The following is a 116,779-nucleotide window of genomic DNA, read 5'->3' as shown; positions in this document are numbered from 1 at the left end:
ATTCGAATCCTATTAATTGTATTGGTGGAATAATTAAAACGTATCTTTTTTTCAAATTCTTTAGTGAAAAAGTCTTTAATTAATTAAGTTGATTGAGTCCGTGTGTCACATACTCATGTAGATGGAATAGGAGTATGTAACATTGATGTTTGGCACTCGTCATCTTCACTGAGAAATAATACAATTGACTTGTATACAACTTTTTTTTTTTTTTTTTTTTTAAATTTATAGAAGGCGTTTGGCCATGAAAATCAAATATTTTTCACCTTATTTGGAATTTTGAAGTTAGAGTTGAAGATGGAGTTGTGTTTGGTTATAGTCTTTGCAAAGAATATTTGGTTGTTATATATATATATATATATATATATATATATATATATATATATATATATATATATATATATATATATATATTCATGAGATGAAATCAACGTTTGGACATGCGATTTCATCTCATGAGATGAAATCCCAAATCATCCAAAAAGGCATGATTTGGGATTTCAAATCATGATTTCAAAATTTTTAAATGTAAAACTTGACCCATAAGTTTATATTTTGTAAAAAAAGACTCATAAGTTGGTAGATATATTTAACAATTACTCCCACCAACCATTTACCAACCTCGTTAACTTCTACCAACCGTTATTTATGTTTGTATCGTGTGGAGGATTATATTAAAGAGTAGTTACATTACTATACATGTTAAATTTTTCTTTTTATTGAAATAAAGTTTGATCAATTGATGTTGAATTTTTTAGAAAGGCCTTTTAGTAGCGTATTAATTTAGTTATGAACTATGACTTGCTCATTTGGTAAGATTGTATAAGAATTGGGAAAGTTTTGATAGTTTTCACTTGTGAAATTTTTTAAGTCTATAAGAATAAATTCAACTTACGAAATCCAAATTGCACGTCCAAACATGATTTCATCTTATGGTTTAAAATCATGATTTCAAATCATATCCAAACGACTCCTAAGATCAATAGTAAAGAAAGAGCCGAGCTAGGAGTTCTTTTCAAAAATTGATGGGTCATGTTCAGGTGAACCTCATTCGGGGGCGGCTCAACAATATTGTGGCCTAAAGCCAAATTTCGATGAGAGGCCTTAATTATTATTATTATTTAAAATGCATACATATTTTTAGCTTTTTGAGATGCAAAATTATTAAATTGTTATACAATTGATTTATTCTAATAATTCTTTTTCAATTGATAATATAGCTAATCAATTTGATCTCGTTTGAGAAAGAGAGGCATTGTTGATCTTAGACAAGATTTTATCAATTTTAACTTTGAAATACTTCTTTGTTTTAATATTTTTATTCAGAAATAAATATAAACCATCACTAACTGAATGACCATAATATTTTAAGGAACTTTCAAAATTTACGCAATACTTTTTACATTTTCATCATTTAGTGATCTCAAATTTTTACCACTAAAGAGGAATTAAATTATTTCCATACACTTAAATAGTGCAAATCTGTTTTGAAGTGAAAAAATGACTTGATTTACCAGTTTTCTAGTTGATATATTTAAATTTTAATACATAAATAATTTAAAAAAACAATATACCTATTAATAAGAACATCAAAATTAACAAAATTTTAGATGAAAAATAATATTTAAAAAGTTAGATTAACAAAACCTTATTCAAAAGGTTAATAAGTTGATGCCAATATGACGCTGCGTTGCTTCAAGTACTTGATGTAATATTTGAACATTCGAAGAGAAACCCAAAAGAATTGGAATTTACTTTGTTCTTGATCCTTATTTTTTAACGGAGGAAGTTAAAAATTCAAGTGACTCTTGTCTCTTCTCCTTTTTGCAGGGAAGGAGTAAAAAAATATAATATATGTTATGCTGAGAAACCAAAAGGTAAACAAGTGAAAATGTGGGTCATTTTTCAAAATAGTAGAAAATAAATTCACTTTCATAAGGCAAGATCTCCAAAAATATTTTCTTTTACAGTTGTACCTAAAAGACTATTCATATTCCCTTAAGTACTCAAAATCTTTGGAATTATCATTAAAGAAAAAATTATTTTCCTTTTTTGTAAAAAATATGGTGCTATTTAATTTCATTTAAACTTTAAAGTGCTCAAATTATCAAAGAAAAACTAATTCATAACTAATAAAAAAGGGGGCCCTTATTAACGTGGGGCCTAAGGCGCTTTGTGCTAAAGTCGGCCCTGACCTCATTGTTCTTCATTAAACAGTACGAGAGAAAGATATCATAAGTAGAAGTCAAATATTAAAATTTCATTGAGATCTACTATTCCAAAGATTATAATAACAACTCCCTTATTAATAAGTTTTCCTAATATTTTTAGGGGGGTGTTGGTTCTGTTGGTGTTCAAATAAAGTCTTATACGGTGGTCGGAAATTTAAAAAATCACATATAGAGATGACGAACTAATTGATGTCGTGGGGTTCGACTTAATGTCTTTACCCATTTATTGGACGATTTACTATATACCTTGTGAGTTTGACTCGAAGCGGATAATATTATATCATATTAAGAGAGTCTTTGACGGGTCCTAGTTGATCACATGGAATTAAGTTCAAAATGAGAGTAATTGTCGGACAAAATAATGATGATGTTCTTTGGTTTGCTTTTTACAGACAGGAGACCCTCTTAAGACTATGAATTTATCATACAATGTATGTGCTACTATTTTCTTGTCAAATATGATAGTTCCACTTTACAACACGCAATTCCGAAATAGGATTAATTTCGGACAAAAAATGATTCTATTTTTGGTGGACACAGGAGACCTTTCTACTCATGTCGTCCTAGAACTACGAAAGTAAATATGATACATTGCATGAAGCACGAATATGAAATAATTCAATGCATGAGAACTAACTGAATATTGATAGGGGATCCCAGAGTTCTGAGAAGTACAATATGATCCCTCCAAAATTCTGAAAGTTACGCCTATTATCTTTCCTTGACTTACCAAAAAAAAGTCTTGTCTTTCCACTAGTGGCACAGTCATGAATTTTGATTAAAACATTTTCAGTCATCTTTGAGGTTAATTATACAAAAAATTTCTTTATACGAAGGAGATTCAATAATTTATATATACTCAAGGTTCAAAAGAAACCGTTCTATCAAAAAATTATTAAAGCGGAAATAGAGCCCGAGTTCTTTGGCCTGAAATATATTCTCTTTCTTTCTCTATATATAGTTTAGGGGTGTGCAGGGGAAGGTATATTGCTTCTTCAAAATATTGGATATAAATATAAAAAGTGACGTTTAATTATCACTATAGTAATTTATTCACTTTCTTAAAAGTTGATATCCGTTACGAAAAATTCTATGTATATATTTGGGATGGTAATATACGGAGGAATGAGATGCAAACATAAAACGACATGTAAATATTCACCTATGGAGAATTATTCCAATCTAGGAGACAGTTATATACATTAACCTGTAGTGATAATTCAAGGAAATGACATTGGATCTTACATATATATTTCTAATGAAAGGTTACAATAATATATACTGATAATAACTTAAACAAGACTCTCATCCCACATCTAATTTTGAGTACAAATATTTAACATACAAATATTTAACATATAGTTCTCTCAAAAATCAATAATTGTTCCACATTATAGGCAAGCCCACCTCAGACAAGAAGCTAGTTCCAGAACTTCCTTCCCCAAAGCTAGGAGAATCATCTCCTCCTTTTATATTCACAATATTTTGGCCAGGATTAATATTACTACTACCAACTTCCATAATATTCCTGGTACTCAAATGGCTTAAAACAGCTTTAACTACTTTGTTATCACACGAAGAGGATGTTGCTGTGGCATTTAGGTAATTTCCAATATCAGCTGGAAAACCACCGTATGGGGCGGTAATAGGGGTAGCTCCGGTGGTGGCGGTGGCGGTGATAGGGTGGTGGTGGCAATGGGAGCTAAAAGTTTGGTTAGGGTTGAAAATGGAGAAGCAGGGCACTTGCTCATAATATAATTCATTCATATTAATATTGTTGTTAGGTTGTGTTTGGTCGAAAGTGATGTAAGGATCCATTAATGGTGGTAGAGATGAAGAACTTATTGTATCGTTATCATGATAGATGTTGCTGCTTCCAGTTCCTTGTTTGGCAGCAAGTAATTCTTTGTTCTTGTTGAATACTCGACATAATACCCAATCCTCCTGTTTAACAATATGCACCAAGGTCAGCATACCAAAAGAGAAGAGTTTAAGTTTTATGCACTAATTATTGAAAAAGAAAGGTTTTCATATGAAAAATATTACACAATGAGTTTTAATATTCATCACTAAATAATTGATGCTTTATAAGAAAAGGGTTAAAAGGGAAAAAGTTTATTTTTCTTGAAAGATTGTGACGTGCTTAAGGACAAGGGATTAGGTAATTAGCTAGGTTGTGCTGTTATCTAAAAAATGAAAAATGGAATTTATTCTGATTAATCCTAGATTGTGAAAGAATTATGAGATAATTTTCATATCATTGGAGCACTGATTACTAGCATATTATATCACAATAATTGTAATAGATATGTCTAACTAAATTTGACATCATTAACTAATAAAATGTTTTACAAAATCTTTCAAAGATCTCAAGGAATCAAATTCAATAATCAAATTAGAACATAATATTCTACAGTATCATTTTTTCCTACTACTTATTCCTTACATAATTTAGATTAATATTCTAAATGTCATATCTAGTCAAAGATATATAATCCTACAAAGTGAAATGACCAAGGTACTTAACCTTTGTATAAATTAGTTGGGCAAGTTGGTCAACTACTAATAGATTGTTTAAAGATAAAATAATTCACATATTTGTCATAACTCATAAAACCATATGCTTAATATGATAGAAGAAACTTCCGATGATTGTTACAGTTGAATATAAAAAGATTCCAATTAGAACTTAAGCGCATTCATAGCGATTGGATTGATCATCAACTATATATAAGTAGGCCAAAAGAAAAGGAAAATTTAGACAATTAAGCCAAAAGTTCATTATCAAGGGCCATAAATATAGCAACAGTCATACATTATCTACAGGCACATACTTATATTTTGCATCACGACAAATTCTTGCTTATTTCCCAATTTCTCAGATCAAATTAAACAAATTGTAAATGAATGGACAGTTCTTTCAATTGAAAAGTACTCTTATCTACCTTTTTTTAATTTTTATGATTTTCATAATATAATGTAATTAGTGAACTTTTTTATGGACCTAAATGCTGCAAGTCGTCAAAGTGATGTTGCCAGTAGATTTAGATTAATCAAAATATTATCCGTAATTTCAGTTTAGATGGAGATATTTAATTCATAATTAAATCTTATGAATTTCTAATCATTAAGCTTAAATGACCTGTTTTAATTGTCTTTGAAATAATCTAAGGCTCATACCTAGACAGGTGCGAGTTCGTCTAATAGCCTCAAGAATTTGAGATTTATAAAATAAAATCTCCGATCTCTTTTTATTGTTCCATTATCAACCAACTACTTCATATGACCAAACAAAGAGTTAGATTACTTATTTTAGATTATGCAGAAATATAATTGAATTTATTTGCCTCTTTTAAGTAAAACTTTATCTACTAGATCTTTAACACAAAAGCCAAAAGATAATCTAAAATGCACTTTCCCAGAAATAATGTAAAGTGGTTTAATTTAAGTATACTTTAACTTAGTATATCATGTCAATTGGTATTCCATTTTTATCGTGTCATCAATCAATGCTCATCATGGCTATATTGATCTGGATGTGTAAACATTTTTACGTTGTTTAGTGCATAAAAAGTTCATACTAAATATTTTCAACACTTCGATTAATTAATAGCAGGGCTAAATCAATCCAGATAATAAAAGAACTACTTAAATTAATTGTAGTAAAAAAAGTTAATACATGTACCTTGAGAGAAGAAATTTGAGGACGATTGTTAATTGCACCTTCAAGGCGAAACTCATGCATGACCCACTCACTTTTTCTTCCTTTAGGTGCTCTGCCTTGATAGAAAACTAGGGTTTTCCTCATTCCCACAAGGCTTCCTTTTCTGATGATAGCCCTATCTTTTCCGGTGGCCTTCCAATATCCCGACGTGGTGGCCCTATTTGTTCGGAGCCCTGTCGCGTATTTCCGGTCACGTTGGCTGTAGAAGTACCATTCTTTTCCTCCAACACATGCCGCCTCTGTATATATATATTAACGTTGAGATGATCACACTATTCAATATAGTATCATAGCAGGTAAGGGTTTTTGGGTTCAAACTAGCTAAAATTTCATGTGTTTTGACCCATGAAAAAGAATCAGAACCACACTGAGGAACTGTGACGAGAATGATATGATTAAGCGATTAAAATGGTACTATCTCTAACAATTTAAGAATTTACATGAGGGGGTTAACACAATTCAACATGACATTGCTGGTAACTAAATTATTCTAGGCAATCATACTAAGTTTCACATTATTACAAGAAAAAAGCAACATATAGAGAGAAAAATTAGAACCACGTGTGAGGAAGCATGCTGAGAATAATTAATTAAGTAATTAAAATTGTCTTTCTCTCTAACAGTTTAAGCTTTTAGATGAGACGGTCATGCTATTTATCTTGGTATCCCGGGTAAATTGTTTCTAGGCAATCATACTAAGTTTCACAATGAGGAAGTGTGCGAAGAATAATATGATTAAGTAAATAAAAATGTCTTTCTATCTAACACGAGTTTAACCTTTTAAATGAGGCAATCACATAATTCAACATGATATATATACTTTTTGGTAAATTGTTTATAGACAGTCATACTAAGTTTCACAATGAGATGCATGAACTATTAAAAAGAAGATAGGATTGAGTACCATAAGAAACAAAAAATTAAAGGATCAGAAAATGAAAGGAAAAAAGAATATGTCGATATCAGTATTATCGAGAAGAAGATGATGGTAAAGAGGAGGGGGACCTGTTTGGTTTTGAAAAAATGGCCATTGTGACACCACCATATATCATGACTCACCCATTTTGTCCACTTTTTATGCATGGGTGAAAAGCTAAAATCTCTATCCCAAATGGAGAAAATTAATTATTGGAGGGCCATATATTTGCAAATGGCTTTGGTTAAAGATGTTGATGGGGAAATCAAGTTCAAAGCACCACAATACATAGTTCCTTTGAAAATAGAAATGTAAAAGAAAGTATTATTCTTACAATTAAGGAATTAAGTTGATGATGTCGACATTAAAAGAAAACTAGGTGATTTTTTCTCATTCGTACTATAAGTTTTGGTGGGCAGAGTTAATCCGATTAATTTCATAGCGTATTTGCTATCTTCTAATACTGGCTCACATGTATCTCGACTAATTTCATTAGATACCTATTATCTCCTACCAACACAAATATCAAATAACAGTATCATGTACCTATATTGGGTAGTAAATAGCAAATACCTAATTAAAATTAGTCGAGACACGTATAAACAAGTTCGAACAGCATAGTCATAATTTCTTTTTGACAATGTTGACAACATCGCTTTAGAATTACACGGGGTAAAATTATGACCAGAATTTGTACTTTAACTTCTTTAATTTGGAGTATAAATGTACACGCGTGTGGTTGACATGACAAGCCACCAGGTAGATAGATTGTTACTTAAGGGATATGACATGCATGTTATGTGTTTAATTATTTTTTCTCTCTATCGCTGTCACCATCTTTTGGTTGAGGACACTATGCCAATACTGTCAATTTATTCAAAAGTTAACTGAATGAGAAATCTTATGAGACCATTAATTGGTATACATCCATTAAATCGTTCATGTATACATCCAACTATTAGTTCTGTATGAATACTTACGGATAACCGAAAAGAAAATCATACAAATTATTTTTACTAATTTGAAATTGATTTTTCTGTATCTATATAAGTACTTAAAACACTTCGTTCTTCAATGGGTGAGTATACTGGAGGAGCATTTTTAATCATATCCTTTAAAAGAAAAATCAGATCGTCTAATAAATAGGAAAAACTATAAACTAGAACCAAAAAAAGGAAGAAAAAAGGAAAAAGAAGTCCTCCTATTGATGTGACGGATTAATGCAACACCAACCTATATAAGAACATTATTCTTCTCTTTTTTTTTTTTTTTTAATCTTCTTTTTTCTTTCTGATTACTTGGAAAATGAGTTGCAGAAAACCATAGGGGTCTTTTTCTTCTATTTTTGTATGTTAATTTACGTTTTATTAAATAAGCACTGCCATTAATTATATGATGGTTGGGGTCGAAGAGGATTCATTCGAACCTTCTTAGCTGGAAAAATCATATTGGTTAAACTTTTCTTATATATATATATATATATATATATATATATATATATATATATATATATATATATATATATATATATATATATATTAACCCCTTAATAGATATACTTGCCCCTGCTATTTGCAGGAACATGCTAATTAATGTTCTTTGGTTACTTATTTTTAATAATTTAAAGACTTTGGATTAGACCGAAAAGTCAAGCTATATTGGGGAAAAACGAAAATTATTTTTGGGAATTCAATCTCGAAACAATATAGTTAAGTGTTAATAATGCCAAAGAAGTAGACAGTTTAATTTTTCCAAATAAAACTAACCACAGTTCCTAGCAGTATAAGATTCTTATCCACGAAAAATAGCAACAAAGAAAATGAAAACTTTATGCATGACTTTTAGACCAATCCGGTAGCTATCACTTCATCTACAGCCAAATAAGGCAAACCAAAAATTAGACCAAACAAAAATTCATTAATAAAAATAAATCTCCATCACAGTTGCTGAAAATCCAATAACCCCTAATCAGTACACCTTATGAGGTTGGAAAAAACACAGAAGTAGGTTAAGCTGTTTTGTTTTTTTCTTCAATTTAAGATGAGAATTTGATGACATATGTAAAAATAAACCTGAGCTTCTTTTAACTGTTGTGGAACAATTAGGAGATTCTCTAAAAGAAATACAGACGTACCAGGAATCTCCCAAGGTTCGGATTTGTTAAGGTCAACTTCGATGAGAAGAGGATGTTGATGATGATCAGAGGAAACAACCTTGTTCATTAAGTAATCACAAATAAGTTCTTCATCTCTTGGATGGAATCTGAATCCTGGTGGTAATTTTGATTCCACCATGCTCAAACTGCTGCTGCTACTCATTTTGAAGAGAAAAATAAAAAAAGAAAAAAGAGATGAAGTCTATGAAAGTCTATGTTCAAATGGTGGAGCTGGTAGAAATAAGGATATGAGAATTCCCTATAACAACACCAAATGGTACTCTAGCTCATCTATATATAAGCACTAGTTAATAGTCCCTCTCTTTCATTTTATTATTTTATATGAGGGTATTTGACTGAATATGAAGTTTTGCAAGAAAGTAATAAATTTTTTTGGGCATATATTGGATATACCCTTAATAGAGGTGGAGCTACAACAATAAGTACGTTTGGATAAACTCAGGGGCGAATTTAGGTAGGAAAAATGGGTCACGTGAACACATGGTATTGCGATTAAAGCTCGGTATATTATGTATATATCTTAAAATATATATAATAATGCTTGAAGGAGCAACGTGATCGAAACAGATTGAGTGGGGTAACTTGTTAAGTGTTGGGTTTAACTCCTTAAGGTCGCAGGATCAAACCCAACTAAATGCACTTTTGCGTCTTTTAAAAAAAAAAAAAAAAAAAAATCTTAGCAAGCAATGCCGAACCCATCCTCTCGAAATCCTGGATTCGCCTCTACTTAATAGTTTTTGCATAGACCTTGTTTTTGTATTAGAAAATTTATTAATATGTTTAGATGTTTAATTTCAAACCTAATAACTAAAACAAGCTATAACTTCGGTGGTAAGTTCTAAACACATAAATTTCAAATCCTAGCTAGCTTCACTTCTGACCAGGGGCGATTTTAAGTACTAAAATCGGGGCACGTGAACATATGGTCTCTCCGTAAAATTAGGTATTTTATGTATATATTTTCTAAAATTAGTTATAAAATTATCTGCTGGAACACATGCTACAAAAAGGCTAAATAGTGCACTTGATTGAAGGTTGAGTTATTTACTTAGAGGGCTAGTAGGGATCAAGTCCCACTTAATACATTTTTCCCTTGTTTTTTTCTTTTTTTTCTTTTAGTGGTGAGCACATGTTAAAATCACAGATTAAGCCTCTATTACGAACATGAGAACTTGTAATCCTACATGATATTTCTGTGATTGACTAATAAAAGCGTGTCATTAGAGTAAAACAAGAAGATTAAAATTAAAGAAATTCTAAATATTTAACGTGTCAACTTTTTGTACATTCTAAAAAAGAAAAAAAATCATATAAAATAGACAATATGGAGCAGTGACGAAGACCTATTATAATTAACAATTATTATTATATATCTGTTGAGTCGGTAATTAGTAGGAAAATACATTCTTTTGTTAATTTCTTTTTAATTTTGAACTAAAATAAATCAAGTGGTTAAGTCAACCAATAATTCCGTGTGGTTTGAATTTCGAAGAGGATTCTTTGCCCCACGGATGATGATTACGTGGCTTCTCCAATGGTAGCTTACTTGCTGACGTCTTCCTTGATATTCTGAGTCATTGCCTGCTTTTAGATTGATTCTTGGCCAATCTGTAAAATAATCCAAAGTTCTTCCTGCAATTAGCTAGCCAAACTTCTTTTTTAAACATGTTTGCTAATTTTGCTGATTTCAAAATTACTATTACGATTTATATTTACTAATATCCATACCCGCACAATGCGCCGTCGATAGTCAAATAAAACTAATCTTAACAAATTGTACATCAAATTATTAAATACATAAAATTATAACATTTAAGACTTCAAACTTGACCCCCCCCCCCCCCCCAAAAAAAAAAAAAAACAACCCCAACCCCCTCTCAATTTTATTTTATTTTATTTTTAGCTTTATCTTTTATTTATGTGGTCTTATCAATAGATAGAGTTTTTCTCACGTAATTTCTCATATCAAACTCAAATAGTCTATCATTTTTTTTTTCTGTAAATTTGAATTTTTGCTTTTTCCTCTTTCTTTTTATGTTCTTATAATACCATATGGAGTATTTTTAAAGCAAATACAAAATAATTAGTTTCTTATCTTGTAACATTTTCACTTGAAATATCATTTTTACTAAACTTTCTAATAAATCCATACTGTAGGTTTCTTTGGGATTGACCATTTAAAAACATTTAGCATCTGTTTCAGGAAACAGCTTAAATTTAAAAAACTTTATTTTCAAATTCAAGAATTCAATATTAATATCACATTTGTGATTACGTTAGACGTTTTGATATAACAAAACTAAAGAATTTTGTTGTCGAAATTATTAACATAACAACATTTTGATTTAGTAAAAATAATTTTGAAATATATCCAATTTGACATATTTTAACCAAGTAAAGATAACTATTAAACATAATAAAGCTTTTAACATCAGCAACCATGGTATTGATATTTTTATTCAACAATTAATGTGAATAGAATAATGAGAAGACCATATAGCAATATACACGGAAACAAAGAATTTTGTTCTTTGAAATGAAAATAAATTTACACAACTATAAATAACAACTCTATAAAAAAAATACCATTTTCTCTGCTTGTCTCATCCCCTTTTGTTAGATCTCCTACGCCGAAAGAGAAAAGTACTCTTCGCTGCCTTTTGTTGTGTCGTTGTGCCTCTACTTCAATTTTTCAAATTTGAGTATAGAAAAATAGAGCACTATTCAGTTTTTAAAAAAAAAAAAAACATTTAGAAAATGAGGAGCAAGAAACATTCATGAGAGAGAGAGAGAGAGAGAGAGTTAACAGATTTAATATACAGTCATATAGATTAACTAATAAATTTGTCCGCGCTTCACGCGATTATAAAATACCTTAATTTAATTTTTACAAAATAAAATTTTCAACATTCGAGTGCTAAAATATTCTAAGTATTCTTTTAGTGTTCAACTCCAAATATATAGGATCTATCGAGTTTTAATTTATTTTATTATTAATAATTAGTTTTTACATTTTTTGTAACTTTCAATTGCCTGAGAGTTTTTGGCCTTCTGAAGATGGTTTTGCATAGTTGAAACTACTCTGTTTATTTTTGTAAAAGAAAAATGAAAGAATATCATTAAAAAAAAAAATGAAGCTCTCTATGTATGTATGTATGTGTATAAATTACATATTTTTTTTCTTTGTATATCTAAAATTTATATACACTTATATGTTTAAAGAAGATGCATCTCAGGTAGACGTATAGTTCGACTTATCAGATCTATGAGGTTCATGTGGTATTTTCTCATTCTCTCCCCCGATATCCCCCGTTTCGCGCAAGAAAGATAAATTGAATCATCAAAAATCTGCAGCGTGAAGTGCAATTAGATCCATTTTTTAAGGGATTCATATTACTATTACCAATTAATACAATTTATGATTGGTTTGGTTGGAACAAACAAGTGAAATATCGAAGCTCCATTTAGAAAAAAATCTAATAGGATTGGTACGATATCTATGATTGCTATTCATATTTTTTAAAATATAATGTTTCCTTCGTATTTAAATATCTATTTTTTTTTCTTTAAGTAGAGAGTTAATTTTTTTTTTATTTCACCATTTTTAACAGTATAAAAACAACAATAGTAAAGAAGACCGCATGGAAAAATGAATAACCATAACCAATTCTTAGGCTCCAAAGCAGAGGCGAATCTAGGATTTCTGAAACATGGGTTCACCACTAAAAAAAACAAGGGAAAAATGTATTAAGTGGGACTTGATCCCTACTAACCCTCTAAGTAAATAACTCGACGCCTTGACCAAAGTGCGCGTTTAGCGCTTTTTGTAGCGTGTGTTAGGTAGATAGTTTTATAACTAATTTTAGAAAATATATATATAAAATACCTAGTTTTACGGAGAGACCATGTGTTCACGTGCCTCAATTTTAGTACTTAAAATCGCCCCTAGTCAGAAGTGAAGCTAACTAGGATTTGAAATTTATGTGTTTTGAACTTACCAGTGAACTTATAGCTCATTTTAGTTATTAGGTTTGAAATTAAACATTTAAACATATTAATAAATTTTCTAATACAAAAACAAGGTCTATGCAAAAACTATTAAATCCAAAGTCATCGAATCAGTATGGATCTATTCTCCAATTTCAGTTTCTCAAGATGATTCGAGGAACAAAAATTTAAGACATACAAGATTAAGTGATTCATAACAGAAGTTAGGTAAAATAACATAATAAAGATGAGTGCACATGCTCAAAGAAACTATATGGTAGACATCTATAATTACAAATGATACACCTTTTGAAGATCTGATTTGACATACATAAAAACATCCATTTTTTGCCCTGTCCAATAGAGTTCCTTGAACATCATCTACGCCCAAATAGTTTCCCTATCAATGCTTACTTAAAACACTAGTGCTTTATAAAAATAATGGAGGGGAATGCCAAAAGATAAAATAATAACAATATTAGAGACCGTTAAGCTTTCTGCAATGAAGAATAAGAAAGATAGGGGTAATTAAAATTGAAACATTTCTTCATACATTTAAGTGAAATAAGTAGAAAATTTGTGCAGGCTTTTAGAGAAATTTACTAAGAGTAATATGTTGAATGAACATAATGAAAGATCAATGGCCAAGAAAAAGGAGAAAGTAGATAAATAGAATTAGCTTGTCGTAAGAGAAGTCTTTACGATTTTTTAATACATGTGCAAACTTTAATATCGATACCAAATGTTGTTCTGAAAAAATCTCTCCTCACGAAACATCCTTTTCATTCTTGCATATATAATTCACTCACATGTAATTCAAATGATATTCCTACAAACATATTGAAATTATTTCAATCAAATTCAACATAATTTCACTACAATAAAATAAAATGAAATACTCAACAAATACTTCAAATATCACACATCACAAAAGAAATACTCAAAAGATCAATACTTGAAATCTCTACCTCTGAAATTTTGGGCTTTTGCTATAAGATTGAAGACTTTAAATGATTCTCTTGGTTCTGTACTATACATTATCTCTAAAAGCTAAAAATATAATTATCAGAAATCAAAAATCAAAAATCAAAAACACCAATGAGAAGAAAAATCAAACAAAAACATGGCACCACATTTCAACTAATTAAATGTTGTAAAAAGGATGAGAAAAAATTAAGCGAAAAGAAATTATATTGAGAGAGAGAGAGAGTAGAAGAGATGTTACCTGGATCAAACAATTAACTGGACGACCATTACTTTTAACATGCTAAATAGAGTCCAAGGCACTAAAAAGCCGCATGACGCTGATTAATTAGGAGGATTACCTGCTCATTATTTCCCCTGGCACGCTAACAGTCTATGTGAATGTGAGTATTGTAATATGTAGTGCTACTACTAATATTCATTAATAAATGCTAATTATAGGGAAATAAATGCTAGTAATTGTTAAGTGCACGTAAACATTTTCACCAGTTGGGAGCGAGGAAGAGGAAAAAGTGTGATTAATAAAATTAAGAGCTGTAATTAATAGAATTATGAGAGTGAGTTTTTGGCTATCTAATATATAATACATTAATTTTAAAGTGAGAAAAAATTCAAAAAAAAAAAAAAAAAAGAGAAAAAAGATAAATGGTATTAGGTAAATTAGAGAGGTGTCGCGTCGCGCATGCATCTTTGCTCTATATATTATATATAGATAGATATAGATTTTTATTGTGACATACAAATAGTACATATATGACTTCTAGGTCTACTATTTTATTTTCTTTAAATATAAAATGCTACTTTTCCACAGTTAAAACTTAAAAAATCCGTCATCATTTCTAAGTTTATTCATTGCAATGCAAGGAATCATTTAGTTTTTATTTTTTATGTTATGAAATACTATAATTCTTAAGAACCCCAATTTATTTACTTTGTCATATTGTTTTAAAAGGAAGAGGTGTTAGTTCACAATTCCAAATGTTGAAAACGAAGCAAGGAAGGGGTTAGACTAAAAATAGATGATTTGATTCTAATACTTTATACTTTCTTATTTTGTCGTTTTAGACGGAGGAAATGATAGATTATCTTAGTTTGACTTTAGAGAGAGGCGGAGGCAGAGGGACGTGAGGGGTTCAATTGAACACCCTTCATTTAAAAATGTTACGATGTAAGTAGGGCAAAAGTAATTTTTTTTTGCATATGTTGTATTCCCTTATTTAAATTTCCAATTCCATAGTGAATGAAGGCGTATCTGTTTTATCTCTCATAACACCGATCAAATAACATTATAAATTGAGCAAATATCATTAGGCATAGACCACTTTATGTTGAGAGGATAATCTTATAGGATTACTTATAGGGTTGTGGCAATATAATCTCGAGAGAGCTGTGCTGAGATGGATAGATTTTCTCTCGTGTTTAAGTTTGATAAATGATAAAAATTCAAGAACGGTATCTTTAATGAATATAATACAGCATAAATCCGAATTAATCAAATTTGAATGTAACATCGAATATTGGGTGGGTAAAGGTCGTGGCCTTGTGGGGGTAAAAAATGACAAGTAGAGTTGGCACCGAACCAAATTTAGCCTCCATCTGAAAATGAGGTTTCTTTATGATTATATTAAATATAATTCAAAAGGCCCACCCACTGTACTTAACTGTTTAATGACGTGCCCATTGAAAGCATGACATTTTGGACCGACCTGTTTTGGTACTATTAGCATTTGTAATTGGAGCCCATTTCACTTTGAAAGTCCACATTGTAGGCCAATTTTGCTTCATTTTTTAACCTTCAGTAGTAAGTCCCTTGATATTGGCAATGCTAAATTTGTTCCACAATTGACCATCTTTTTCAAAAGAATAATAGTAATGATTAATTTGGCCTTTCACTAGAGTTTCAGTAAAGAGTCAAAAGAAAGTACTCATATTCCATATTGTATGGTACATTACCAAACTTTATACTCTCCAATAAAAGTGCGATTCCTTTGTTGCGTAGATGCACACTTCTTTTGTTCGTGTGAGAATGTTTTTTTTGTCATGATTTCTCAACTCCCCTGCATTTTTCTTCTTAATTTAGGTTTTTAGCCTATGGTATTGTATATCATATCAAAAAGGTATAGGAGGAGGGGTTGGGGGGGGGGGGGGGTGTAACAAAGCCTAACCTTAAAGACATGACACAAGATTGGAAAAATTCAATCTTAAAAAATATATCTAAGTAGCAAATTACCATATTCCTATCTCAAAACTAATAATTGTACAAATTAACTCACAACAAAATCTGTCTTATCATATTTAGCCTTTATACAAAAAAGTTGATATTTATCTGATTGGAGCATTTCGCACCTCTAGCTTCGCCCTTGACTCTCTGAAGGTCATATTAAATGTCTTGTTTTGAGTGAACTACATAATGACACCATGTGTTTGGATATTGGATAAGCATTTTTAGAGACATAATGCATAAGATTAAAGATACGTGTCCCAATAAAGTAAAAAACTTTCGTCCATGTGGCCAGAAAACAAAGGAATCTAGTCAAAATTGCTAGTGATAGTTGAAGAGACTTGATGGGGCAAATTTTGATGATTGAAATAAGAGGAAAGTAAATCCTTTTAACTTAAGAAACAATTGAATTAATGGTCATATTTCAAAAGGATCCCTTTGGCTAATAAAGAGTGGAGGTAGTGTGTTTTGCAATAATAGCCATGCTCAAAGTAAACAAAGCAAAAATATAATCCAAAAAAGGAAATTATAAGGAGGAGAAGATAAGATAATGAAAACGACTGACCATTTATGAGTAAGCTAGCGAAGAGCAAACTGCATACTACTACTAGCCTATATTAATTTGGATGAGTTCTAGTTCTCTTTCTAGGGGCATATTTGATACTGCTTCTTTGATCACAACAACAATAATGTCACTAATTTGAGTATATCAACTATTTCTAACTCGTACATATCAATCTTGAGTCCCACCATTATCTGGCACGCTTAAATGGATATGAGGTCGAATCATTTTTTAATCCGTTCTATAAATGCAAAGGGCAAAGAAGAAGAAAAAGAATTATTTTTGTCTCAATAGAAAAACATGCGGTTTTATTTCATATCTAAAAGCCCTTCATGCATTACACAACTAGGTCATTAGTTGGGTATTACAAATAAATCTCTTGATAAGTATTAATTAATTCACAATTTGGTGAAAATGGCATTTGAACTGCTAGCTATTAGATACAGATTAAAATTAACTGATAGTGAAATAATCCCTAGTGCTATGTATATGAATTAAGAATCCTATTTGGATATTCAGGAAAGGCCTTAGTGCAAAGATTATAGCTGCCACACACTTCTATATTCAGGAAAGGCCTTAGTGCAAAGATTATAGCTGCCACACACTTCTATTCGTACTTTATGATCGTAAAACATGATCAATTAATCATTGTAAAGCATGTCATCATAGTCAATGCAATAATAATCAGAGGCTTGTCATAATATCACGAAGACAGACTAATGTGCAAATATTGTCAAACAAAGTAGAAAAAATAGAGTATATTTTTAAATTTGTTTTAAAGAAAGCTTATGGTATATAGTTATTATTCCTACTTTAATTAGCTATTCTTTGTGAAATTCGAGCCCTGAAGCATATATGGACTATAGTATATCAGCTTTTAAATAAATCCTAGAGCTATGAGATAACATGCCCACAGATTCAAGTCATCAACTGAAACCATAAGAAATATTTTTAACGGTTCCAGAAGCAGCCTAGGTAATAATACAAAGCCTAAACAGACAGTGATTGGAAAATTAAACAAGTTTGTATACATTTTAAAATTTATAAAAGAATAAGCTTAAAACCTACTACTCCCTCCGGATAAAAAAAAGAATCCATTTAGCTATTTGCACACCCCTTAATAAACCACTCACTCCAAGAAAAAAATATATAAATTGACTAAACTACCCCTAATTAAATAGACATTGCCCGCATTGGGATTTGATCACATGACACTTATAGGGGCAAATCTGAAAAAATAAGGTTAATTATTTCTTGATTTAATAAGTGGACACTTTTTTTCATCCTAGAAAAAAAGGCTAAGTGAACATTTTTTTTTATCCGGAGGGAGTATTAAACTATTAGGAATACAAATAAGAGCTCTCAAATTCATACTTTGCCAATTTTTCTTTTTCTGGTCAAATTAAGTTCCATCATATATTTGGTAAATAAGAGGTCTGTTAGAATAGTGTTGAATATGTCTTCGTCTTAACTTTTTTCTTGGAAAAGTCAAAAAGATTAACGTTCCTTTCTTTAAAAAGAGTTGCTTATGAAACACTCAAAATCTCAAACGTATATGTGATTTGGATCATATTGGAAAAAGATAGTCATAAATATCATAACGAAAGATTAATTTGAAACAATAACTAAATAACAAAGCTTTTTTGATCAGATGACTCGATACTCTCTAAGCCTAGTCCCAAATTCTAAATGTAAAGACCTTTACATTTTCTCTTATTACGTGTAGTCCAATATTACGTTAAACTCATAACCTATATATTAATAAGTGAATAAATCTCGCCTACTTATAAGTAAAACTCTATATAAAAATAAAAGTAAAACTCTTTATAAATTGATAGCATCTCCCTATCCTAACGAGGGCGGATCCAAAATGTTGGTTACAGTTTCACGTGAAGTAATAACTTTTACCCAATTTATATTAAGATATAATATCTGCAAATATTTGATCATATGAACTTAGTTATTTTTGTAGTATTATCTTGAGATTGCTGTAAAAATTCATAAACGATAAATCCCGAATTTGCGGTTGGTCGTGCCTATCCGTTAGGGCTACTAGTATTCATGCACCACCTTTCTGTAGCTAATTAAACAAAAAAAATATGTCGCTACACTTATTTAGCGACATATAAGCAATGAAGTAGTACTTTGTAGTTAATTTCAGTTTTTTTTTTTTTTTTATAATTTAAAAAGCCGCAAAGATCGTATTATTCAAGAATTCTGGATAGACTTCATTAGCAAACACCTGATAAGATTCAAGCCATTTTCATCCAGCTACATGTTGAAAACGAAAATTGCTACTACTATAAACGAATCCCATAACATAAGAGTTCAATTTTTTATAGTGACTGTTGAAAGTTGGAAATGCAGGTTTTTTGTATTTTTGTACCACGTTCTTTGAATCGTTTGAATCTTTTTCCTTTTCTTGTGACAGCAACCTCCTAAGTAATCCTGTTTAAAATAGTAACTATAATCTCGCTCCTAGTGGAATTTCAATAGTAGTATCATTCTATTTCTTTCTTACTGATAATATTTGATTGTCCCCACTCCCACCTACTAATGAACTAACAACTGTACTAAACGATATATAATTATTCACACCTTCACGTGTGTCCACTCCAAAAGGCGACACCTGTTAATTCCATTTTCTTCATATGTCTAAATCAAAAGTCTCTCTGACGGCGAGCACGGGGTTTCACTTTGGATCTTTGAATTATATCCTCGCTAGAAAAGCTGAGTTTGAGGTGACTGATTTATTTATTACTCCCTTCGTTTAAAAAAAATTAATATTTTTCGCTTTTTGAGAGTCAAATAATTTCTTTATATTCTTTCTGTTTTAATTTATGTGAACCTATTTTTTTTTTAATTCGTACCAAAATAAATGACTTCTATCTTAATTTGAAAACAAATTCACTTTATGAAATAATTTACAGCCACACAAACATTCAAAACTTATTTTAAACCATAAATTTTAAAAGTCTTCACTCTTTATTAAATGTCATACCCGATCAAATGAGTTTACATAAATTGAAACGGAGGGAGTATGTCTTTTAAATATTTTAAATTATTAATTATAGTGACTTATAATATTTTTTACATATGTAAATTTTATTTAGAAAAAATAAAAGATTCTATATTAAATCACATGGTCAAAATTAAAAAATTTGATTCTCAAAAAGTAAAAAGTGTCAATCTTTTTGAGATAGAAGGAGTAGTGATTAGGCTGATTCGTCGAAGTTTATATGGCTTGAGTTATGATCCGCTTGTTGATTAGATATCATGAATTGAAATATCTAGCTGACTCATTAAGAGCCCGTTTGGCCATAAGAATTATTCACTTTATTCTGGATTTTTTTTTTTGAATCAGCGTTTGGCCATAAAAATTTTAAATACAACTTGAAGTTATATTCCGGAATTCCAAAAATAAGAAAAACTTGTTTTTCAAAAAAATTCACTTTTTTTACAACCAAAACAACTACATTTCAACAAAAAATACAATTTCAAAAACTATAGCCAAACACAACTCCAACTCCAACTCCAACTTTAAAATTCCAAAAAAAGTGCTTTTTTTTTATTTTTTAAATTTCTATGGCCAAACGCCTACTAAGTTATAGGAGGTCAAAACGGAACTTTTTGGCCCTTTGTTTAATACATATATCATTCTGGAGTTTTATTTGAAAATCCACAACAATGTTTTTCAATTACAGTGATTAAAAAGTAGCCATTTGTGAAATTTTACCTATCAAAACGAGTCGAATGTGTGATCTGAAAGTCGAAATATGAAATCAAATTTGGAGATTAGGAATAATAAAATTGGAAATTGAACCTAACCTATTTTCATCCAAGCAAACTTCGGACATGCTGTCCTACTAATTATTGATTTACCCCATCTTGATGCGTTCAAGTTTAACCACATCTGCCTATTTTCCACATCTAATTTCACCCCTTTTTCCTATGAAAGTTTTTTGTTTAATGCAAAATAAGGGGAAAATCATTAACAGTTAAAAGCTCAGTGGGAATATGTACAAAATATTCTAACCAACCGCTGATTAAGGTTGGGACAATTTGATAATGAGACAGAATTGTTAGGTTTAATGATAAATACAATTAGGCCTGTCTCCATCATTCCAGCATCATTACCCGTACGCAAGTCGAGAAGACTTTGTGTGCATCGGCTTGGCACAGTATAAGCCAAATATAAACAACAAAATCATTGGTTGTTCATCTTTAACTTGGTCTGAGAATTACCACTTTTATACATACACTAATAAAACTGCCCGCTGTAATTAAAATATTAAAAAGACCAACAACTAATCATGAATTTAGATATTGTCTTCCATTTATATGAGAAAGTAAATATTAAAAAGATAACATGTGTTTGGATTAAATCGTAAACCAGCCTGGTTTAGTGAATAAATCATAAATACAAAACCAATAATTTAACCAGAAAATGTGAATTTGGTCTATTTAGAGCAAATACTTCTAAATCAAAGATGATTAATTATTTATTACGAATAAAGCTTATTTAGATTTTATCTAATTTAAAAAGATTTAAGGAGTATCAAAATAAATAATTAATAAGATAAAGTAAAGTTTAGTAGAAATCCAATTTTTGAATGTCCTTTCCGATTACAAGTTAAATATGTCTTGAATACAAGATTTTCTCCTCTCTTGAAATTTTAAAGACTAAATGAAAAATGATAATTAGAGTATAGATAAGAATAAAAGAAGAAAGATATTGCCTTCTTCAACGATTGAATCAGGAGTACCAGTTGTCAAACTGAAAGTTTCTATTGTAGTTTTAGTTTTCCTTTTCATTTTTCATCCCCTCCCTAACATTTCAATTTCCTTCATTCAGTCTTCCCTCCTTTTCATCCTCTTTTTTCCTTCTGTTACTCTTAACTTAGAAAATTTAGAAAACGTTATCCTTTTTAACTAACCAAGTTGATTGAAAATAAAACCACGTTGATGACAAACACCAATATAAATCCTCTTTTTCCTTCAAATAGATCATCTTTCTATCATTCAAATAGATCATCTCACTATCATTCTATTATTTTCATCACCACCCTATAAATTCAACAGACAACTTGTTTTCAAAATAAAAAATAAAAAATGAGTGTTAACGAAATATCACACGACAAAAGAGAGCCTAAAAGAAATACTGAAGAATCAAGTGAAAATAGCACTTGTATATGAAAGGGGTCGCTACATTGCTCCAATCATCATTGTGTATCGGCTATAATCCATCAAATCAAAAGATCTTTGAGCTTGTTCGAGAATTTTTTTTGGCCAAAGACAAATGCGAAGAATCAAGTGAAATTAGACTCAAAGGGCCATTATGAAAGGGTTATCGAGCAAAACCAACACTAGTCGTCTCCTACGTGGATTCAATTAAAACCATCATTTAAATTGTGCCAACTCAATTAAATTGTGCCAATTCATTTTAATTGTAAATTCACTAATTTGTAAATTCGTGGAGTTTTGACCATTAAAAATTGGGGCTTTGGGGTGATTGGACACATCTTTGTTGGTAGATAACTGCAAAAAGTGTCTAAGTGGAATTTTTTTAAAGTGTTTAAATTTTTTTTTTTTTTGCGATGAGTTTGCCTATATCATTGCTTATCGGTATTTATCAACAACATACGCAAAGTAATTATGAAGAAGAAAATGGGATAAAAGATGGGTGTGAAGAGGAAGATTGCATGTTGCCGTTTTATTTATTATTACAGCCGTTTCAATCCCTATAGAATTCTGAGAGATCATTTGTTACAACAATAATCGCTCTATTATGCTCATTACGAAAGTAGTTACACACATTGTTTTTTTTTTTTTTTGGAATGGATGATTGTTTATTTAACATGAAATATTAGAAGAAAAGACAAAAACTTGAGAAAAAACAAAAATGTGATTGGTGGCCATAAATTGTTATTATAAAGTGATCTTCCTAATGCTTTGGTTTAGATTGACACTGCTTAACATAGGTAGCTAATAGCCTTTTGACGATACTCTATGATTTGGTTATTATTTTAACCGATAGATGGATCGATAACCCACCAATAACCGCTAAATAATACCAAACTATATCTTATCGGTTTGATTAGCAATTTAGCACATCTAAAACCGATGACCGATATTGATGTGAAGTGTTCCACCGCTATTATGAGTGTAGGCTTCACCATTCTGTAAATAGACGCATCAAAAACATGAAAAATTTGAATAATTACAACATTTGTTTCTCGTGTTAAAAAAATGGAAGGCATAGATGAAAATGAAAGAAATAGAAAGACTCGTACTAACCCTAGTCCTCCATTGCGAAAGGAGTGGATTTTTCACTTTGTTGAAGAAAAATTCTTCATTTCTTCCCACTGCTTAAGGCGGTGGAACTCTTGCCAAAAGAGCAAGCGACATTTATTGTTGGGTAATAACGATGAATTGAATAAATGAGGTTTAATTATGTAAGGTAACGAAAAGACGTGGCTGTTGGAGGTTTTCGAAGAAGTGGCTTTTGGTTCTTCCCGGAAAGAAGTGACTTTTTCTTTTTTAGAAGCACATAAATAGGAAAAAGAGAGAAAGGCTAAAAATCTGAGAAAAAAAAAAAAATACAAATCCTAGTCCAAGAGAGTGCCACGTCAGCGAGCCTATATCCTGCTTTTATATATATATATATATATATATATATAAGATTAGTATACAAAGCAGTAAAGTTCCTTCTAACTAAAAGGTTTAAAAGGTATAAAAGTGATTAGCAATCATACCTTCTTACTTTGCAAATATATACACTTCATTCAACTCGTCAATATCCACAGAAAGTACTCTTTTTGCAAGTCATTTTCCACACCAGGTATGCCTGCACTACATCCTCTTCAGCAATGACAATTACGATAAATGAATGCACTTCATAATTTGTTGCACTTGGGCACAGTAGTCTTATCCCAAATTTCTCACTAGTATACTTAAGAACTAAGCTTCTGTCTCAGCCTTTACATAGACTATCAACAGAAATACGTACACAGTACATGAAAAAACAAATAGAAAGAAAAGGCCGGCACTCAATAGTTACTGTTATTAGAATGAGTTCTCTGCGAGAATCTTGACATCCCATTTAGGAAACAAGAATAACATGTATATAATGCAATCAACGTGCAAGTTGTCTAAAGTTCATGTCATCACCGGATCATTTGTCTATTGTCCTTGAACACTTCATAGGACAGTGGACACAACCATCTAGCTTATATTATAGTACTCAACTTGTTAAAACAAGGACAGTTTCTCATAACATTATACCCCAACTGAATAAAGGTCCATTAGATAATCAGCAGAATGCAGAGCGGTCATAATTTGAAACTACTAAACATCTAAGTTAGCAATAGGTTGGATACATATAAGATTATACAAGGTAACTGGTTGAAATTAAACAAATCCACATCTTAAGCAAAATTGTTCAATTGATAACCACCACACTGATTCTCAGACTTGTCTTCTCACCAAAGAGAAAAGACATGGTAGACAAGTTGAGATGAAATGTGTAAACAGACTCTTTCAGCCCACACATTACGAACAAATATCTGTAAATAAAATTTTTGAACGAAAAAAAGAAAAAAAAAGCCACAATTAGAGACTATCATCCACTAACGTCTACCAACATTAAGTCTTCTCTCACTTCCATTCACAAAGCAGCACAGAGAAATATAATACAGTTTCACCACAAATAGGTCCATGTAAATACTTCCCTCCACGAGGACCCTGTAAATAGCTTGTTCCTGCCCCAATCCGTTTCCTTTTTCTTCCACTGTTCATTTGTTCCTTCTTGGTTAAAGGATTTCCCAAAAAGGATAACACACAGTGTCTAAAACTCCAAGAACAAACCATAGCCACAGAAGTTAAATCACATTTTGGGGGACTTGGAAGATTTTCTACTTCCTAATTTTCTTAGCGATGATAGCCATATTCCTCGGAGATAATACAGGATTGAAAATAGGTAAAAGGCTTGCTTCCAGATCATTGCCATACTCCTGGAGGAGCACCAATCGGTCAAGCAGAATAAGAGTTTCCAAAACGGGACCCAGGGCAGCACGAAGAGACCAATAAGGCCCTATTAACTCCTGCAGAAAGTTCATTACTTTATCAGAGAAGGAAAAGATTCTTTGTTATTACCAGTTTCCAAAAAAAAAAAAAAAAAAAAACTTTTTATCAGGCCATACAAAGAATCTAAGAACAGACATCTCTATACTATTTCGAAAACGAAACCACAATAGACTGCATATATCAGCTAAACAGCTATCTGGATACTTGAGTCGAGATCATAAACACCGGATTTTATGTAACTTTGTCAACCAGTTGGTACTGGCAAGTGCAACTCCTGAGAATCTGAATGAACTATGATGCCATACATACTGTACACGAACAGACCTCCATTCCAAAGAGAAAGCTATTAAATCAACTAATAAACAACGAGGCCAGAATGTTGTGAACTTCAACTTAATCAAGATATTTTTGACATTTTAGAATCACTAATTGATGCTGAGAAGAAAAATGTTGACCACTTAAACCATCCAACTATGATCCTCAAGAGGCAGTATCATTTGGGTAAACCAATGACTTTCAAATTAAGCAAATTGAACACCTCTTCATTAAAATAACTTATAAATCTTGGCCAACCAAAAACCTGAGGAAACAGAGACAAGTAATAGACTGTTTTCTATAATTTGTCTTAAAAGGTAAAGGAAAGAGAGCCAGCTTAATCAAATTACATGATATATATCAGTTGCATCTAACAATATGCAGTCAGCAAACATCAATTTGCTTACTACCCCAAAAGAAATGGTTGAGCATGGACGAAAGAACAAAGACCTCCCTGGAGATACTGAGAATCTAGTAGGCATATCCTTACTGAAAGAGCAAAGTGAAAGAGAATAGTTGGCATATCCTTACTGAAAGAGCAAAGTGAAAGAGAATAGTTGGCATATCCTTACTGAAAGAGCAAAGTGAAAAGAGAATAGTCATTACTCTTATACACGTTACTGATACAATATCCTAACAACTTTTGCATGTCTTTAGCATTGAATCAACCACAGATCAAAATTGAAAGGTTCAAACTTTAGAAGAAATTTTCCTTTGGCAGGAGACAGCTTCAATTAATCTAAACGAAAACAAGATAAGACGAGAATATCCCTTCGAGTGACAGACATGAAAATGAGAAGGGAGTTTGACAAGGTCTCCTGAAATGGCATTAAAGTCATCACTGACAATTTTTAAGTACAGAAGACAAATAATAATGCCCCAAAGAGATCTTTTATGACGCTAACAATAATAATATCATCAAAAGATCTACTTACAGCATATGATTTAGACTCCCTCCAGACTCTACTGTAATCTGTATTCTCCAAACGAGGGAGATGTAAGCGATCTAACCCAGATTCACAAAATTTTACAAATAGTGAGTATCTCTCAGCAGCTCTAGACTCGCTGCTTATAGAACTCTGAATAGAAGAGTGTTCATGAGGAAATTCCACACTCCCTTGTGGTTCACCTGCATAGAAAGCACTTAAGAGATTAATTTCTTAATAGGTAGCCTTCACATGACACTTGGTTGCATATACGACATTTATGTTATTTCAATTGTTTAGGCCAATGATGTCACGTTTATGTTTTAAAGAACTGCTATTAAGTTGTATATGTTTCTTATTCATGCATGGAATGTATTTCAGTATGTCATGTTAGGTTGGTTCGCTCAATGCAAGTTTAAGGCATGGAGTGCCGGTTGTATACTTCCAGTTTTGGGCCATGCATGATAAGAACATATGTAGAGTTGCACAAAATGATGAAGTCTACAAAATCTTAGACTGATCAAGAATATATGACACATCTTATTAATAGATATTTGAAATACATTCTCATGAATAAGTTATTCAGAAATTAATACTACATATACATTATGTGGTTTTACCTTGAAGCCTAACGAAATTCATCAATGGTGTCCTTTACAAATACTCACCAGATTCTGAAGGGGTCCCGTGATGTAAATTAGACTCCAGGATCCTCTGATTTTGTTGGCGTCGTAAGGCTTTCCCTTGACGCCCTATTGTCGGACTTTCTAGCAATATATTTGGATAATGTCTGAAGAGAACCTTCACAATCACTGCAGGTTAGTGGGATACTGCACGGACTAGGTGTACATCAAACCACCACTACTACTGGCAGAATGTTTCAATGAAAGGATTTATAGATAAGCCCAAGGAAACCAATTAGCATAATAGACAACAATAAACAACACGTACCATCTGGAAGGCAGCACGGTATTCATGCAACTCAAAGTTGTGAAGCCCTGCGTGCTCACCCAAGCCTCTCCATCTATCAGCACTCTGATAAAGCAGCCCAAGGTCAGAATACAATTATAGTTAAAAGGTAGACAGCTTTAGAGATGCAATGAATTTGAATTGTGAATTTCAACAAGAGTTAACAAAGAATAGTATAATACCCATGTACCTGACAAGCTAGATCACGAGCACTTTTGTCGAGCATTACTCCAGCAGATTTAACACCTTGGCTTACAGGAAAACCACAACAAGATTCTGCTATGTCGATGGCTTCCTCAGAAAGCAAGTTATAACAGCAACCAACGCTAATCACCGCCTCAACTTTGTCACATTCCAAGAATGTCCTTAATTAAAACAAATATTGAGTCAACTACTTATCACAGAAATATCAAATTGGGTGGGACTATCACAACAACCTAAAACGATTCTGTGAAGCAAACTAAGATAAGAATAAGGCATATAGTAAGAATGTCTTTTGTACATAGTATTTATGCACCAAAAACGAAAGTCGATCTCCACTAACCGGTCAGACAAATGGAGTAGCCCATGAACATTCATGGTAATCTTAGCACCCTTTAGTTTCATTGTTAGGTCAGTACCACCTCATGAAACTTTGAAAGGAGCAAAATTAAACAATATGGTACCCACCTCAACATTGTCACCGAGAGGTCTCCACAGGCATGAAGTCCAGCAATAACCAATGTAGAATCACTATGAGAGCCTGAACAATTTTGGCTCAAATATTGATTCCCAGCGTGATCATTCTCTACTGGGGAGTTACTCAAGGTCTTCAGCGTGTCAGAAGACAGCACTCGGCATGTAACTGTCTTTGGCACACTAAACTCTCTGTGTTCGGAGCTGGAAAAGTGGAAACGGATTACGAATAAGCATTCTGAAAGAGGAAGACCATCCAATAAAATGACACAAAATACTGATGCTAGCTAAATGTAACCGTGAATCAGATTAATGTAGAGCACTGAAAGCAGACGCATATTTTGGTCAACTTGCCAATGAATACTGCCAAATTTCTGCAATAATTATGTTATTTTTCAACACCCCAACAGTACAACAACAACAACAACATACCCAGTGTAATCCCACAAGTGGGGTCCGGGCAGCGTAGGATGTACGCAGACCTTACCTCTACCTTTATGCAGGGGCGGATCCACACCATTGGGTGTGGGTTCGCGGGAACCCACGGATTTTATTCGAACCTTGTATTTATAATGTGAAACCCGTCAAATATATAAGAAATTTGAGCTGAGAACCCAGTAACAACAGACCCTGCTAGCTGGGAGCCACTGCCTTTATGGGGTAGAGAGGCTGTTTCCGATAACCCTCGGCTCAAAAATATTTCTTCTGTTACTGCTCATTAATTGCTTTAGCAAAGCTAAGACAGCATTTAGACTTAACCTATGTACTTTTTGGGTGTATGAAATAAGGTGAATAACCAGGCAGTGGGGATTACTGCTCACTACTGTTACTTATTGTGTAAAGTCCAACCAATAGCTCAAGCTGCAGCAGCTAAAAAGGTTTATCTCCCTCTCTGAGGTAAAAAAGAAGTTTATCTCCCTTAACACAAAGCAAGAATCTTAACTATATTCAGTTTAGTTTCATTTCCTGTGAACCAAACATAAAACAAGTCAGATTTAGTTCTCAACTTTCAATTTACAGCCAAGTTTTTCAGACCAATTTTGTGTTATATAGGTTGGTTTTAACCTAGTTCATACAAAGATTCATTAGCCTAAGGAATATGTTCCCTATATATATATGATAATCTCAACAAGTACGCATTCTGAGAGACTCTACCTACCAATTTTTACGCATCTTAGCTGCATAGTGTTTCCTGATTCGCTCCGCACGTGCATCAGTAATCTTACCATGATGTGAACAAGCATCAATCGCAATTACAGAAAGCTGGTAGTCAAAAGCAAGCACTTGTGCAAGATAACCCTACACCACATGAACAGTCTAAGTAGAAGAAGACAACAGGAAAGCCAGATAATTATTTCTCCACAAACAGAAGTACTAGAATATTTTTTCATTATTGTGATCAGATAAGCTCAGAATTTCATTGATATTGCATCCAGTAGTTGCTGAAAATTACCACAGCGGGCTAAAAAAGAGTTAGCTCTTTAACAATGAATCTTCCTGTATGCATTCTGAGGAATTCTAAAAATAAAAAAAAGGTCAAAAAATTCATTGAAACTATTGACAATCTCCAGCAGAAAAGGTTCACGAGACATTTAGTTTTCAGCTGATCCGAAGAAGTCCAGAATTACTACAATTTTAGTTCTATTGTATAATTTTTGAATGAGATAAGCTTAAATGGAGCGACATGAAGAGCGAGGATTCTACCCGACCCCAACTTGCTTGGGATTGTGGCATAATTGTTATTGTATTTAGAATTACTAGAAAAAGTTTTAGATTTTCTTTTCAAACTGATGGTTAATGTATTAACCCAACATGGAATTGCAGCAAAAAAATATTAACTAGCACCATCTACAAACTCACAAAAAAGTTCTTTTGTCCTGTAGAGTGTACCTATCTATTGAGTCATTCTACAAAACAAATTAAGATAAAATAAATATGTAAGTTATAATCCTAATATGCAAATACAGAAACACACACTAGAAGAGGCAGAATATTTGAATTGCATAGGAACGAGCCTGATAATTGCACAAAGCAGAAGGGGACACACCTGTCCAGCGCCAACATCAACAACTGTCCGCGCTCCAACTTGCTTTGCAACTAAGCTGACCAGGGCAGAAAGGGCTTCGACCTGCTTACACAGTATTTTACCATTCTATCGTTCAGGTTGAGAAAATTAAACCCGTAGAAGGAATCTGCATAGTTGGTTTTTCGAACTTAAGCTCATCATTAGGAAAAACATTTAAAATCAAAAAACAACCTCTCTTAAATCCTTTGATCCATTTTGTAAAACTTCTGGAAATTTATTATGTTCTTTCATTCAGGTTGAGAAAACAAAACACTAAAAGGAATATGCTTAGAAGCTCTATCGCACATAAAATCGTCATTAGAAAAAATATTAGCAATCACATACGTCGAGCATTAGCTAGCAAGAGAGGCCACTTCTCTGGTGTACCTAAAAGTTAAAAGTAAAAACTTGATGGTAAAAAAAGAAGCTTCCCTAAATGACCTGATATCAGCACGTAGTCATATACAAAAATGAAACTCGAAAGCAGAAAGGATAAAACACATTTGTAGCCAACCAATTGAGCACAAAGATAGGTGTGTAAGAGGACTAAGAAAATAATTCCATGCCTTACTTCATGTTTTTTCTTATGATTCATGCCTTGAGCTAAAACATTACTTAGTGAAGCTCTGTGCATTCCTGAAAATTCCTGCAAGCAAACAGAAGAAGTGAAATTTAATGCCTGACTGCCTTACAAAATGGTCTTGGATGATTTGAAGAAAAAGGAATTAATTAAAGGAAAAGAACATGCAAGGTATCGCTATCTCCAAAAGGGCACGGCAGAGATCATCTAGCACCTTTCAAGAACTCATTCAACTTTAGATGTCATCTAGCACCTTTCAAGAACGCATTCAACTTCAGATGGAAAATTATGCAAATGAACCAGCTATGGCAGTAGGCAAAACATCCTTAGTCTAGTTCTATAGATATCATAACCCAGGAGACACAACAACTAACCAAAAGAAATGTCACCAGTACAGAAAGCTACATGTACAAAACTTCAAATCTGGGAAAAGCATAAGTAACAACAATGGGATCAAATAAGTAGAAAAGCTCTAATTGTAATTCTAACTATTATGTATCATAAATTTAAGAAAAGAATGAAAAGAAAAATAAATGTACCTGTTCACGTGAAAGAGAAAGAGACCTCAGAGTGAGGATGAACCCCTTAAGTGAGTCAGGCCAGTGATCCTAACAACATAAATGAACAAAGTCAATTAACAAAGAAATATAGGTTTTCGTACTGTTATAGATACTAGTTAGTTAGGAAACAACAAAGTTGTTCCTTTTTCTTAACTTTTCCTTTTAGTTCTGGATAGGTGACACTACACTGAAGTATTGAGAATCTTGTTATTTAAAAGTAATCCGTACAGAGAACGGAATAGCTACCACACTAGAAAAGTCACGGCTACGTTTATCTAAATTACATTTGATAGTTAGTGGCCAATACTCGACAGCAACAACAACGACTACACCTCAATCTCAAACTAGCTGTGGTCAGCTATATGAATCCCCGTTATCCATATGGCTCCATTTAGACCCTAGCTGCCCATACCTGAGCCAATGAAACTTTGCTATTTATTGACACTTTTTACATTCAAGATAAGTTCAGATACTAGTAATGTGAGGTGAAAATATGTGCTACTGCTTCACCTCTACAAGTAATTTCTCCCAAAAATGTGCAGTTCCTCTTTCTGGAAGCAAAGCAGCTAATGAACCTCTTAGACAGCTCTACACTTTCTATAACTCCAACTAACCACACAAATTCGAATTAGAAATGCTTTAATAACAGGCAACCAAATAATTCATCTAAATCCACATGAAATTAACACGAAAACTAATATATCGTAAAGGTAGGAGTATTAATAAATATTTAAAAAAGATACTTATAACTACCTGAACCACACCAGAAGGAATTCGGAGAAGATTTTCAACCGGCTCCTTCCGTAAACAATTCATCCATTCTTTATCAACAGATTCCCATAGTCTATCCTGCATATACTCGGAAAAAATTTCAAAATTTACACATAAATTAGCAGAATGCTACACACATAGCATAAACAATCGCAAAAATAGCTCAACTATGCTTAAATCACAGATGAATCATATAATAGACATAAAGTAATTACTGAAACATAGTAAATTGATTAACATACAGTAAACTGAATCCTGCATATACTCGCAAACTTTTCACAGTTTTACACATAAAATAGCAGAATGCTACATACAAAGCATAAACAGTATCAAAAATAGCTCAACTATGCTTAATTCACAGATGAATCATATCGTAGACGTGAAGTAATTACTGAGACATAGTAAAATTGATGAACATACAGTAAACTGAATCCTGCATATACTCGCAAACTTTTCACAGTTTTACACATAAAATAGCAGAATGCTACATACAAAGCATAAACAGTATCAAAAATAGCTCAACTATGCTTAATTCACAGATGAATCATATCGTAGACGTGAAGTAATTACTGAGACATAGTAAAATTGATGAACATACAGTAAACTGAATCCTGCATATACTCGCAAAATTTTTCAAAATTTCACACATAAAATAGCAGAATGCTATATACAAAGCATAAACAGTCACAAAAATAGCTCAACTATGCTTAAATCACAGATGCATCATATAATAGACATAAAGTAATTACTGAGACAGTAAATTGATGAACATACAGTAAACTGAATCCTCTATATACTCGAAAAATCTTTCAAAATTTTACACATAGAATAGCATAATGCTACATACGAAGCATAAACAGTCAGCAAAAATAGCTCAATTATGCTTAATTCACAGATGAATCCTTAAGTAGATGTGAAGTAATTACTGAGACATAGTAAATTGATTAACATACAGTCAACACCTTTTTTTTTTTTTTTTTGGATCAAGAGGTGCTATGAATTTACACATTACATACAATTCTACAAAGCATAGACAGTAGCAAAAATAGTTCAACTATGCTTAATTCATAAATGAATAATATAATGGACATAAAGTATTTACTCAGACATTGTAAAATGATTTGACCTATTAGCTGAATAGAAGGTGAAGGTGAATACCTTGAAAAAGTTGACAACATGAGCATCTAAGAAGTATCGATAAGGTGTTATGAATTTGATAATTGCATGAATCCATTCTAGGGTTTCACTAGCAGTATTGCAAGTATACTTGCAATTCTTAGCCATGGAACGGAAAATTTGCACTCTCCCGCCACCGTACCTTACTTTCAGATTGGCTGCTATAGGAAATTTCATCAAAGGCCGGGTCGTTGGGCCTCTTAGCCCAAATATTTTGAACTGGGCTTGTCCAGAATGACGATAGAAATGGATATTATTTTGGGGTGGTCTTTAATTTTTGGCCCCAAAATTGCGGTCTTTAATTTTAGCCATTCAGCATTTTTGGCGGGGACTAGCATGGTTAGCGTTTACCTTCCACATATGTATCATAACATCCCATATGTTATATCGGACAGGGCAAAACTTTCAACATAATCTTGAAAAAGGCATAAGTATAGATTTCGGACGGCAGAGTTAGCGTTTAACTTCGACATATGTATCATAACATCCACACAAGTTATGCCAGAAAAGGTAAAACTTTCAACACTCAATATAATCTAAAAAATGCTACACAACTTATCCCGCATAACATAATTCCTAAAGAACTTGTGCCGAGCGAAGCAAAAGTTCAGTTCCCAAAGATAAAAATATTGCAGGACTTATGCCGAGCGAAGCAAAGTTAAACATTTTCATTAAACAAACAGCAGGGACAGAAATTAAAGATGTGTGCATTTGAAGGGAAATCCGTGCAAAAACTTCCAAATATTTGAACTGGGCTTGTCCAGAATAACGATAGAAACCAAAGAATGTTATCGTGTAGCCAGTAGCCATTTGAGTCAGAATTATTAGAGCGGGCCGGCATTGACAGACGTATGGGCTGTTAAGTAAACTTACTAAGGTGTGAAAATTATGTGGCCTAGCCACTTTTTTAGATCGGTATTCAAAGTTTAGTCACTGTTTGAAATGTAATTAAGAATTAGTCATTTTTTAGTACATGTTAAAACTTGAATAAAAATAACTTAGCCAAAACACGGAAAAGCTCCAGCGTATTGTGCTGAAGTTCGAAAATTTAACTGTTTTGGAGTTGGGGAACTCCCTTTTATGTAAAATTTCATTAGAGTTTCAAACTTTTACATGTATTTGAAAACTCCCTTTATGCGAAACTCCAACAGAATGTGATAGAATTTTAAATTTTAACATGTGAGACTTCAATATAGTATGATGGACTATTTAGACTTTAAACTGAGTATTACTCGTTTCAACTAACACTTCAGACATTATCAATACTAATCTTTACAACTCAAAAATCTCATGATAACACTTATAGATTCACTAACATTTATATATGTTCTTTCAAAAAATGTTTTTCATAAAAAATAACAAAAACTCTTAAACTCTACTTTTGTTGGAGAAAAGCTAGATGACAGAAAAGGTGGCATGTTTTTATTTGTTCCTTTATATCTGGTGTTCGGTATCCGTATTAGAGCCCGATAAAATTTAAATGAGCGCTAACAAGTATCCTAACACTAGAGATAAAGTGTTTCCTAACAAAGACGATTCGATAACTAGATCTATTACTCCAACACCACCTTGATTGGTAATAAAGGTGTCATATTGATTCTGGACAGAGAAATACTCATTGGGTAATGCCTCTTGAAGAAACCTCCAAAGACCAAAAAGGGGAAAAGCAAAGAAAGGATATACGAAAAGAAAAAAGGAACAAAAGAAACTCTGTGTTGCAAAAGCAGATGCACAGCTAGAGACATCAGAGTACTTTCAAGTTACAACTCATAATAGCCCGCCACAAATTTCAACAGCACAGTAGTAAACACATCAGATTAATTTAGGCAGCTTTAAAGCTCCCCACTGCAAAGTAGTACTACCAAATAAATACCTATTAAAAGTTCTCAATCGTTATCTCCTTTACTCTTTTCTTCAACAAATATAGCTTATTCACTGTTAACTTTATCCCCCTCACTGTCACCTAACGAACAAGTCCTAATTCATGTACGTATCTTTTAAAGCTACATTTCCTTTCCTATTTTTAAAAATTTAATCAAGGGAGAAAGATTTTCCTGTTGTGCAAAGTTCAAACATTGCTTTTAATGCGGTTTGATATAATTTGCTTTGGATAAAGCACGTATGGTTTTTCCTAAAAAATCCTCGTAGCTAGCTTTAAAAGTTTATCTATAGTTCTACAACTTATATGTAACTTTATAATCTTTTCAACTATCAACATGAGATTTTGTGCGCACAACCAATAATCTCTCTTTCGAACTAATTCATCACTACGATTCACGATTCTTCCTCTCGAACTAAGTTCCACGTGGCCTATTAGTCACCGTGTCTCACCCGCGTGATCGAGCATTTATGACCACCGAAATACAAAGCTAGTATCTTCTTGTGTGTGAACATTTCCGAGTTACCTTTGGCATGATAAAAGTAGTCAATCAAGCCTCATGCCATCACTTCGCCATCTCCAAAATGATTGGTTTTTATTAAATGAATACCTTATTCATCTTCAAATTATAGATTGCAATATGTTACAGTACTTAGTTATGAGAGTTAGATGCGATATTAGTAATATGTAATACAACAGTATAAAATATTGAAATAAGAGAAGCAAGGTAAAGAAGGAAAGAAGCATGAAACAGAGAGGCAGAGGCGAAGAGCACAGGGAAATTTCAAAATTACTAGTCCTTTGTCTTGTTCGAAATTTTGTTTGTTGGGATGCATGTCCCTGTTGTATCTGTTGAGGTTAGTAGGACTGTTAGCTGTAGGAGGTAGCTAGCAACAGCAATTTGTCGTTTACAAGTCTCATTTTTAAAATATAGCTCCATTTCCATCTCATATTCCTATATACACATTTACCATTGTGGACTTGACCAGTCACTTCTAAAATTTCCCCTCCCTAGCTACCAATCTATATAGTACATGGTAAAGATTGACATACTAATAGCTCTTTGATTCTATGGATAGTGCTGCATGACCGTTCTTAGTCCGTACAGAGATTTATCTTAGGGAAAGGGTCATAAATGCATCTCTATTTTGGAAAAAGGATTAAAAATATCCTCTATTACAAATTTAGATAAAAAATACCTCTTCCGTCATTAAAGTTCTTAAATATACCTCTGTCTTAACGGAAATCCCCAACATAACCCGATTTCATTTTTAAACCCGCTCCATTTAACCCGACCCAATTACATAAAAAATTCATATACGACCAACTTGTTCCTGAGTCCTCCATCTGGAGCCACTAGGCACGGGAGCGGATAACCCATATGAGTTTTTTATTTAGTTTGATCGGGTTTAAAAATAAAATCGAGTTATATTGAAGATTTCTGTTAAGACAGGGGTATTTTTGACCCAAATTTATAATGGAAAATTTTTTAGCCCTTTTCTCAAAGTAGAGGGGCATTTTTGACCCTTTTTATTAATTTCGAACCAGACATTAGCTTCTACACTTTTGGTTTCAATTTATGTAAAGTACTTTGACTTGTTATGAAATAAAAATAATAGGTTTTTGATTTGTATGGTTTTAATATGTTACGATATTTGTGTGATTATAAAATTTTGAAACTTATAGTTTTAAACACATAATAATATTTGTGTGGTTATAAATTAAGCTTTAGTAATGATAAAATAAAAAATTAAAGTTGATTATATCCAAATATAAAAAAAATATCTTGGAACGAACTACGAAAAAAATAACAGTATCACCTAAAAATCAAGAGAGTAAAGAAGTGACCCTATATGGATATTATCCATAAGAGACGAATTCAAAATTTTAGTTCCATTGAACATACAAAATAATATTACACTCATTATATAATTAGAGGTTTGATTGAATATAAGTATACACAGATCAAGTCGATGCACTATTTCAGTCGTTCTTCCTCTGTGGTGACTCTGTATTAGAACCAAAAGGGATCAATGTTGAATTTTGGTCTCGTGAATTTTGTCGTGATAGATGTGGGATATATGCATGGAATTTATAATGGGGTTGGATTTTGCAGTAGAGATCCAGACGACCGAATATTTCCAAATCCCACTAATTTGTCCATAATAAAGAGCAGGTACATGAGTCCCAATACTTTAGTAAACTTAATCATTCATTGGGGTAAAACAGAATCTCGTGAACCGACAATTTTATAAAGAGCACGTTCCAAATGAATTGTGAAAATAAAAGAATTTAATATAGTCCACATTTAGAGTCCGTTTGGATGGACTTGTGGTTTTTGACTTATAAGTCAAAAGTCATAAGTTAGGAATTTTAACTTATAGATTTTAGCTTATTTTTATCATTATAGTTTAAAAATAAGTGTTTAAAAGCATTTTTTAATTTTACCAGACACTACAAAAGTGCTTAAAAACTATTTTGGCTTAAAAGCACCTAAAATAAGCCAATCGAAACAGGCTTTTAAAAGTTTAGCTAGTTTTTACATTTTGTACTATTTTTGGAGTTTATTGCAGCTCTTTCAGGTGCAGATGCAGTACTTCCTACGCCTTTTTATTTAATTTTGGTGATTAATATATTATTTTTAGTGTTGCGATTTCTAAGATTTGATAAGACTCTCTTTTTGTTTCTGGTTAAATCTTTTGTTACAACATTTTTAAACATGAACCAAAAAACTATTGACAAATTTAAGGACCAAAATTGCTTAGGAAGTATTTATGGGACCATTTGAAACCTACCCCAAACATGCCATTTGGATCAAAATGATTTATCATATCAGTATTTTACAGTATGGTTGCAACTTGCAAGTTACATCTCTTAACTTTAGTCTTTAAGTAGATTATTATTTCAAATCTAAGTGAAAGACGAAATTCATTGTTGGCTCATTCCCTTCACCACAAGACAAATATATTGTCTTCACCAAGACATTTCCTCAATCTCTGTCTCCTTTCGAAAGAAGAAAGAGACGCTAACAACTCTACTATTGATATAAATATTTAGAGAATTGGAGCCAAAGACAGTTCACTCTGTAACCACATTATATTATTAACCTTTGTTAAAGAAAAAGATGATAAAAACAAAGGCAGGTTGATAAAATTAAGGCAGGCTGCAGGGGGCTGCCTCTCTGTCTAAGGTAAACAACAAGTTGTGCATCAGCTTTTTTCAATTCTAACATTTGTCTTTGGTTTGCTCATTAGCTGTTTTAAGTATATACTAAGTACATGCTAATCCACTAATCTCCGAATTAAAGTATTCAAATATCTTTTGTTCCCAAAACACCTTTCTTATTTAAGTAGAGTATGAAAGAATATGTTTCAATAATTTACTCACTCGTTTAATTGATCTTGTATGTGAACATGAAGGTGAAGACCCACTTGCTAATTGCTAGCACTTTTTCTTCAATCATTCGATGTTTTGATTATGATAGCCTGATTGATTTAAATTTGTGCCTGTTGGAAATAAGAATCAGTCCATAACGGGTGTTTAAAAGCATATCAGGAAAATACAGTATGCAATAATACAATAATTTTGTAAAAAAAACCATGGGTAGCCTATTTGGATATCTTAGCATTTCAACCTATAATTGTAGTAATTACTGTTAATCCAAATATTTTCATATAAAAGTGCACCTACGGTGTACAATTAATATTATAGATGAAAGATAGTATTTCTCGTCGGTCTCTCTTCTGTTCCGCATATAGGCGAGTGTAGGCTATGACGTAAGAGGTTGCTCCGACATAACATGACAGCTGCCACCGTTCAGTAACTTCAATCGTGGTTTGTTCTAGTCTTCGCTTCTGCTACCGAAAAAACTTACAAGTTTTGGTTCTATGATTTACGCGTTACCTATTACTTCCCCTATAGTGACGACAAACATAACTAAAAAAGGTAAAACGCTCGCTATCAACACGAATCAATTTAAGAGGTGCATGATCATGACCAAAATGCAAGCGAATATTGCAAGGCTGCAACATCGACTACTGAGACAATTGTATAAATGCTAGGGAGAAATGGTTTATATTTCTGTATCACTTTTCCTTTTACTGGCACTACAAAAGAACCTTTAGCCTGCTCCACTAACACTATGCTACCTAAATGAAACTGGACAACGACCACTACATCTGCACACTGATGTCAATATCAAATTAATAATATAAGTGACAATACTGAATACTTTCGGTTGACAGAATATATAATTAAGAGAACAAAAAAACAATTCTTAATGCAAAATTCCAGTATCATTGGAAAGATTTATTAAAATTTAAGAGATTCATCAGATTTTCTTCTTTATCTTTTGAGTCGTACTGATAACCAAGATAAATAATCAAGCACATTTAATTTCATGATTGCGGTTGGTTGGTGCAAATTTTGGTCAAATGAGCAAAGAATAAACTGGTATTGCCGATGTCTAAAAAGCACTGAGGGTGAGTAACCCCATGATCAGTCCATGACCATAGTAAAGACCAGTGGTCAAAGTCAAGCAACTTATCATGGAAATTCCAAGTAGAATAAATGAACTTGAAATTTGTAACATTTACATTCTCAATACAAGAAATAACTAGTCACTGGTAAGGAGTTATTTTATTTGGACCATCCGAAAATATTACCGTACTTTTATCGGACCCCTCAAAAATGTATTCAACAATCTGACACATATCTAGCGGCATTTTTAAAAAGTCCAAACGACATGGAACCGGAGTAAAGTGGACAAGAACGGTGAAAGGATCCAATCACCGAATTCACGAGTTCAATTAAGTTTAGTATTTTGGAGTTAGTTTCTATACGAGCGTGCAAGAAACAAGTATTGATAAATATAAATGTGTCTCTATACGAATCAGAACCTATAAGGTTTAAATTCTGAATGCATTACAAATCAAGAATGGTCAATTTATTGAAATCAAGTGGGACTCAATCATAAGAGAGCACTGTGCTCTTCAAGCTCTTGAGAAGCATTACAGGAAGGTTATAACAAAGAGAATGGGGACATGAATCGGAGACAACGACAACTGAAAGAACTGTTATATCTTTATCTGATCCTCTGATTTTCACTACACACCTTTCTTCTTTCCTACAAAATTCACACATGCATGGACCTCTTTGCCAGCTGCTTTTTCTATATTGTCTTCAAGTACGTTTGTATATATAAATCAAGAAAATAGCATTGTGCAGTCTAAAATCAACCCTTCCTTACCTTAATGCCTTGCTACTGTTTTCAACTCCGCTTGCAAATGTCAACTTTTGAATGTACAAGTTTCAGGTTAATTGGAAAAGCAACATTTCTTACAGGGGCAAAAATTTACATGCTGACGCTAAACTATACTACTACTATTTTATCTTAGTTATAGTATATTAAGAATATGCATTAACTTATAATGGTTAATTAAATGACAAAGTGAATGTAAAAGTCATGTAGATATGTTCACCGATTTTATGTAAATATCGAATACGAGTAAATTTTTACCCCACGGGAACAGATCTCTTGGGGCTTATTATCTGGATAAGTAGTTTGCTCATTTGCTATGTAGGATTAGATTATATACACTAAATAGTATAGTATAACATATATAACATGTTAATTGCCACTTTCACCGAGTGACCAGTGTAATTACCTTACGAGTAACATAATTTTGTAAATTTTTTTTATTCATTCAATGAGTATAACTAGTCCTCGGGGAAATATGAGTGTAGCCAATAACAAAGACAGGATTTTCACCAAGAAATTCAACATCTATATATGTAATAGGAGATGGTATATTAATCCAATCCCCTAGCGCCGCCCATGAGTACAACTCAAACTCCATACATATATCCATCAAAAGCATTAAGACCAATTTAATTACCTTTTTGATTGAACAGGTGCTAGACTGATTGCATTTTCATATCTTTGAAACTCTATGATGAGTAGTAACTACCAAGCAACTTTGTTTTTAGTTAGCATAGAGAAAAGAGATGAGTCCAAAAGAAGCACTATAGCAGAGAGAGCAATTGGCTGTTGAGTAGACAAAGGTGTTATAGTTTTTTTTTCCTTTTGCTGACAGCACAGTTATTTAGCAAATGGATTCTCCAACAACATTTATTTCACACTTGGAAAGTACTCTGAGATATTATAAAGAGTTAATTTTAACATGGACGTATCACTTAATGGACTGTAGATGCCAGTTTTCCACATGGTAGCATCAATCATGCAAGCTTCACTAACTCTTCTTATTTAATGAAACAGACTTTTTTTCAATCAGTTATAATGTACTAGTGAATATATAACGGATCATTCCCAAAGCAAACACAACAACATCAACTAGGCAAAGGGTCCAATTTTTTCTTCATTAAGAAGAGAGAGCTATGTGACGTTCGATCACTGCCATTTAAGAATTTATTGTTTTAAATTTCTTGATTAAGTAAATTATTCCTTTTTTATTCCCGAGGAAGGATAAAAATTAAGGTAATGTTTGAGTAGTTTTAAGAGAGTAATTATATAGGGGCCGTTTGGTTGGAGGCATTAAGTGGGTTATTCCGGTATAAAATCTATCATTTTTTTGGTTGAGGATATATAGCTCATTTAGAATGTGGGATAGATACACCCTGATTATAATCCTAGGATAACCTCATTTTGAATTAAATTTGGTTATAGAAATTAGCGTTACCTCAGAATAAAATTTGAGATTAAATGTATCCTACGTTTGGTTAAGAACATTAGCTATGGCAAGGATAATTTTACACCACAAGCTTGAGATTGTCTATCCAAATTCTAATTACAATCTCAAGATTATAATCTTAGGATAACTTGATGTTTTACCTAATGATTAATAAGGATTCAGTTGATTCAAAATAAGGTTATCCCATGATTTTAATCAGGATATCACTACTAAAAAATCTCTATTTTTCTACTGATTTTCCACTGCAAAATGTTCAGTGGCTATTTTTTGATGACATGGGAACCTTTTTTGCATTACCCTCGAGTGCGCACGGGGTAAAACTCTGTCTGAATACTCGCAAACTACACGGAAAGAGATATCAAGACTATGTTCAGTGGCTATTTCCCACTGAATATCGATGGAAAAAACCTAAATAGTAATAGTATTTTCACACGGAAAAATCAAGAAGTTCCCCAACGTTTTAATTACAATCTGTTTCCCACCATGAGTTTTCCCATTGAGCTGGTTCGATGGGAATGAGGTGGGAAAATTATATCTTATAGTACAAATTTCCCATTGAATGTCGGTAGGAAAAATCTTTGTCTTTAATAGTGTATATAATCCCACCTTCTACATATGATAGATAATTCCAAGATTTCAAAATAAATTTTATTCCGACTTTAGCTAATACTCAACAAAATACTGGACAAATTTTATAGCAACCCCTATGTAGAGTTGTATAGTGATGTTGACATTATAATGTGGGATTATAATAATGACAGGCTGAATGATGCTTGTTTTTAAGTAACATGTAACGTAAGTAAAAGAATTTAAACTATAGTGCACAAAGCTAAACCAATTTGGATTTTAGGGGTCTTTAATTTGAATGTCATTGTTTTCCGTTATACCAATGGTTTAAAATTTTCACACTTTTTAACAATAATTTTATTTTTGCTTTAGAAAATAGAAGAAAAATAAAAATATATATTGCAAAATTCAAGAAGCATTTTTCATAGAAATCTTCATACCCATACAATCCATACAAGGCCCTTGAGGTGTTGTAGGGATCAGACTGACGTGCATAAAGCAGATTGATCCGGCAAAAACTGGCAGCTGGTTTCTCATTGTGCATTCAAAAACTTGTCACCATTTCCCAAATTCAAGTATAAAAAACAATAATTGAAGTAACAAAAATGAATAAAAGCATTTTAAATTATATTTACAGTTAAGCATATATGCAAGCTAGAAGGCAGGGAAAGATGCCAATGCATGTCACGTTACCTTCTTCTTTCTGCCCAGAAAATGCTACACTCCTTATAAAAAGCATCACCACAACCAGAGAGAGCGCGTGGGCATCACGCTCTTAGCACACATCATATCATGATTCAACATTCAAGAATGAAAAGAAGGGAAGAAAGAACTTTTTGAAAAGCTTCAAAAAGTATAACAGAGAGATTCCATAGCTTTCAGGTACAAGAAAATATAAATAATACTTTAATAACGATACTAAATTAAGATTCAATTACGAAAAAAAAATGAAAAATTCAAAAACATTAGCTTTCAGCATCAGAGTTAGCAAAAACAACAATGGAAGTAGTAAACAAGAGTTGCCTGGATATTTACATAAATTTTTCTAAGCCTACTGAAATCTGAAAAACTGAAACTCCCATTACAACAAAAAACCCTCATAAATCTAACCGGAAAAGGGTGAATATTACCAATTTCTAACCTAAAAACTCTCTTCATTCTTTGACTGTTTTTGGTCTGCTGTTGCTGTGATATTGTCCCTTGTTTCCATTTACAGATGAAGATGAAGAAGAAAACAGAGGAAATCCAAAGACCCCAGATTTACAAACTGGAACATTAAGAACAGGAGTAACACGAACATTGGCTGAATAAGATCTCTCCATTCCTCTATGTTTGTACCTTGGTCCACCATTAAAAGTACTAGGACTGCTTGAACTTCTTTCTAAGCTATGGAAAACAATCTTCCCTGAAGAGTTCATTCTAGGACTATCAACAGATGCTCCTCGAACAGTTGTGGTGAGAGTGGAGTCCGTTTGTCTACGAACTGGGCTTCTACCAGTTCTTGTAGCTTCAGAGGCTGATACCCTATGCTTCACAAGTCGTACCCTACGTGGATTAGTTGCATTTCTGTTTGGTCTATCTGAATCAAGGGAAAGTCTAGGAAGATCATCATGGTCATGGCCAGAAGAAGAAGAGGAAAGTGATAACCTAGAAGAAATTGAAACAGACTCAGTATCAGAGTCTTTTGTTAACAAGGGAAGGTTAAGAGACGAGTCTAGAGAAGAACTCAATGATTTTGAGCTACGATGAAGGAAATTTTTGAGAGATTTGGTATTGCTAGGTAAAGATGAGGTTCGCTGATTTTCAAGCTTTGCATTGTTGTTGTTTTGATGTTGTTTCTTTAAACCTAGAAGCTCCCTCCATCTTGTAGTACATCTTGGTGCTTTTGGAGAGAACAAATACGGATCAGCATTCGAAATCTCATTTCTCATCCGAAGTACTTGAGGGGTGGTACTATCTGTGGATGTAACATTAGCTGATGTCGTGGTAACAGGTCGGGTCATGGAAAGATGAAGTGGGACTAGCTTTCCATCAGAAAAAAGCTGGTCGGCTGGCAACATAATCACCGGATCTTCAAGACAAAACTCGAAGTCATTTGAAACTTCTGGATCTAATTTTTCGGTTTTGTCTTCAAGAGTTGTCTTTTTTGTTCCTGCAACCTTGGATGTGTCGCCATTACTGAAGGACATCCTCGGACTTAACCAACCATATGACTTGTACTTAGTTGTCGGAGAACAATCCAAGAACTTCTCCGGCGACATACCCATTTTGTTTACACAAGCTGAAGCCATTATAGAAGAAACGTAACGTTTACAGAATATAATGGGTTATATATTAAAGTGAAGAACCCCAAGAATATCAGAGAGAGAAGCTAGGTGGCTAGGGTTTTGAAGAATGCGTTGTGAATAGTGCAAAAAAAAAAAAAAAAAAAGATTAAGCTGAAAGCTTGCACTGTATGTGGCGCTCCATTGTTTAGTGTAGCAGTATAGTTGCAAGGAGACTGTGTCCCAGTGGCATTATATGAGAAGGGGGAACACATAAATAGAAACATTAGTACAGGTGGGTCCATTGTTTCCAACGAATGGGGAGTAGACACGTGGCATATGGTCAAAGATTAAAAAGCCCAAGGTCGATGTGACGATTTGGGTTCAAAGCCCAAACTGAAAAAGCGGGATACTTTTTTGGGATCTTGGCGGGCATAACATAAATATTCGTTTTTATCTTAATGAATTAAAATATATTAAATACTAGGTATTTACCGTTGTAATAATAAATTAGTAACTTAAAATATTTGATTTGCATCTGTTAATTAGGATGGTTCGAGGAAGTATCCTTGGAGCTGCGTACTGGCTACTTCGCCTGCTTTGCTTATTTAATTAACTTAATTAATTGATTAATATATCATTTTTACACAGCTAACAAAGTGAGTTTTTTTTTTTTATTATCTTTTTTGTAATATACGTTTTTTCGTTATCTCCAAAAGTCATGGGTTTATATTCTTACGAGAAAGTTAGTTTGTTGTTATGTTAAGGTGATGCCTTGAAGACCTCCAACTTGACTGCATCATTTGGATAAATACATAGTAGTTGCAATCTAGGGTAGTGTTAAAAGTTCCACTATACCTCGTTTACTTAAAAACACATTGGATGTTTTTGGAACCTAGTGAAAAATTTTAGTACCTGTACATTTATCATAAAAGAGAGTTGATATTATTTGCTCCTCCTCCCCTGTTATTTTATTTTACAAATGTGATTTATTTGACATAGATTAAAAGGAAAAGGCGGAACACATCGACAATCTCTTAAATTTAATTAGACATCGAATTACGACATGTTTCAATTAAGCATTTGAACACATAAAATGTGCCCAGTACACATTTTCGATTCAAAATTTGAAAAGAAAAAAAAATGTGTGTGTTATCATACACCTATTATGTAGATAAATTAACCACATAAAAAATGTACCCATTCTTTACTATACTCATAAACCTCAATTGGAAAGCGTTGAGGTTTTATGCTTTATTGAAGCTAATGCATATATTTAAGAAAGTGACATATTTTACGTTAACAATGCATATTATTAATGAAAATGACATATTTTAAGTGATTAACTTATTTACGTAATAGGCGCTTGAAAATACGCGCAAAAACTTTTCCAAGCTGAAAGTGTAAAAAAATAGAAACATTTTATCATGATTTCAGGTGTTCAAGCAAAGTGAGTTGTAATTCAAGTATCTATGACAAATTTAGGAGAATGTAATCCACCAAAGGAAAAACTGGAAATCACGTTCGTAAATAAATACATTCAATGCTTCAATAATTCCTAACTTCTAAACTAACAACTACTTATATAGTTTGCGTGAATTGCAATTTCATTTATGTCAGGTGAAATCTTCGTTATACTAAGTCTTGGAACTTGTTCATTTGCTTATTATTTCGAGATCACTGTCTTTCACTACTTTGTTCTTCGAAATTTGATTAATATAAAGTGTTACTTATTGTTGCTTACCCCATGTGGCAAACTCAGAACAGAACAATTTGAAGATAGATAATCATGTTCTTGTTGGTTGATTTGTTAACAACGAGTACCGTAATAAGCGTGTTTGCTTATGGGGAAATTTTTAATTTTTGCTTTTTATATAAAGGGGGAATGTAAGAATATTTTCAATTTATAGGGCTTCACGTGAAGCACTTCACTGTTTCTGTTTCATTTTCCTTTAATTGGTGTTTATTATAAATAAATAATTTATATTGTTTGGTGATTTGTTGCATTTTTACCTCCGTGAGCAAAGGTGGAGCTAGACTGCTAGAGTATCAATTATGGAGTTAACAGAGCTCAGTAGTTTTAGCCAAAACTATGTATATAGTTTCTTGACTTTTCACGAACAAACACTGCTCTTTTTTTTTTTTTTTTTGGTTCATTAGACATAAAATCATCTTCTTTTGAATTATCATTTTCTGCCTTCAATGTCTATAAATTGTACATTGGTTTTACCACAATATAGAAAGACGAAGTTAAGAACTGATTATCAATTCACAAAATATGCAACATATGTGGCAGACAATGTTACTGCCTTCAATGTATGTCATAATACGTACCATATACATGAATGAAGCCTGTTTCTTTCTACACACATTATTTTTCCTTTTCTTTTACTAATAATCCATTTAATTTATGTGTGCTTCCATACGAACAGGACATGATAAAGCCCAAGATTAAAAATGTTTGATAAGCACCTTCATATAGCTGGGAATATACTAACATAGGAGGAGAGTCATCTCCATAGCATATATAGTAAGAACCAAGATTAACTGTGAAAATTGAAAACTAAACTAAAAAAAAATTAACTGTGAAAACTAAAATAAAAAAAGATTAACTGTGAAAACTAAAATTAAAAAGGAAGTGTGGCTGCTGGGATTCGAGCCCAGGTCTCCACGGCCACAACGTGGAATTCTCACCACTAAACTACAGCCACTTTGTTGGTTGCATGATCCAACTAATGATTATGTTGTTTACTCCGTCTGTCATTCTTTAGTTCTTCATATTCGACGGAGGAAATAGGATCTCTTGGCCTTTTACAATTTGAATAGAAGAAAATGTCTAACTATGATTCAAATTATAAGGAGGACATTCTAGTTCACAATTGATTCCTTGTGAAATTATTTTCAATTGACCATTTAGATTATTAGAGAATGACGACTGACAATCAGTGGCGGAGTTATCTTTGTCCAAAGGGAGTCAATTTGACACCCTTTCGTCGAAAAAGATATGTCAACTTTTTTATTATTTATATAGATTAGCATATGTTAAATCCCCTGGTGTAAATTATTTCAATTTGTCTTAGTGAAAATTCTGGCTCTATTATATAATTAGAAGTCGAATAACAATAAAAGTATCATCATATATATAAGATAATAAAACACCGGTAAATTGAAAAATTACATAATGAAAATATGATACAACACACAACTATAGTCTAGTATACCACCCCCGCTTTCTCCCTAGAGGAAAAAGAACTTAATGGAATACAATGACAAATATTCTGAAACTAATAACATAACGACCGGACCAATCAAAACAAATGCAAAATCAACAAAAGGAACAGTACAAATAAAATAGTGTGAGTATAATCACCTCCCAAATAAGAATGCTTTAATTAGGTAGACAAATCTACTTAATTAGTTCTCAGGAGGTGGTGGAGTCAAAAATGGGATAGATGGAATAGAAGTAGGAATATTTGGGAATGATGGCATTGGTGGCATTGCGAATCTTGGAATTGTTGGAATTGATGGCATTGGTGGCATTGATCCAATTTTTGGAATTGAGGGCATATTTGGAATATTTGGCATATTAGGAATATTGGGCATATTAGGAATTTTTGGCATTCCTGGTATAGTAGGAATACTTGGGTTATTGGTCTGTAATAGATTACGACCAGCTTCAGATTTTCCACTAATTGCTAAGGAGATAATAGCAATTATGAACATGCAAGTGTATATGCTTCTAGCCATAGTTTCTTTTTTACGTGTGTGGATTTGGAGTTGAGGTGCTGAGAAGATTTTAAGATTTTGTTTGATGATGATGAGAAGCTAATTGATTGAAGTATTTATAGTGGAAGTTTGGTTAAGCTTATGATGTGATTATACAGTGTTAATTAATTTGTTGGTTTTGGTTATGACTTTTGATTGGTTGGTTAGGAAAGTAATGAAGGCTGAAGATAGATTGTTGTTGATGTTAGTTTACCATCACGAGTGTTGTATTTGCAACAATTGTCGAGTTTACTTTCTTGTTGGATATAATTTCGTGTACGTGTTCAGCTTTCTTGGTTTTAAGTTGAACTATAATGGTTGTTAAACCACCTCATAACAGTACCTCTGCAAAAGCCTATCACAAGAAAGAGAATTTAACGAGATAGACTCAAGATTTAGTACTACAGATTTCTCATACGATTATTATTTGTCAATTAGATGTAGAAGAAGTTCGCCTTCGTTAGCTTACCCAATAGTTTTGGTATGACGAGCCAAAAACTGATCCTCTAAATGCCTTATAATCGTTCTTTTAGCTTATTCCCCTTATGCAATCAGAATACATTCAAAAATACCCTTGGACTATTAAATTTGTCTGCAAAAAATATTTTCCATCTATTTGCAGTCCTAAAAAATACGGACGTTAACCTTGGCCTAAATATACAGCGTTAACATTTGGGGCCTAAAATACCCTTATTTTTAACGGACCCATTTTAAAACTCAATTAACAATTTCATTTATTACGTGGTAGCTTCTCATTGGTTAATAAAATAATTAACTTAAACTAATTAATCGCCCATTTAACCCAATCCAACTAATAAGCCATACCCGCCCAATTAAACCCCCTTTTATCCATATCAAAAGAAACCTTGAACCTATTCAACTAATAAGCCCGACCCTCGAACGGTGCAGACATTTGGGAGGTGATTCAACCAATACATGAAACACCGAAAGAAACAATGTGTTTCTGTTTCATGGTCGTAATTTCAGTTGAAAATGACGTATTTAATTTCCTTTAACAAGAAATCTCTTATAGTCAAATTCTGGCACGTCTTCAAGTGTTTCAACGTAAAGGTTTATCAATTTAACTGATCCTTTTTATGTTGAGTTATTTATTGGTGAATCATGAATGTATATATAGCAATGCAAAAAAGAAAATACAGAAGAATATTACTTTTACAGGGTGGTGTTTCACTAATTCTACTTTGAAAGTTTGAACTAAAATAAAATAGAAACAGTGTATTTATGTTTCATGGTTTGTTTCTTTCAGTGTTTCATGTATTGGTTGAATCACCATCCAAGTGTTGGCACCGTTAGAGGGTCGGGCTTATTAATGGAATGGGTTCGAGAGTTTCTTTTAATATGGATAAAAGGGAATTTAATTGGGCGGGTAGAACTTATTAGTTGGATCGGATTAAATGGGAGATTAATTAGTTTAAGTTAATTATTTTATTAACCAATGAGAAGCTGCCACATAATAAATGAAATTGTTAATTGGGTCTTGAAATGGATCCGATAAAAATCAGGGTATTTTAAGCCCCGAAGGTTGACACCAGGGGTATTCTAGGCCCCAAAGATTAGCGTCAGGGGTATTTTAGGCCCCAAAGGTGGATGGAAGTTATTTTTACACCAAATATAATAGTTCAATGGTATTTTAGGCCCTTTTCGTTACCCGAATAGAGATTCTAAGCGCAATAAGAAGGATTACTCTCTGAAAATGACATAACACTGCATTCTCTGTGTCTGCAACTGGTCAACTTCACCTCTGATCACTTTAAGTTCTTCTTCACCTGATGACCTGTGATCATTCCTTCCATGCATCTGATGACTCTTTGGTATAGAACTTGTTTTGCATTGCTTGCAAATTAAAACAGTATGGTGATTAAGATGTAAAGCTCTACTTAGATCTTAATAATGACCGTTAAATATTGCCATCCAAAACTCTTCTGGGTACACATTATACACCAAAAATTCAGGTTGTAAAACAAAACGGTTAACAATAAGTTCCGAGCAGAATATAACAATTAAGTTTCAGAAAGATACACCCTTCAAATTGCACCCACAGGCCTACTCTAGCTGAGCTGCTAACCAGTCGTCACGCGTTTTCCATTTTTAAGTGTTTCGCTTTCCTGGGCAACTCGGACATACTCTGGCAGCTGAAAACGTACATTTTTGACAGACAAAAGAACCAATTTCAAATAAGGGATAGCACTTTCACCCAATCTGTCCGGAATGCCAGAATGCTATAACCTCGTGCATCAGACTACCTTTTACACCACAAGGCTGAATCAGCTTCAAATGCTCGCAATCAGAAGGAGATTCTACTGGCACTGCAAAGGACATCTGAATCTTGCACCTGGATTTTGATCATGAACTGCCCCAACAGAACCACATAGTAACTGATTTAGAAGTTTGTCAATGATATAAAGCCAATACACTCCTTTCGGACATTATCGAAGCAATACTGAGAAAATTTAGCTCATCCAAAGGTTATCACGCTTTGCATCTTCCAATAATATTGCAAACTAACACACCAACTTGCAAATGATTGGCACAGCAAACAATTGAAGCACCAAGACATTGAAACATAAAGACAGAATAAGTATATCGAATTAGTTTCCATTTGACGCATACTGAGAATGTTAGTGATGGAAGGTAAGAAAATCCCACGGAATGCATACGGGCTGAAAAAAGGTCATGTAAGAGGGCTCTACCTGCAGCCCATTGCTAGGTTTGGGTATCACTTACCATGCAAGATAATCTAAGGATGGGATGTCAAGATTTGCCACTAACATTCTCCATAAAACAGTGGAAGTGACTTCTTCCATAAAGGAGAAAAAAGGGGAAGACTGCGTGGATCATTGGCTTATTTCTCAACCATGTTTATCATGCTAGTTTCTGATGTACTCCTACAGAGTAAAACTGTTTTAAGAAGTTCATATAAAAATCAACTAATGCACCAGACTTGTGTGTTCTAGATCCTAACAAACATGGTAGTAAACACCAGATATGACCCAATAAACCTCAATAACCTTTTTGCATCAATAGACTAGGAAACATTTCGCGAATTAACCTCTTACACAAATTGTATCCTTGATGTTGCCACTCATGCATATCCAAAGGGAAGAATCTAGCATGTTCATCGAACACCAGAAACACAAATTTACATTACCTCTTCAATGAAGACTGATGGTTCTCATGGTCTCGTGCACCATCCCCTGTGGACTTCTCTGCAAAAAAGATATAACAAGGTATTATTGGATGAGAATCTCCAGCCGACTCAGCCAAAATGCACAAACGGAAAAGCAGGTACTCTAACTGATGTTGTAATTAAGCTAGCCTAATTCAAACTACTTTACTCTTAATACCCTGAAACATCTTTAGCACACCACAACATATTTGCCCTGCAGTCATAGACAACCCACAAAGAGAGAAATAGATAGAAAGTGGAAACATTTCCTATTTGAAAAATATGCACGAAATAGAAGCCAATTTGTTCAGTTTGTCCATCATAAACTAGATCATGACAAGATTTGGGACAGCTGGAGTAATTTCCACACCATAAGCAAAAATTCCACTGGTTTGCTGCTTATTACCCAAAATAGATCAGTACCAGTTACATATATAATATACCACAAAAGTCTCAAGCCGCACAAGGGACAACTAATATTCATAGAATGCACTTCTTGAATATCAGAAAACCACATCAATTATACAATTCTCATATATCCGTGCCTACCAAAGATACAATAAGTCCCACAATCTCTCAGAGCGAATGTTCAAACCATTGTCAACCTAGACCACATCAATAACGCAACATCATGCCCATGCCTTGCCGCAACAAGATGCCAATGAAGAAGAAGAAAAACCATAATTATATCCTCCAAGATCATCATAGTGAAATCCCCCAAGTTCAAAACCCTCTAGATGTGCCACTTTTTTCTTTTTTACAACTCCCTATGTTTTAATTTATATGATTTTTTTGAATAACCTTTCCATTTTGGAATGTTTAAAAATGTTTAACACCATTCCATTAAAAACATTATTCTATAACAACATCCAAGAAGTTAAATTTAGTTAACTACTCAAATTTTAAACTTTGATGAAATTTTGTTTTGTTAACTTTTCAACCACTATTTTAGTAATTTCTTTATAACCGAGCCTCCCTGAAGTCTAGTGCCACACGGTTTGACTCGGTGATCTATAAGTCAAATTAACATGTTAAACTTCGTGCACAATCAAACAGATCATTTAAAATGCAAAGGAGGAAACCCTTTTTTCCATAGATAGAGTGGATATAAGCTTAACTTTACTAAGCTTTTGAGAAAAATACTCTCATGGAAAAAGTAAAATTTCCAAGAGAAGATGTGGAATTACTGTTTCACAGAACTTTATATCCAACGGCTTGGACATAAAACCAAATTCATGTACTTATACCTATTTACCAAGATAAATCGTGTCCATAGAACTATTTGAAAGATTACTAAGTGAAGCATTCATATCGAAATGCAAAGTATCAATCAAGATAAAGAATAAGAACCTGCATACATCCTATTCGAATTGCCATGAAAAAGCTTGACATAAGGAAAAAAAAGTGTACCATGTATCAAGCCAGCAGATACTGTGTGGTCGATATTATCCAGACGCCTCTGTATAGACTTCAAAACTGAGTTCAATGATGTAATTCTTTTCCTAACACTAGAAATTCTGGCAGCATGCTGCATGATAAAAGGCAACGGGGCATCTTCCAGCAGCTTGTCAAGCTCTGCAGGTAGAAGCAGGACCATGAAAGAACAAGACAAGCAATCACATAAAAACAGACTTTTGATTAAAACACCTCACTTAGCAACCTGAATCCCTATTCCTAATAGCCCTTTTAATATTTTAGATATTATATAGACAATATTTTCCTTGCATCTATATAGCATGAAATTTCTGGGGGCTTGTATATATGCGGCTGAAGTTCTATTATGTCTGATCACTGTTTCCCTTTACTCCTTTCCAAACTTCTCTATCCTATGGCTCTCAGAGAGATCACCCTCCTGTAGAGAAATCATTTAGGATCTATATTCATTTTCATCTTTTCCTTACGTATCAAGCCATTCATCAGCAAAAAATGGAAGATAGGACTGATACTGTCCAAGAAATAGTAACGCTGGAAATGAACTATCTGGTCGAAATAAATCCTTTCAAGAAAAGTTCCTACAGAGGAATGAAAGGGGTGACTGAAAGTCTAAGAAGCACTGTCAAGGGAAATCTATCAACTATTTCAAACAATCATATGCTTGCACCCGGATTCGGCTGAGTGCACAACGTGTAGTAAGAATAGTAGTTATGGACCCTGTAGACCATCCCTGTGGGGATGGTGAAGGGAGAGTCCCATATACAAAAGATATGCTTATTGATTGATTTAGGCGCTAACCCTTCTTAGAAGTAGAACCCATTGAGGGGGGCCTCAGTCCATCAAGGGAAGAGTGGTCGAGTGGTCAAAAGGAGCAGACTGTAAATCTTTATAAGTAGTATTAATCTTAGGCTCCAGCTTTCTAATTAACTTATTACTTGCTCTTCTCTACTTTTGGAATCAAATACAAACAACTAAGAGAATTAAAACTTTATTAACAGCCTCTAAACCTTGTCACCTCTGAATTGTTGCGACTTGCAAGCCAAATTGCAGTGCAATTATCCTCGTATAAAAGATAACTTAACACATTCAAACTAATTCAAACTAATCGAGCCAAGATTACTGAGAGGTTTTCCAGGAAACTGTTTCAGATATCTACTCTAACAAAAGTGATGCTATTTTCTACTTCTGGAATGATAAGTAACAACCCCTGAAATAGTAGAATCACCCAAGACCTACACATTATTAATGCAGTTGATGTGGATAAATGGAGGGAAGAGTCTATTGTCATGTCACTGGGCAATTGACATGTAGAAACAAAACTTAAAAAAATGCAGTTTTCTATCCATTTTTCAATTGCAATTGCATGTCGCCACTAATAATCAGGTATAGAGAAGAACGGCTACATGTCTTCTTTACATAGAGAACACAAAAGTCTCATTGTACGTATCAATGGGAGAGGAAGGAGCTAAAAAATTACTTCAAGATATCTTAAACTCTTTTTTTGCACACAAGGAAATATAGTCCACTAAGCTATTTGATTGTTCAAAATGTCTGGAATAAAGAAGACTTTTTTCAAACAATGTCATTAAACTTCTACAAAAACAACGTGTTCTCCTTTTCTTTTTTAAGCTTTAAGGTTCATTGAAAACTTAGAATATCACTTAACTCATTGAAAACTTGGGGTTCACTTAACTAATGAAAGTAATTTGGATCATGACAAAAAAAAGTTTGTGTCTTTATTCTCATGGAAACAAATGCTGAGTTGCAATGGGAGTAGAAGATGCGAAGGAATTACATATACAAGTGTTTGCCTGCCACCACCCCCACCTCCAACCCACCACACACACACCCCTTAGTGATTTTTCTAATTTTTTATTTTATGCATGATAATGGTGTCTAGGCAGCTTGTGCTCGTCTCGACTAATCCATTGAACAACTTGCTACATAGCACAACCACATCTGTTAGGGTAAGCTTGCATATCACATTGCAGCTGGATTGTTACTCCTATGGCTCAACCATTCAGCCATCCTGTTGGAATATCCACCTTAGTGAAGATTATTTGGAGTGTTTTCTAAGATGTACCATAATGGAGCAATTTTGTTTGCAAAGGCTCCTACTTTATACTATTCAATAACAATTGGGAACTAAAATGTAATTTTCAGACTAATAAACAGTAAGCGGATCCCTAACTCCCAATTCTTCTACACACGCACCAAAAAAAAAAAAAAAAAGAGGAATTAGTTCCTCCATCCCAATTTAAGTGTCTTACTTCTCTTTTTGGTTTGTCCCAAAAAGAGTGTCTCTTTCTATATTTAGTAAGTTGACTGTTCAAATGAAAAGTTTAAAATCACACGATTCAAAGTACATTTTAATACATTAGACACATCTTTAATTTAGGACCACAAGATTCAATAGTATAATCCCACCAGGTGCGGTTTGGGGAGGGTAGAGTGTACACTGACCAAGGTAGAGGTAAGGTTTGCATACACTCAGTGGCGGAGCCACACCCCGGCAAGGGTGTTCAACCTTCGGTGAAAAATTATATCGTGTAGATATGTCAATTATTACGTATTACAGACATATATTACATATTGAACACCCTTAATATATAGATTATATGAATTCGAACACCCTTGACAAAATTCCTAGCTCTGCCAGTGCGTACACTCTACCCTTCCCATACTCCGCCCGGTGCGATTATATTGGGTATGTTGTTTTAAGATTCAAAAGTATCTCTTTATTTTCAAAGCTTCCTACTTTCATACTATTCAATAACAATTGGGAACAAAGAATGTAATGTTTCAGCCTAATAAACAGTAAATGGACCCCTAACTCCAATTCTTCCACGCTAAAAAAACAAAAGAAGCCACACAAATCTGGAAATTAAGCTCATTTGATTAATGGTACCTGCAGTGAGACGATCGAGGGTGGAAGAGAGTTGATCTTGACTACGACACGTGGCGGCAGCGCTATCATCAAATTCCTTAATTATTGATGAAATTATAGTTGAAAGCCCCTTCGCTAAGGGAGAATTTGAAGTGTCGCTGTTGTTGACGTCATCGCCGCCGCAATCGGCGGGGATACTGGTGGTTGAGTCATGCTCCGCCGTGTCGGACGGTTGTTTTTCTGATGCTTCGCTTGACATTCTTTTTTCCGGTACTCGTCAGCAGGAATATTCACTCGTCTTTTATATAACTTCTTTTTTTTTTAAAAAAAATATCAAAATTTTCTTTTAGGGGATTCAACTGTCACCATACCTAATGCATCTTTTATATACTTCACTAGAGGATATAATTTTATTTTTTTTTTCCTTTTGATATGTTGGATCGAGAAAAGGGTAAAAGAAATGGACAACTTATATAAATAACTATATTTTATGAGCAATTAATCATCCGTAATTGTTTTTCTCATATTTACAATTCTTAGCTACCATTAGACATTTTCGTTGTATGTGACTGTATTTGAGTATATTTGAACACACTGTTCAGTTGTATCCAATCTTATTTGATGTCACGTGTATTTGACTGTGTTTGAATGTATTCGAGCTACCGCGAAGTTGAATGTATTCACTATATTTTAATGTATTTCAACAAAATTTCAAAATACACTATGTACATTCAAAATACATATAAAGCCAAGTACATTCAGATACAGGACAGGAAGCAAAAATATATTCAGCTACAAGATAAGAAGCCAAAGACATATTAGATACAAGACATATGAGCCAAATACATATAAGATACAAGACATATGACCCAAATACATATGACGAAATACACTCAGATACAAAGGAGAAGAAGCCATGGATTCTAGCTAGACGAGATTCATTTTAAAGGGGAGAATACAATCAAAACCGGTCGAATCACCAGCGAAATACAAAATAACACTGTAGTTACACCAAAAAAATGAAAAATACATTCAAATCCTTTTAAAAAATACACTCTATGTACACTAAAAAATGGACCATACAATCAAATCCGGTCGGATCTCTGGCGAAAATATAAAATACAATTTAGATCTGAAATGGGACGAAAAGAAGGAGTTAGACTTGGTGAACGAGTTGATGTCGTTGAATCTGAGCCGTCGGATCTCCCGTTGTGGATCTGAGCGGCGAGATGTGCTGGTTGCTTGTGGTTCGCGGAGCTTTAGTTGCTCGTCGTAGGAGAGCTCCGGCAATTGTGTAAAAGAGAGAGAGGAGAGAGGTGTTGTTGTCGGAGCTATGGCAGTGGGGCGGTGGCGGCTGTGTTAGTGAATAGAAAGGAGAGAGAAAGTTTTTCAGGGTTTGGATAAGATGAAAAATCTAAAATGTGTAGTAAGGGAGAATAGAGAGAGGTGTGTGTATTTTGGCATAGCTATCCGTGGTAATTTAAAAAAATTAATTTAGCTACTAATATAAATAAATCAAAAGGCATTTATTATCAATAATTATCTCTTAGAAGAAGGTACACCAAGTAATTTTTTCAAAAAAAATCTCGTCAATTAAGGAAAATAGGATAAATTTATCTTTTGTTTAATTTGGTTGTAAATGTATCTTTATCATAGTGAATTTATTTTGGTTTACTCCTCGATATGAAAAATAGATAAAGTTGATCTCAATTATGTCCTTAGCGTTGGTGAGTTGGCTTATATTTGCCGCTCAAAACTAACGACTTTTGCAAAAAAAAAAAATGTCTTTGCTATTAGTATGCTCGATTATGTTGCTTCGGTTGCTCCAATTGAGTCCATTTAAGTGCTCACATCTACAAGTTAATGTTTTTAAGGTTAATTAATGACAAAATTTTCGATATTCCACTATCAATTTTATGTTTAAATGATAAATCTTAAGACAAATTCGTGATATACTTTCAAGGATACGTTCAAATCACTTAATCCATACTTATCAATGAAATTCTTGCCAAAATCCCTTAAAGGATGGTACCCAAGGTCTTCAAATGATAAATAATAAATTAAAAATTCGAAACTAGACGAATGATGCTTTTCCCATTTTGAACTTGTGATGTGGGGCATGCACCGCGTGATAGGTCAGAGTGCTTTGGTCGTGCGATGAAAGTTGCTTTCATATTCACTCTAAGAAAGGAAAACTTTGTGAAAGTTTAAAAAGAAATTGAGTGAGAAAAACCAAGTCTGCAGCCAAGAGAAAAGAAAAGTCAGTCAACCATAAAGGAGTTAAAAGCGCGTACAACTTCAATGCCTTTGTTGTTTAGGCATGAACGCACGCAACAGAGTGCATACTTTGTTTATTTCCCAACTTCAATGCAGACGAAATTCGCTTGAATCCCTTATATCTCACCATGCCAACAAGATCTGAAACGTAATACCAACCTATACTAAGCTATAAAATATAAAACAAAACACAATTACTCAAAATAAAAGTCTGGATTGTCATATTTGTTGACCAACACTCTTGTTATGATTATTAACATTTCTCTTGAAAGTATCACACATTGTGTCCACATGACAACATATATTGTGACAAATAAAATCTAACGTATTATGTGATTTTATTTTAAATTTACTGCATTGCAAAACATAAACGTACCCGATAATGCTTTTGTATGAATTTAAAAGGATAAATTGAATATATTATCACATAATACATAAACATGATCCTATAGTATTTTCGTATGAATCTAAAAGACTATCTTTTATTGTTTGACACACGATGCTCGATAGCATAATAGTCTATCATGTTTTGCAAAGAGTTAATATGTTATTAAAGAGTTAAATCAAATATAAACTTATAAACTGTGTGGCCAAACTTTTAAAATGTTAACGTAATTTTCTTAAAAAATATTTTAAAACGAAGATATTTCATCAAGCTGTTGTTGATGAGTGCCTCCAGTAGCTTCTATTATTTTCAACTTTTAAGCAGGAACTGAACAAATATATATTCTCAAATATAATAATATATAATTTTGAGTTTTTAACACAAGGATACCTATATAAATTCATATTTACCAAACTAATCATAATCCATAGTAACTTTCTTTTTAGATCTTTATGTTATTTTGTCTATGCCATTCTTTTTCGCAATTTAGCACTTAAATTATTTTTAATAATATTGATAAAAAATTAAATTAATAACAAAAATACTTCTCAAATAATTTAGTCAAACACAAAGTGCTATATTTACTATAATAATATTAAAAAATACATTTAATTAAAAGTACTTTTTTTAAAAGTTGATTTTGGCGGTTTCATCAAACATTACAGTATATATATCCATTTTATAATTTTTGGAAATTTGATCTGGTTTAAGAAAAACGGTGTTTAAAAAAAAATGTTTTTCTTCTTCTTCTACTGAGTAGAATTTATTCGGAGATTAAAAAAAAAAAAAAAAAAAAAAAAAAAAAAAGGAAAAGAGAAACACGATTGGCAAAATGACATGAATTACTAAAATGCCCTGCTAGGAACTAGGGTTTATTACCTCCCTATAAATACACAATAGGAGGCCACATTCGCTTAAAGAGAGACTCGACGGTGAATTTTGAGCAAAGATGAGGGCCAAGGTTTGTTTTCTTATCCTAAATTATGCATTTTCGTTTTAATTTTCCGGTTATGTTAGCTCGAAATTGATTTTTTCATGTTGATGTTTCGATTAAGTTATTTAATTGTTATTTCATAGTACTAATCTGGTCTCTAATTGCTACGGTGGATTAGTGTACCTAATAGCTCGTGTTTTAAGTTGTGTTTTGTTTAAACTTAAATTTTGCAATTGATATTTGCTAGTAATGATCTGGTTTACGTTTGATATAGTGGATTAGAGGAACTATTGACTATTTTTTTGGTTGAATTTATTGTTACCCATTTTTTAATTGTGTTAGCTCGAAATTGAAGATTCGTGTTGCTTTTTTGGGAATACAAAATATTATTGGATATAGGTCGTGTTTTAAGTAGTATTTTTGTTTAAACTTAAATTTTGCATTGCTAGTAGTGATATGGTTTGTGTTAGCTATGATGAACTAGAGGACTTATTGCTTTCGTTAAGTTTCGTGTTGTCCTCTACCCACGTTTGAACTCATTGATTGATTCTGCATACCCCGAAAAAAAAAAATCTTTATTTCTCATACATACCGTGTAAGGTTGTTGAGGGTCTACGAATTAATGTTGGTCGGACTTTCCAAAAAAATATGATGTTCCTCCTAGCTGCTCAAGAGAGAATTATAACCTCTTATTTAGGTTGCTATTATAAGACACGAGATACTGCCTTCCTCACTAACTTCACGTTATAGAAAACCACATATCTGGGAAATTCATGCACTGGACAATTTGTTTGTACTTTTCACTTGCTTTATAGTTTACATGATTGGAGAAAAATCAGTTAGATTCAGCAAGTTTTGGAATTGAAAATGCTGTCTTTTGACTTCTGTACTGTTTATTGTTCCTAATTGGAGCCCTTCAAGGGCTCTTCGGTGGCTTCTTTATTTTTTTGCTCTGCATGATATAACTATTATGTTTGCTTCAGATTCTTTCTGGATTTTGCGGACTTTCTTTGGTTATAGCAAATCCACCCTTCTTACACGAAGCTTTGTTAACAATTGAGAACCATATAGCGTATGAAATTCATGCGCTATAGCCTATAGGTACTTATGTTCCATTTATTAACACATTACTTTGGTTGCGGACTGTATAGAAAGCCCCATTAGTTGGCGTATTCATGACTTGCTGTGAGAAATTAATTGCTTAGACTGGTTTCTCAAGCGCATGAAATCCCACGTGTCCTCTGTTACCTTGTCAAAAAAAAAAACCACATGCCCTGCACTGGTCCTCTGACTCGTTTTCTAACCCGCACCATTCCCATGAGATTTCTCACTCTTGTTTGCATGCCCAACCCTGTTGGTCAGCCTGTATTTGTGGTCAGCTCCATGGTATCACCCCCTTGCCTTTCCTTGGACCTCTAACCTCCCACATCTCCATCATCTATTCCTCCTATCTCAAGGCAGAATAGATTTCAGAGAGAATGGTAGAAGAGTTGATAGATAATTTTTTTTCTTATTCACTGTCTAACCAAGTATGATAGGAGATGCACTTATCTTTTGCAAGAGTGGTGTAGTGGATTACAATTGAAAGTGGAATAAAGATAGAACTAATGTTGAAATCAGTGGACTCCTCAATAAGCTTAGCTCACTGACGCTGGAATTTAGTGTTTTAGTAACATTGCCTTGACAAGTTGACATATTGTTGGCTGGAAGTCATCTTCTGTATTCAGATTTCTTCTTGTTCTTTCGTGATGTCTTCACCCTAAATTCCCTTTTATGTGGTGAACTACCTATCATGAGCATGAATATGTTTGAGACAGACTATTATTTTTCTAGTGCATGAATTAGATTTTTTTGATGTGTTGGGTCTTTTGAGATCTAATGTTGGGGTAGGTCGGTAGGAACAATCTGAAATCCTGGGTTTCCATGAAAGAAAGAATCTGTAGCCTTTATTTGAAAAAGAATGTGCTGGGTTAATGTGCGCCAGGAATGGCATAGAGAATTTTTGGATATAGATGTTTTGAAAAATGTGGCCTAATACGCTGTTGCACTGCAATATTCCATTTATGAACAATAACGAGTTAGCTGAGATTTTGTTTCCTTGTACCATTGTAATTGCAACTACCTATAATGTTTTTTTTTTTAAATGCAGTGGAAGAAGAAGCGTATGAGGAGACTGAAGAGGAAGCGCAGAAAGATGAGACAGAGATCTAAGTAGAGCAGGGATCCAGATGCCTAGGATGGTTTCTTGGGTGAATCTTCTGCCTTCTACTACCGCTGTCCATCTCTGTGGCAGCTCTGAAGAATGGAGGTTGTCCGTTGTTTGAAGCTGCATTAGTTGATCTACTATGTTCTATGAAGGAGCTTAGTTTTAGTTTTAAAGTGCTAGTAAGGATGTTGATTTGTGGTTTTGAGATAACTTGCTAGTTTTGTCTACCAAAGATGTATGTCAGATTATCTTGAACCTATTCTCTTTTGAGCTGACGTTATTGAGAGGATCTCTCTTTGTCTGGGCTGCATTTCATTTGAATAAAGTTTGGCTATGAATATTATGCTTCGAGTGATGTTCTGAGGATGAACAGTCTCCAAGTGAAACGGGTGCTTGGTCTTGATCTAGTGCGATCTTGGCTCGTCCTTGCTCTATTCAGGAATATGAAGGCACAGGCATGAATACAGAGGCTTGGGATCGAGTCCTCGACAAAACTAATATTGAATTCTGAATCATCTTGAATAACAGTTATCATGTTAATTGTTAAAACAAGTGTTTATACCACTTTAATGTGGGTCTACAAACATTGAGCATAACTTCCAATTGCCAAAATAAAAGGAAATAATGAAACAAAACATTGCCATGTATCGTTATTGCTGATTTTTTTGCGTCTTTCGAGCGTGTAAACATTTCAATGCTCAAGAGAATAACAGGGAATAGATGAATATAAGGAGAGGGGCTAGCGTGATACCGAGGGGAAGGAAAGAAGTTGGTAACTTGGGAAAGAGTGATATTAGAGTGCAAATATCACTTGCTAGCAAAACTCTACATTTAGCCGCTTGAGTTGAATTATCTTCATTTTCGAAAAACGACTAACCATAATTAGGATGAGTGGAACCTCCTAAACACTTGGGAGTCATTTATTTCCTGTTGACAATATTTGCTGCACACAGAAGATGGATTTCATATCTCGCCCAGAAATGCTATAATTAAGATGAGTTGAACCTCCTAGACACCAGTGAGTCATTTATTTCCGTTTGTGTTTTTACAAATATTTGCTGCACATATAAAACAAGAATTTTCACTTCCCACACCAAGTCATAGATTTACTCACTAGCTGCAGCTGCAGAATTTACAAAATATGTTCAAAATTTCAACATACACGGAAAAAGAAGAGATGCAGTAATTTGTAGCCACGCTAGACACTACACCTCAGGCAGCATCAACTTTCTCGTGCTCAACATTTACTGAAGACAACTAATTAAGAGAATGAGGAGGGCATTTGACCTCAATCTGTCTCACCAATGGAGGCATATGTGAAGTTAAAAGATTAATTTGGAACTGAACCTCAAAAGAATTAAGAATGGCACTGTAATGAAAAGAATTTCAGCATTGCTACGATTTCTACAAAAGACTGGGTTAATATGCAATGTTGCCGCGGGAAACAAGCTGTAAGGTTACACTTGGAAAGCAAATACTGTATGTATGTATATCATACAATAGGCAACTAGCAAGAAATCTTTATTCGACAAAGGAGATATATTGCCATTTTCGTAACAGCAACTTCAGTAACAAAAGAGTAAGCTTTAGGTAAAAATACAGAGAGAATCGGAAAGTTTCACTCACCTCTATAAAGCCTACTATGAATCAACTACCATATCCGTAAACCAATTATCCAAAGGGTTTATTAGTTGCGTAAAATTCCCATCTGACAGGCAGGATGAGAATAATTTTGTTGATTTGGTGTATTTAGCCTATGCTGATGAATAACCTTTTTTGTGAAAAATCAGCATACTGCCATATCCTCAAGCTCATATTGCATAACAAGTCTTTCAACGGTATTTCTACTTATTACTTCTTTCAGATGCAATTCCTTTAGGACTAGTGATGCAAGCTCCCTGTGTTCTTCATGTATGATCCCTTCAACTAGAATGGTATACGTTATCTCATTTGGCATATAACCTTTTCTGATCATATCCTCAAATACCTTTAGCGACAAGTCTGTCCTTCTGGATTTGCATAGACCAAGCACAAGCGCATTGAAATTGTCGACATCAGGCCTATATCCATTTTCCTCCATGATGTAGAATACATCAACAGCAGCCACCAACATCTTCTCCAAGCACAACCCTCTGATCAATGATGAATATGTGTAAGAGTCGGGAGTAAATCCGTGGGCTGTCATGTCATACAAAAGTTGAAACGCCGCGAATGTGTTTCCTTTCCTACATAAACCAGAAATCACAGCTCTAAAGAAATCATGAGTAGACGAGCTCTGTTTAATCCTCAAAGCTTGGAGAATCGAGAAGGCCTCATGCACTAATCCTTCTTCGCAAAGCACAGCGATGGAATTAAACGTCCCTTCATTAGGACTACAATGTCGTTCCAACATTTGATCAAGACACTTAATTACTGCATCCACTTTCCTATCCTTGCATAAACGTGCAATTATCGGATTATAGCTAGCAGCAATCGGCTTAAACTGTTCTCCATAGTACATCTCGTCTAGAATCTGGATGGCGTGATCGGTTTGGCCATGAAGAGCAAGGGAACTAATCAATATATTGTAGGTTACTATAGACGGTGAACGATCTTCTCCAACCATTTCCGCTAAGAGCTCGTTCGCTTCATCCCAACGTCCTTCAAAACACAAACTCCTCAACAAGATATTATAGCTAACAACATTAGGATTAAACCCCTTCAACGGCAAGTTTCTAAAGAATTGTTTTGCTTCATCTATTCTTCCTTCTTTGCACAAACCAGTCAAAAGAACATTGTAACTAACCAAATTAGGCTTTCCACCTCTAGCAATAATAGTGTCTAAAAGCAACATTGCTTCATTAACCCCTTGTTCTTTATAACTAGCCTCAAGCAATATAGAATAAGTATATGCATTTGGTACTAACCCTTTTTGAATCAACTTTTCCACAAATTGCAAGCTTTTGCTCAAGTTCCCCCTCATACAAAGTCCTCTTATAAGAGAATTGTAAGTCACAGTATTAGTAGGATAGCCATATTCCTCCATTTTATCAACTAATTGCATAGCATGACCAACATTTCCTCTTTTGCACAAATTATTCACCAAGAAAGTGTATGAAGCTGCATCAGGTATAGTACCAGAACTAACCATCATTTCCATAACTCTAGCAGCTTTTCTGAGTTTATTACAATTACAAAGATCATACAAAAGCTGAGTTGCATGAGTTTTATCAGGCTTTTGGCCTTTACCTACCATGTATTCCAAATACAAAAAGGCATCATAAAGCCTAAGTTCTTTGTTTCTTGGATCATTTTTACCTGACCTCCAATTAGGTAAAGTAAAAATACTACTACCCTTTGATGAAGCTATTGGTACTTGTTCTTTTAGAGGTGGACTTAAATGGGAAGATGCTAAATTTCTTGAAATGGACTTAGTATGGAAGAAAGATGGGAACTTTGGTGTGTGGGTAAAAAATCCACAAGAATTTCTTGCATTATCTGGTGATGGATTTGTTACTGTGGACACTGAATTTAAAGGGACAGCCATGAAATCAAGAAAATGATTTGAAGTCAGTGATAGCCTAATCTAGAAATGTCAACTATTGAACCAGAAAAGAATCATAAAAACAAAAATATGATCTGGGGTGTTAAGGAAACAGTGGAAAGGAACATACAATAGGGTCTTTTAGAGAAGCTACGCCATTCTTGATGATTCAGAGCTTTTCTCCTCGCTAGTAATTGTACAATATTCAGTTCTAGAGAAAAAATGGGTTTCTTTTTTAAAGTTAGTACTAGTAAAAAGGAGTATAGATCAGTTGAGCTGCAGCTAGTGTTGGGTCGAATGTGTCCACTCCCTCCTGATATTATCCAAAAGATGGGTATGGGACCAATGAGCAAAGTCCCTTTTTTGTTACTTTTTTCCGAGTTTTTTTGTTTGTTTTGAGCTTGAAAATAGAAAAATATATGAATGGAAAGATAGACAACTATGACTCTTTACAATGCGAAACTCTAATATGGATGAAGCAACACTAATCAAACTAGAAAAAAATAAAAATAAAAATAAAAATATATATATATATATATATATATATATATAATACTAAGCAATTGCAAACTAGATGGGTCAGCATTGCCTGTTACTTGTCCTGGGTGAACACCCATTAACGGTGCATCACAAAAAGGAATAGATCGTTCAAAAACAGTGTCCATAACATCATCAAAATAAGTACTAATGCAAGAGTCTGGGTTCCCCCTATATTCATGCTTTAGTACCGGATGGCCCAACGCCATTAGTAAAGACCTGAATTCAGAGATAATATTGTTATAAGGTAAGTGTCCATGTGTTATCATATGTATTACCTCTATTGAGTCAGTGCTGATCTCAATTGATTTTAAATTATGCTCCACAGCTAGTCGAAGACCCTGCATAAGACTGGTTAGTTCAGCAAGATTATTAGTTGTATGGGGTAGGCCTTTCATGTATCCCAACACCCATTGTCCATGGCAGTCCCTTATCACCCCCCCCCCCCCCAACAAATCCCCCCCTTTCCTGGATTGCCAAAGCATGATCCATAGTATTAAGCTTGTAATGATTAGGGGCAGGAGGTTTCCATTTGATGGAGATTGTAGTTTTGGTTTTAACTATGGGGTTGGAAGAACATACTAGTGAGAATTCAATATCTTGGGTGTAAAGAGTCTAAGGAAGCTTGGTCATGCCTGTTTATGAAAAGATTGTTATTCTTGTTTAGCCATATGCCCCAGATTAAGAAAGATAGGAGTTGTTCCTAGCTGATCAAATGGTCAAAGTCTAGTTACTTAATTTTGTTCCACCTATTGGCCATAGAGGAAAGGCTACTGAATATGGTTGTAGTGGCATTATGGGAAGAGTTGTGCTGTGTAACTTGGTGCCAAAAGATTTTACTAGTGCCACATTCAAAGAAAATGTGATTGATATCTTCCTTTTGATGGCCACAATGTTTGCATGCAGAGTTGATATTAAGGCCAACGGAGTGTAGATAGGAAGAGGTAGGGATTCTGTTATGGTTGAACAACCAGAGGAAAGATTTAATCTTGTTAGGTGTTTTAAGTTTTCAGATCCAGTTGAAATTTTGGTTGTACTCAGGGGGAACACTGTTCAGGAGTGAGTAGGCAGTTTTTGTACTGAATTCATCATTGTTGAAGAGTCTGCAATGGTCTGAATCTTCCTCAGTGGACAGAGGTGCTCTGATGATATCTTTGATGTTTCTGGGTAGATCAAAAGAAAGGTTAGCAAAGTTCCATTCCCATTAGAATGTAGATCTAAGACCTTATAGTGTTCTTCATTTCTATTCAGGGGTCCTATAATTTGGCTTCTAAGGGTAGGACTATTGGGGATCCAATGGTCAGTCCAGAAATTTACATTATTCTCATTGTTTGCTACCCATTGGGTGCCCTGCCTACAGTATTTGTATCATTCAAGGATATGTTTCCAGGTTCTAGAGCACTGGTTGCTATTTGCAATCCTACAGTTTCTAGCAATTAATGGTGAGGCCAAAGAGATTCAGGTTTCTTAAGGAGTCTCCAGGTCAGCCCTACAAGGATAGCTTTGTTCTTGATCTCAGCTTTCGGCATACCAAGTCCACCTTCATGTTAGGATCTGGTGAGGGTTTGCCAACCCACAAGATGCATCTTTTTCTTGTCAACAGTGGTTCCCCAGACAAAATTTCTCTAAGTTCTATTAATTTGTTGAGTAATCTTAGTAGGTACTTAGAGGTTTTTGCTAAGGTGGTCCTGCCAGCTATGTTGAGGAACTTGGTTTTCCATCCAGCAAGCTTAGTATTAAGGTTGTCTAAAATGAATTGGTAGTCAGAATTTTTTAATTTCTGGTGCATGATAGGAAAACCAAGATATTTACCAAAATTATTATTAGCTTTACAAAGTAGTTTGACCTCGGCTTGGGCAAATCTTCAAGGTTAAAAGTCAAAACTTCTTAAATTTAAAATTTTGCCCCAAGCACAAACGGGATCAAAATTCAAGATCTTCCACTTCCAAAGTCATTCAAGTCATTCCAGTAAATTATTCAAAAAGTCGTAAAGTATAATATTCTTTAACAACTAATTTAGATGAATATAGTCTCATCTATGAAATGCTTGAATTGAAAGTAGGGGTGGCGATATTTGTTCAATATACCAAAAAAGACGAATATATCTACGTCGTGGTATACTTGGAAGAAGACCAAACAGAGAGCAAAGTATTTGCTAAACTGAATAAAAAAAAGGAATATAATGAGATTGATACCCCGAGTGAAAATTACGAGTCATTTCATTACTAGACTAGATATTATATAAAAGTGTTTTATCCATTTCAATTTATATGAAAGAACCCTCACGGGTTGGTTCAGTGGCAATTGATGACGAGCCTTGGGGCTCCTTTCAAGGTCTCAAGTTCGAAACCCGCTGGGTGCAAACAATTTCGAGGCCATCTGGACCTGGGAAACCCCGAATTACCCATGGTGCACTTGCGGGAAACTCGTTTAGGCTGCAATGCTGGTCGGGGCTCAAAGAGACTCGGACACCCGGTGCTTAATCAAACTTTATATGAAAGTATCCTTTTATTACGAGGTGCATGTCTTAAAATATTTAATATTATTTCATCGTTTTTGTGTAACTTTGCTGTGATATTTCCTTGTCAAGCTGATTTTTTTAACCACTTCTCTAATATTATCTGCCACATTCACTAATATAATCGGACTGAAATTAAGGAGTAATAACTTGGGGATATAATTTGTTTATTTATGTTCTTTTCAAGAGCTGAATGCCCTTCGTATTGCTTTGCAAGCTGTTAGTAGTAATACTATTAGCCCATTAGGCAGCTAGAAACACTGTCCACGTCTTCAGAATGGAAACACTTGTCTCCCTCTCTTAGAAGAACAGCCACGGTGACCCCTGCACTGCTTATAAAACTCTGCATGGGACTAATTGAACCAAGTCCATTCTAGTTGCCAATTTGATACCCAAAAGAACTAGAAAATAGAGAAATAATCAAAGGGTGTATTGAAAAATCATGGCAAAGAGCAAAGATGATATTAGTTATGGGACAGCTCAAGCAAGACTATCTGAAGATGATGCGCTTAGAATAAGGTACAAAGCGGGTACTCCTCTTGAAGGAGGAAAAATTGCTGATTCTCAACCTGTGGACCTCTTTTCAAGTGCTCGTAATATTGAGAATCAACAAGGAAAAATTGCTGAATCTCAACCTGTTGACCTCTCTTCTAGTGCTCGTAATATTGCAGCAGCAAAACAACCCCAACAAGAAGAAAAAACTCAAGATTCTTCTGATCAAGGAAAGAATACTTTAGTTTATGAAGATGAGAACATGGATAAAAATCTGCCTCCAGCAGCTGCAACTCTAATGTTTGATGGCAAGACTGCTGATAATTTGATAACAAATCCTCCCTAAGTTGGAACTAATAACCTCATCATCGGTTTTAAGCTTTCGTTGTTTGGCACATGTTTGTGAAGGATCTTTGGATCCTTCTGTAATCGTACTGTTGAAAAATAATAAACCTTTATTTAGCTACTTCTTCCTACTGCTCTGTGTGTGTGGGTGGGGGGTGGGGAGGGGGGGTTCTTCCAGTTTTAACATAATTAAAGTATTAATTCATTGTATGCTCTCTTGTAGGAACATAACAGCATTAATATTCTTGTAAACCAATCAAGGTATTAATTCATTGTATTTCCTCTTTTCTCTTGTGGGAACACAACAGCAAATTAAAGGCAGCACATTTAAATAGTGACTATCTTTTTGCGCTTATGAATGTTACACTATAAAACACAACATGACTACCGTGAAGCATTCGATTCCTGCCTTAATGGCATACTCAATAAGTTACATGCTACAAAAATAAGTATCCAGACAAAGACATCTAATCATGCTACCAAAATTTTCAAACCCACTTAATCTGGGCTTTTTTTTCTTGAACACAGACAGCTTTACGAAATGGTTGCTTCATTCTTGGACGTGATTATAAGTTGAGCACACCATGGGAGTACGATATGTGCATGTCATGCAGCTCTCTCAGCTACAACAGGATCAAGCCGAACAACAATGTTGCCTTCTCATCAATGAACATAGATTAGACCAGTGAGACTGCCTTGCAACAAAGCTCAACCGGACACTACTGGCAATCACTCAACTGCAGTAGTCCTCTTCTGCAATAATGATTCCAGGAATGTGGAACACAATTTAGTAAGAGGAGGAAGATTGTGAGATGGTCCACTGAATAGTGTCTCCCAATGTCTTTCTGATGGTACTGATGTGATAGATGGGACTTCTTTTCTCTCTAAGCTAAATTCCGGTAGGTCACCATAGATAGATGCATATCCAAACTTTCCTGCAGATAAGAATAAGCATATAGTTTCATCAGTCATCTTTAAATTATCTAAAAAACACTGTTTTCTGAAATACATAAAGCTTTGTGACATATTAGATTAGACATGAACTTAGGTTTATTGGACACACCTGTTTCCTCAAGATCACCAAGATTTCCTCGGCTTATCTTATGTATTTGGTTGTGACTGTTGAATGGATCAAAAAGCACATATTCATGATCAATGTTTAGGTAAGCTAACAGCAACTGCACTGATCTGCCATCAGTAACACCATCCTCCGACTTAGGACTTCCACGAATGAAAGCAAGTGAAGAACCTTTTGCCTGTAAAGAGAAAGGATGAGATGCAAACAAAGTAAAGACGTCCAGTTCTAGCTCCAGTTATACGTACCTCTACCAATATATGAACTAAATTAGAAAGGCAAGAAACTGTCAGAAAATACACACAACATAATGCAGAGGCCGTCTTCTGAAGGGTGAAGGTGACAGAAAAATAGAAGAGATTCACCAGGGTGCAGGAGACACAAGGGAATGAACAACAACACGAGGGAATGAAGACGGACAAAAACTAGGACAGGCTGAATGTTATTATTTTCTCAACAGCCTTAACAAGATTAATATTCACCACCTCTAAACAAGTAAAAGGTGATTTGACAACTGACATCAAGTTCCCAACTAAAAACTTTGGAAAGAAAAAAGAACTCAAAATTTGAGGATACAGGAGTCAATACCTTTCTTACAAACCAGCTCGCTACGGGAACAGGATCGCCAACGTTGAATAATAAGATCACCCCTTCCATACTCGAAGTTGTGGCTTCATTGGACATCACAGATCCAACTGACTTTGGGAGAAGGACCAAGATGGCAAACAAGGAATCATCCATTGCACAAGTTACAGCTGCAGTGATGAATAAGATACTAGTTGGGATGAAACATTACAAATGATTTACGGTAATGTTTGACACATTACACAACAATAAATAGATTGTGCCAAACAGACCCCTCCCTCTCTCTAACCTTAAAAATAAATGATGACAGAATTATCATAAGCTGCCAAAGCAGGTGGTTCACTGTTGTCTGAAGTTTATTGGGGCAGAGTATGTGAAACAAGATATATACGAACCTTCTATCTTAAGCTTGTAAGACCATGATACAGACAGCTTTGACATGCTCCACACTGATACTTGTGCATTAGAACCTTGCGATGTGGTTACAATATACTCTGACTTCCCAATAAACGCTAACGAAGAAATTGGCTGTACATAGAAAATAGTTTAAATGAGAAAAGGTATAGATCAATATAAAAAGAATAATAGAGGTGTACAATGTGCCACAAGGAAAGCATCAAATCTGCAAATATTTTTTCAACATTTCTTGTCGAGGTATTTTGATTGTTTCCTTGGGCTCATAATTCTGTTATTTATTTAACAAAAAGGAAAGCTAGCCGATTTGCCGTCCAATGAAATTTTCCAGACAGCAACTCAGAAGTGACTCATAAAGAACAACTTGAGGTAAAAAGGATACAAATACTAGGTAAAAAACTTTCTTTCTCCAAGGCAAGTGATTTAAATTTTGAACTATAGGTCCATAAGAGTAAAATTTATACTGGCATGTCAAGAACTTACCTCAAGACTCTCCCCAACTGTCGCCACAAGAATATTCTTCTCTGGATCCCACAACGTAATAACTCTTTCTGCAGCTACAGCCAACACAGAACCATCTCCGGAAAAGGCAGCAGCTGTCATTGGCTTTTTCCTGTGAAAGGAGAAAGTCATGTCAAACAAGAAAATAGAGGTCCTATCAATTTATTATGTTGTAGTCATCAACATTGGCAGAGTTTAAACAAGCCGCCATAAATCATAGAACACTAAATGCAAATGACAGCTAATCGCTACTGTTCATGTGCAAATGAAATGGAACTGAATGAACATCAAAGGAAGTGGCATTTTCATCTTGAAACTCTTTTCTCAAACAGTTAGGATTTTCTTAAGCGGTTGGTCAACGATTTATCTGACCATTGTAGTCATTTTTTAAAGATGAATAAAACCAATAACGTGACTTCTCTATGATGTAATATTTAAGCCAAACATACTTGTAAGAACCAACAGAATGGCATGTCCATCCAGCATCTTGCTTCCGGTCTTTTTGTCGCATCTCCTGACTTCCGACCCAAACCTACCAAACAACATGTCGTTAGTGAATGCATAATTTCACAATTTCATTTAAATTTATCTATTTACCTTGAAATCAGGACCCGTCGAGGTGGTAACAGCCATGTGACGTGAAGGATGGAAAGCAATGGACAAAATACCAGAATCTCTGCAAATCCAGCAGAGCTTGAAAGTCAAATTTATGAAAGGAAACTAGAGTATAGATAGATCTTACAAGAGAGAAGTACTGTCTAATCAATTAGAGCACAAGCTAATACATATTTGAGACCAAAGGAACTCCGAGAATTAGATAAAAAAGAACCTGTGGGGCTCATAGACAACAGTGGATAAGCTGAAGTCTTTATTTGAAGAGCTGCACGACCAGAACTTCAGACTTACAAGACCTCCTATTCCTTCTTCAGCAAGCCTGGTTTCTACAGTAATCATGACAGAACCCTCTGGAGAGAGAGCAACTAAATCCACTACCACCTGCAGTAGACCAAAAAATAACTCTTCAACCCTGGCAGTATTTTAACAGCCTGTTCACATTATTAAAATAATTTCAACTGAAGTACTGTTCTACATAGAAGGGTTTCTAACCATCTAGGCAATTTGTTCCAGGAGTCTGTTGTAATGTATAGTATGAAGACTATGGAACTCGAGCTATGAAGCACAAGATGAAGTTCAACAGGCAAATTATTGCCTATATCGGCTAAGTTTTTCGTTCTTCATTATTCCTAGAACTAGTTATGTGAGGCTCAAGATATAAAAGTAGATATTTTAATTAAAGAAATATAATTTGTGTTAGTACAAGTGTACAACAACAACAACCATATACCCATTGTAGTCCCACAAGTGGGTAATTACGTTAGTAATAATTAAATTTCATATAAGTATATTTTCAATATATGAAAGCAAAACTTTCATTCCACTTCTTTAATATTTTAACTTTCATTTTGATGAAATTATTTACTTCAAATCAAATGCGGAGCCAGAATTTGACATTTATAAGTTATGTATCCTAATTTTCTGAAGTTATTTAGTTCTAAATAAATAATCTATACATAGTTAATGAACTTTTAAGACAAATACATAATTTAACTTGTGCAGCGGATGGAGCTGCTCCTCCCTTAATTAGGGATTAGGGGTTCAAACATGGACATGGAAAAAATCTTTGGAGGGAGCGCTTCCCCCGAATGGGCGCAATACAGTGCAAATTATCTGGATTAATTGGGCTCAAATGCGGATATCGAGCACCAAACAGAAAATCAAAGAACATGAAAAATGAGGTAGGAGGTTCGATAGCTTTTGAAAAGTAGACCTTAAAAACAAAAAACAAAAAAATTTGACTTAAATAAATAAGATTAGGACCTAAAAGTAATTAATTAAAAAGTTTAAAAAAAAAAAATTGAAAATTCTTGTGAGGACTACAAAAGTCCCTAAGTTTGCCCTTATATATAGTAGTAAAATTTATTGGAAGATGAATTTTTTATAACCAATATATAAAGGGAAAATCCACATTCTGGTCTGAGCTCTGGAAATTCAAGCCTTCCTCCATCTCCAGAGTTCATAGAAATCACTTTCTGCCCCAAATTAATGAACTTCGAAGATCACTTTTCAAACATTTCATAGGACCATATGTGCAGCTATCTTGTTTTCAGATTCATGAGTATCATGTAAATTCATTAATGTCATGTTAGGTTCCGTTTCCTATGGATGGCATGAAACTTGGTGCAGAAGCACATGGTACAAGGTACTAGACAAAGCAGATCAATTTCTTAGGTTTTTTAATGCTAGTATATAGGTAGGTGTACAAAATTACGGAGTGGACTAGTCAAATACACAGACGAACTTTCAATCACATATACACATGCATATAAACAATTATATATACTGATTCAAATACTGTAATATAAATTTATATATGGCCATTCAGGACTACGCAAATAAAATAAGAAGATCAACAGGAAAAAATTCTATACCGTGACTTCATCAGCTGGTTGGTGGCTTCTTTCGCAAACTTGAACCTACAAATGGACAGATTGGGGCAAATCAACAGCTAACTCTGGTACAAAGTATACATTCTTTAAGCATTAAGGCAGGAGGAAAACTGCTTTCTAGCTCACAAAAGTACCATCTAATGTTTAAATGCTTGCTCTTCTCTAACCCCCTCTTCCCCACAAATCATTGGATATATCTAAAGCTTGCCTGTAAAACAAGAATGCATAGCTCGTAATCCTAAAGGTGGGGACATCAGATATCCAGGAAACGTACAAAAATTGAGGACAAATAAAGGCGAAGGCCTCTCTGTAAATTAAAGCAAAAGTAAACACCCCAAGGGCGCAACCACACTAACTAACCAACACAGGAAAAAAAAAAAGGGCATGAAGGTGTGCTACTGAAAAAGTATGAAACAAAATTAGCTTCTGAGTTCCTTTTCATTTTTCTTTTTTCTTTTTTTTTTTTTGGTCAATTTTTTCTTAGGTTCTACTTACTTTATATCTCCTTAGGTTCTACTTACTGAGAGGAAAAAAAAAAAAAAAAGGTAAAACAAAATTAGATTCTACTTACGTTCTATACACTTACCTCAGAAATCTCACGGTCATCAAACAAGCTATAGAACTGGATACAGTAATTTTCTGAACGTATGGCAACTAGTCCCGTGGCAGAGTCGAAAACAATTCCTTCAGATGAGCCATCAGACCTATCCAGAAGTGTGCTACGAAGCTGAAAATTAAAGCTGTAAGGACTCCCAAAGGGAAAATTTTCCATATATCATGTCAAAATATCAGGTACGATGGAGATAAGTGTTTTGAATGGATTAACAAGCACTCCAAGCAAAGATAAAATAGTACATGCGCATAGAAGATCATCCACAACCCACCGCAATTATTGGGTGAAGGAATCTTTATTATTGCTCATATACACGCTGTTTGTATTTATCATAACCAATCTACATAAAGCCCACATAAACAATATACATATGAAACCAAAAGGGAAAATGTGAGCCAAAAGTAACATGTACTGCTGCAAGAAGAATAGATTTGTTGTAGCGCTTGGAAACAACATTCCAAAGGTTACTACTCTGAATGCTCATCTTATATATCAACAAAATCAGTACTGAAGCTAGATTTTCTTCCCTTGATAAGTATTACGAACACAGAACAATATCCTAGCAAAATGATGCCAGGCATGAAGTCGCTTCTCCACTTTTAATCTTTTTTAATTGTGTATTTCCTCAGAGAGAGAAGAAGAAGAACAAACCTTGATTCCTTGAATGGATCTCAATACCTCCATCGAAGGCATTTTAAGAAGGTGGATTCGGTTATCTGCACAAGATATCTGAACAAACTTACTTAGTAAGAACAAAATCCAGTGGCAACTACCTTTACTTTATGGACAAATCTGCTTACAGAGGACAAAGAAGGATCAGATGAGATGGTAAAATACAAAAGGGGGGATCCTATTCGCGGGAGGAATTTCTGCTTCCCTGTGTCTAACTGCCAAACCACGAGAACTCCTTCTCTCCCACCTGGATCAAGTTAGAAAGTTGTTAAAGTTTAAGTAAACATCAAATTATAATACATTTGGTACTCTAAATTCCAAATAATTAAAGTTGCTCCTAAAAAGTTTCTACTACCTATGACTTTGTATACAATAAGTAGTCCACAAGAACATCCCATGAGTACAAGGCTCTATCCTTATGCTGCTCATAGTAATTTTATACCTGAGTAGAGATAGGCGCCATCAGAAGAAAAAAAGAGAACTTTCACTTCTGCAGAGTGCCAATGCCTTGTGGTACAAGAATCAGCATCATCGTTTCCCCTAACACCAGGGCTTTCCTCCATATCCTTCATTAGTCCTCCATTTCTCTGTTTATTTCTAGATGAGAAATTATGATCCCCAACACCCCTCCATATTAAGATCCTTCCAGTTACATCTCCAGCTGCAACAATTCTCTCTGTTGGATGAAAAGCTAGAGTGCTCAGGGTTTTCGTATGATGTAATCTGATTTTCTGAAGCACTGCTTGATCAGAATCTTTTGTTGGTATTTCCCATATGCGTAGCTTGCGCTTGTCACAGATGCCCATGTATCTTCCAGAGGAGCTAAGTGTTATAGACAGTGCGTTTTGACTCTGAGAGAAAGTTACAAACCTTGGTCATCCTCAATCGCATATGAAAATGCTATTGTAAGCTTTACTTTGTAAAATAAGGTAAGGGTAAGTATTTAACTGTTGCAAGCAATGATGTGAAAGATCATTGACACCTTAAGGAAGAAGATAATCTAGTTGTGACAGTGCTAATGGTATGGACGATCTAGTAGCAAAAGATAGCTCAAGACAACTTTTACACAAGCTAGAAAGAATTCAACATGAACCCACACATTTTGCCCCCGAAATACTTGCAGAATTGTTAGCATTAGTTGTTGCGATATAATTTTATAAGATAGATAAATTTTTAGTCATGGTGGGATCCGATACATAAATGGAAAAAAGGTAACTTCATAATGCTTTTTTAAAGAATCCCCATGACTTTTGTAATAGATTTTCTATTTGAGGCAATCTAAATTGGCACAGTTCTAAAAAGATAGAACACTAATCACAATTTAGGCAATTCAACAATGATTTACTGTTTGTTATTTGAAAACTGGCAAGTTAACAACGATCTACGGTTTTAGACCTAAAACCATCTTAGTGCACATTACTTTTATTTATGAGGAACCATCTTAGAGCAAAAATTCCAACAATGAACTGATACTGTTTCTACTGGGAAAAAAAAGAAAAAAACAGATGTTTTTTCTTCCCTGTAAAAAAAAAAAAAAAAAGCATGGCAGACAATTTTGCATACCTCAGCCAGAGTCACTCCACCAATCAAAGTAGACTTGGTTAAGTTACACTTCCTTATCTGCCACCATAAAGCATTACTCTCTCCTTTCTGTTCTTTGAACACTTTGGTAGATACATATGCAAAAAGATCAGAGGGCTTTTCACTACTCTCTGCGGGATGTGATGATAAACCTGGAATTACCTAGATGACAAAGGAGCAATAAGATAGATATGTCAAAATGCAACCACAAACAGTTTGAGAAAGAGAAGTTACTAGACCTGACTAGCAGTGAACAACCAAAATAAAGCAACAGCAAAGGTGAAGCTGGAAAGTGGCTTCCTCATGACGTGTTATCATTTTGTTCATGTATAATGCAATTTGTGAGTTTTCCAGGAATCTAATCCTACACTACTGGTATATAGGCAACTACCATTTCCTCAAGTAGGAAAGGAACTCACAGCTACTACTCCTAATTTTGTACCATTCAGGTACTTGCCCAAATATTGTTCCAGAAATTCCCAAGCCTCGGCATGACATTTATTTAGCAAATTAGAGCACCCCTAGCACCTGAATCACCTGATGGTAGATACTATGCTCCACTAACCAATCATTTTTTTCCTTGCAATTTCATTTTTATTTCATTTTTTCATAGATGTAAGCAGTAAAATCCACATTTTCTTGAGAAGTCAAAAAAAAAGAAGAAAAAAAAATGAAATTATCAACTTTAGCATCGATATAGTCCTGATGCAAGTTTTAAATCCCAATGGAGGCAAAAAGGTGTTTTTAGCCAGGGTGCACAGCTTATTTTCAAAATTGAAGTAACGATGTACAATGTGTAACTGCCAAAATGACCAAGTAGCAAAATTTTGATGCACAAAAAACTAGTGGTTATGCCACATAACAAGCAAAGCACTTCCAAATCCACCATTTAACAGTACTTAGATTCGTATCGAACGTTTGGTTAATTAAACATTGAGGCACTCTTAAAGTGAGAAACTGTTACCATTGAGTGAATAGGAAACTGAACATCAATACTTTTCATCAGCTCCGGAACCGAAAAATCCCAATATTTAATGGTACCATCATCTGATGCAGTCCAACAATAGCACAATATTTTGCCTGCAGGAGTAGTAGATGGTACTACCAACACCGATGTCACCAATCCCTTATGACCTTCCAATTCAGCAATCTGTAAAATTACAAAATTTAACAACTTACAATATCTTAAAGGAAATTTTCAAAATTATACAACCCAACATAAAATATTACGCCACGTAGCCCAATACACAATATTGTACAACATTATACCTGGTGGAAAAGCATTATACGTAATGCATCAGCCTTGTATAAAACTGTATGATAGGTATTTATAAACAAATATGGGCTAAACCCAGTGGCGATTTTCTGTGTAAATTTTGGGGCACGTGAACCCATGGGTGTTTCCGCAAAACTAGATATTTTATGTACATATTTTCTAGAATTGATCTAATATTACCTGATGGCACCCATGCTACAGAAAGACTTAATGGTATAGTGCACTTGGTTAAAAGCTTACTTATTTACCAAGAGGAACAAGAATCAATTGCCGATTAATGCAATTTTTTTCTCCTTCTTTTTAAGTAGTGCACCCATGTTCTAAAAATCCCCAGGTTACAAACTCAAAATATGTGCTACGCGGCGTAAATATTTTCTCCTAGTAGACATAGAGCGTAATTTTCCCTATACAACGGATATTTAGTAGCAACAGAATAATACGATAATCAAAGTACAAGAAATAACAGATAGTAGCAGAAATCGAGGGACGACAAGACTAATACTACAACTACAATATGAAAGGATAAGCAGGACAACGCTCAACAAACTACTAACCTTCTACCCTAATCCGTATCCTCCATTACAAAAATTAACAACTTACAATATCTAAGGGATTTTTAGCTATAAACGAACCTGTAAACCAGTTGATGTGCTATAAATAGAAACAGTGTTTCCAGTGCATACAAGAAGCTTCTTAGCATCATTTGAGAAAGCAGGTTGTGAAGAAATCAAGCTTCTTCCACCTGTAATCATCTTTGAGAGCGTAAAGAAGAACAGTGGCTTAGGTGAATGTTTGGCTTCTTCTTTTCCTAAACCCTAAAAACCCTTACATGTACTAAGCATTTAAACGTTGGTTATTTTATGACTGGTTAAAAAACAAAAGCAAAACAAAACATAAAAAATGTTAATCTTTTGGAAGGTTTACGTTAAACGACTTGTAGTTTCATTATTTGTGCTTTGCCTCCCCTCTAAATTCTGAAATAGGTGAGTTTCGTAAGTTTTCTATCTTAACTATTAGGTGTGTGAGTTTCTTATTTATAAAAACACACATTAACTATTAGTTGTTCTCTATCCAACCTAAACTATCACCACCGTTCAGTAACTCGACGAATTGTTAAATTTAAACTTATTGATTTAATATCAATATAGCGTTCCTGTATATAGTAAAACAAATATAATTCATTTGATCATAGTTGAACTTTAATCAATTAAAATTATTTAACCAGTTTCAATAGTTATTTATATGACTACAAATACCCTTTCACTCGTTTGGAAAAAGTGTTTTTATAGGTTTTCTCAATAAATACAAATGCAATTCGTATAGATTAAAAAGGAAGTGATCCCAAATTGAATTTTATTTGGGAAGACTTAGAATTGCATTCTAAAATTTTCTGATTCGTGTTTGAATATGCTATTTATAAATTGTTGTCTATGATCACGCTTATAAAACCACACTTCTCAAATGCAACTTGTGAAGTCAAGACTCCTGCCCAAAACTAAAGAATCAGACAACTTGTTACTAAAACTCGTGATTTGGATTCGAACCACTGCTTCTCCTTACTGTCGTGAGCGAGTCTATCGTCCTCCTCATTGTAATCCTTTTATATCCTGAGCATTTTTCGAAATACGTGTCTTTTCGCCTTAATAATTCTATGCATAGCCAGCTAGGGTGCTTATTGGTTGGTTTAGTCCGATTTTGTGTATTGTCGGTTCGGTTTATAGGTTTTTGATTTTTAAACATGCTAAATCGATAACCGAACCAATAAAATATTCATTATCGGTTTTTGTTTTTTAACGGTTCTATTTTCGGTTTAACCGATAAGAAAATATTCCACTATTTTTTTTCTTGTTTTTATTTGTTCGTATATACACTGTCTTCATGCATACGCAAATTACAAGCAGAAACAAATTCAAATACGTTATTGTTAAAATAATTTGTTTTCTTTCTGATTAAGTAGCAAACTTGGATACAGCAGTATTGTAAAATCTCTCCAAAAAAAAAAAGGCTTGTTCACACTTATGGTTAGAACCCCACCAAGCCAACAACTTCAGAAAGAAAATGAGTAGCACCAAGACAACAACTATAAAATGCAAAAGCCCACTTTTAACCGTTTATAAAGTGTTTGTCCAATAACCCGATTCTGATAAATCAATACCTTTTCCGTCCCTTTTTATATGAAGGTGTTTGATTGAGCACAAAGATTAAAAAATAAATGAAGACTTTTGAAACTTGTGGTCTAAAACAAATCATAAAAATTTATGTGGCAATAAATCATTTCATTAAAGATAAAAATGTAATTTAAAGTTAAATTTGTCACTAAATATAGAAGTGTCATATAAATTGAGATTGATTTAAAATAAAAAAGTGTCATATAAATTGGGATGGAGGGAGTAACATTTTTATCAGTTAAACCAGTTTTGCACACCCCTATAGCCACTAGCCAGTACTATAACTACAATCATGACTACTAATAAAATTACAACAACATCATACCCAATATAATCCCATATATTGATAAAATAAGACTACAACAACAACATACTCAGTATAATTTCACAGAGTGAGGTATAATAAAATCAGACTATAAGCTAAGTAGGCGTTTGGCCATAGAAATCAAAAAAGATTTCACTTTTTTTTTTTTTTTTTTTGGGATTTTTTGAAGTTGGAGTTGTGTTTGGCAATAGTTTTTGCAAATAATATTTGCTTGTTTAAATGTACTTTTTCTAAAAAACATGAAATATGATTTGTATCCCCCAATTTCTTAAATCTAGTAAAACCACCCAAAGCAATTAATAAACATAACCAGTGAGAGAAATATAACAACTATACTCGAGATCAGCTTATGGAGTTGATGTGATCCTAACTGACACAAATGGCACAAGGATGCACAGAAGGACGTGGGACGTTTGGATGATAGCATGAGAAGAGATTGTTGAGGCTTCTACACCAAGTGGCTAAAAGCGCAAAGGGCTAGCTATAAGATGTAAATCATGGCCAAGATCCCAAATTCAAGGCTAGGGATGTAATTTGGGCTACAATTGCAAGATAATTGGTGTTTGGAAGATGAAGATCCCATGTTGGGCTATTTTCGCAAAGAGTCACTTTAGGGCCTTTGTTGCAAGAGCTTTTAATATAAATAAGACACTTAGTCCTTTATTTCTCCTTAGCTTATGCATGATGATGAGATGAATACTATTGTTGAGTGATAGATTGTGTAGCTAGGATTAGCTTTAGTCAGTGATAGATAATGGTGGATTCCATTGTTGGTTTTGAACCTCATTTTCATTGATTTCATGAAGAGTTGTTCATTTGTGGATTCAATTGAATTTCTCTTGCCTTGAATTCAAATAGTTTAGGCTCCCTTGATTGAATCCAATTTGAAGGGTCTAGTTTTGATATATCTAGCTTTGTCGATAGATTCATTGCCATTAGGGTCTACCTTCTATCCCTATTTTCTTTAATTCTCATCCCAATTTCTTGTTATCCTCTAATTCCGCATTTTAGGAATTGATTTGGCGTTTTTCCCAAATCGATCCTTATCATTTGGTATTAGAGATTAGGCTAGAGTGTTGTTTCTACAATCCTCAGTCCTAAGTTCATCTTATTTTGAAAATCTCAAAAAAAAAAAAAAACTGAAAATTCCCCCCAAAAAAAATTGAAATTTTGGTTTGTTATTGCATTTGTGCAAAATTGAATGTAGATTTGAGTTCCTTGATGTCAAATCTACTTAGATCTAAAGTTTTGGAGCATTTGGAGGTGCTTTGGGTCATTCACCATTGTTGAGTTTGAAGCTTTTGAAGAACAATCAAGTGGGTCTTCAATTTGTGGTGTTCAATTGGTCTCAATTTTGAGTGGGCTTTGTTCTCTAGGTTGAGGGGAGGCTAGATCTGAAATTTGAGATCAATTGGAGTTGAAATTTAAGGGGTTGATAATTTGAATGTTCATAGTGTTCTTGTGCTTCTTCATAAATTTATGAGGAAAAAGATGACCAAAGAAGTCTTTTGATCCAAAATTTCAAGCACAAAAAGTGAAAAAATGTTTGTTGGGCCAAATTTAGCAAAACATATGATATAGTGAACCCAAGGTACCTCAAATACAAGGAAGATTCAGAAAAATCAATCCTAAAGATCGAGATATGAAATACAATACGTCATCACTGAAGGATTTTTACGGAGGCAATTTAAGGACCGTAAATTGAGGTGTGAATTGGTTCCAAATTTTGAGCTCACTGTCACGGTTTTACGGTCATAAAATACGGATCGTAAAATGCACGCCTCAAATGCATTTTATGCTTCTTCTTGTACGGTCCTATTTTACGGACCGTAGATCAAAGACGGTTCGTCAATCTTGACAGTCAAATTGACCCCAAAAAACTTATCTGCTATTGCTGATTTACGGTCACAAAATACGGACCGTAAAGTGCACTCCTCAAATGCATTTTATGCTTCCACTTGTGGGCTCGCAACGGCCCTTTGCAGTGTCATATTACATGCCATTAGCAACCCCTATGCAAAGTCATGACCCCTAGATGTGGGTGCATTTACCCAAAATTGCATTGCAAGTTTGTTCTTCAACCCGGATTCACTTCATTTTCAGTTCTAAGTTTCGTTAGGTATTTGTTCATCCTTCCTTGATATTCCAATATAACTAACATATGTAATTGAGCTTACTTAGTTGTTGATTAGTTCTTGAGTCCCATTTTGTTTTGTGCTAATTCTTTTTCAAGCTTTTCTCGTTTTAACCTCATCGAAACTTCTTTGGCTCAAGTCCTTTAGTTTGATCGAGTCGTCCGTCTTTCAATTAACAAGAATCTACTCTTCCACAAAGATTAGCAACCTTATGAATTAATTTGGATAAGGGGTTCTTGACTAACTTTGGAAGAAGCTTTAGGTTGAGTGGTAAGCTTGAGTGCAAATACGAGTGACGTGAGGAACTTTACTACTAATCTTGTTTGCTCATTTTGTAGGTACGAGAAAGGAAGTCGTAAGGAGAGGAGATATAACGATGTCATTCATAGCTTCGAAATATTGTGGTGATGATTTGGAGAGTTATGCCTCTAGCAATTGAGCGTATGACTATGATAGTGAAGGAGGCTATGGGGGAGATGATGTGACTTATGACAATGGTTGATATGAGTTTGAAGAGCACTACTCCGGAGGTGAATACGAGACAAGTGGATCTCATGGGCCTTATGAAGATGATGAAAGAGTACAACAGCTTAATGAAGAGTCCTATGTTGAAGACGAGAGCTATGAAGAGCCTCATGCTACACACCATGGACATGGAGATGACTTGAGGTATATTCCTTCCTCACACTTATGATATGAAACAATTGGTGGAAACTTGCATGAATTAGGAAGTTGTGATGAATATGAATCTTATGGTTATGCGCTTTGTGGTGACTATGTCTATAAAGATAGTAATGTTGAACATGATAATTGTGAAGAATATTCTAGTGGCTATTCACGCACATTAAATTGTGATACCTCCTATTCCAAGCGAAGTGGTATAAATGTGTGGGTTGGACCAAGTAGGAGTCGTCTAGAAAGAGTAGAGAGTATACATTTCTTACTTCAAGAAATATAATGAATCATACTACTTATCCTAATACGAAGGTATTATGTTCTCAATATGGTTATGATGTCCAAGGAAGGAGGAGGGAATTATTGAAAGGTGATGGAAGTGGAAGAAATGCAAGGTCTCAAGTGAGAAATGACCCGAAGAGGCGAATTCTTGAGACAAAGGTGAACTTACTTGGTAGTGTGGGGTATGTCCTTGTGTTGGATGATTATAGCTACGGCAACTACCTTGCCCCTCAAGTGGTTGAGACATTGGGTATAGAGTGTGTGATGAAACGAGACCCTTACTATGATCAAAGAGGGTACTTGGTTGATAGGAGCGCAAGGGTGTTCTTTAGCCATGGCAAATACCAAGAGGAGGTTTGGTGTGATGTACTTTTATTAGATAATTGTCACTTGTGTTTGGGGAATCCTTGGTTCTAAGGACATGAGGTTTCATATGGGCAAGAATGGTACAAGTATGTAGTGGACAAACAATGAAGACCTCTCTTTCCACCCGTACTTCCTAAAGATGATGTAATTGCAAGTGAACCTCGTCCTATAGAGAGTGGTCCCAAAATTCCACAATGGGCAGGGAAGAATTTAGAAGAGATTCACCTAATGACGGTACGCTTACGCAAGGAACAACAAATGAAGGTGAAGAAGTCTAAGCCTTGTGAAGCGAAATAGAAGAGTAAAGTGAAAGGTTCCTTTAACCCATGCAGAGAAGTACTTGGCATTTGTCCCAACTCCCATAAAATTGAGAGAGAAAAGATTGAGAGGAGTAAAAGAGTGAAAAGTGACAACTCTAGAGTGGAAAAAAGAGAGATTGTGAGGAGTGTGTGAGGGAGTTGTCACAACCCCATTCTAACTCATGTAACTTTGCTTTTTTCTCTGGTTGTCTTAATGATGGTGCAGGTATTTTTAGAAGCAAACCGAATGATAAGCCTCAAACTTTGAAAGTTCATGATGTAGTTGAAAGCTTCCCGAAGGAGCAAATGGACTCCCAAGTTGAAATCCGAGGTAAAGAAGATGTTGTATGTGAACTTCAAGGTAAAATAGCTAATCTAAACACTCCAATGAATGTAAATGATCATGTTGTTAAAGTGAGCGTGAATGATAGTTTGCCTTTACTTGAGCTTAATGAGTCTTTACCTTGTATTGAGCTTCATGAATCTTCATTGATTAGCGACAATGTAATTGATATGGCTGTTCCAAAACTAGTTGATACTTTTGATGACTGATATGATTCTTCTTGCGAGATCAATTTGTCTCCACCTAGTGTTGACACTTGTGAATTGAATGTTAGTGCATTAACTTATGATATGATTGCTTACACACTAGTTGATCCTATTGGTGACCAGATTGACTCTTCTAGGAAGATCAATTTGAGGACAACTAGTGTGGGTGATTGTGTTGGTCGACTTGCTTGTATTGATAGTCCACTAATTGAGGAATCTTGTGATGTGTTTTATGAGCCTCAATTTAATGATGAATCTAGCCAAGTTGATAGTATGGAAGAAAGGGAATATGACACACCACCCTTATTTGATACATATGGAGATGAGTCCCATGATCTTACTTTGTTGACATTTGACGGAACTCAAAGTTTTGATAGTGTTGTGTGTCATGTAGATAGTCATATGAGGGAAAATGCTTGTAAAAATGACGTTTATCTTTTCGAGAGTGAATCCACATGTTTTGGATCCTCATTATTTATTGATTGTTCTCTCTTTAATAATGTCTTATTTGATGTTGACATGACTATTGGAGATGATGTGCCTAGTGGGATATATGGTAATGTTGAAAAAGTAGTCACCTGTACAAGGTGTTTAGTAACCCGCTATGGAATGATAACACTCTTCTCTATGATAGAAATCTTTCCTTGAAGAATTGTAATACACTTATGGGGAAGGGGAGTGTCGAAAAGTGATGCTTGCCTACAAATTGCTAATTCTTCATTACATGTTCAAAATCTTAGTAGCCCAACACATGATATTGTTCTTGAATTTAGTGAGGCAACATTGGAGGATGACATAGGTGAATAAGTTATTTTGCATGACACTTTTCTTTATTACTTATTTGCATATGAGTACACTCTTGTGTGTGTTAGGGGTGCATTTTATGTTCAAAGAGGTCTTTATGGGCTTAGATTATTTTTTACTGTTAACCGAGACATGTGTATACTCTTCCCTTTTGATCCCGGTGATACCTTGTGTAATTTAGTCTTGACACTACCTTGGAGGAATCAACTTCTTGATGCCTCATATGTGGAACTTTTGTTTTTGGCAGTGGTTGATGTTTGGTTGCACCACAAGTTTGTCCCTCATTGGGGTGAGATTATGATTATTGCATACCCTTATGTGTTGAGGAATATTTCTTCGTATGTCTTCCCTTTGATTGTGCTAGGTTCGGATTTGAGGACGAATCCTTTTAAAGAAGGGGAAGATAAGATGATCCTAAATGGCACAAATGGCACAATGATGCTTAGAAGGACGTGGGATGTTTGGATGGTAGCATGAGAAGAGATTCTGGAGGCTTCTGCGCCAGTGGCTAAAAACGCAAAGGGTTAAAAGTGCAAATTGTGGCTAGAAGATACAAATCATGGCCAAGATCCCAAATTCAAGGTTGGAGATGTAATTTGGGCTATAATTGCAAGACAATTGGTGTTTGGAAGATGAAGATCCCATGTTGGGCTATTTTCACAAAGAGCCATTTTAGGGCATTTGTTGTAAGAGCTTTTAATATAAATAAGACACTTGGTCCTTCATTTCTTCCTTAGCCTATGCATGATGATGAGATGAATACTATTGTTGAGTGATAGATTGTTTAGCTAGGATTAGCTTTAGTTAGTGATAGATAATGGTGGATTCTATTGTTGGTTTTGAACCTCATTTTCATTGATTTTATGAAGAGTTGTTTATTTATGGATTCAATTGAATTTCTTTTGCCTTGAATTCAAATAGTTTAGGTTCTCTTGATTGCATCCAATTGGAAGAGTCTAAGTTTGATATATCTAGGTTTGTCTATAAATTCATTATCATCAGGGTCTAGCTTCTCTCCATCTTTTCTTCAATTCTCATCCCACTTCATTGTTATCCTTTAATTCTGCATTTTAGGAATTGATTTGGTGTTTCCCCCAAATTGATCCTTATCAGGAGTGATCAAGACTGATGGTTTCTCTCCATCAAAAGGCTGCAACTAGAAGATTACTGGTGTACGTAAAATATAAGATCTCTAAATATGACTTTGTGCAAAATTTCCACTTATTTCTTTTATTTTAAAGGCTTTTTAGCACATGATGTTCAATGTTTGTTGGAGTGGAGAGCAACCGAGCAACATAAGTTGCCTCTGACTAGTGAAAAAAGTTGTATGAACTTTTAGGGTAAAAATTGAAAAATAAAAGTAAAGGTCTAAAACAGAAAATGAAAAAAGTGAAGTTGTATTTGGAATTTTTATGGCCAAACACCATAAAATCAAAAAAAAAAAATCCGGAAAAAGGTGAATTATTAACGTGGCCAACAGGGTCCTAAAAATCAGACAATATAGGTAAAATTTCCAATGTGGCCAAATTAGTCCAACTCTGTAACTTTATGCAACTTATAAATTGTTTCGGGTTTTCTTGACAAGATTTATAAAACAAACAGTTGCTCCATTTAATTGAAGACCAAAAACCTGTTGAACCCAAAACCCCTCGTCGCAACTCGTTTGTTCCATACAGAAAAATGTCGGTGATGATAGTGACCAGTTTGGGTGAGATGGTAATGGACTTGTTTACGGATCGCTGTCCATTGACATGCAAGAACTTTTTGAAATTATGCAAGTAAGTCTATTAATATGTTCGCTTAAGTTGAACCTGATTTTGTGGCTGTTATTTTTTCTTGTATACTCGTCTATTGCTGAATTCAGCTACAATATTCGAATAATTTTGCAAAAAAATTGTTAATCTCGTGTTGTATTCATGCGAATCAGAAGCCTATTTATTTAATACCAGTATGCTAACTACGAAAGTAAGTCCATTAATATGTTCGCTTGCATTGGACCTGCATTTGTGGCGGTTATTATTTTTGTTTATATTCGTCTATTTGCTGAATTAAACTAACATATTCAGATAATTTTGTGAAATTTGTTCACTTCGTTGCTAATCTTATCTTGTATTTATGTCAATCAGAAACCTATTTATTTAATTTCAACATGCTATGTGTATACTTTTATGTATTGAAACTAACAAATTGAACCGTAGAGGATTTGCCTTTAGCTGACAGGACTTCTTTGTATAGTACAATCATAAAAGGTATTCAGAGAAAACGAGAATCATTGCATCCACATTCAAAATTTTCTTTTGTTCAGTTTTCCTTGTTTTATTTTTTATTTTTTTAGCTCATAGCGTTACCTTTGGATTAGTTTTATCTTGTTGGTTTATTAGATCCGAATTGTCGACTTTTGAATAATGTGTCAATGTTGGTACCGTTTCTTATGCAAGCCTTTCATTCTATTTCATATGGCTATGCCCTGAAGGTAAAAACTACCTCTAAGAATGAGCTGTGTATGTTCTCCTACGTTCTGTATAATAGCACGACGATATCTGACTGCCTTCACTATGAAAACAGTATGTAAAACAACTACATATATATTTAAGGAGTATTAAACTTATAAATTTACTCCCTTTGATAATGTAGGATTAAGTATTACAATGGCTGTCTTTTCCACACGGTTCAAAAGGATTTCACTGCGCAGACTGGAGATCCCACTGGAACAGGGTCTGGGGGCGATTCAGTATACAAGTAAGTCAGTAGTTATAAATGTCCTAAATTCACTTTTTCTTTCCTTTGAAATGGTGAACCCAAACCCCCTACCCGAGAGCCGACAGTGGCTTTTTTCAGTTTCACTCACTGGTGACGCAAGCCTCAACCTTGTAGTTGGAGGTGGAGGATCCTGTCCAGTTGGCTAATACGTCTATTGTCCCCTATTTAATGGTTTATTTCCGATTAATGGCTTGAATGTGTTGTCTACCCCTGGATCATTTATAGCATCTGTTAGTTCTTTTGGGGAGGGGGGTCTTAGATTGTCTTTTGCTATAAATGCAGTAGGGCTATGAAATTTCTTATAAGCTTGATGACATCACTCAATGCGTTTTCAGATTTTTATATGGTGAGCAGGCTCGGTTCTTTGGAGATGAGATTCATTTGGATTTGAAGCATTCAAAAATGGGAACTGTAGCCATGGCTAGCGCTGGGGAGAACCTAAATGCTTCTCAGGTCTTGTACTTTTCTCTCACATTAGCTTTCCATACAATCCTTTGTAATGAAGTTTTTGTACCTTTTGTCTTCATGTGGCCCCTTTCGAGTTCATAGCTTGTAATGTAACATCATATAGTTATGACATTCTTCTTTTTTTTTCTTCTTTTTGGGTTTCAGTTCTATATCACACTGCGTGATGATCTCGACTACCTTGATGGGAAGCACACCGTGAGTATTTCTATCCTAAACTTTATTCATGCCTTGATCCTCTTTGTTCTATTAAGGTCCTTGACTTATTTCCTTGATCCAATGCACTATGAATTCTTTGTTAGCTGCATTAACATTTAACCATGTTTTTGGCACTATGAGCATTTCCTTATTTGTTTACCTAAGTTGCACCTACGATATGAGAATTTCTTAGCTACTATGGTGCTTTCACAAATCTCAGGCATTAAGGTAATTGTTCCTATCGACTTTGTTTTGTACCTGCATCCAAATAGGTAGGAGGTATTATGCCAGAAATAGTACCAAAATATATACACCTACCTTTGAAATTTTTTAAGGATCCATTTTAGTACTGAATTTTCAGGTGATATGAAAATTATAGCGAAATAAGGATTCATTTAATGAGGGGTTATGTTTTTTGATGTTACTCAGATTTTATCCGGAGAATCCTATTCTGGAATATTTTTGTGAAACTCATTAGTAGTAATAACAAGAAGAAAGTTACTTGGCAAGATAATTTCTGATACTTGTTGCCCTACATTTTGTGATGTTTAATTTTTTTGCCTAAATTTCAAGGAGAGGCCAAGTAATCATATCTTAATTTCAAACTGTTCTTGCTTGCTCGTACCAAGGTCGCATAAAATTCTCCCCTATCTTGTGGATTTTCACTACGTTGGTTTAAATTTTAAGTGAAGCAGAAGGTTGTGATTTTCTGTAGATATTCTGAATAAATACACACTCATTATAGTGATATTAGTACTATCTATGTTTGTGCTTGTCTAGGACTTATATCTAGTAGAGTGTATTAACAACCTTTTACTCAATATGTTCTTTATGGTGAAGATGATGCATAATTTCTGAGTGCTAGAGTATATCTTGTACTGTGGCAACACAGATAACAAGTCAAGGAATGTTTTTATATGTTATATCTTTGATTGTCTTGGTTTTCCTATCAAGTTTTGCTTAATTTGAGATTTATATTCCGTATCATTCATGTTCTTTCATTGTCATTTATTCTGACTTCATTGTAAATAATATGAGGCGAAAGGGTTTGAAGCCTCTGATTATATTACTCCTGTGTGTTCTCTTAAAGTTGTTACCATCTCCAAATCCTTGGCATTTTGATCAAGGGATTCTGTTCTGTTAGGTTTTTGGGGAGATTGCAGAAGGGCAGGAGACGTTGAATAGGATAAATGAAGCATATGTGGACGGGAAGGGCAGGCCATTTAAAAATATCCGGTTCGTTGTTGATGTATATTATGCTCTCTCTTCTCTATGTAGTAGATCTCTCTTCTAATGGTTAATTTCCACACTTCAGGATCAAACACACTTACATATTGGACGATCCTTTCGACGATCCTCCCCAACTAGGCGACTTGGTTCCAGATGCTTCACCTGAAGGAAAGCCAAAAGATGAGGTAAAAAATGTAGAAATTACCGGTCCACTTGTTCAGCTCAACTAGTTTCTATATGTCTCAAGAATAGAGCTATAGAATTTACAGTGCTTTTATTTATCCTTCTTTGTGTAAAATTTAAGATTATGTTGGAAAAGATATGCAATGGTATTCTGTGAAGTTCATTTCTTTCCTTTTGCAGATCTTAATTGGTACATGGACAAACTTTTAAGTTTTAGACTGTAGGTTATCCACCTATAGACTCTGCAAAAGCTTTGTTGCCTGTTTTCTTTCTTCTTCTTTCCTTTTGATTCCTGAACCAGTTCTTAGCTTGATATAACATCTAAAGATGTCCATTTAAAATTAGTATGTCAAGAGAATTAGGTACTTGAGTATGGGATGTCAATGAAATTCTACTAAAGTAGAATTTTGTCTACAGCAAAACTTGTTTCTTCTGGGGAATTTTAACAATATAAATGTCAGAAAATAGAGCATCAGAGCAATATTACTTGTTTTTAGATTGGTCTTTTTGCTAAAAGGATTATGATAGAGATTATTAGGTTTTGCACTGCCTGACAAAATTTTTCTTCTTCCATATTTAGTCAAGGGATTTTGTATTTGGGCTTTGATCTGAAAAGAATGATAGAGTTCGATTGTCAGATGGTATATTTATATAGTGTGTAATTACAGAAAAACTAGGAGATTTGTTTTCCTAAGCGTATTGCATAGAATAGTATTTCTTTCTTTCATGTAGTGTAAAACACTAGGCCTGTTTTGCGATTCCCTTCCTGATCTTCGATCAGACTGCATGACTTGCTCACATGACTTGCTCAGGGTGGGACCTAAGGCTCTTCTTTATACCCATATTCCTTGGCAATGGCAGTGAATGAAATTTTCATAAAAGAGAATATGCAATAATATCCCTAACATATTCACTGTCCACTCTCAAGCATTACCTTTTTATCCTTTTCGTGCCCTTACATCTTGTTATCTACTTAGATTGAAGATGATGTACGACTAGAAGATGATTGGGTGCCAATGGATGAGCAAATAGGTATACAAGAACTTGAGGAGGTTCTACGTGAAAAAGAAGCACATTCGCGAGCAGTAGTACTTGAAAGTGTAAGAACTTTTATTAACTGTTTGATCATTCAAAAATTGTCAACCGACCAAATAGTAATTGTACTAACTTGTGTCACAGGTAGGGGACATTCCTGATGCTGAGATAAAGCCGCCTGACAATGTGCTTTTTGTATGTAAATTGAATCCAGTTACTGAAGTGAGTTTCTTCTTTAATCTTGTGCTTAAGGTCCTTTTTTTAGGACAGTGATTGTCTAAGCTTTAGTTCTTGGTCTTCCAATTTTAGAACAAGAATGCCTTCTTTCTTTCTGGTACTATTGACAATATTTTTCCATGCAGGATGAAGACCTGTATACAATCTTCTCACGCTTTGGTACCGTGACATCGTAAGTCATTGACTGCTTGATATTTTGAATATTCTTACATGCTATTTATTCTTCCCTATCTATTAATATGTGTGAAATTTCTCTCATCTCTAATTACTTGTTCTCCTCAGTGCTGAAATTATCAGGGACTTCAAGACTGGGGATAGCCTCTGCTATGCTTTCATTGGTAAGTTTAAGATTCCACTGAAACAATTGTGTGGTAATAAAGCTTAACAAAAATATATGCACCTTATTGCTGCTGCTTCCCCAATGATGTTTTTCTCCATAATCTTAAACTCCAACGATGTGATGTGAGTTACCCCATGCTTGCTAACAAGTCTAGGCGTGGTACAAAGCACAATAGTATCAGTATCTTTGGTGCTCATCGAGGGTGTCAAAAACTTCTTAAAAGAGCAGCTGGTGTTGACCAGCCAATCGCCTGAGGAAGACCTCTTTTTCCTTTTGCACAATTTAGGGCAAAGTTCTCTAAATTATATGAACCAAGGATGACACGCTATGTTTGCTCGATATCCGTGCCTCTATATACCTTTGAAAACAATACCAATAATATACTACTTTATCAACATTGTCCAAGGCAAAGTTCTCAATAGTAATCTGATCAGTATGATACCTCAAATCTTGGGTTGATAGCCTCAACTAGCTGTATGCTACTTGTAGCTGAATTTAACACCTTGATCTCCAATTGATTTCGTTGGTACCTGCTATTTTTTTTCAGAAATGACGATTTACTGTAACAGGCAACACCTTGATTATCATCATCTAAGGTGGTGAATGTCATCACCATTCTCTGTCCGTTCCCTCTCAATGCACAATCTTATTTCCATTAAGAATCCCTGACCTGCTTTACATTCTCTGCCGAGGCGTCTCTAAACACAAGGCAGGTATCTCTTATCCGCATTGCCACCAATCATATTATAACCTGCGTTACCTTTAGCAGTGATGCTCTTCTGTTGCCACCCTCACTAGGAATAACCCATGTTAACCATCGGGCTTGTTTGGATTGAAGGAATATGAAAGAAACAAAAACAATAGAATGTTGGGGTATTATTCTTTGCATGAGCTTTGAGGAGAGGCTAGAAGAGAAGGCAAGAGGACAGAACTTAGCACTTGAAAGCTCCAATTCTATCTAGAAATCATGCAGAATCTGCTTTGATAGAACTTTTCATTAGAACCTGAGTCACTATGAAGAACAGAATCATAGATGATAATATGATTGCTAATCAATATTCGATCTGTTAATATCTTTGTTAGGATGCAAGAAAATAATAGATTACAAATTTCCTTGCCTCTGTTTCTTTCCCAAAGCATTGCTTTTGATTAATCTTAGTTCCAAGCTTATAAACCCTAGAGTTTAGACCATACCTTCTTCCTCGTATCAAGTCCCGTTGTGTGAATTAGCGACACGTTACACAAGTTTCCCCCCCTAAGTGCACAATACAAGGGAGGCAAAATGAAACCTACTTCCTCTTTTATTTTAATTATATTTTGAAGGGATTGAAAAGCTTGTAGACAGAGTTTCATATCTTCACTTTTGGTTTCCCCTACTGTGTCTGCTTACCAACTAAACTGGGGAAACAATTATTTAACTATGTTGTTCTGCGTCCTCTCTTCTTTTACCCCCAATTAATCATAGTGCAAGTGAATGCTTTCTTTCCTATATTTTTCCTTATGTACTGATCTATAACTTCTTATTTTGCCAGAGTTTGAGGACAACGAAGCCTGTGAACAAGCATATTATAAGGTAGTAAAGAAGAACTAGCTCTGCTTTGATTGGAATATAAAATGTATTTAATTTATTGTGTCTATCTATCAAATGGCTTAAGAGTTCATATTACTGAGCTCCAAATTGAATGTAAAACTTGAATGCTGGTGGTTTTTGGAAAGCTTGATTTTAAAGACCCTAATTGGTGGTTTTTTATTTATTGGACCTAATTGGTGGGTATTGCTTTATAGAACTTCTTGTATACATGTTCTTGGCATTATGTTTCTTTCCAAGACCTGCCTGCTTAATTTATGAAGGGATTGTCCTCTTTGGATCCCATTCTTGAGTGACACAGAACTTAGGATCTTTGGGTACTTTATTTATGCAACTGATGAGCTGATACCTAGTTGTTGAGGTAACGAATTCGACGGATTCAGAGGCTATATCATCCTGTTGCATATAGTGATTTAGATTGTACATTTTTGTTTGCCCTTTCTTGTTCCTGAACCTTTTGATCTCTGTGGCATCATAATCTACAGATTGTAAAAAGGTTATCTTTCCTTTTCCCTTGGATATGACCAGGGAGATGAAAATGGGCAGAAAGAGCAGTGTCGTACTAATGCAATAGAGTTACAAGTGGTTTAACCACAACCTTGGCTTTTGCATTGTATATGAGGTGGTTGCCTTCCAAGTCTAAACTGAATGAACGAGATTCTGATAATTTGAATATTTTCTTTTTGCTTCCTCCTTTTGTTAGAAAAACATGCTTTTCCCACTCAAATGAAATGTCTTGTTGAGCATTTATTTTTCCCAGGTCAGGTTTAAAATGTTTATCCTAAGCATTTTAGTCGAGGAACATATGGGAACAAGCAACAATATGTGGTTTTCAATGGATAAAAGAGGTGTGATCTAAAGTTGAATCTTTGCTACTTTTGGATGTGATGAAATATGTGGTAGAACTTTCTTTTTATGGAACAATATTTCCGTCTAGCTTGTTTGTTCTTTTATTTTCATTAACTTGTTACGTGAACATTGAAGTTGTGTGTTTGTTTATACTTATAAGAAGGTAGCGACATATATGGTGGGAGAACTATGATTTAGATGACTTACTTTTGCTATTTTTGGTAGATGGATAATGCTCTAATTGATGATCGAAGGATACATGTTGATTTCAGCCAGAGTGTTGCAAAGTTGTGGTCCCAATATCGACGCAAAGACCAAGCTGGTAAAGGTAAGCTGTGCTCATCGTGTAATGTGTTTGTCTATCAATTTTTAATGGGATTTATTTGCATTAGAAACTGAGTGCTATAGTCCTTTATCGAAAAACAAGAAAAAAAAGAAAAAGAAACTGAGTGCTATAGTAAGATGATGTCATCTGATTGTATGGCGGTTTGTATTTGATATCAGATACTTTGCTCATCTGTGCATATGTTAGTATGATTTTTGTGTCCACGCAAGTGCGTATTGGATTTTATATTTACTGTTGATACTTCTATTCAGTGCCATGTGTCCCCTAAAACTAATTACTGTTTCAGTTGTTTTATTTATCAGGTAAGATAAAGTTTCTGTTTCAGTTGGTGTAACCAATTGACAGATTATGTTCCTTAAATGAGTTACATTTAACAGGTTTATCCTATTGGAGCTTCCCCTCAAGGTTGCCAAATAGGGTGATAGATTGCTTTTTTTTTTTTTTTTTTTTCTTTTTTCTGATAGGTAAAACTGTAAAAGTAAGTTTTATTAACAGATCTGAGTACCAAGATTGTACTGAACAAGTACAAAAACATGCGGGGTAGAAATTCGCTTATAGCTGTGAGAATTCCAAAAATTCCAGCATTATCAACATCAAAAGCAAAATCAGCATTACACAAAATTTTCAAATTCTGAATACTTCTGCTTTTAACTAAAGCAGTGTTCTCCTCCTTCCATTTGAGGCATCTTCGTTTTTTCTATAACGAAATGCTCCACACTATGCACAAAGGAATGGTCTCTCAGACCTTCTGCTTCTTTTTCAAATTCCAGTTTTGCCAACTACAGAGGGCTTGCTTCACATTGGTTGTCATAATCCACTGAATTCCGTAAGATTATGGAACAAACAACAAATATAAAAAGGGCAGCCCGGTTCACAAAGCATCTCGCGTTACCAGGGTCCGGGGAAGGGCCGCACTTAAGGGATTTGATGTAGACAAACTACCCTAATGCTAGCATTAGTGGCTGCTTCCACGGCTTGAACCCCTGACCTATAGGTCACACAGGAACAACTTTACACGTTGCTCCAAGGCTCCCCTTCAACACACAACGAATATGCCACTCAAAATAGCGATGCAATAGGAAGTGATCTACTGTCTCACCATCTTTTTGCAATTTTAGCACCAGCTAAAAAAGTTAAAACCTCTTCTTTACAATTATTCCTGCGTCAGACAAGCTTCATGTGCTTGCGGCCCTTCTAAAAGAAGCTACTTTAGTAGGAGCTTTGGATTTCCAAATCATTTGGCCTTATAGCACCATCCCAAGCTGCATTCCCATCCTGCCTTTCCAGCAGATCCCCCCTGGAAACTTGCCAGCGAAATGTTCCTCACAATCTCAAGCAAAATATCCCTATGTGAGGTTGCTTTTTGATGTCTTTCTATAATGACTTTATCATTTTAAAGTAGTTCCAAAAGACCTCTCTTATGTGTATCTGCATACTTGGAACATATGGTAGCAAACAACATTGTTGCAGCCCCTGCCAATTAGAGCTGATCGATAGCATTTATTTTGTTTCAGGAAAAGGTTGCTTCAAATGTGGTTCTCTTGATCATATGGCTAAAGACTGCACTGGTGATGCCACCAAACAGCATTCGAACTACGTACTTAAAGAAGAAGACAACAAGCAGCGTGGTGGAGATGGCAACTCAAGGTTAGTAGGAACAAATGGCCCATGCCTCATTCCTCCTGTTTTTCTCTCTCCAAAACTCCTGTTTTTTAAACTCTTGTGAACATTTGATTCAAGGTATGAAATGGTATTTGATGAAGATGCTGCTGGAAGTCCAAAAAGAAATAAGAGGGGAAGAGATTTTGAAGGTGAAAAACATTACGAGAATCAGAATCCTAAACGTAGGGAATTGGACGATGATGGAGCCCGGAAGGATAGAAAAAGAGATGGATATGAACGCCATAGGCAGGAGGAGAGAAGTAAAGATTACAGAACTGAAGAGAGGCATCGTGGAGGTGGGACGAGATCAAGTGTAGAGAAGGAGAGGGATTATAGGGGTCGAAACGATCTGGATTATAGAAGAAACACTAATTATGATAACCGCAAGGCTGGGGGAGAGAGGCCAGATCATGATAGGAGACATGCGGATAATGTGAGGCATGGAGATAAGGGTTATCGGAGGGAGAGTGAAAAGAGGGATAGGAAAGATGCGGTGGAGTATGATGGTGGTCACGCAGATGAAGTTAGGTACAGAGACAATAGGAGAGACAATAGGGAGAGAGATGAAAAGAAGCAACTAGACTCCCGGAATAGAGGAAGAGGGGAAGAGCAAGATAGAGGAAGGGGAAGGTCTGAGCGTGATGATGCTCGAGTCCGTGATCGTGACCGTGACCATGACCGTCATCGTGATGGAGCTCATGAACGTGATCGTGGCAGAAGAAACTAAGTCGGTGAAAAGGGGAAGAGCAAGATAGAGGAAAGGGAAGGTCAGAGTGTGATGATGCTCGAGCCCATGATCGTGACCATGACCGTCATCGTGATGGTGCTCGTGAAAATGATCGTGGCAGAAGGAACTAAGTCGGTGAAAATCATTCGCTAGAGCCTGGATAACTTAGCTAGGTACTGATATTTCGATGTATTATGCCTTTGTGCTCAATACTTTTTTTTTTGGTGTATGTAACTTCTATGAATTAGTCTTTGCATAAAGGACATTGGTTAACTTTAAAGGGCTGGCAAAAAGAGCTTATTAGACAAAGATGTTGCTGAATGAAAAATCCATACAAGGATGAACTGAAATCAAAGATAATTTGAGAGAAGTTTTAAACATACAAGAAGAAGATGGACACAGTTTCAGCTATTTAAATTATGTCGACAATGAACCAAATATTTTCCTGTTTCTTGTAATTTTGTTTTGAAATCCTCAAGTTTTTGTGTAAGTTCTAATTGTTATATGAAAGAGAAGAGTGTTGAACTGAATTTAAAACGTAGCCGGAGCAAGTAGTTGTGTTGACAACTTTTGCACAACTCTTACCCAGGAGTGTGACCGAAAGATAGATTGAACCAAAGCATATGTAAGGCTATTTTCTTCCCTCCAATTTAGACTCATCTTTTATTTACTTCATACTTTTTTTTTTTTTTCGTATTTACTTCATACATCTTATAAAATTAAGAAGTTTAAACTAATCTAACTAATTAATCTCAACTCTGATATAATGTTTATTCTTTGCTTAAATTAAAAAAAGTAATATTAACGCTTTTTTCTACGTCAATACTCAACCAAATAAAGTGTCAATTTGGCCATGGATAGTTTTCACTTTTTTTTCCGGAATATTATTTCGAAAAATTGTCTGGTTATAGAATTGTTACAGTTTCTGGAATTAGAAAAACTCCAAAAAATTGTTTTCACAATTTTCACTCCAAATCACTCACAAAAATTCAAAAACAACTCCAATTTGTATTCATGTCCAAACACAACTCTAATTCCCAAATACCATTTTCAACTTGAAAACAAATACTCCCTCCATCCCAATTTATGCGACACCATTTAATTAGACACGAAGTTTAACAAAGAAATGAAAACCTTTGAAATTTATGGTCCAAAACAATTCTGAGATATTTGTATGATTGTAAATCATCTAGTATATAAAGATTACATTCTTTTTAGGGACTAATAAAAAGAAAAATGTAAAAACATAAATTGGGACAAAGGAGTAATACTTTGTTTTCCAAATTTCACGTCCAAACACCCACTAAATATGCAACGGGCAGGGACGTGTTTTGTTTCATCTTTATAATTATTGGGGCTCAAATTCAATTTTGGTGCAAGTATTTGGGGGTACTTATCTAATTCTACGTGTACCTCCGTCACCGAGTTCGAACCTGCAAAAGATTTGTAAAGCAGGGCGATAGATAGCCGAGCCGCAACGGTGTGTGTTAATTGTTACCACTCACTTCCAACTTGGTAATAATGGCGAGAATGGCGTGCTCTCAGCTTCTTCCTTCAATGGCAGTTCCACTAAAGTCTTCTTTCTTCAATGCTTCTTCTTTAAGACTCTCACATCATCCTGTGCTACTCTTTAAGAGGCGCTTTTCCGTTGCTAAGATAAGCATGAGTTTGCGTGCCGGTATTGTTGGCCTTCCTAATGTCGGCAAATCCACGCTCTTCAACGCCGTTGTAAGTCTACGCCACTTGAATTCTGTACTACAACATATCTATATAACGCCGTTAATGCAATGAAAGCTGAGAAACTGGAATTAGAAGCTTAGCAATTGAATTACAACTACGATTGTATAATGCTATTCAATGCCGTTCTAACTCTATTTTTCCCTCTGCAACGACGCGCTATGTAGAAATGCCTATCGTAATGTAATTAAAGCTAAGAAACTGGAAGTAGGAGCTTAGAAATTGAATTACAATTACGAGTGTATAATGCGCGTAAATATTTGGACATGTTAGTTTCTTAATGAGCTAGATGTTTACTGGAGTGTAAGTATTTATAGTTACTGGTGTTTCTATCACAAGGAATTGAAGGTACAATGCTGTTAATTGAGAAATTGGAGATGCTGTTAATGCTGAAATTTTGAAAATTAAAGTTCAGAAACTGTAAGTAGAAGCTTCTAAATTGAATTACAATTACGAGATAATAAACATACTTGGACTTTTTTTTTAAAATAGCTAGATGTTTATGGAGTGTAAGTTGCTTCGAAATTGAAATACAATTATGAGTGTAAAATGTGCGTGAATATTTGGACATTTAATTTTCTAAATAAGCTAGATGTTTATAGTTACTGGTGTTTCTATCACAAGGAATTGAAGGTAGATGCTGTTAATTGAAAATTGTATAGCTGTTCGACATTTCTATAGGAAAGTAATGGATAATTGATTTTGATCATATTCCTGGATGCTCTTCGTGAGCCGAACTGGGATGTTATCCTATTTGATAAGTGCATACTAAATATATCTGTATGAAGGATGTTATTTGCTAGTCAGAGGGACTCTAACTGAGGTTTTGAGTTGATGAACGTGTTCTTAATTCTACATGCTGGGGAAAAAAAATCATGTTATTGAAGAATTTGTGTGTTTACTTGCATTTTGTGGATCGAGTGGGTATAAAGCTAGCTTTTCTTGACGATTATTTTTATATACGTGGAGTTAAATATCAAAGTTCGAGGAGTTGGGTGTCAGTTCATGTGTTAAGCCAGCAAAATGGTAATCGATGTAGATTAAATTGTATCTTAAATTTCAGGTATCTCTGAAATGCTCTAGCATTAATGGACAGAATGGGTTATGCAATAGTTATCAATGCTATTACATATATTTTTTGCAAATTAGTTGGTCCAGTTCGACAGTTCTTAAGTTTTTGTTTGCTAGCAGGTGTCGGCTGATATGTACCATTAGTCTGTTACTATGGTCCATTCTATGTGCATTCCAGTCTGAAAAGCTAACGGATTGTAACATATGCTGGAAACTTGACATTGTACTGTTGTAGTTTGCTTTCAAATAATTCCTTTGATTATCTGCTGCTATGTTTGTAGTTGGTCACTTGTCCTAATAGCCATTGCCATTATTATGTTCTTGCAGGTTGAGAATGGAAAAGCTCAGGCTGCCAATTTTCCTTTCTGCACAATAGAGCCAAATGTAGGGATAGTTGCTGTCCCTGATACACGCCTCAATGTTCTTTCTGATCTAAGCAAATCGAAACGAGCAGTCCCGGCATCGATAGAGTTTGTTGATATTGCTGGTCTTGTAAAGGGAGCCAGTCAAGGAGAGGTTTATTCTCAATACCTAAAGTTTCTTAGAATCAATTAATATTAGTCAATGTTTTTACTTATTGTATCATTGCATCAGTGGCACTATAAATTGAAGATACGACAATAGTTTCATAATACATTTCTGTGGCAGGGCCTGGGGAACAAGTTCTTGTCACATATTCGTGAAGTGGACTCCATACTTCAGGTTTTATATACTTTCGAGTTCCTTTCTCATTATTAGCTGTAATCTCATGTTATGTTGAATTTCATGTTAGAGCCCACTTCCATGGAAGTTATGATGAATCTATTTGATTGACCTTATTGAAGAGTGTGACTTGATCCTGGTATAAAAACGAGAGAAAAATATTAAAATATAGATCTTGATGTATCCCTTTTTGGTAAGAAATGAAGAAATTGTCATCTGGCAGCATCCTTCGAAGGATCACTTAAGATTGCCATGGTCTACTTGAGATTAAAGTCAGGAAAGAAGCTCTAGTGAACTTACTCAGTTACCGTCTATATATTTAAACTGTCTTATTTCTTCCTAGATTTAATACTTCAAATGCATTTCGAATATGAAAATAATCTAAATAAATCATTCCAAAGCCTTCTTTTCTCCTTTGAGTTATAAGGCTTTATTTTTCTGTTATATTGCACTCCTAGCCTATGAGCATGTAAAAGAGAAGGAAGAGTGCTCCATCAGCACGCTTTGAGTTCCTTATTGATTATAAAACAGTTCTGTCATCTTGATTAAAAAAAACAGTTCTCCTTAAAAAAAAAAAAAAAAAAAAAAAAAAAAAAAAAAAAAAAAAACAATTCTGTCATACATTTTCTGTTCGTTGCTTGCTGGAACTGGTTTTGTGTACTATTTTAGGTGGTACGCTGTTTTGAGGACAATGACATTGTTCATGTGAGTGGGAAGGTTGATCCAAAATCTGATATTGATGTAATCAACTTGGAATTAGTATTCACAGACATGGATCAGGTACTTTTTACAATTCTTCTTTACATTTACAGGATGCTAATGTGTGATGTTTAAAGAAACTGCGTGAAAATCTCCCAAATAATTAAGGAAAAAGCAGTTGTCTTTGGGATCCATTTAAACTTTTTCTTCCTTCTCTTTTTCACTATAGCTCCGGTAGAACTTCATTCCTTTCTGAAATCAGATCCAGTGGTCATTCGTCACTGGAATTTATGATTTGCAGAGGGAGAGGTTATTAGCATATGATCTTCATGGAAATTGAAAGCTATGGGTGTTCTTGGCTGTTATGCTGACAGCCAACTCGTTAGCCTTTGTACTGTTGCATGTAGGTTACCTTTAGATTTGTATTATGAAGAAGTGATATAATCTGTTAGAGAAACGAGATTGCATATTTGACATACTAAATTCGTATCTCTTGCTTGAGATCTGGGTATAGTACTAATGGTTTAAAATTGTTATTGAAACTATAAGTACAGTCATTTACCTTCTTTGTTTGTTGCAGACCAGTGTCAGTTCTAAGTTTCTCTGTCTGTTTAACATCATAATTTTTATAAGAGAGGTGAAAAAAAAGAAGACACGATTATTGATGGCACTCTGTCGGTGTAGGATGAACGTTAGTAATATAATGGTTGAATTATCCATAAGAATTAGAAATCAATGAATTTGATGTAGTTATTTCATCGCACAAATTCTTGTACATTCCAGAATGGAGATTCAGTAGATATCCTGTGGGTCAGTAATTGTCTAGTGCAGCAGACTTCAAAATAATGAACACTTCTTTATCTTCGGTTGAGGGGAGTGATTTTCAATTAAGCTATATGCAAATAATTTAGTTTATCACTTAATCTGCCCCAACTTGCTTGGGACTGACTGAGATGTAGTAGTTGTTGTACTTAATCTGCAATAAAAAATCTGGGACATTCTTGAAAAGACTGCCATATGTTAAAAATAAAAGTTCTCCCACACCCTTTCAATACGACCTAAAAATAAAACACTTAGTCATGCTTTTGGACCATCTTGCTTTATCTAATCCAAATTTGCCTTCTAAATCTGTGACTAACACATTTAATGGAAAAAACAAAGTTAAATGAAAATTAACTGTTGTCGCGGGGTCTATTAATTTTTATAAAACATTAGTTTCATAACTATAGGGGATGATTATAATTCTCCTTTTTAACAACATCAGGTGGAGAAGAACTATGCTTCCTATCATACTTAAGTCCTCCTGAGTTGATGTCTAAATTTTCGTTGAGAGTGAAGTGAAGCACTTAAACTATGCAGATGGTTTATTTGCAATATATCTCATTTTGGTTGGGTTCAAGTAAGACAATGCAGGATATATAGAAGTAATATAGAATAATAAATTATCACGGCGATAACTGGAACTGTTCTGCTCATTTTTGGTTGCTTATAGAGAGGCAATTACTTACCCGAGCCTCCTCATTCGTCCCACATGAACTAGGAGTATAGCTCATGGGGAGGCATGCGGAAGAATCTCAGGATGACGACTTGGAGGAAAAAGAGAACATAAACATAAATGGTACATGCTTTTTATTAAGATGGACAAAATAAGAATTCGATCACATGTGATAATAATAGTATAGCACGAGAAGTGTATATGAATAATAGATTCTTATGTACCTATGAAACATGCATGCCAGGCTCCTGATGGTGTCCGACAGAAGGTGCACAAGACAAGGGGTGTGGATGATATTTTCTTTCTTTTCTTCAACAGTAACTTTGTATTCCTTTCTCCTTGTAAAGTTTCTTGGTATGTGAGCCAACTAATGGCACTAAGTTTACAAGAATGCAGGTTGAGAAAAGAATGGAGAAACTAAAAAAGAGCAGACCTAAAGATTCACAAGCTAAAGTAAAGGTAAACTTCTCTTTTAGTTTCTGGGAGATTAAGTGAGTAATTCATCCTTGCAAGGTTTTAAAATGTTAATTGTTGTTTGGTGGCATCCTAATGGTACCTTACAAACTTTGTATTTGGGATATCTATTTTTGATATTATTGTTTCAGGAGGAAGCAGAAAAGTCTGCCTTGGAGAAAATACAACAAGCACTACTGGATGGAAAACCAGCACGATCAGTATCTTTGACGGAGTTTGAAAAGGATGCTATAAAGCAGCTTTGTCTTCTTACAATGAAGCCTGTCATATATGTGGCAAATGTAGCGGAATCAGAGGTGGCTGAGCCTGAAAATAATCCTCATGTCAAGGAAGTAATAAAAACAGCTTCTGAGTTAAATTCTGGTGTGGTAACTATTTCAGCCCAGGTTTGTCGACATCTTTCAGCAGACTTCCCTTTTGTATTTGAATCGATCAAAATTCACGGCTTATTCCATTTCAGCGGGAGCACTATTGTAAATTACTTTAATTGTCATATCTTCTTGTGGTCCTTGGTAGGAGTCTAGAAATTCCTATGATAAAACTAATACCAGAAGGAAATCCTGGGGATATCTGACATTACCTTCTTTGAGAGAAGGGGGTGAGAAGCATGAAATGACCTTTATGGAAATTGGGACTGGTCAAGATCTCTTAACCATTTTAGGGAGAGGAGCAGTTATTTACCAATTTGTTTTCTTTGTCATATGCATCCTTTACTTTTCCTCCTTTAGGGTGTAAGATTATGATTGTTAAAGTGAATCTAGCTTTCTGCACTATTAAAAATCTTTTTGGCATCAGAGGGCTACTTCCAGTTGCTACATATTTCTGGGCTTCCTATTGCAGGTCGAATCTGAGCTATCTGAACTTCCTTTAGAAGAAAGAATGGAATATTTGAAATCTCTTGGTGTCGATGAAAGTGGCTTAGGAAATCTTATCAGAGAAACTTATGGTCTCCTAGGGTTGCGTACGTACTTCACTTCTGGCGAGAAGGTGAAACAAATAAAAAAGCTGTAGCGACTTTTGATTGTTGGCATAGCTTTTGGTATTATAGTCTATGAGTGTTGAGTATATTATTGGTCAACTTGCAGGAAACCAAAGCTTGGACCATACTCGAAGGTTTGCCCTATATTTGCTCTATTTTATTCTTTTCTTAAAGTGAAAAACAAGCAATTTTTGACCCTCTCTTATAATACTTCCAATTTTGGTGATTTCTTTTATTTGGCTAAGCACATAAAACCTCCACTTTTCCTATTTTTTTGCGCTTTTGTCCTATTTTTAGTGGCACTTCTTAGAATCTGCTTACTTGTCTTTAGTAGCTTAAATGGCAAATTAGCTTCTCTTTTAAATTCTAGTGTCTTTTTTTCTTCTTAAAATATTGAGTTTAATCATTTAAAAAGGGGAAAAAGGAATGCAAAAAGGATCATCATGCTTGTCATTTTCTGTCCCTCCTCCCTCCTCTCTCATTGTCTCTGCAAGTCTCATTCTTTTCTGCCCCTCCAACCAGCAGCCTTCCCACTTATCTCCCTCTCGGGGTTGCTGCATTTTTCTCTCCCTTGTCAGCTCGTGCAAACAACCATATGCAGCACTTTTTCCCCTTCGGGCTCCTTCACGTGGAAGTTCTTCTTCTCCCTAGTTCCTTTTCCTTTTCTGATGTCGAACTCTTCCTTATTGTGGGTCAATTTTCTCCAGAATTTTCAAGAATAAATAAGATATAATTGTATACCAGATTCAACTATGGTGGAAGGAAGCAATGCAACAAGATAGTGAAGGTGAAAAAGACAAAAGCAAGAGGACGTTGTTGTCGGAAATCAACTTTCAAGATGTACAACTTCATTGATTTGTTTATCATTTTTCACTAATAAGTAATGAGAGTGAGAAAGAGAGGCAGCCTTTAATGTTTGTTTAACTGTTGTGTCGGGAGTGCCCACTAGAAAAATGGAGGTTTTATGTGCTTAAAAATAGAGGGACCGAATTCAATAGTACCAGTTTAAAAAATAAAAAAAAAATAAAAAAAAATAGAGGGACCGAATTTGGAATTTGCAACAAAAGGACTAAAACTGTTTTTTCCTCCAAAATTTCTTTTATAGAGAACTTCTAACTGAATAACTTGTGCTAGAGTAAAATATCCTCTATAATTTGCTTAAATTGGTTACAGATTTAAATATTTGATAGGCTCTTGACTGACGACATGGCAACTAACCCTTTACAATCCTTTATCCTGAACATTTTTCTCTAACCATTACGATTATGTAGGAATGACTGCACCCCAAGCAGCTGGGGTTATTCACTCCGACTTTGAAAAGGGCTTCATCAGGGCAGAGACGGTGAGTATCATGTCAAAATGTTAAAAATAGCAAAGGTCGTAAGAAACAGTAAACTTGCTTTTGTTACCTATAAGACTTTCATCATGTACGTTGTTTTTGCTTTAGAGGAAGACCATATACTCAATATTTCTGATAAAATTTAATAGGCATGCAAATATATCGTAAATATTGCTAAGGTAAAGATTGAGAGTTTAAAGCTTCACATTGGTTGGATGATGAAGATATGCTGACAATGGTGAACTTTGGACTTTGGTGAAGACAAATAAATGTGATTGATCTAGGTGACTGGATGTAACCATTTCTGGAATAATTACCTTAGATGGACAGAGCAAGTGAAAGCAAGTTTACCCATGATAGGTGTAGCTTGATCGAACTGTTTTGTTAGGTCATATGTGATTATCACTGGCAATGAAGAATTGAGTACGGCTGGGAATTTAAGACTTTGTTAACATTGTTATAACTTATGAATTATGAGTCTGTGCAACACTTTACCATATCATATAGTTTTTGTTTAAATGTTATTCTGGTGCTTTTTGGGCTTGTTTGTGCATATATAATACCTAAAAGATGTTCAAATACTAGCTGCTAATAGGATGGATCTTAGCTCAACCAACAACAAATACGATTCAATCCAAACTAATTGGGTCGGTTATATGAATCCTCAACATCCGTTTAGCTCCATTTTGACAAATAGTAGTGGATATAGGAATCCTCAATAGGGTGGATCTTATATCAATTGATTTAGGATTGGTTTGTTATGTTGTGAATCTGAAGGTTTAGATCCATTATGTAACCATTTTTATGTTTAATCGTGTGGTTATCTTTTGTCTTGCATTTCGAGTAGCCCAGGAACTCACATGCTGAATGTGTGGAAACTATTTAGAACTGTCTTATGAGTGTTTGGAGTTGTTTTTCTCATGGAAGAAGGCTTAACTGGCCACAAACTAGATATTGGAACCATTTCAGCTGAGTTGGCCATCCCCTTTCAACCTCATATGCACACCCAAGCTCGGATGAGTTTGTTGTGAACAAACTCTACCACAGCTAACATAGAACTATAGTAGTTATCCTTAGTTATTTTCAGGAGAGATGAGCCTTAGAAATAAACAGTTTCAATGATTCGTCATCTAGGTGTATTTTTATGGTCTTGTTATGTTATTAGCCAAGTATTTTTCTCTACAAGTTTTTGAATGGTTTTCCCCTTTAACTATTAAAATAAAAGCTTTTTAAGTTGGTTTGTCAACTTTGCCTCTTTGCAGGTTGCTTATGATGACTTTGTTTCTGCTGGTTCATTTGCAGCTGCAAGGGAAAAAGGACTTGTAAGTTGGCACTTTCTGATCATTTATGGTTCTTCTTGATTCTGTTACTTGCTTTGATTTTTGACAACCTCAGATGTGGGGAAGTGTATAAAATGTCGTTGTCGTATTTGATTGAGACAGTAAAGCAATGTTATGATTGAAATTACTGGTACTTTAAATATTTATCTACCTGAACCAAGTGTATGATTGAAAATTGAAAACTTAGTGCTTTCTTTACAATTTCAGATATATCTGAACCCAATAAGGTCTTCCCCCATGCAGGGGCGGAGCCATAGTGGTGGTTAAGGGTTTGGCAGAACCAGTAACTTTGGCTCGAACCCTGTATTTGTGTTAAAAATTCATTTAATATGTACAAATAATCTTTACAGAACCCAGTGAGCAAAAAAAATGTGGTCCAAAACCCATTAACTAAAAATCTTGGCCCCGCCTCTGCCCCATGACCCAAAGGTACCCAGATATTCCTTAGGTACCGGAAATGTCTCGAGGAATCAGTTTAAAAGTTAGGACTTGTGGTTGTGCTATAATTTCAAATATAGATAAATATTTAAAGTAACAGTAAATAAGCTAAACATTTCAATGTTAGCATTAAAAACTTTATTTAAAAAAATGTCCATAAAATAACCTTAGATATCTATCTTTGGCTTGTAAGCACATAATTACATGCAGTGGCAACACCAAAATAGCTTCCTGAAGCAAAAAGCTTTGGCGAACACAAGTAAAGAATTCATGGTTGTTTTTTGGTGTCATTTCCTGATTAGTATTTAGTATTGATTGGATAACATTTTGCTGGAATGAACCTTTTAAAAAAATTTTAGTGGACCACTTCACTATCATGTCAGATCCCTTAATAATCCTTATTTATGTAATTGGATATTGATAGCTGTTCCGACCTCCTGACCTTGAATCCAGCACTTCAAAATGAGATGTTTATTGCCTCCCTACCCCCAAATTATAAGGAGGCTGCTAGTCTCATGTTATTATTAGTATGTAGTTTTTTCCCCACGAAGCTAATTACTTGTGTAACAGAATGTAAGTAGTGTTTCTTTGTGCCTACTGACCCGTGCAAACAAAAGAATAGATCAAGCTGGTTACATGATTTATCTTTGTGTACGCAGTTGAGGTTAGAGGGGAAAGATTATGTTGTGCAAGAAGGGGATATAATGCTGTTCCGGTTCAATGTCTAATTGAAACACAACTGGTGAAGGAGATGTCATGGATTTTTATGATGCCCACGCATGCCCACGGTTGTTCTGAACCATTCAGGTTTCTGGCACAGCAGATTTTGCTACGGAGAGATTTTTTTTCGTGAAGCCTATATTTTATGAGCTAGCCAGGTTTGTGAATTTTAAGGCACTGCAACTGGTGCTGATGAGATAGATATATGATTCTTTACTCAGTCGCTACAAATCTCAATTTTGGCTTGTCATGTAACATTCAATGTCCATAGGTCTTTCGACTTGTGTTATATTGTTGTAATTTTTTCACTCCTTACCACCCTCCCCCACACGCCTTAGATGGGCACTGCATATGATTTAAAAATAAGAACGGAAAAAAGAAGTTCCAAAAGTAGAATATTTTGACAGTTCGATGATTATGAATTGTCCGGCAGTCACTGCATTATTATAATTCTATAGCTTGAAAAGCTTAGCTGCATGGTTGATGGAGGTACTTGGAACCTTCTTTGTTTTTTTAACTCTTTTTCCTTCTTGATTTCGTTTGTGTGGGCAAGGAATACAGATATATGTAGTGGTATGTAATTCTCTTTCAAGAGAGTTTGTCCTTTAACCTACCATAGTATGTAGCTCAAGGAAATACTAAATGTAGAAGACGTGGTTCTTGACTTGCTGCTTTCCCGGTTACTATCACTATATTATTTTCCATTAGAATGTGCTAGTTTTCGCTGTGACACCATATGATTTGCTCTTCCACTGTGGCAACTTGCTTTCCTAACGAAAACACAAAAGGGAAAATGTGCAAATATATCTCTCAACTTTGAAATTTAGAGTAGATATACTCCCGTTATAAAAGTGGTGTAAATATACTCATGCCATTACAAAATGGTGCAAATATTTCTTTTTTGCTGACGGATTTTTTTTTAAAAAAATCGTTTAGTTAATTTTGATTAAAAAAATACCACGTGGCTTTAAAAAAAAGTCTACCATTTTTTTTGAGTAGATATGTTTTTCTAAAGCCACATGATAATTTTTTTTTCTGGTGGGTCGGGTCTGGTTCGATTTAAAAAATGGATAGACTTATTTTTTTTTTAAAAGCCACGGAGATAATTTTTAAACGAACCAGACCCGACTCACAAGAAAAAAATTTATCATGTGACATTAGAAAAATATGTCTATTCAAAAAAAAAAATGAGTTACTTTTTTTTAAAGCCACAAAGCATTTTTTTTTAAATTAAAAAATAAGCTGAATGATTTAAAAAAAAAATCCGTTAGCGAAAAGGGTATATTTCTTACTATTTGTGAAGGGGTCCATTTTCAGCAACGAAGGGTATATATATACACCACTTTTTTAACGGGAGATATCCTTCTAAATCGCAAAGTTGAGGGGGTATATTTGCACCTTTGCGCAATACAAAAATTGCCAGTTGTATTTTTGCTTGGAAGCTAAGATGGAAGGGGTCTTTGTTTCCCTTCTACCAGCAATTGCGCAGGTAAGGCGTTCCTATTCTTTTTTGTGGTTTGGTCACTGTCTGTTAAATAATCAGATAACAATGACATTTTGTAGGTAGAATGTAACTTCATCCGAAGTTTATTGCGTTTATTATGTATGAGACAAATAGTAGGTGTGTTTCTGATTCCCTCATTTAGTGATTCGTTTATCTAACTACAAAGACAACAATATAATGATTGTAGCTTATGATATAAATTCTGTCCTAAAGGACGGAATTTTATTTTTTTGGGTAGGATTCTCGTACAAGTGAACCAATTGCAGAAGTTGCCTTTTGTTGGGATGTCTCTTATTTGCCCAAGTTGTTGCCTTACCAGTAATAATGCCTTGGCATTTTTAAAAAGAGATCCAAAAAAGGGACAAAAGGTCTGGACAATATCTAGTGCTATTCGTTCTTTTCCTTGGAAACAATGCATGTATCGACGCGAATTTATAGAACCGACAAAGATATTGGAGATAATGCGGTGCTAATTACGCATGGAAGCACTGACAATATAAATATCCAGTCAAATAGAAAAAGAAATACATAGTCATACAGTGACGTGGATGTACTTATATTATTAACCATTATTAAAGCCACGAGCACTTTAGTGCCTGTTTATTGTTTAAAGATTAAAAATTCAGGGTGAATTCATTCCAAGATCTGTTTGGTGCCCGCTAAAACAATCTCTCATCTTCGTTGGTATACGAGCTCTATTTACATTTGACAACACAGAAAATGTTCAAAGAAAAAGCGAAAATAAGAAAAATAAACCTTGGGAAATGGGAATGCAGGCTTATCTTAGGTTTGGGACAAAAGCACATTGACAGCCTATAAAACCATAATTATGAATTCTAAATTTTAGAACAACAATGTCTAAGTGTTAGTACCTAGAATTTTAAATTTAAATTTCATAGATAATCAAAATTTTAAAATATATAAATGAGGACTGAGGTTGTGCTTTTTGACCATGAGACTCATAGATCATAAAAGGGAGTCCGGAACCAAAATGATCCAAAAAAAAAAAAAAACCTTTTGAATCAAAGTACCCAAAAAAAAAAAAATGTTACTAAAGTACCTTTAACGCAGTAATTTGCTGCGTTAAAGGAGCTCCCCATTTTTTTTGTTCTTTTTTTTTGGTTAAACACCTCTTTCTTTACACTTTTTTACGTACTTTAGTCATAGATTAATCATGCTTTGGGATCCGAAACTTCAATATTTTATATAGAATCCTACTTATTTTTGTACGATTAATAAGGTAGGCTCAATACATCAAGGATAAGCAAAACTTCGGATTGTCGTTTTAGTGGTTGAAAAGTGCTCGAAGTCCATTTTTGTTTAGCTTTAAGTTATTTATGTTTTAGGGTTTCAATTTAAGCGTGTTATTTTTTAGTCAAAATTGTATCATTCATAGCAATCTCAAAATAATTAAATTGCATCATTCTTAACAATATGAAAACACTTAAACTTATTCATTAATTTGGAACTCAAACTTGTTAAATTACAATCATCAAAGAAAGAAAAAACTTAAAATACATGAGCCTACACATGCCCTTGAGTTGATCTTCCGCTAAACATACTAACACATGCCCTTGAGTTGATCTTCCGCTAAACATACTAATATTCTTCAAATTAACAACATCATCATATATTAAACATAAAACTAAGATCACAATATTCTTAATCATCATCAGAATTGAAGTCCTCAATATCGTCCTCAGAATAATATTTTGGATTTCTTAAGACATGTCTTCTTTCAGTAGATGTTAATTCTCTACCTGTTGATGATGCTTGTTCTTCGGCCAACTTTAGCATGTAAAATCTACAACGTCTTGCTAGCATTCTGTTGTTTTCTTTTCTAATCCTTTGTACGGCAAGCTCACATGTTTCTGGACCGACTCGAGGCATGGTCATTGAGAACTTTGCTAGGATTTGAGCGTTGAGATTTTCCAAGTCTTGAACAAGACGTCGTGATTCGGCGTACCGATATGCCCATTCGCGACGTAAACCACAATAATATTCACGTGGATCTGAATATTTCAGCTCCCGAAAATCGTCATTACACTCTATTAATAGGTGGGGCTTGAAGTCGACTAGCACGATTTACTGTTATTGGTTGAGGAATCACCGGAATAGTTGCTTTGATTTGAGTTGTCATCATCACTGCTATTCGAATCCTGTGGAAAAAATACCGATCAATCTATATTTCTACTATTCGACATTGAATTTTAAGTAGATACTAAGTAGCAAAAGGCTCTTTATATAAGTATCAAACTCAATAGGTTGTGGGATCATGAGTATGACCCCACCAACTTTATTTAATACAGTACAACTATTAATAATATCATGGGGAATCATCGTCATCAGACCTCTTATAGTCCGAATCCCACTTAGATCTGAATCTGACGTAACTATGTTGACCATATTCTACCCTGAGGCAACGTATTTTCATCTGATTGTTCTCTTCGCGAAAACGGTTAAGAGCAAAATTCAACTCTTGTGGAGTGCCACGAGGCATTGACATAACACATTTTTTTTTGGGCGTTTAAGCCCTAGTGACCTCAACTTTTGTTCCAGTGTTGCAGCCTCCCTAACACGCCAATTCCACTCGTCTGTCATCATATTGTTGTAACATTGATTGTATCTCTCTTTCGGGTTATTCGAGTATTCAAAATCTTCACCCAATTCCCATGTCCTACCCATTGCGTCGAATATGTCTCCTGGAGAGAACGTTGTAATACGACTAATATCTCCAAACTGATTAAAAAATGACATAGTAACTCAATTTTGTGTGGTTGGTAGTTATTCGTCAATTACGTTATATAACACTCGCTAGCATCAAACGCACATTTTAGATTCGAATTATAACGTTTTTGTGTATGACAACCCCGATTGACAACACAATGCAGAGATATAGCGCAGTAATTTCTTTGCGTTATGTCAGAATAACGCAGTAATTTACTGTGTTATAGATTAATAACACAATAATATACTGGGCTATACTGCTATTTCTGACATAACACAGTCAAATGGGCGCACTCCGTACTTAATTTGACTTGACGTAACGCTGCAAGACACACTAATTGCATGCGTTATATGATTCAAACGCATTCAAACCTTATATAATACAGATTTTGTATGAAAGGAAAACACAGTTTCTAAGTTTCATCCAATTTCTGTATTTTACACAAATTTTAAGTTTCATCCAACTTTTGCATTTTGTACTCCTAAATTAGTCAAAAAATGAAAGATGTTCCAAAAATTAGGGTTTCTTTATTCAGGGATGGAGAAATTATATTCGAGGAAAATAGTTTGCGTTATGACTCTCCCCCAAAATACCATGTTAAGTTTCCACTTAACTTAAAATTCTCAAAACTACTCCAAGCCTTGTATAATAGACTACAAGTGAGTAGGGGTGATTTTGATTTAAATATAATTGGAAGATATCCAATATCATTTATGCCGCAAGGTGTAGTTAGTTATGGACAGTGGCATATTCATGACGATGATTCTTTGACGGATTATTTGAAGGCGCCTTATGATTATAGGGAATGCATAACTTTAAACGTCCTTGAAATGTACGTACAGAAGGTCCCCATTAATCGTCTTGAAGTCATGGCTATAGCTCCTCGGGAAACCCCATCTAGAATTCAGGCTGAAGTTACCGAAGCGGAACCTACTCATGAACACAATTACCCTGACATGAGCACTTATGAAGGCATTTTGAGGAGTCAAATGCCTCTGGAAAGTTTAAGTCAGCAATTTGATGGGCAGTGGTAAATATTCATTATTATTATTATTATTATTATTATTATTATTATTATTATTATTATTATTATTATTATTATTATTATTATTATTATTATTATGTGTAGTAGCATATGTTTATTACTTGAATGCTACTAATGATCTTGATTATATTTTTTAGGGGTTATACACCTACTCAAAACGATGGTCTTTCCTCAAGTTTCGGTGCAGTTGATTACTATCGGTGAGTCTATTTTTTTTTAACATCAATAGTATTATTTGATGTCTAGTAGTTTCAATACTCTAGTTTCTTATGTAGGGAGAATGTGGTCGTTGCACCAAATTATAGGCAAAGACCTGCTCTGGATGGTCCGGATTATCCGAATTATATAGTGACATCATCGAGTGATAGTGAGGAAATACCTAATGCGGAGGAAAGTGAAGATGAAGAAAGTGAGGATGAGGTTGAGGTTGGTACTAATCCTCAATATCAAGTAGAACTGTTGCAAGACATGATGAATAGTCCGGCACACCAGGAAGAACTGAATTCACAACACCCATTTGACTAGCAAGTGCCTATGCCGCAAAGCCTATTTCAACAGCAAGAGTCGACCCTGGTTCAGTGGTATTCCGATGAGATCCCCTATCTTGATCATCTTTAAGATGGTTCCGATGCCTTTGTCTTTACTAGGGATGATGATCATATTCGGAGAAGTTTGTAGAAAGAGCAGTGGATCTTGTAAAATAGAAGGTTCATAATGAAAAAGACATGATATTCAACTCGAAAAAGTCATTGCAAAGGGCTGTTAAGATTTATTGCATCCAGGGGATTAGGGAGTTCAAAGTTGACGATTCTAATCGAAAACTTTGGCGATTGGTTTGCATGCGAAAAAATCAAGGTTGCCAATGGATGCTCCTTGGTAAGGAGACGGCTGAAAAGATGTGGGTTATTTCAAAGTTCTACACAAGGTACACTTGTGATATAGTGTAACACCTCGTACTTTCATACTAAACCATATCGGTAATATCCCGTAAATCCGAGTTAAATGTGAACGTATGAAACTAGTATAAAGATCATATTTTAGCTATATGAATCCATTCGGGTGATAAACAGTCGTTTTGAAGTCAAACCAAAAAGTGAAGTTCTCAAGGCCTTCTAAATTCGTCTAAGTCTGAGACAATTGTACTTATGGCCAGTTTTCGGGTAATGATGTTAGGAATTTGAGAAAACTCAAAACATAAAAGTTGTAGGCCTTTGAAATACCTTTCCAACCATATATTATAGAGCTCAAACGGAGCTCTGTGCTAGAAGTTATACCCGTTTACTCGCGCGAAGTACATTTCAAATGTGAGCGATCGCGCGCCGAGGCGGTGTTCCGCCCGCCGCGCGATCACCTGCGCTAAGTACATTTCACCTGCGCGATCGCGCACCAGAGGCAGTGTTACTGCCTTCGCTGCGCGATCACTTGCGCGAAGTACCCTCCAGTGTTTGCGCGACCGCGCACCGACCACGACGTTTTAAGAGCCAAATTTCGTTTTATTCATTCCCACTTCGTTTTAAACCAATTTTTCGAGGTAAAGAACCCTAAAGAAGTCTCTCAAGCCCTAAGGACGAAGCTCTTTCTCTCCCAACCTTCAAGATACTTTAAGGTAAGCCTATTCCATGCATTAAGTCAATTCCAACATACGTTCATGATCATTAAGCAAGAACTCATCATTCTTAACATAGGGTTTTCAAGAAAACCCATATCAAAGTTCAAAAATTCAAGATTTTGGAAATCCTCTTCAAAGCCCAAGTCTTTAATTCAAGTTTTGGAGCGACTAAGGTATGTGAGGCTAACTATCTACGTTAGGGAATGTTCATGATTCTCCTACGCCTCATTCTTCATACTTGTCGTTAATTTGACTTAATATACGGTTTAGCTCTAGTTTCATGATATGTTGTAGAATCGTTATCTTCTAGGGTTGCGATTCTGTAATCTCGTTCATGGTTGACAATTTGAATATCATGAACTCGGCACGTAATCTTTATAGACTTATGTATTGTTACCCATGAGTCTCGTCTAGTAAATTCGGTATGCTCGAAACTTGATCGTATTTTAATTCGGTCCGGCATGTCTATTTCGGTTCGATTGTTCATTGTTATTATGGTCTCGGTCCTATTAATTAACCATAATTATACATATGTGATTTTGCCCGAGGGCACGTACGATCTTGTGTATACGTATACATGGCCGAGGCCATTGGCCGACGCACTACTAGGCCAAGGCCATAGCGTGCGTTTATTATTGGGCGAGCCCCACATATACAAACACGGATAATACAGATGATTCGGATACGAGCGAGGAGTATTCATAGCTCTACTTCCTTGCCATTACGATTTCCGATTCTGATTATCGATTTCGGTTTCGGTTTCGCTTTTAGTATTTTATTGCTTCGGTTGCTTTATATACAAGACAATTCAAATGTCTTTGATGTCCTTTGTACTTGGGGGCTGCATCTCGCGATGCGAGTAACGATATACGAGTTGACGACTCGGCTATTTAGGAGTGCACGTATCGCCTACCGTGAGCCCTAAATTCCTTCGGGGCGTTGCCCTAACTATCTAGTTATTTCGGTTCAGAACGCTCTATTATTCGATATTCTTAGAGGCTTCATAGACACGATTCGGATAGTGATATTTATTATGTTAGCCTTGTTAGCGCTTGTTCGATTGTTTTTGTTTAAGCCATGTTGGCTACGTTCGTATATTTCGATTGTCTAAGTATTTCCGCATTATGATTTCGGTCGCCGACTTTTAGTATATCGGCATGTGTTTAGTTGTTTCACATTCGATTTATGTTTTGATATCACATGTTGATTTAAATTTACTGTTGGTTCGCTCGGTCACATGCAGTCAGGCACCGGGTGCCGTGTTACGTCCAGGCCCAGGTTCGGGGCGTGACATATGGGTGACCTCCCAGATGATCATTACAATCTAGATACCAATATGATTGCTGCTGTGTTAGTTGGCGACATTGCAAAAAGCCCAAGGTATCCCTTCGCCTAAGTTTATTTTAATTTTGATGTTAATACGATGTTCCTCGTTGCTACATGCTGATATTTCAAGTTATCCAGGTACCCTATTACAGATCGTATTACAGCCGTCCTGAAAGTTTATCGCAAAACCGTTAGTAGGCGGAAGACGTATCTTGGGCGTAGGCGTGCACATGAGATAGTCTACGACAATTGGGAGGGCTCTTTCAAGACATTGCCGAGATACATGACGGCTC

General features: G+C 34.6%; 10 protein-coding genes, 1 long non-coding RNA gene and 2 other non-coding genes across 13 annotated transcripts; 4 read left to right on the top strand and 9 right to left on the bottom strand.

The window, feature by feature from the left end:
- Positions 1-3,450: 3,450 nt before the first annotated feature.
- Positions 3,451-9,307, bottom strand: LOC132036813 (NAC domain-containing protein 21/22-like). The gene is made up of 3 exons (XM_059427203.1): positions 9,006-9,307; positions 5,917-6,194; positions 3,451-4,175 (listed from the first exon to the last, which is right to left on the bottom strand). The coding sequence occupies exons 1-3, from the start codon at positions 9,187-9,189 to the stop codon at positions 3,606-3,608; spliced, it is 1,032 nt and encodes a 343-aa protein (XP_059283186.1). The 5' UTR covers positions 9,190-9,307; the 3' UTR covers positions 3,451-3,605.
- Positions 9,308-24,135: 14,828 nt separating this feature from the next.
- LOC132036002 (uncharacterized) lies at positions 24,136-33,085 on the bottom strand. The gene is made up of 12 exons (XM_059426216.1): positions 32,906-33,085; positions 31,730-31,825; positions 30,956-31,024; positions 30,408-30,515; positions 29,819-29,899; positions 28,931-29,070; positions 27,766-27,975; positions 27,287-27,461; positions 27,079-27,162; positions 26,796-26,928; positions 26,137-26,330; positions 24,136-24,903 (listed from the first exon to the last, which is right to left on the bottom strand). Exons 1-12 carry the CDS (start codon positions 33,029-33,031, stop codon positions 24,715-24,717), a joined length of 1,605 nt encoding a protein of 534 aa, XP_059282199.1. The 5' UTR covers positions 33,032-33,085; the 3' UTR covers positions 24,136-24,714.
- A 9,466-nt stretch (positions 33,086-42,551) lies between these two features.
- LOC132038767 (small nucleolar RNA Z122) lies at positions 42,552-42,649 on the bottom strand. The gene has a single exon (XR_009410248.1). It is a non-coding gene; the product is annotated as a small nucleolar RNA Z122 (small nucleolar RNA).
- Positions 42,650-42,928: 279 nt separating this feature from the next.
- On the bottom strand, positions 42,929-44,601 carry LOC132037251 (uncharacterized). The gene has a single exon (XM_059427745.1). The coding sequence runs from the start codon at positions 44,368-44,370 to the stop codon at positions 43,234-43,236; it is 1,137 nt and encodes a 378-aa protein (XP_059283728.1). The 5' UTR covers positions 44,371-44,601; the 3' UTR covers positions 42,929-43,233.
- A 2,381-nt stretch (positions 44,602-46,982) lies between these two features.
- On the bottom strand, positions 46,983-47,054 carry TRNAH-GUG (transfer RNA histidin (anticodon GUG)). The gene has a single exon. It is a non-coding gene; the product is annotated as a tRNA-His (tRNA).
- A 703-nt stretch (positions 47,055-47,757) lies between these two features.
- Positions 47,758-48,090, bottom strand: LOC132038249 (pre-mRNA polyadenylation factor FIP1-like). The gene has a single exon (XM_059428939.1). The coding sequence runs from the start codon at positions 48,088-48,090 to the stop codon at positions 47,758-47,760; it is 333 nt and encodes a 110-aa protein (XP_059284922.1).
- A 1,916-nt stretch (positions 48,091-50,006) lies between these two features.
- Positions 50,007-55,875, bottom strand: LOC132036465 (uncharacterized). Its single transcript, XM_059426815.1, has 4 exons — positions 55,644-55,875; positions 52,706-52,876; positions 51,278-51,335; positions 50,007-50,479 (listed from the first exon to the last, which is right to left on the bottom strand). The coding sequence occupies exons 1-4, from the start codon at positions 55,873-55,875 to the stop codon at positions 50,473-50,475; spliced, it is 468 nt and encodes a 155-aa protein (XP_059282798.1). The 3' UTR covers positions 50,007-50,472.
- A 3,206-nt stretch (positions 55,876-59,081) lies between these two features.
- LOC132036503 (uncharacterized) lies at positions 59,082-61,761 on the top strand. Its single transcript, XR_009409593.1, has 2 exons — positions 59,082-59,239; positions 61,362-61,761. It is a non-coding gene; the product is annotated as an uncharacterized LOC132036503 (long non-coding RNA).
- Positions 61,762-62,913: 1,152 nt separating this feature from the next.
- On the bottom strand, positions 62,914-65,272 carry LOC132036396 (pentatricopeptide repeat-containing protein At1g79080, chloroplastic). Its single transcript, XM_059426731.1, has one exon. It carries the CDS (start codon positions 64,942-64,944, stop codon positions 63,205-63,207), a length of 1,740 nt encoding a protein of 579 aa, XP_059282714.1. The 5' UTR covers positions 64,945-65,272; the 3' UTR covers positions 62,914-63,204.
- Positions 65,273-68,334: 3,062 nt separating this feature from the next.
- Positions 68,335-68,960, top strand: LOC132035835 (SEED MATURATION PROTEIN 1). The gene has a single exon (XM_059425975.1). The coding sequence runs from the start codon at positions 68,439-68,441 to the stop codon at positions 68,832-68,834; it is 396 nt and encodes a 131-aa protein (XP_059281958.1). The 5' UTR covers positions 68,335-68,438; the 3' UTR covers positions 68,835-68,960.
- Positions 68,961-69,159: 199 nt separating this feature from the next.
- On the bottom strand, positions 69,160-78,898 carry LOC132035834 (uncharacterized). The gene is made up of 16 exons (XM_059425974.1): positions 78,690-78,898; positions 77,746-77,931; positions 76,764-76,943; positions 75,643-76,051; positions 75,329-75,447; positions 75,180-75,257; positions 74,502-74,642; positions 73,898-73,942; positions 72,238-72,404; positions 72,006-72,084; positions 71,858-71,940; positions 71,391-71,520; positions 70,889-71,021; positions 70,497-70,663; positions 69,897-70,089; positions 69,160-69,768 (listed from the first exon to the last, which is right to left on the bottom strand). Exons 1-16 carry the CDS (start codon positions 78,807-78,809, stop codon positions 69,563-69,565), a joined length of 2,436 nt encoding a protein of 811 aa, XP_059281957.1. The 5' UTR covers positions 78,810-78,898; the 3' UTR covers positions 69,160-69,562.
- An 8,381-nt stretch (positions 78,899-87,279) lies between these two features.
- LOC132035927 (peptidyl-prolyl cis-trans isomerase CYP59-like) lies at positions 87,280-97,560 on the top strand. The gene is made up of 14 exons (XM_059426103.1): positions 87,280-87,438; positions 88,295-88,399; positions 88,756-88,873; positions 89,033-89,083; positions 90,228-90,319; positions 90,399-90,498; positions 91,474-91,596; positions 91,676-91,753; positions 91,894-91,940; positions 92,051-92,106; positions 93,641-93,681; positions 94,771-94,873; positions 96,406-96,538; positions 96,632-97,560. Exons 1-14 carry the CDS (start codon positions 87,341-87,343, stop codon positions 97,278-97,280), a joined length of 1,794 nt encoding a protein of 597 aa, XP_059282086.1. The 5' UTR covers positions 87,280-87,340; the 3' UTR covers positions 97,281-97,560.
- Positions 97,561-98,712: 1,152 nt separating this feature from the next.
- Positions 98,713-108,692, top strand: LOC132038683 (uncharacterized). The gene is made up of 11 exons (XM_059429374.1): positions 98,713-99,008; positions 100,416-100,604; positions 100,737-100,790; positions 101,460-101,570; positions 103,381-103,443; positions 103,590-103,844; positions 104,299-104,445; positions 104,544-104,571; positions 105,709-105,779; positions 107,039-107,098; positions 108,214-108,692. Exons 1-11 carry the CDS (start codon positions 98,802-98,804, stop codon positions 108,280-108,282), a joined length of 1,254 nt encoding a protein of 417 aa, XP_059285357.1. The 5' UTR covers positions 98,713-98,801; the 3' UTR covers positions 108,283-108,692.
- The last annotated feature ends 8,087 nt before the right edge of the window (positions 108,693-116,779 follow it).

The sequence above is a fragment of the Lycium ferocissimum genome, chromosome 11, assembly GCF_029784015.1.
Source record: "Lycium ferocissimum isolate CSIRO_LF1 chromosome 11, AGI_CSIRO_Lferr_CH_V1, whole genome shotgun sequence".
In the NCBI taxonomy this organism is placed as follows: domain Eukaryota; kingdom Viridiplantae; phylum Streptophyta; class Magnoliopsida; order Solanales; family Solanaceae; genus Lycium; species Lycium ferocissimum.
The sequence above is the reverse complement of the archived record's forward strand: the minus strand, read 5'-3'. Positions and strand labels throughout refer to the sequence as shown.

What these genes read in the sequence shown, in the direction of transcription:
- LOC132036465 (XM_059426815.1), bottom strand. Translation starts at nt 55,875, where the DNA reads ATGTCAAGCGAAGCATCAGAAAAACAACCGTCCGACACGGCGGAGCAT. An exon ending in TTCCACCCTCGATCGTCTCA is followed by an intron (nt 52,877 to 55,643) that starts CTGCAGGTACCA and finishes TCCTGCTTCTAC; the next exon opens with CTGCAGAGCTTGACAAGCTG. An exon ending in ATCTGCTGGCTTGATACATG is followed by an intron (nt 51,336 to 52,705) that starts GTACACTTTTTT and finishes TCTTTTTTGCAG; the next exon opens with AGAAGTCCACAGGGGATGGT.
- LOC132036813 (XM_059427203.1), bottom strand. Translation starts at nt 9,189, where the DNA reads ATGAGTAGCAGCAGCAGTTTGAGCATGGTGGAATCAAAATTACCACCA. An exon ending in CGAACCTTGGGAGATTCCTG is followed by an intron (nt 6,195 to 9,005) that starts GTACGTCTGTAT and finishes ATATATATACAG; the next exon opens with AGGCGGCATGTGTTGGAGGA. An exon ending in CTCAAATTTCTTCTCTCAAG is followed by an intron (nt 4,176 to 5,916) that starts GTACATGTATTA and finishes ATTGTTAAACAG; the next exon opens with GAGGATTGGGTATTATGTCG.
- LOC132037251 (XM_059427745.1), bottom strand. Translation starts at nt 44,370, where the DNA reads ATGGCTTCAGCTTGTGTAAACAAAATGGGTATGTCGCCGGAGAAGTTC.
- LOC132035927 (XM_059426103.1), top strand. Translation starts at nt 87,341, where the DNA reads ATGTCGGTGATGATAGTGACCAGTTTGGGTGAGATGGTAATGGACTTG. An exon ending in AGAACCTAAATGCTTCTCAG is followed by an intron (nt 88,874 to 89,032) that starts GTCTTGTACTTT and finishes TTTGGGTTTCAG; the next exon opens with TTCTATATCACACTGCGTGA. An exon ending in CCTCTGCTATGCTTTCATTG is followed by an intron (nt 92,107 to 93,640) that starts GTAAGTTTAAGA and finishes TTATTTTGCCAG; the next exon opens with AGTTTGAGGACAACGAAGCC.
- LOC132038683 (XM_059429374.1), top strand. Translation starts at nt 98,802, where the DNA reads ATGGCGAGAATGGCGTGCTCTCAGCTTCTTCCTTCAATGGCAGTTCCA. An exon ending in AAGTGGACTCCATACTTCAG is followed by an intron (nt 100,791 to 101,459) that starts GTTTTATATACT and finishes GTACTATTTTAG; the next exon opens with GTGGTACGCTGTTTTGAGGA. An exon ending in CTGCAAGGGAAAAAGGACTT is followed by an intron (nt 107,099 to 108,213) that starts GTAAGTTGGCAC and finishes TTGTGTACGCAG; the next exon opens with TTGAGGTTAGAGGGGAAAGA.
- LOC132035835 (XM_059425975.1), top strand. Translation starts at nt 68,439, where the DNA reads ATGGCAAAGAGCAAAGATGATATTAGTTATGGGACAGCTCAAGCAAGA.
- LOC132035834 (XM_059425974.1), bottom strand. Translation starts at nt 78,809, where the DNA reads ATGATTACAGGTGGAAGAAGCTTGATTTCTTCACAACCTGCTTTCTCA. An exon ending in GTGGAGTGACTCTGGCTGAG is followed by an intron (nt 76,052 to 76,763) that starts GTATGCAAAATT and finishes ACTTTCTCTCAG; the next exon opens with AGTCAAAACGCACTGTCTAT. An exon ending in TGGTGATCTTGAGGAAACAG is followed by an intron (nt 69,769 to 69,896) that starts GTGTGTCCAATA and finishes TCTTATCTGCAG; the next exon opens with GAAAGTTTGGATATGCATCT.
- LOC132036002 (XM_059426216.1), bottom strand. Translation starts at nt 33,031, where the DNA reads ATGGCTAAGAATTGCAAGTATACTTGCAATACTGCTAGTGAAACCCTA. An exon ending in TTTCTCTTTCACGTGAACAG is followed by an intron (nt 30,516 to 30,955) that starts GTACATTTATTT and finishes TAAGGCAGTCAG; the next exon opens with GCATTAAATTTCACTTCTTC. An exon ending in CGGGACCCCTTCAGAATCTG is followed by an intron (nt 26,331 to 26,795) that starts GTGAGTATTTGT and finishes CTTTCTATGCAG; the next exon opens with GTGAACCACAAGGGAGTGTG.
- LOC132036396 (XM_059426731.1), bottom strand. Translation starts at nt 64,944, where the DNA reads ATGGCTGTCCCTTTAAATTCAGTGTCCACAGTAACAAATCCATCACCA.
- LOC132038249 (XM_059428939.1), bottom strand. Translation starts at nt 48,090, where the DNA reads ATGGCTAGAAGCATATACACTTGCATGTTCATAATTGCTATTATCTCC.